Genomic DNA, 144,179 nt, shown 5'->3' with positions numbered 1-144,179 from the left:
ATGAATGAATGACACGCTCGCCTTTCGCTCCTTGGTAACACTGCGCAAGGCAAAAAACAGGGTGACATCGAGTGAAGAAGACTAGTTATTTGATTAACGTTAATCTTACGTTCAATGTTTGCAGAAAAAAATATGGAATAAAAATCGATTCTGCTCTTTGAGAATAAAATATTTCTCTAAAAATCAGGAATCTAAGGGTGCAAAGTATTGAGAAAATTGCCTTTTGTCCAAATTAAGTCCTTAAGAACACATATTACAAATGATAAATACATTTTGGATTACGGCAAGAAATCTATAAAATATATTCTTGGTATATGATCTAATGATTTTTGGCCAATAAATGATCATTTTGACCCAATATATTGTTGGCTATTGCTACAAATATACCCACCTATGACACTCTAAAAAATATTGGGTTGATTTTAACCCAGGGCTGGGTAACTATTGGACAGAACACATTTCTGGGTTAAAATCACCCAAATAATGGGTTGTTTTAACCCAACTGCTCGGTTGTTTCAACATGGTTGATTAACAATAACCGAGCAGTTTACCCATTATTTGGTTCATTTTAGCCCTGGGTTAAAAACAGTATATATTATTTAAAGACGGTGTGCATGATCTCTAAAAGCCAATGTTGAAATCACCTAAACCAACACGCCCCTACCCCTATAGAATCTGGGCCTTCCCAGGCAACGATGTCGGTTAGAAGACACGCCCCTTACTGCTTTTTGCCTAAAAGTGTGTTTTGGTATTCGGCCCAACTCACTTTGCCAAAGTGTTTTTTTTAATCATGCACCCTGCCTTTAATTACATATCTCTTAAGAAAAATGAACCATGTTGTTTGCATTAAAAGTTTTTTTTTTTTTTTGACGTTTTGATTACCATTGGCAAAATTATGTTTTTACTACAGCCACCATGTTTGAAACTTTTTTTTTTTTTTGAAAACAAAACCATGACTATATTTTGTGATAACCATGGTTTTAACTGTAGTAAAACCATGGTTAATTTCTATCGTGCTTTTTCTTTAGCTCACAAATTTGCATTAAACACGTATTAGTAAAGGTTAGTAGGTTTATGAAATATATTAAATACTGCAAAGGGTATTATTGCAAAAAAAATCAACATTATCTTTTCTGGAAATGTGCAATTGGATAAATTTTTTCACAGTACAGTATATTCACGATACTAACCTTTAATTGGTTGTAACTGGTCTATCCCCCCATAAGACTATAGCTGGGTTTCCATTGAGACATGAAGAAAATCTTTTTAAAATTCGCAAAAAAAGAAAAACAAACAAATGTGAATTAAGTGCGTTTCCATTATGTTGATTCGACTGAATGATGGTGGTATTGGTAAACAACAATAAATAAAACAAGGCATGATTAGAAAATGGAGCTAGGACTGCATTGAGCTGCGATTGTGCAAGTTATAAATTTGCAAGGACATTACAAACACCTCAAGCCCCATATATGGTAAAGACAACGTCAGCTTTTTTATTCGCCATATCACAATTTATTCGGCAAATGCATTTTCATCTCCAATTATTTGCATTTACTCTTTTTCGCAAAAATCACCTCAAATCACTATTTTTATGGGAAATTTGGTGTTTACATCACTTGTTTCTTATGCGATACTTCAAAATGGAAACTCAGCTTATGAGACGTTTAGTCAATTAGCATGATAGATGACAGGTATCCTAATAAACCACACTGGTGGATGATTACAGCTGGAAACGTTCCACGGGAATATATGGGAATTAACAGGAATTAATGGGAATTTGGAAAAATTGCAGTTAAAAATGTAAATGAAAAAATTTGCAGCATCATTTTTAAAACAACAAGATTAATGCAATTCCAGTTGAATTTTTTTACACTGCACATTTCTTAGTCACATGCACACTGCTTACTGAAGAGCCATTGAGGCCACGCCCCCTGCATGTACTTGCATAACATGCACAGATCATTTCTTGAATCATGCACACAAAATAATGTCAAAAAGTACATGAAGAATTTGCAAAAATACAGTAAAATGAAATAAAATGTAATTTAGCATTGCTGACAGGTTTTTTTTTTTTTTGCTTAGCATTTCTGTTCTTCTGTGTTACTATTACATTAATTTCAGAGAAATTAATTCAGAGAAGTCTCTCTCTCAATGTAGAGATCTGGCTGCTCGTAACTGTCTGGTAGGGGAGGAGAGTGTGGTGAAGATCAGTGATTTCGGGATGTCCCGTCAGGAGCAGGACGGGGTGTATTCTTCTGCAGGAGGAATGAAGCAGGTCCCAGTCAGATGGACCGCACCAGAAGCTCTTAATTACGGTACGATGCATTTATAAAACAGAAGTCAGCACAGATATGTGTCATACTGTATCAGATTCTCGTTTTTTACATTTTAAATCATATGGATAGACAGACATATTCATCGTTGCATTTCCTGCAGTTGGATAAATCGTCATGCATGTATCTAAGGTTTGGTTTGCATCATGTCATGGTTGTTGGTTTTGTGTCTCAATGCTTCCCTCTGGTGGTTGATCAGGTCGGTACACCACCGAGAGTGACGTGTGGAGTTTCGGAGTGTTGCTATGGGAGACGTTCTCCAGAGGAGTCACTCCTTATACTATACCACACGTCATGACTAACCAACAGACCAGAGAAGAGATTGATAAAGGTGAGACCGCACATGCCACACACGTGCTGTTCATCCTAGGATTATATCATTGTTGTTTAAAAGCATGTTGTGTAATGCCCAACACCTTCATCTTACTTATTCATGTTTGTTTTGGATTGTCAGGATATCGCATGCCACCACCCACTAACTGTCCAGATGAGATCTACGCACTGATGGGTCAGTGTTGGCAATATGACCCAAGAAATCGACCTTCGTTTAAAAAACTAAGGAAAGATTTATACGCTTTATGCCAGTGACACTCATACACGCGACCAAAGCAAAATAATAATAGTAAATTATTTCAAAATGTTAATGGAATATTTGTAGTTTTTATATTAAAGGGGCTTTTTCCATGTTTAAGTGGTATAATCACATAAAAATGAAATGAAAAAGAGCAACCCAATAACTTAGTTTTGGTAAACCATTCTCTGCAACATGTGAAAAATAGCTCATTGAAATTTGGCTCCCCTTGTGATGTCAGAAGGGGATAACACCGCCCCTTACTCTGCATTATCCAACCACCGCATGGCCATTTAGGGCAGAGCTCATTTGCACCTACAAAACGGCAATTTCAACATGTTATAATAAATGATAAAACACCAAAGATTAATTTTACATCTTAAAAACGTCTTGTGAATTGTACCCTTTAAAGCTGCTATCCATAACTTTTGCCTCTCTATCGCCATCTCAGTTTGAAACATAAAATTGCAGGTTAATTCAGATACTTATCTTTAAAGGGACACTTCACTTTTTTAAATAGGCTCATTTTCCAGCTCCCCTAGGGTTAAATATTTGATTCTTACTGTTTTGGAATCCATTCAGCTGATCTTTGGGTCTGGTGCTAGCACTTTTAGCATAGCTTAGCACAATTCATTGAATCTGATTAGACCATTAGCATCGCGCCTAAAAAAAAACTAACCAAATATATTTGATATTTTTTTCTATTTAAAATGTTATTCTTCTGTAGTTACACTGTGTACTAAAACTGAAAATTAAAAGTTGTAATTTTCTAGGCAGATATGGCTAGAAACTATACTCTCATTCTGGCATAATAATGAAGGACTTTGCTGCCGTAACATTGCTATAGGGGACTATAACCTTGCTGCCGTAACCTTGCTATAGGGGACTATTTTCGGCAGCTGCGTAAAATCATTGTGCCTCCTTCAGCCATGTTACGGTGCTAATGGTCTAATCAGATTCAATGGATTGTGCTAAGCTATGCTAAAAGTGCTAGCGCCAGACCTGGAGATCAGCTGAATGGATTCCAAAAAGTTAAGAAACAAATGTTTAACTCTAAAAGTGGAGTGTCCCTTTAACAACTGACATTTACCAAAAAATCATACCCGACAGTTCAACTTATTTCTCCATATAAGATTACAGTTGTGAAAAGTGGTAATGTAAGGAGTCACTTTTGAACACTGATTCATGTTACATTAACTGATGTTTGTTTATTTTTTAAAAAGTTTTTTGGATTACAGCCTTAATTGAAATTTTCTTGTACATATTTGAAGCTGGGTACAGTATTGTCTTCCTCTAAGTGTTTATTTAATTAATGTTTTAATAACGAATACATTCCTTATCTTTACTATATGGAAATATTGTAAATAAAATCTAATTTAAAATAATTTATTTTTCGAGATATTTCATGAATTTCTACAGGAATTCGTCATGTGAACTGACATTCTCGATTTGAGAGAGTTTTATAATTAAAAGAACATTTATATTTAATTTTATATTATTATATTTTACAGTATTTGTACAGTGCAGTGTACTTGCCCCCCCCCCAAATAAATGCTGAATAATATAAAGTAACTACATGTAGTCAGTTAGGGTTAGGTTCAGAACTGGTATAGTAATTACAGTAAGAACAGTACATTCTGTAATATGAAAAAGTGTGGAACAGGCCTGTAAATAAAGTCTTACCAATATAGTTTTAATCCTGGACAGGTGACATATTTTAGAGGATCTTTAAAATTACACATTGTGGTTAATTTTGTCATTTATACATACATTTATTTTATGATTATTATTCAGATGTGTCATTCAGTCAAACTGCCTTGATCCATGAAGTTCATCTGTGCTTTGAAGAAAATTTATTTTTTTACCTTTTACATATTAAATGGCTGTAATTCCTAAATCCTTTTGCCAATTTGGCTGTGAATACCCACTAAATAAAGCTGAGAGTATATAATATTCATTATATAACTGTAACTGGAATCAATGTTGGCAAACAGCTAAAATAACACAAAATGTGCCTCTGTTTAAATATTTATGGACCTAGCTGTATTACAGTTCATGAAGTCCTAGCAGCACATATTACAAATAAAAAAAAGATTTGTTTTTGTAGCCGAGTTTCTGGCATATTTCCACACACAAAATAATATGTTTTTATTATGGAGTTATACTCCACATAACTCAATGTACAACTGCTAAAGGGTTAATAGTGCCACATGGTGATCAACAGTAAAAAATGACAAATTTGACCCCTTAGCAAAAGGAAAAAACACCAACATTAAAAAATGCATGATAAAAGGTGTCATAGCTCTGCGATCAAAAAATGTTGTTATAATGAAAGTCAATGGGGCAAAAACAGCCACTAACAATAAATGAGGGAGAAAAAAATAAAAACTCATGCTACACAAAAACTAAAAATGTTTCAAAGCCAATGTTTTTACCAATCTTTGACAAGACTGTGAAAAAGGTTTAAAAAAATCCAGTTCACAATCACTTTTTATATTGAAAATTGATCATTTTGTGTGTGTGTGTGTGTGTGTGTGTGTGTGTGTGTGTGTGTGTGTGTGTGTGTTTTCCCCAAATCAGTGACACCACTTATAAACTTGGCAATTAAAGAGTTAAAATCATGAAATTTTTGTGAAGATTTGGTAGTTTTGATCAGTACTGAGGTTGATGAAAAGATTTATAAAAAAAATTCATCTGATACATTTTTATAACCATTGAATTAAGTGGATGTTTTCATCCACTAACAACACAAAGGGTAGTAAATTTGAACAATGCAGAAGAGATAAGGACACGCTCCTGTCCTTACATGCAGCACGATCTCCATTAAACAGCGTATACAGCATACATATCTATCGCGGACAATTGCATCTTTATGCTGAAAGTTTGTTTTTCCATGGGTTTTAAAGAGCAAAGATCCCTCTCACGTCTTAAAGCTACAGTAACCCAATTAATTTCTCAACAATATTAAAAAGAAAATCACTCTTTGCTCTTGACTGAAGAACTGTTTTACTTTATAAGGATGTATCTATATTTAATTCACACACTGAAGACATTTATTTTCAGTACTGTTAACAGACATAAGCCTTTTTAAAGAGCAAATTGCTCTTTGTACAATAAATATTTGTTGTTCTTATTTATTTAATTCTCTAATAAAACAATAATATACATGATTAACTCTTTCGCCGCCATAAAACGCTTCCCTTCCAATGACGAGTATTTCCGGCTTTCCGCAATACCGCTATTATCCGCAACTTTTTAAACCCGGAAGTATTGCCCTATGGCAAGCGGCTGCATGTCCGTGTCTGTTTTAAAGATCGCTCTGAATGTGATCTCTATGAAAAGTCCGTCACAAAAATGGAATTATCTCTGCTTGTTGCTCAAAATGTGGTGTTTTTGCAGAAACATACCCATATTCAAAAGCTGATTACAAAAGAACTACTGAAGGTAGGATGAAACGGTTTTTTTTTTTTTTGAAAGGCAGATGATGGTCTGTTCTTTCATTTGGTATATTGTATGTTTATATATTTAAAGAAGAAAATTTTCTGGAAGGCATTAAACTTTTGTGAAAATCATGAAAAACGCTGGCGCTGGCTGGCAACTTTTTTAAAAAATGCTGGCGCCAAAAGAGTTAAATAATATAGATAAGGCAACATCTGTGCTCATTAAAGAGCTTACATATTAACTTGAATAATCAGTATCAGGCATTGGTATCGGCCAATCATGACGACAAGAAACCTGTACTCGGTATCGGCTTCAAAATTCCCTCGTATCATCCCTAGTAGGAAATAATATCTTCATGAAACATGATCGTAACAAAATGTACTAAAGATTTTGGCACAAAAGAAAAATCTATTATTTTAACACATGAAAGACGCTAATATTGATTCTAAAAACAGGTACCTGTGACCTCATCACATTAGTATTATTGCATCACTGCATGTGTTGCTTGGCAACCACTCTGCTTCTATAGAACTTTTTTGTATATGTGCAACTCCATGCAAATTTCAACCTTATCATGAAAAGTAAAGGTTTAAACCTACTGATATCGTGGGTTTAAATACACATGCAAAGTCTGGTTAAAGTGTTTAAACATTTTGACAATTATCTTTCATAGTGCAAATTTCAGAATTGTTTTAAATAAAATAAAATAAATATTAAATGTTCTTTGAAGAGCCGTCCCATCTTCATTTGTTGGGTATTATTGCTTCTGGTTTGTGACTCTTAATTTACAGGATTCCTGCAAAGTATGGCGCAGACGCTTTCGTCGATCCGAGTTCGATTCCCAGCTCAAGGTACTTTGCCGATACCATACCCCTCTTTTCACCTTGTAACTTTCCTGTCCTCTCCTTGCTCACTGTTTGTAAAAAAATAATTTAAAGAACAAAAGGACGAACTTCTGGTGGACTAAAACAAGCTTTGATCATTAAAAGCTTGATTTTTCATTTTGGTTTATTATATATTCATTTGATGCATTAGAACAAATTTTGTCAAAAAACTGGTCTAAAACTATTTTTTTATGTTCACAATATGTTCACAATATGTGATAAATGAAATATATATATTTATAATATATAAAGTTTATTTGTTTTTCTGTTTTGAAGACAAAAACAAAAATGCGAATAATGCCAAGGTACAGTACACAAACCTTGATTAAACTTTAACATTAACAGTGTATTATTTTGTTTGAAAAGCATCTTATCGTTTTTATCAAAGTTACATTCCATTAAATTGTTTATTCATTTTTAAACCATTTAACCTTGATCAGTAATGTTAGATTAGGTGTTGTTGGTATTCGTGTAGAGCTAGTTTGAATCACTGTCACTGGTCCATGTAAAGGGACAGATTCTGTGGTATTAACTGCCGTTTTGTTTCCTAATTCACCACTAGATAACCTTGGGTTGTCACCACATAAACCTGTCACACAATAGACTGAATGACAGTTTAATCTCAAGGATTTTTCATGATATCGCTCAACAGATCTCTAGAACATCAGTCATGCTTAGCCTCCCATGCAATTTAGTTTTATTTATATAGCGCTCTCACAATGGGTTAATTGTTCGAAAGCAGCTTTACATTAAAAAACAAGCACAGAAAGATCAGAGGACAACAAAAGTAGCAAAGTACAGCGGCTGCAGATTAAACCGTACTAGCGAGAGAAGTAATAATGTAACATATAGAAGAGAGTTCTAAGTTAAGCAAATGTCAGCTGATCCCTAGGGATTGAAAAAAATCCTAGGAGAAAAAAACCTATGGGGAAAAAGTCCTAGGGAACAAAAACCCTTGAGAGAGAGCCAGACATAGCTGATTCTAAAGAGGATATACTATGTATATTAAGACCTATACCATAAACATTTAGAAATTATAAGGAAACGGTCGGTGGTCACTGGGCATCAAGATGATGGGACGCCAGGGGATCAGTGGTGTGATAAGCTTAATGGCAGCAGGAACATCCAAAACCGTTCTCTAATCTTTATCTGCGCTGAGTAAAGATGATGTCTCCAAACTTCTCTCAAACAACCCCACTACCTGTCCTCTTGACCCAATCTTCTACAGACCATTTCAAACATACACCTTTACTCACACAAATCATCAGCTTGTCCCTCCCTACTGGTATTTTCCACAGCTTAAAAAAACATACTTGATCCCTCACAATCCACCATTAGGCTTTAAGAGCACCCATTCCACTGAGACAGCACTGCTCTAAGTCACTAAATCCCTTCGGCCAGCAAATGCGGAGTCTAAATCTCCTGTCCTAATTCTGCTATCTGTCCACTGCCTTCTACCTGGTAAATTACCAGACCCTCTTGTCAACCCTCTCATTACTGGGAATCAGCTTTACAATAGTTTCAATCTTATCTCTCGGGTAGATCCTTCAGGCTGTCTTGGAGAGGGAAGCTGTTTAAATCACACAACATGGTCTTTGGAGTCCCTCAAGGGTCAGTGCTGGGACCACTTCTTTTCTCTATTTATACAACACTACTAGGAGCCATTATATAATCAAATGGCTCTTTTTACCACTGCAATAATGATGATACACAGATTTTAACTTCTGTCTAACCAGATGATCCCAAATCGCAGTCTGCTGGCATAAGAGTACACCGTCTCCAATTCAACCTAGCTAAGACTAAAATCGTTGTCTTTATGGCCCATTTACAGTACACAACTTCACCTAGGTACTGCAACCAGTACAGATAGAAAACCTTGGTGTAATCTTTGACTATACAGGTTCTTCTAAAAAAATTAGCATATTGTGATAAAGTTCATTATTTTCCATAATGTAATGATAAGAATTAAACTTTCATATATTTTAGATTCATTGCACACCAACTGAAATATTTCAGGTCTTTTATTGTTTTAATACTGATGATTTTGGCATACAGCTCATGAAAACCCAAAATTCCTGTCTCAAAAAATTAGCATATCATGAAAAGGTTTTCTAAACAAGCTATTAACCTAATCATCTGAATCAACTAATTAACTCTAAACACCTGCAAAAGATTCCTGAGGCTTTTAAAACTTCCCAGCTTGGTTCATTACTCAAAACCAATCATGGGTAAGACTACTGACCTGACTGCTGTCCCGAAGGCCATCATTGGCACCCTCAAGCAAGAGGGTAAGACACAGAAAGAAATTTCTGAACGAATAGGCTGTTCCCAGAGTGCTGTATCAAGGCACCTCAGTGGGAAGTCTGTGGGAAGGAAAAAGTGTGGCAAAAAACGCTGCACAACGAGAAGACGTGACTTCTAGGAGGTGTTCATCTGTAGTTTTTTACAGTTAGGGATTTTGCAATCTAGTGTTCTTTTAATTTTACTCTTTGGAGAAAGCAAAACTTTTATCCTGTGTTATCCCAAAAAGGTGGTGTTTTAAATAAATTAATGCATCTGGTCTGCATTACTGGTTTTGCATAATTTCTAATTAAATTTTAACATTAATCAATTTGTTAACTTGATTAAACAGAAAAGTAATGGGAAAAACAGGTTTAATCACTGAAGTGCTTAAATGATTTCTTACAGGGTAGAAAAAAAACCTTTCTCAGATTATTCTAAAAAAAGAGGGGTGTGAGGGGCCTCCAACTTAAATTTTGCCTAGGGCCTCCAAATACAGTATCTCGAACCGGCCTTGGACATTACAGTTATGTTTTGCAGGTCCATACTGAAAAAAAACACAAACTTACCACTCAGAAATGTCCAATAATAATCTCCAAACAATTAGTTGTATTTTCTGTATTGTTGTCTGAAACAAACCTAAGATCTGTTTACACACAGAGAGAGCTACTGAACTGTTCTGTGAAACAGCCAATCAGAGCAGAGCTCAACATTACTATTCATGACCCTTTCAAATAAGGTAATAATAGACCAATTCATTCTAAGGCCAAGTTCTAGGGTTGTAAATGGACTTGTAAAACGTTTCTGGATAATTTTTGCACTTAATATACATACATTCTATGTAGATACAGTATTAAAGAACAATTTAACAGATTAATTGCTTTCAGTATTTTCCATGACACCTACATTTCTTACAATCTGAACACCACTGCTTTCATGCAAAAACCTCCAAAATAAAAGCCTAAATCTTTCATATCAAATACTATGACATATTTTTATCATATTTACATCTGAAACGGCATGGTTTATTTATTTAAGCTTTAATAAATTACTTTTAATTGTGTCATTAATGCATTTTGCAACTGCATTATCCTATGAAATTAATGTAATTTTAAATCCATTAAGTATGAACAACGAAAATGACATAAGCTACATCCATGTGATTGATTTTAATGTTCAATAATGATTTTAAAAATTTGTAGATAAAATTATATGTAAGCATGTGTGATTCCATGCCCTCCTGAACTTTGGCATTGCACCAAGATGAATCTAGAAATCTACTAATATAACGTTGAGACTGTCACATTTTAAACCATACATTTCTACACAGATGAGGTTAACTGCACATTACCGTACTGGGGTTTGGAAATGTTGTGAGCATTTCTTACACGTTTTAATTCATCAGATAGCAAAATGCATGTCTGCGCTGTCTGCAGCGCCTGCCGCCAGAATACAGTAATGTAACACAAACAAAACATGATCAAAATGATGAAAATCTCTGAAAAGTGACAAGGATGCAGCACAGAATTGATTATATTGTGCATATTAAACAGATTAAAAAATAAATGACAGATTAATGGACGCTTCTTTGAATTTGTGCTTGTATGCACAATCCATTTGGCTCTAAAAAAAAACCAAGGGGGCACGTGCCCCCTCAGTTTGAATAGGCATGGTTTCAATGATTTCTGATTTCAATGCATTCTTTGGCACCTTTAATCTTCTAAATTTCATGTTTACCACTACTGTGCTCCATATCCCTGTAATTTTATGTTTAATAGTATTAAAATAGTGTTGTTTATTGTATCTTTGTCTCTCGTGTGTCGTATAACTGTGCCAATATGCACCAAAAAATATATATAATAAAATTTTTTAACTAAGTGTTGTTACTCTGCTCAAATGCCAAGTTGTATTAAATAAAAAATATCTCAATTGGTAACACTAAAAATAAATTTTTAAACTTACATTTTCTCACTTTACGTTAAAATTTTAAGTTGAAATAACTGGAAAAAGATTACTTAAAATGAGAAAGTTAAAAAGCTTAAAATTTGTATGTGTTACCACACTGTAAAAAGTTGGTTCAATAAAAAAGACTTTTATTGGTAACACCACATTTAGTTTTAAAAACTTTTTTCTTCAAGTGAAAATGTTAAGGTGAAAAACTAATTCTTAAAAATAAGAATATTTAAATAAAATAGTCAAATTTGTACATCACACTGTAAAAAGTGAAAAGTTGAATCAACCTAAAAATGACTTAAAAAAGTTTATATATATATATATATATATATATATATATATATATATATATATATATATATATATATATATATATTTGGGTGTAACTAATTTATTCAATTTATATGTTTAAATGAAAAATACTGTGTGAACAATTTAAGTTGAAACATAGATTTTTCAGGTGTTGCCAGTTGAAGTATTACTTATTATTGTGTATGTGAATTTAAGGGTAGCAAACTTTCACTAAAAATCACATTGATACCTGAAGTTGGTTAAAAATATTTGCAAGATTAGCAACATTAGTTCTGAGAAGAGTTGCATTTATTTCCAATGCCAGTTGGTGTAACGTTTGGTTTTCAGTTGCAGTGCTATTCATATAGAGTATGTCATGTCCAAAAATGTTTTTTTTATTGTCTCTATTATTAACAAACGTATAGAATAATATAGCACATATTAGAAGCACACCATTGTGTCTATGTATTATAAATGTCTGACTATTGTACTGTTACACAATATGCCACATGATACTAGCACATATTTCAACAATAATGTACCTGCATGTCAAATGAAACTATTTTGACGTGAATCAAAATACATTTAGATTGATATCAGTTTTATTTTTAACCCAGACCGATGAAAGCTTGGCTTATATAATTAGAGAATTGAAGATTGTAAGTTGTGATAACAGATGGATTTCTGAAGTCTTTGTAATTTATATGACACAGAAAGCACAGCTTTATAATGTATGAAGCATTAAAGACGTTATGAATTTTCCCAGGGCACGACATTGCAGGTTGTGATGTGTTAAAAAACATGCCATTTTGATGTGCTGTGCATTCATTTACCTGGGTCGCACAAGTTCATGTATTTAACCTCCTCAACTGTCTGTGTGGTGAATACCAATGCTGTCTCACAAGAATTCGTACATATTTTACAAGTTGGCTGATTCTTATTAAGTCATACCTCCACATTCGTAAGCTTTTGTACGATTTGCCATGACCCCTGTTATGTTGGGTTTAGGGGTGGGGTTAGGGTTTCACTGTGGTTTTATTTCATGAGGATATTATGTTTTTGCACGATTAACTTGATATGAATTCATACGAATTAGCCAACTCATAAAATATGTACGAAATCGTGTGAGATCAGGCTGTTCAAAACACAACTGCAAGGACATCCAAGCTGAGTTACGCACATCTTGTACTTCGGCTGATGCAAAGATGGAAGTGTCTGTGGCAAAGTCTCTGACAGTTCAATAGACAGGACAGGACAGGTGTTAACTTCAGGGCCCGTACGTATAAAACTTCCCAGAAATTTCTTAAGCTAGCATAGGATTCCAGGAGTCTTTTAGGATTTCAAATCATGGGTGAAATCTCATAATTTGCACAAGACTTTAAGTTTGTTGTTAGTTGTTAGAATCACTTTCTGACATCCTAACCCAACCCCAACTCTAAACCCAACTCCAGACGAGAATAGTTTTAAAAGCGGAAGAAAAACATGTAGAAACCAATACATAAAAGTACATCCTAACATAATAGTACATCCTAACTCAACCCCAAATCTAACTAGCCTGGCTCCGCCCTCCTACGTGCTTCCGCTTAATTTTCATTTCACTTCAGCAGTACGTCTGGGATTTCTCTATAGAGTTTCGTTTTCTCCTGCAAAAATCTGTAGGACCAATCAGCGAACAGATGGGGGTGGCTAAGAACGATGACGTTGAGGTCGTGCGTCAGTTTGAGTTGTAGTTCAGTAATGGCTGCGGAGAAAGAAGTCAGAAAAGCTATTCGGTCCGTTGTTGCAAAACTGCCGAATATACAGTAGTTGAAGCCGGAGCAAGAACCAGGTTTGCTAAGTTTTGTTTGTCTGATTATTCTGACTTGTTGTTTCCGGACGGTTTCGGCGCATGATATATGTCACGACCACACGTTAGCGATTGGCTTTGGCAGATCCTGAGTGACTCTGGGCAGATCCAATAGTTTTAAACTTCAACAATGGACCCTCCTTAACGGAAGTAACGCTTTGCAATGGAGCGTGGCCAGACTCTCTGTACAAATGAAATGAATGTACGAGAGTCTGGTTGGACCAGGCTAAAATCTAACCCCAAGCGACAATGGGGTTACAGTGAAAATATAAAAAATATCCGTGGGAGTGACACGGAAAAAGACATCCATCTTGGAAGGCTCCCGTCACAGAAAAAAATGAATTCCGTGACATGGACATGGATAAAGTGATAACATTTTCCATAACTATAACACAGATTTATTTTCTTTGTTTCATTTTTTTTATAGATCGAATGGGGGACCTATAGATACCTTCGCCTTGGTCCCCCAATTTGCTAAATTTGCTAAATCCTCAACTGTGGGTAACATACTTATGCCGCAATAGTTAGCCTGTCTGGAACCAAGCTGATTTAAACCATATCTCTGTGTGACACTTGCATTACTTGCAAACTGCCGTTTTTGGGTGTGTCCTTTAACATGCAAATGAGCTGATGTCAGCACTAAATGGCAGTGCCGTGATTGGATAGTGCAGATTAAGGGGTGGTATTATCCCCTTCTGACATCACAAGGGAGCAAAATTAGCTAGGTTGATAGAAGCACTGGGAACCCAATTATAGCACTTAAACATGGAAAACGTCAGATTTTCATGATATGTCCCCTTAAAGAAGCAGTCTTAGACTTTTTTTATAAACGTCTCCTACCCTCAGACTGATCATACTTTTACTAAGAATTTTTTGACACTTAAGTCATAACTTGAAACTATTTTTAAGAGCATTTCTCAGATTTTTTATACATACGGGCCCAGATCTTTATCAAATCACATCTTTAAGGAACTTTTGTTAATGTTCAATTAAAAGTGTTTCAATTCACCTTATCAACCAAATGTTAGTGCTGTGCAGTCCTTAAAATGTTTAGTAAAATGAATCTGTATTTATTATCAGTATAACATGCTTTTTAGTTTTGTAAACGTATTTAATTTCAAAAGTGCTTTTGTAAGGTGATCTAAATGTCACAACTCTGACTCCATGAAATACTATGTTTAAATAATAAATTGCAATGCAATTTGCAAATATACTGTTTGTTGTTCACATGTGCAACACTGTACTACACTACACAAAGTGAAAAGTTGGATCAATTAAAAACATTACGTCAATTGGTCATTTAAGGTGAAAATTTTACCAATTGAAGTAATTTTTAAGTTGAACCAACTTTTCACTTTTTACACTGTAACGTTCCCAGACAGTAGATGACTCTGGATCCGCACCGGATTCACGCTGAAGTCACCAGCTCCAGTGCGAATCCGACCCGGAGTCGTCTGCTGTCTGGGTTTGTAAGTAGACATGAAGTGTGAAGTGTTTTGCTTGAATTGTCACTTAAGCCATTGAGCCTAACAGGAATAAAAACATAATGATCCGATGTTTCTGTAGTGGGCATATGAGTGAAAAACACAAAAACAAATGTGTGGAAGCACGTGTAGCAGGGTTCAAAGAAGGTCACCATTACAGAAGAGTTGCGACAATGGAAATCCATTAACTTGAATTATGCAAAACAAGAAGCCGGAAGTTAAGGATGATTGCAGGCGAGACACAGGTGAGGGAGCGTGAAGGATCACTAGAGTCCAAGAGAGATGACGGGGGAAACAAAGGGAAAACAGGCAGGATAACAGACTGGGATTATGACATAAGCTCAGAGACATAACAAGAGTGTAGGGTACTGCTCAGCATCCCTAATAAAAGGGCAGTTTGGATGCTTAAGGTACCTCACTGAGATGCTGCACTTTCCTGGATGGATTAGGTATCTTCGTGTTTGCATCAAGTTTCATCCGAACATCCGCTTGATGTTTCCACTAATAATTTTTTCTGTGTGCAACATCACATGCTCGAGCACGCGTCTGATGGCACATCATAGAGGCGATATCAGTGTGCGTATCAGCGATGCAGTCCTCTATCAGTTGGTTCGGCGTTCGTTTAGAGTGAGATAGACGACCTCGAATTCCTCTCCATGCACATGCGACAGGTCTCTTTACAAAAAAGCCATTCAGCCACCCGCAGATCTGAGATCTAGATCCTTGAGTTGACTCCAACCGTGTCTGTTTCCTCCATGTGTCGCTTTACAGATTAAAGGCGCGCGCGCGTGTGTGTGTTTTACTTTTTTAAGATTAATAGACCTCACGCCCTTTGTCATGAGATGATTAATTATGGTGAGATAGTTTATAAATTGCTTGTAAGGTGCTTTTACTTTCAAATCTGGGCTGGACGTATTTGCGATATGAACTACCGTAACCTTTATGCTGGGAGAACTTTGCAGAGCAACATTAATGTGCTTTACTGTATGAGCACACTGAGATTTTTTATTTCTACTTTAATGCAATTGACCTCCCAAGCTATAAAAAATAATAGGACCTGATATGAAAAATGTTTTTTACAGCATGACGTACACATAATACACAAAAGATTCTGGACTCGGTCTACCGCAAAATTATTTTTATTAGACACTTAAAAAATTGGACAAATATGTAGTGGCGTGATCCCATTGAACAGAAAATGAGAAAGAAATTAAATGTTATCTCCGGCTGGAATCTGCTGGTGCGTATTGAAGGCTTGTCTCGCAAATCATGTGATATCCTTTTGTTGTCAGTGATGGAATGTACTGGAGTGACTGATTGTGAAGGCCGGGCGATGTCATGTGATTCCTGTCATCCCTGGTATGTCGCCCTGACAAAGATCTAAGGGCCACGCTTTCTGTCACATGTTTTTTTTTGGTGGAACACACCTCCAGAATCACACCTCCAGTCACATGCTCTCGGACCATCTGTAAAAATATGCACTTTTTTTATTGTCTAGACACGAGGTTGAATTTGAACTAGCGTTTGAGAACGAGGACTACGACAAGTGAATACTCTAAAGAAGATAAAAGACTTTTAGCCATTTGTACACTTTTAAAAATGCTGGGTTATTTTAAACCCCCCCCAAAATCATTATATTTGGGTTAAAACAACTCGGCATAGGCAAAACTACAAACCAACTGGTTGGGTTCGTCCCTTTTTGACCCAATGCTGTATATAAAAATTACCCAGTGGAGTGCATCCACATCCATATTCATCTGTTGAACTTTTTTCAGCATTCAATTTTTATTCTTGATGATTTTACTGTTCCTCTAGAAAACAATCAAATTAAAGAATAAGTATTGTAGGTGTGTTGAAGCTATATATGATTAGCAAAGTTATACGGTGTCAGGATCCTGCCAAATCCTTGTTTGTATTCAGATCTAGTCAACATGGCAGGGTTCTGACAGTACAATGTTCTATGTGGGAGATGCGTGGTTTTAGTATTGGTTTATTCTGACCACGCATTTCCCAAGTGCCGTCACTTTTTCTTTTCAGGTGTATGTAATTATTTTGTCCCTATTTAAGTGTCCTTGTGTGTGTTGTTCAGTACGGGTTCGTCTCTATTTCTACGTTGTTCTTGCCAGAACTTTTAGTTCAAGTTTAGTGTTTTATTAATATGTTATGTTTAGTGTAGTTCTGTGTAGATTAGTGTTTGTTCTGTTTGTTTGCCCCCTCGTGGGTTTTGTTTTCTGTTTTTGTATTCAATAAATTATTACAGTTTTTAGTATCCGTGTCTGCATTTGAGTCTCTCTGTGTCCAATTCCTGACAATATGGTATCATTGTGAATAGATTTTGGGGGGTTTTCAAATTAATATGTAAAATGTAAAGCATGTTATTAATGCATGTAAGTAATTTATAAGTTAACAGTTAAATATGATAAATGGGTGCTATACAATGGGTCAAATTAGTATTGAACGTGTCAAAAACATTTTCAGTACATATATTTCCAATGAGGATATTCACATGAAATTTTCACCAGACATCAGTATTACCTCAAGAAATCTACAAATAAAAAGAATTCACAACATTAAAGTCCATGAATAAAGTTATGAGCAATAAAGTTAAATAACACAGGGAAAAAACATTGAACACAGTAAGAAAAAGCTAGTCTCCAAGGCAAGGAATTGGCTGAAATTTAGAAAGTAATTATATTTCATATCCGTGCTAATTATTATCAGCTGGGTTAATAAATTGATGAGCTATACATTTTTTTTACAAAATGTATACAAATGTTCAATTGGATACAGGTCAGGTGATTAAATATCCAGTAAGATTTAAATGTATGATTTTTACTGGCACAGTTTGTTCAAGGTTAAATTCAATTTAAACATTAACAAGTCTTTATCTTTACAGAATAAAATAAAAATAACAGCTTAATTCTGGGAACCAAAATCTGAAGGAAAAAACTGAAAAAGGTTAATGAGGATTTCTGGTTCCCAGAAATTTTTGTTTTATTCTGTAAATATAAAGACTTGTTAATGTTTACTGTTCATTTAACTTTGAACAAACTGTTGCCAGTACATAACACAAATTTAAATCTACAGTAAGTTATTGGCAAACAGCTGCATAACTACAGCAAATTTTTTACTGTGTAGGTAATATACACTGTAACAGTGAGTTTAACAATTTGGTTCTACTAAAAACTTCAGATGATAACACTTAAAAAATATATTTTTGTTTTAACTTTAGGTGAAAAATATAAGGTAAAAATAACTTTTAAAAAATTACTTCAATTGGTAAAACTTAAGAAATTTATTAAACTTAAAATTTTCACTTAATTGTCTTTTCAACAATTTTTTATGTGTTACCAATTAAAGTTAATCCAAGTTTCACTTTACTTCAATTACTTCAATTGGTAAAACTTAAGAAATTTCAACTTATTAAACTTAAAATTTTCACTTAATTGTCTTTCAACAATTTTTTATGTGTTTTTGAGGGGATCATCGCAATCAAGTGTTAGTAGATATACAGCAGTTAGTAATGACAGAAGTTGCAAAGTTGCTTAGTTAGTAAACTATTTAAAGTGAACTATCAAAGTGAAGTGTTTTTTCTATCAAAAGGACAGAAAAATACCTTTTATGTCAAAACTGCACAATGTTAAAAACGTTTTGATTATTTTAAAACTTTACTATACTTACTGTACGTCCAGTAATCCACTGTTCAAGAACAAGGCATTATAATTACCTCAATATATTTATATAATATATTAAATATACCTTGGAAAATACAAAAAGAAAGAAGTCAGCCTTGATTTGACAATTAAAGTTATTGCAGACATTCCAGCCAACATTTCACTGTGTAGGTTAACTGTAGACTCGATATAGTCCAGTTTTGAGTAGCCCGTTTTGTGGCCACGGCTTTTTTAAAGTGTAAAACTGCTTGCTTAGAGCTTTGATTAAATATAGAAACAGGTTAATCTCCTTTGCAACAACATACAGTATGTGTCACCTTAAATCTTTTATTTCATTTGAATTAAATGAAAAGGCTTAGCGTCACGTTTACAGCAGAGTTATGTCAGGTTATGTAATACAGCTACTGCAGAAAATACTGATAAGTCTGGTATGTACCGTATGTAGAACAATGTCAATCATTGAGATACTGCCCGTTTACATAAGCCACATGACTCGATCAAGCTTGATATTAACATTAACATGCACGCTCGCTTTGTATCGCTTTGATATGCAAACGCTGTTTCAAGAATGTATACATCTGGTAGATGCTTTTATCCAAAATTACTTACAGTGCATTTAAACTAGATATTTGATCAGAATGTGTGTTCACCCGGTATCAAACCGTTGAGTTACAGGAACACTACATTTTACTACAAATGCAAAGCTTAGCAAAACATGCAATGTTACTTACAGTCAGAAGATCAGGATTGTGCACATGAGCTGTATACTGGTTTAATCAGATATTGAAATAAAGGTGAAGCTTTCTGCCCAGTTAAAAGAAATTAGTCATTAAACAACCTGCAATTCCCAATTTTAACAGAACATGTTTGCCCTGATTTTCTTGATTTTAAGAGTTTGGATTTGCACAAAAGTTTATTTTCATTCGGTTATCAAAAACCCGCCCTTGTAATCCAGCACCTCTGTGACACATGTTGTAAAACTTCAGTATAATGCTCACAGCAGAGTGGAGGACATCAAACAAATGTGTCGGTGCACTCTTTAGTCCAAATGGGATTCTACTGTAATGATGGAAAAAAACAAAATGTATTATTTAAATGTTAGACATCATGCAGGGGCAGATATGAATCAATCTTCTTGTCAGGTGAGTGTCACGACCTTCATGTGCAGGAAATACACCTGCAGCAGGGGACACACCTCCAGATTACTGTCCATAAATACAGCTGCACTCATCTGTGTTCATTACTCCAGAGAGATTCTCCACCTTGACATCTTCTATCAACATCTCAACATGGGCAACTTCGCTGAGTGCTGCCGAGGCTTCTGGTGTGGGATGAAAAACCCTAACATACGGGTCAGCCTGCCTGCGGTCTGTTTCATCTGGCAGATTGCTATGATCATCTTGTTTGGACTCTTTGTGCGTTACAATGAGGAATCGGATGCACACTGGTCTAAGTACAAGAAGGAGCATAACATAACAAGTGACATTGAGAATGACTTCTACTACAGATACCCTAGTGAGTACCTAAGTTAGACATTTTATAGCCGCTGAGATTGTTATTGTTTAATTAAGTAATCCCTGATGTGAGTGTGAACAATGAATTATAGCTGTTTGTCATACCTTCTTTAAATCTTCTAAACTTTTTATTTGTCCTTTTTTGTAAGGTTTTCAGGACGTGCATGTGATGATCTTCGTGGGTTTTGGTTTTCTCATGACCTTCCTGAAGCGCTACAGCTTCGGCGGGGTCGGGTTCAACTTTCTCATTGCGGCGTTTGGCATCCAGTGGGCACTGCTGATGCAGGGCTGGTTTCACTCGCTGGACCCTGTCGACGGAATGATCAAGATTGGAGTCGAAAAGTAAGTCGTTCAAGTTCATGGCCAACTCTGCAGAAGATAAGGCTGGTGTATTTTGTGCATTCCATCCTGATCTTAATACGTCAATCTGTTTTTCTTTATCAGTATCATCAATGCCGACTTTTGTGTCGCCGGATGTCTCATTGCATATGGAGCTTTGCTGGGAAAAGTCAGTCCGGTCCAGCTGATGATCTTGACGCTATTTGGCGTCACACTGTTTGCTGTGGAGGAGTTTATTATTCTTGAAGTTCTCCATGTAAGTTGCCTCCACCTCATGTTCTTCTTTTACATCATCAGTAAGGAAAGATTCTTGATGTTCAGTCTGCGTTTTTGTACCGTTCACAGGTTAGAGATGCAGGCGGTTCGATGGTCATCCACACATTCGGGGGATATTTCGGTTTAACGGTATCATGGATTCTGTATCGACCCAAACTAGAGTGCAGCAAGAATCTCAGTGGCTCCGCTTACCACTCTGATGTCTTTGCTATGATCGGTATGTTAGAAGTTCATTCGATGTTTTAGGGTGGGGACACACCAAACGACGGCGGCCAAGTACCACGTCATTTCTGTGCCTGCGTCGGATGACATAACTCTCCGTACCAGCAGGTGGCAGACGTCGTTGTTCAGCTGGTGACTGCAATGAAACAAAACATAAACAAAGAAGCGCTTGGTTACGCGTTTCCCACATATCTCGCTCACCACAGGCAGATTTGTGTTATATCTATAATGTCTTACGTGACAAACCTTTTAAAAATTAGCTACTTGTTGTTTAATTGCTTCATCACTTCCGTTTTTTTTTTTTGTGCACTTGGTTGGCTATGCCGAACAGCCAGTCAGTGTAATCAAACTCCCGTACAAGCACCAGTGCTGATTCAACATGCTAAATGGGCCAAAAAACAAAACAAAAAAGACGATGACAGATTACTTTAAACCTGCCTGGTGTTGAAAAACTGCCTGACCGTTGGCTTGGTGTGTTGCTAGCTTTAGAGGCAAAACTTACATAAGGAGATTTGACTTTAGCTGCCCTCCGCAAGTCTACTCTGTAATCTAAAGATGTCTCTTCTTACAGGAACCCTCTTCCTCTGGATGTACTGGCCAAGCTTCAACTCTGCCATCGCAGACCATGGAGACGGTCAGCATAGGGCAGCCATTAACACGTATCTGTGCCTGGCTTCTTGTGTGCTCACCACGTTTGCCATCTCTAGCCTTTCAGCCAAGAAAGGAAAGCTTGACATGGTAAGTTGCCGTATTTACTGTTTTCATCCACAATTGCACATACAACACTGTGTTCTGACGTAATCGCATGTGTGATGTAGGTCCACATCCAGAATGCCACTCTGGCTGGAGGGGTCGCAATGGGAACAGCGGCTGAGTTTATGGTCACAACTTACGGGTCGCTGATAGTCGGATTTTGTTGCGGGATACTGTCAACCTTTGGCTACTTGGTGCTCTCTGTAAGTATCAAAGCCAGTGCGTTTACCCAATAAAGAATAAAAGGCTTAATTCACAATGCAAATAATTTGTTTTCTTGCCACTGTAGCCATTTATGGAAAAGTATCTGAAGATTCAAGACACCTGTGGCATCCACAACCTACATGCCATGCCTGGCCTCCTTGGAGGAGTTGTAGGGGCCATCACAGCTGCATTAGCCAGCGAGGACGTATATGGACATGAGGGGTGAGTAAATGAAGTCATGTAGGCTTGCATGAGAAAGTTCTGCATTTACAAATATAAAATATGTTCTTGTCTTTTTTTTAACAGGTTGGTAAACACGTTTGATTTTAAAGGGGAGTATGCGACAAGGACACCTGGCACGCAGGGAGGTTACCAGGCTGCTGGTATTTGTGTAGCCCTCGTTTTTGGCATCGTAGGTGGCGCTATAGTGGGTGAGCATATGAAGGCAATACTGCTTGTCCAATGTATTGTATTAGAAAAGTTGAGATTGTATTAACGACATTTATTTTTTTGCAGGCCTTATCTTGAGATTGCCATTTTGGGGAGACCCTTCAGACGAGAACTGCTTTGATGATGAAGTGTATTGGGAGGTGAGTTTAATTGTTACATCGCTAGGTGGCGCCTTAGAGCACAAAATAAAGAGAAACCATAATTGCCCTGTCCCAAATGGCACACTCCGGACTTCCTCAGAGTCCTTACTTTGATGACATCATGTAGTGCAGACTTAGGAACCCTTGACGCGAGTCCACAAGGGTGCACCGCAGTCCTATTTTGGGATAGACTTGAGCGTAATGCCGGAAATAGGAAGAGAAGTTGCTAATCAGTGTGATCTCCTCCCATCCATCGTCTTTTGCTCTTTCGCAGAAACTTCTGGGTTGTTAAAGTGCATGAAGCCTGCAGCAGTGCGGGCTTCACCGAAGACCGCATCAAGGGTGCAAAGGGGGCACTGATGAGCACAATTCAGAGCATAAAAATGACATATGGGACACCCTACGGACTCGTAGACTAAGCGAGCACCCCCAATTTAAGGCCACGAGAACGAAAGTCCACATGAAGTGCGCCATTTGGGACACGGCCAACCTTCGAAAAGCTTAGGGTCATGTGACGTAACTTAAATGCTTTCTTCTGATCAATTTTTTATCTGGAGGTGTATGCTTAAAGTTTTGTAATTATTTGAGTAGACAAAAATATATTTGCGCCTAATTTCTTTCTTTAGTCATTTTTATAAAAAAAAAAAAAATCGTCAATGACTGAATATTGAAGAAAGAAGCTAGTAAGAAGCTCAGAATAGATAGGAACTTTACCATTGTTTAGATGTAATGGTGAGACCTTAGAGACTGCTTAATAGAAGTACATTTTTACCAAGAGTACATTTTTACATATTCTAGACAAAACTGAAGATATAATGAAACTAAAAATAGTTTTAGTCAATTTTTGTCACAACATAATTAACATTTACATCTGTGGTATTCAAAGTCATACACAGTTAAAAAATCTTTGTTCCACTTACATTTTTTTAGTTTAAACAACTTTACTTAAACAAGTCATTGCAACTTTCTTGACTAGGCAGGCGTTGGTATAAAAAATTAAAATGTTGAATAGGCTTAACTTTATTTTTATAATTTAAAGCAACTTCTATCTAGTCAATGACTTATTAATTCAAGTTGTTTAAACTTAAAAATGTAAGTTTTAATTTGTAAATTGAATTATTAAAATTATTAATTAATTAATTCATTCATTCATTCATTCAGGTACCTGAGGATGAGGAGAGTCTTCCTCCCATTCTAGAGTACAATAATCACATGATCAGCAAAATGCCAGACATGTAAGTATTTTTTAATTTTATTTAGACAATAAATAACACATTTAATATTTATTTAAAGTTCGTTATTTGATTAACAATCATAGATATCGACATAAAGTGAAAATTAGAATGATTACACATCACCAGCAGGTGGCGCAAGAGCTGCACATTTTCAATGTAAACCAGCACTTTTACAGGGCCTTGAGTAAAGAAATTAACAGCATTGACAAAAGAAATACTTAATATATTTAATACTATATTTATGTTAATAACTTTAACTTTATGATACAGTGATTACACTATTTCTATTTGTTAATATTTTGTATGTATTTTATATTTATCCTTCAGGTCGGAGTCTAACTTCACTGTGGAGCAAAGTTAATAAGAATGAGGGACCACATGATGACCAGAAGCACTGTTATGACCTTAAAGGATGAATTTGTTCAGTTTGTCCTCAGAATTACATTGAGTTTAATGTATAGAAAAGATTGAAATATTAATTTATTGTGCTGTGTTGTCTTTGCTGCTCTAACGATGAATTCACTTAAATTTTGATAAAAGTGTAAATAGTTAGGCCTATTTATCTACAGTATGGTTATTAAATGTATGTACTACATTATTATATAAATATACTACCTTTGAAAGGGTCAATCACTGTATATTGAGAATATTTTTTATTTTTAAACTCTTTATTTTTAAGATTTATCTTTGTAGAAGTTTGACAACCTTACAGTTTTATCCGCTTGATATGGCTTGTAATATTGCTTAGTTTTAAAAAAAAAATGCAAATATGTTTATACTACATTGTACATACTATGCATTGTTGTTCATTAAAGTTGTATTAACTTAAAACGAATTGTTGCTTGTATCATGTAATTGTGTTCAGCATATCATAAACATATTGACATGCATGATGTAGGAAATGTAAACACATAAAACATCCTAATTTTAGATCTTGATAGTAAAATATATTACTAAAAAGTATAATTTATTTGACTAATTAATATTTATTAAAATTATACTTAAATTTGAAAGATCATGATTTGCAAAGCATTGTGTGCTAATGGTGTATGACTACAAGTGTTACCACATTTGTTGCTTTTATAATAGATCTATTTGTTAAACATTAAACTATTCATCACATGGCATCCCTTATGGAGATAGAGAGGAACTGCAAAGCAACATGTCCTCAGATTAATATTGTGATTCATAGCATTGATGGATCACAAACTTTACAAATGTGAAATGCCAATAAACATGCTGTGTTCCAGTGAAGCAAAATAACTGTTTAATACTTTTTGCTTGTACTAAATGCAATATTGATGAGTGTATTTTATTATTTATCAGACATTTTATTTTATTCCTTTAGTTTAATGGGGTCTCTCCCCCTGAAAAACCAGGGGTCTCATTTATAAAACTGTCCGTAGGATCCTCACTAAAAGTCTACGTATGCACACAAGCTAAAAATGGCATATGCCAAAAAATATTAAGACTTATAAAACAGAGCAATGTACCTGCAAGTGTGCGTACATGAATTATCCTCAGATCCCACCTTGCAAGCCCATTTTCTCGTCAAGTTTGTTTTTATAGATCACAACCTTTGCGTGGAAACTGGCGTATGTACAAAACGGGGCTGGAAACGTGCGTACGTAAATAAGACCCCATGTTCTTACATGGACTGTACTTTAACTGTTAAGTTTACTTTAATGTTCACTTGAGTTTACTTTAGTTTAATTCCTCATAGAAATTTGCACCAAACTGCGATTTTGACATGCATTTTCATTATTGTGGAGAGAAATGAGATGTGTTGAACGGTGTCCATGTATAAGCAAAGCAAATGCGAATGACCTGAACAGTGGCTATTGATAACATAATAACATAATATTTACACTGTAAAATTATATCATACAAACATATTTTAATGTTACTTTAAATTAACAAATTATGTTATTATATAAGTTAACAAATTAACAGCTCCATTTTATGAGTTTTTATTTTTTTAACCATGCAAAAATAATAAAAATATTTTTATGGATTTTGTAAGTTAAACAATTAATTGAAGATTTTTGAAAACTACATTTTAAATTTTTTTCACTGTAAAAAATTCAGCATTTTGCAAAATCAAGTTGTTTTAACATTACAATTTTTTTTTACAGTGTGTAGGTCCATAAATCAAAATTTTAAGTATTGTTTCTTGATTTTTTAAGACAACATTTTGGGATAGTAGTATAAATTTTGATATTTCAGTGGTATGTTCAAATCCTAGCCTGGTTATATAGCATGTTAAGCGGTCTATAATTGACCTGCTGGTCATCTGTTAGCATGAGGTTTGGTCACCCTGAGGCCAGACTCCTTCATTCTCATGCTAATAGACTCTTTGTAAAAGGGTCACGCGGGTCAATTGGGTCATTTCCTGATCAATCACCGTGACATTTAATGAACTTCAAATACACACTGCTTGTGTGAATGACGGTGAATTGAAAGGACGTCATGTCTTCATGAATGACACTTGGTTTAATGTTAATGGGCTTTATAGGCATGTGATTATTAGTTATATATTCGACATCTGGTATTGACAATTGGGAAATGCTCAGCATTAACATAGCAGAAACAATTAAAAAGAAATAACAGATCCAAAATGTTGATATCCAGTTTTTCATGCATGTAATGGCAAAACTCTCACACTTTTGGATTCGATTTCTATTTTCCAATGGATGAGCAAAACAAATGAAAATCACAGAATGTTGAAAGACAAACATCAATGCACTTTATAGTCACGGCATCATAAAATCTCAGGTGCACACTTAAGAATAACGCAAAGAAGGCATTGTGTGCTTTACTGGACCTGAAACACATACAGAAAAAAAAGGTCCTTAAATGTACCATTTGGTACCCATTATGTAACCATAATGTGCACATCATTATCCAGTTGGCACTGTGTTTCTCAAACAGAATGTATATACTGTGTATATATGTAAAACCCGGTCAGAAAAAAATTGTCCCTAACCCAACCCTAACCCTAACCTAACCCTAACCCTAAATAATCAGTTAATATATGTTATATTCCAAAACTTTTGCTCCCAAGTGTTGTAAAAAATGTACTTAAAATAAAAGAAGTGCAGATTATGTTTCTTTTGCTTGAAACAAAAATCTCAAGTTTGTTTTTTAACATATAATAGATTTACTTTTCTTCTGTGTTCAGCTCCCGTGAGAAATGTCGAGCAAGAATAAACGACATCATGGGAGACGCTTTACTTTGAGGGATTACAAGCTATAAGACAGCAGCGTGGCACGTCCGTCGATTCCAGGCTCTTTTCCCATGAGGATGATGGGACGGGCGGGGCCTACAGCAACATCAGGCTGAAGAGCTGCGGTCAAATCTCTTCTTCTGCTTAATCAAACAAGTCTGCAGGGGACGGGCGGGGTGGGGGTTTGACTGTCGCTCCTGTAACAGAGATGTTCTGGTTAATCCCCCGTGTGAAGGGGACGGGCAGGTGGGCCGACCCGAGCGTAGTTTACATAGAAAAGAGCTGCCAGCACCCAGAGATCCACGCTTGGATCACATAGCTCAGAGGCTGTGTGTGGAAGCACTTGGCCCGCTATTGTCCTCCACGGCTGGTCTTGTCTGAAAGCCTGTAATCAGATTAAAGATTGCCAGGATGAAGGGGGCTAGTTTTTCTTCGCTTTCTCAAAAAAAAAGAGAGAACAAGGAGGGAGATTGCAGCCCCTCTAATCAGTACCTGCCATTGAAGCACAGGAGAGGAGCTAAATAACTCGGCGGGGAGTGTGAGTACAAGGGCCTCATGGACAAATTGGCCTGTTGTTGGTTGGGTATAATGGTGGGCAGTGAGCGGTGGGGGTGGAGGAAAGGTGGTGCGTTTTATTCAACAGCCGTTCACCTCCTGACCTGATGATTATATCACTCTTAAGAGCTGATGGACACCGGGCGATTGGTACATCTGTGCCCATCGACGCAGTCACTCTTTCATTGCTTATAGGGTTGGGGAAAAACACTTCATCTGGTCTGTGATCTTGTTAAGAGGTTAGGAAAAGAGTTATACTGTAAAATGAACAGGTCTGACAGCTGGAGATCCTCAAAAGCCGACTGAACTAGAAAGCAGGCACAAACAGTTTACTGTACACGTTGAGTCACAAATCAAGAATAGAAAATGAGTTCTAATAATATAAATCCAGTTAGTGTCAAGGACAAAGCTTTATAAGCGTGAAGATAACAAAAATAAACTCAAAACTCCATGCCATGTTTGGATGTTTGGATTTTCCTCTTGTCTTGGATCAAGACTTAACAAACACTATGAAAATCTATTAGTTACATGAACACAAAGACATTAACATATGGAGTTTTAATATTAAGTGTGTGGAAATTAATTGTATTAATTTTATAATTAAAGGTTATAAATTACATTGCATCATTTCCCCAAAATGAACATCTTTTCCTTTTGAAAAGTTTACCAATGATGAAATGAATGGGATTAAATGCGATATAGAGATTGAATGAGTCAGATGTAGTATCACTAAAATCTTTCAAATGTCCATTTTATTCATGCATAGTGTCCAATAGTGAACATATGTGTACAAATTTAGTTTTTAATGCCCCCAAGATTAAATTAAACCATCTAGAAAATATCAATCAATCAATCTTTCTTTCTTTCCTACTTTCCTTCTTTCTTGGTTTGTTTGTTTGTTTCATTCTTTATATCTATCTTTCTTTTATATCTTTCCTACTTTGCTTCTTCCCTTCTCTCTTTCTTTTTTTTCTTTCCAACTTTCCTTTTTTCTTTCTTTCTTTCTTTCTTTCTTTCTTTCTTTCCTACTTTCCTACTTTCTCTCTTTGTTTTTTCTTTCCTTTTTTCTCTTTCTTTCTTTCTTTCTTTCTTTCTATTCGTCTTTCCTTCTTTCTTTCGTTTCTTTCTTTCCATCTTTCTTTCTATCTTTCCTATTTTCCTTCTTTCTTCCTTTGTTTTTTCTTTCCGTCTATTCTTTTTTTATTTCTTCATTTCTTTCCGCCTTTTTAATCATCTTTATTTCCTTCTTTCATTCTTTCTTTCTGTCTTTCTATTCGTCTTTCTTTCCATCTATCTATCTTTCTTTATATTTTCCTACTTTCCTTCTTTCTTTCTTCATTTTTTCTTTCCGTCTTTTTTTTCCTTCTTTCGTTCTTTCTTTCCGTCTTTCTATTTGTCTTTCTTTCCTTTTTTCTTTCCTTCTTTCTATCTTTCCTTCTTTCTTTCTTTGTTTTTTCTTTCTATCTTTCTTTCTTTTTTATTTATTCCTTTCTTTCTGCCTTTCTACACATCTTTCTTTCTTTCATTCATTCTCTCTTTCCTTCTTTTCCTCTTCTCTTTTTTTCTGTCTTTCTTTCTTTCCATCTTTCTTTCTTAGTTTTTTCTTTCCGTCTTTCTTTCTTTCTTTCTTTCTTTCTTTCTTTCTTTCTTTCTTCTTTTCCATCTTTCTATTTGTCTTTCTGGCCTTTTTCCTTTCTTCTTTATATCTTTTGTTCTTTCTTTCTTTCTTTCTTTTTTCTTTCCTCTTTCTTTTTTCCTTCCTTTTTTCTTTCTATCAGCCTTTCTTTCTTTCCTTGTTTCTTGAGTTGGTTGTTTGTTTATTTCTTTCCTTCCTTCTTTCGGTCTCTACTTCCTTTAGCCTTTCTTTCTTTATTTCCTTCTTTCTTACTGTCTTTCCTTTCTTTTCCTTCTTTCTTTCCTTCTTTATTCTTTATTTCCTTTTTTCTTTCTTTCAGCCTTTCTTTCCTTCTTTTTTCTTTATTTCCTTCTTTCTTTCTTTCAGCCTTTCTTTCCTTCCTTTTTTCTTTATTTCCTTCTTTCTTTCTGTCTTTCCTTCTTTCTTTTCGGCTTTCTTTCACCTTCCTATTTGTCTTTCTATTCTTCTTTCTTTCTTTCAGACTTTCTTTTTTTCCTTCTTTCTTTCTTTCCTTTTTTCTTTTTGTCTTTCTGTCTTACTTTTTTCTTTCCGTCTTTCTTTTTTCTTTCTTTCAGCCTTTCTTTTTTCCTTCTTTCTTTCTTTCTTTCTTTCTTTCAATTTTTCTTTTTTCTTTCTGTCTTTCTTTTTTCTTTCCGTCTTTCTTTTTCCTTCTTTCACGACCAATTGTTTATTTTGTTTATTAAGAGTTTACCTCTGTACTTCAGTTATCTGTGATCTGAATGTAAAGCACAGTTCTACATTCAAAGCAAAAACATCTGTGTCATCTGTGAGACATTTTATTTGTAATGGAAAATTTAGATTTTTTCTTGTAGTTACAATAAACCATGTGACAGTGAATCAGTCCATTGAGTCTTCTCAACCCCGGCCCTGCTTGTCATGCTAATCCTCATTATCAGTCCCCTTGTTAAGGAACCTTCCTTCTCTCGTTTGCTGGTTTTTCCAAACCGGTTCTCATGCAGGCCGTTCCTTTATTCGTATTCAACGGCAGGAGCATTACGCCTCGTTAAAACATAATCAGGCTTGTTCAGTGCGACATGAATCCATTTAGATGGGTCAAAGGGCCAGGTCGGAGAGAACATGACCCCATGGACAATAAATATAGCGGCCCATTTACGGAAGACTTTGAGGGGCGATCCGTGCCTGCCCGGCTCTTTGATTTGGACCCATAGAGACAGGATATGAACTGGATGGTGGTGGAACAATAAACATGGTGCACTTAAAACCTTTCTAAACAAGTCTAAACAAGATTTCCTATAAAAGCAACCTTTGGACACACGATCTGCCATTTTACTTGACCTCAGATTGGTGGGTTGGTAGAGGGGGAAAATAATCTTCGGTATATATGTTGCAAAAAGGGGTTTAGAATTAAGCAGCCGAACAATGAACCGTGACCAACTAGCAAATGATAATGTAGCAGCAGCTATTGCTTCGGATCCTTTTGCATCATGAGAGATCCTCATTATCACATTCATTGGCTTATTTCTCACCTTTGGATCAACCCTTCTTTTCCCAGCCCTCCAATCAGCTGTTCAATGCTCAATATGTTTGAGGGATGGAATCAATAGATGAACACATCTGCCTTTTCCATTCTCTTCCTTACATTCCCACCCTTAGAGCGGCAGGTCCTGTAAATGAGGATCTTAAGCCACGTCAACCCTAGAATCACAACTAATTATGAGGTGGAACCGATTATTACCGCCGGCTCCCCCCAAGCCACTGCTTGGGGGAAAGAGGACTAATTGGTCAGAATAAACTGATTGGCTCCTTTGATCGATCCTCTGTTGAGTGACACAAACAGGGAGACATTATTTCCCCTCAGTGGGCATGAAAAAAGGATTGCTACCTGATCAAGACGAAGAAAAGCAGTAAGGATGGACTTGCAGGGCAAGCTGTCAAACACAAAAAACTTTAGACTGAAGGCAACACCTCCCTTCCTCTGTTTTACCATCTGCCGGAGCTTAACATGTGTTTAAGGTGATGTGCCAATGAGACACAGAGTCATAGCTGTTTCTAATGTAAAGTTTCTTGTTGCCTCAAGTGTTGGAGAACGTAATATGTTCCTGTTTAATTTGAAAGTACATTTTAATCTTCAATCAGCAGGACCTGCTCAATATGGGTTTCGTTTTATAGTATGTCATTTGGTTAGTCTCCTCTTCCTGTGGCTTAATGGGAAGAGCATTGCACTAGCAATCCAAAGGTCATTGGTTTAATCCCAGGTAACGCAGACACATATCAAATAAACGTAGATTAAGTGATATTTTATTTTAGTTTTAGATCTTGTGATATTAACATTTGGATTTCACTCAGACTAAATGATTTCGCCTTTCAAAATGTTATTGTTGTGGCAAACAAGCAATTAAAACGTACAAAATGCAGTGATTAAAAATACACTCAACTTAATGTGTGATGCCAAACAGGCATTTACAAAAAATGTGTCTTACTCTATCTGTGTCAAATTTATGACATTTCAAAAATTTGTAGCATGGGTCTGGGACCCCTTGGGGGTCCGTGGTGGTATTGCTGGGAGTCCAAAAATAGTTTGAATTCAAAATAATACAAATTTTTTTTTTGGAATATTAAATGGGCATTAAACAAAAATGCAATAATAGGCTAATAATAAACATTAAAACATCAAATCTATTCATTAAAATTGAAATGTTAATTGATTATTTTAAAATCTTTGTAATGTAATCTTAACCAGTTATGTAAATCCAGTTATGAGGTACTATATATGTCTTTATAGGCCTTGCTCAAAATGCTTAATTTATTACAACATGTAGTGGGGGTCCCTGCTCCTCCTCTTAGGGGTCCTTGGCCTGAAAATGGTTGAAGACCTCTGGTGTATAGGATTTAATTACAGATTTCATTTCATTAAAAAGCAAGCAAACCTAAAAGGTTGTACTTTTTTGTACTTTTTTTTTTAACAAAAGCCTGATAGATGCCCCCAAATTCTTAGACTTTTGTTTACATTTTAAAAAGTAAAAGTTTTTTTTAACATTTTCTGAAAAATGTAAGTTAATAATGTTACCAATTAAAGTAATAAAAAATATTCACCTTAAATTGTTCACCTTTCAATTTTTTTTACATTTTCTTAATTTTAGGTGTTACCAATGAATGGAGCAGTTTTTGTTTTACTTTAACCTAACAAATTTAATTCAGCTTGTTTATAAGTTATGTCATCTACATTTTAGTCAAAACTTAAAATAGTAGGTTCAGTTGACTTGCATAACCAATTCGATTAAACTTGCACGCAGCACTTCAGTATTTTTTCAGTGTAATTAAAAAGAGTTTATTTATTTAAATTAGAAATTTTAATTTAAAGACAAAATAAGATTTTTCTTCGAAATAATCCTTAAACTCTTTTTACGTTATTTAACGGGAAAGTTAACCTAAAAATGAAAATTCTGTCACAATTTCTTTATCCTTAAACCTGCATACATTTCTTTGTTTTTCTTAACACAAATGAAGCTATTTTGAAGAATATTTTTAATAATGCAGTTTTGCAGCACCATTGACTTCCGTATTAGGGAAAATATTTTGGTTACAAACAATGCTAAAAATACCTCAACTGTAGGTTGCGTAAATGATGACAGAATTTTCTTTTTGGATGAGTCATCACTTCAATGTGTCTACTAACAGAAAACACAACATGAATATTTTTATGTGTATTACCTGTATGTATACTAAATGTTTATTACAGACTAATCCATGTGCGGGTTGGTGATTGTGGCTGCAACAAATAATCGAATAAAAAAGTGAAATAAAAAATACACCAAGAGATGTTCACTAACACAAGATTCCAACATTGCTTGATAAAAATATTAAATATTACACATAAATATTGCTCAAAACATAAGTATTTAAAACAGACATTTTTTCAAGTGGACACATCTTTCGAGACATTTTAAACAAAGCATTTTTATAGTGTCATATGTTTCAACTGTCAGTTTAACAAAGAAGGAATCGAAACGTGAAAAAAAAACAGGGTGGAAAAATTTGTATCCCACCAGAAAGTTGTTTCCCGCCCAAATAAGGGCTCAGTAACCGTTTGTATCCTGATTCCCACCCCACGGTCCAGAGAACAGACCCAGCAGCATCTGTATGCGGTGCTGCCGGCAGCCTCGTGAGCTTTTTCAGAGGCCCCGTCGGATCTTGGAAGCAAAAACAACAGATTAGTCATGATCTTATCCACCAAGTATCTGCCTCTTTCTTTTCTCATGCTGACAAGGGTTGAGAGGGGGAGGGAGCCACTTTTCAGAGCCATCAGATGAACTTCACACCAGTGAAAAGACGCGGAGGAAGGCGGGGAGAGGGCCGTCTTTTCAGGCCTTGTTGCTAAGGTGTAAGGCCTCTCCATCTCATTGCTCTTGTTGCTAAGCCTTTTAATCACCGGACAGCGGTTGCTAGGCAGGGCTAAAAGTGGAGGAGTGCACGCTATGCCGTCTGGCAGCATTGTCGTCTTCCTCGAAACATCTTTTTCTTCCGAGGGATGCTGAATGACAGTTCTGTTGCGTACCTCGCGTGGGACCCCAGACCTACTGGGTGGTATGGCAAAAAAGGTTGCTTTGAATGCAATGTACTGAAAATGGGCGGGGCTGATTTTACGGATTGCTCTGAAAGACATGCTATTTTTTCACTACATCTGCACTGGCCTTTATAGTCGCATGCTTGCTAAATGTACTGTATAGTGATTAGTGACCGTATGTGATTTACTCGTAGTCTCTTTTTTGCATGCAGTATTAAAAAAATAAATAAAACTATAAGCGAAAGTATTTAGTGTGAGCCAGGGCCGGCCCTGGCCAATTTGCTGCCCTAGGCAAGATTTCACCTGGTGCCCTTTAGAATCACAATTGTGTTCCAATCATTTTGTTCATAACTTACACAGAAACAAACTGCACAGCTTTGTCTTGTTTTTCTTTATTTTGAAAATATTTTGGAAACACACACAAACACACAAACACATACACACAATACCCTGTTACTCAGGCATTTGATCTTGACATTGTTAAAATCTTGTCTTTTTTACATGTTTTAACACTGTACATTTAACTTAAAATATTTAATTGTGTACAAGAAAACAGCTCTTATTAATGAATTATTAGTAGCATGTTGTAGTGTCTCGGGAGATTGTGCTCATTGTTAAATAGCTTTGTGGCTATTGCACTGGAGCGGCAGTTTAAAATATAAACCCAGAATTCAGCGAACGTCAAGAACAAGAAAAAAACAATAAGGCCAAGACGCGGGATTTATACGTTACACGGACTATGTATAAATTTCAATGTTTCTGGACAGAAATACCAACTTTGTCTGGTATTAATAAGCTGCACATTGGAGTGCTGGCTGCTCCCCGCGGTGCTGAAGACGCGTGATGGCACATATACACAGATATCTACGTGCAATCTATTGGAAAGTGGAGGAGTCATTAGTTGGGTTAGTAAAATAACGAAATTACAGCTTTTAAATAGAAGAAAAAAAGTTTTTTTGTAAAGAGATATATTTTTTTTCAGATGAGTTAGTTGGGTTAGAAAAATAATGAAATTATAGATTTAAGTACAAAATAGTATTTATATAAAGAGAAATATTGAAATAAAATTGCAGAACTCTTCTTAAGAGGAAGTAATAAATTAAATAACGAATATTAATTATATAATAACGAATAATAGTTTCCAATAGGTTGCACGTAAATATCTGTGCTGCCACCAGTACTCCGTCCGAGCGCGTCTTCAGCACCGCGGCCAGCACTCCAATGCGCAGCTTATTAATACCAAACAAAGTGAACAAGTTGGTATTTCTGTGCAGAAACATTGAAATTTAAACATGGTCTGTGTAACATTATGTAAATTCCGCGTCTCTGTCTGATTGTTGTTTCCGTTTTCTTGTTCTTGACGTTCGCTGAATTCTGGGTTTATATTTTAAACTGCCGCTTCAGTGCAGTAGCCACAGAGCTATTTAACAAGCACGATCTTCCGAGATACTATGCTACTAATAATTCATTATTAACTGCTGTTTTCTTGTGCAAAATATTTATATAATAAAATATATAAATATTTATAGTTAAATGTTTATATACATATATTAAAAAAAAAAATAATTTGGGCGCACGGACGCCCCAAAGGGTCGGCGGCGCCCTTAGCATTTGCCTATTCCGCCTATGCCCAGGGCCGGCCCTGGTGTGAGCTCTTCTTACACACCTAGAAATTCAATTTCTAAATCTAATCTAACGATATATTTTATGTTACTTTAACTTAAAGCTGCAATGTATACATTTTAGAAATACAGTATAATATCTATAACAACAATATTATCCGTGGTGTATAAAAGACCTTACACAATGAACTGTATTGTTTTTATTACTTTAAAATGAGATGTTTTTATCTTCATACACGTGGGTCCACTTACATGGAAGTTGCCATTTTGAACAGCCCTGTTTCTACAGTATCCCTAAACGGACCAACTGCAGAGAGCGTATCATCACAATGTTATTTCAATGATGAAATGATTGTCCTGTGACGGCTACCGTGGCTTCTCTACCCCACGGTTTGGTTTGGGTCAGCTTACTTTTAGGGGCTTTGCATAGTACCTGATACATTTCTAAGTACCACCTCAGTTGGGGTTTCATGCGCCCCGAGCTGATACCAAAACTTGACACGAAAACACTGTAACGTTAGATCACTGTGAGAGAATCGTCACTACCAGCGTCATCGCTATAATGTAAAAGATTAGCTTTACCGTCATGCTAGCTTGCGCTGTCTCGAGCAAACATGTTGTCATCTGTGCTTTGCTATAAGTTTCCAAACTCCCTTTTAGCGATGAAAAACATCCACAGGTTGAGAATCTGGAAGACCACACCAGTTTTTTTCCAGACTTGCAGTTTGTGGTGGCACATTCACGATGTGCATGTGCGCATATATGCTTAAATGCAACTTAAATGAGGCTCAGCCGTGCATGTCGACTGACGCCACGGGTGTTTGTACAGAAACTGTCATGTGAGACATAAACGCGATGTGCAAACATCTATTTATGGTGGTCAATTTTAATTTTGTGGTGCACTGAGAAATAAATAAATGTATGGGAATGTACAATGACACTCTCACTTGTATGATGTCACAGCAGTAGGCAGCGCAAATATAACAACACGCTTATAATCCCTCCCGTTTCAAAGTGTTACTAAACGCAATGGAAAAGCTAACCAAGCCAAAGTGAGGTGACCCAACCTGACCCAAACCAAACCGCAGGGTACTATGCAATGAAAAAGCACCATATGTGTTTTTGAAAGGGAGGGGGTGGACTGAGCCGTTGGTTGCAATTTGCGATCTCGCCACTAGATGCCACTGAAATTTACACACTGAACCTTTAAAAAATTTAAAGAGCACCTATTGTCCGATTCACATTTTTACATTTCCTTTGGTGTGTAAAGGGCGATTTATAGTTGTGCGTAGGTCCTACGGCATAGCCGCGACGGCGTAGGTTCCGCGTCGATTTTCATTTATACTTTTGCATCGTCCTCCGCGTCGACGTGCAAACACACGCGAAACCACTGGTTGGCAGTATCCACGCGTGTAACCACAGTAGCAGCACGACCGTCAGAGAAGAAGAAGCTTGGGAAGTTAACCCACAAACGAAGAAGAAATAGCAACTTGTTGTGTATAATTTGAGAAGACCAGCAATGATGGAAGTAAATAAACAGCGAGTTATGTTCCAGTTTCAGATAAATCACTCCTCAACTTGGCTCATCTTTGTTTTCACTGTCTCAAACGGAAATACCTATGACGCAGTTTTTTTTACCTGACGGGAGGGGTTCTGGTGGACCAATCACAGCGCTTGAGGTCCGCGTAGAGCCGACGCGCTGTTAGAAATTTTGTGAGGTGCGCGTCAGGCTACGCACAGGCTACGGATAGCCTACGCCGTAGCTACGGCGTAGGATCTACGCACGACTATAAATCGCCCTTAAGTGTGTGTTAGTACATGTCAACAATATGCAAAAAGTACATATCCCAAAGAAAACGATGATGTGAGTTATCATCTCCAGCGTAAATCTCTTTTCTTGGACTATAAGAAACACACGGATTGTAGGCAACAGTTTACTTCCTCGGATTGGTAATGAAGACCGACATTAACATAATTCCTCCCGCTATGGACTCACAGCCTGTAAGTTAACTCCTGTTAGCATTGCATTGTGAGCGAATCTTTCAAACATGGTAAGAAGCATCACATTTCAGAGGTATTCAGACAAATCACAACGTACAGACTAGTGCTTTTCAAATTCGTGTGTTTCGGGAAGAGAGTGAGATCTACAAAAATGTATGGTATGTGGAAATTAATCTGTTTTTAAGCCAACGCGAACACATTGTATTATACCAAATACACAAAATAATCGTGAACAATTTATGTCAACTTTTCACAAGGCAAAACTTAAAATAGTAGGTTAAATTGACTTGCAAAACCAAGTTGTTTTAACTTCATGCTGCATTTTTTACAGTGTAGGGTTCAAACCCATGACTTTTGTTTTATAAATTCTCTACTAGCTGACCTATACAGGACTAGGTCTAGAAACCACTTTAAGTCCCTTTGGATAAACGTGTCCATCAAATGTAAAATATAAGCAAGATAAACCTTCCAGGAAACGCTTAGATGTTTCTCACAGGCAGTCACCTGCGTCTTGATTAGAGCACTGAGACTGTTAAATAGGGCCTTTACAAACTGACTTCCCCGGGCACAAAGCAGAACAACTCCAACACAATCGCAACCCAGTCTGCCTCTATTTATCAATACATGAATATTCATATCTCCCCATGTAGCTCTGAGAACCGAAGAACATGTGCGGCCCATGGGAAACGTCCCGGGATTCCCAGAGTCTTGCTACAGCACCATATAGGAAGCGTGAGGTGAGATCCGCCTTCGAGAGCCTCTTTATATACATCATTTCAGACGAACCCTTGTCTGGAATCAGACTGCGCCATGTTCAAGTCCAAGAGAATGTCAGACGAATGTGGGCGGGGCTTGAGGGGTGGAGTCACATTACACACCATTCGTTCACAGATGGTGTCTGATCAGTCTGTGAAGATTGCAGTTTTTCATGCTTATGCATTTGCCTCCCACGACCATCAGAGGACGCAATTCCAGACACAAAGGTCAAAAAGTCAGTCTGAGGCAACTAATCTGCCACTTTGTAGACTAGACTGCATCTCCATTGTGTCAATCCATGGGATTTCTCACGAGGCGGCAAAATTAAACCATTAAAATGAAGCTCTTCTTTCGTTCTAATCCCTAAAGCATTATGCGATATGTGTGTATATTATGATTCTTGACAGTCCTGAAATTGCAATAATTTGTACGCACGATTATATTTGAAACGCATTTTTCACGACAGAACATTTAATCTCCCCTCCAGACATTATACATCATAAAGCCACTGACAGAAATACAAAGACAGGCCTGGGAGTGCTTTAATTTACTACTGAACAGTCTCAAGAGTTTTGGGAAACACTAGCATTCAGAAACAATGACAGTTTGCAACCATTTGGATTTGGAGACCCAATTGATTGCTATTTCCAACTGTTCATGGGTACAAATGTTCATTTTTGGGTGAACAATTTTCTTCAAAATTGGATAAAAAAGGCAAACAGTGACTATGAACGTGTGTTGAAACATCATGCCTTTGCTACACCACAAATGTCACAGTATCTGCGTCATCATACCCAGTCATATACTGTTAGAAAAGTCGAATGTCCATTGAATCTATTCAAATATCTTTTTAAAACCCCTGTCAAAAATGGTTCGGTTCCAGTACGGCACAATTCTTCTCCGCTCAGTGGCAAAGCATTTGAAAGGCTGTAATTATAGTTATAGATGTAACGCTAGGATGTCCCATTAGGGTGTAGTGGTTGGTGATTACATGGCTGCCGTGTTGCAGAGCCGAGACTCTACTATTAAAGAACATGACCTGTGGTGACTGTCCACTCATCTCTGAAAACCTTATGGTGATGTGAGGTCTGATTACTAACCTCTAGACCCAGGCCGGCTGTTGATTGACAGCCAGCTCAGGCCCACCTACTGCTGCCCACAAAATGGGAACATGGTTTGCCTTGACAGCTGTACCAGGCTAGCAGAGGTGGGTAAGAGAGGAACTCTGTGAATTCTGTGATGTTGTTAACATGTCTCGGGGTAGTTGCATGTTGTAAGTAGTTAGCGTCTCGGATGAAAAATTTTGTGAGGTTGTTAGCATGTTTTGAGGTAGTTGTTATGGTGTTATGAGTAGCTATAGCTTCTTGATATGCAGATAAAGAATTTTGTGAGACTGTTAGCATGTCTCGGGGTAGTTGCGTGTTGTGAGTAGCTAGCGTCTCGGATAAAAACTCTTTGAGGTTGTTACCATGTTTTGAGGTAGTTGTTAGGGTGTTATGAATAGCTAGTTTATTTGATGTGCAGATAAATAATTCTTTGAGGTAATTAGCATGTCTTGAGGTAGTTGAGGGTGTTATGAGTAGCCAGCTTTTTTGATGTGCAGATGAAGAATTCTGTGCGGCTGTTAGCATGTTTTGAGGTAGTTGTTAGGGTTATAAGAGTAGCTAACTGTTTAAGATGGAGAATTCTGTGAGGCTGTTAGCATGTCTCAAGGAAGTTGCATGTTGTGAGTAGCTAGCGTCTCTGATAACATTTCTTTGAGGTTGTTAGCATGTTTTGAGGTAGTTGTAAGGGTGTTATGAGTAGCTAGCTTTTTTGATATGCAGATGGATAATACTGGGAGGTTGTTAGCAGGTTTTGAGGTAGTTGCGTGTTTTGAGTAGCTAGATTTTTGATACGCACTTAAAGAATTCTATGAGGTTGTTAGCATGTCTCGAGGAAGTTGTAAGGGACCTGTGAGGAGTTTGCATCTTTATGTGCAGATGAAAATTTCTTTAAGGTTATTAACATGTCTCGACGTAGTTGCTAGAGTGTTATGAGTCGCTAGCTTCTTGATATGCAGATAAATAATTATGTGAGGCTATTACCATGTTTTGAGGTAGTTGTTAGGGTCTTATGAGTAGCTATAGCTTCTTGATATGCAGATGGAGAATTCTGTGAGGTTGTTAGCATGTTTTGAGGTAGTTGTTAGGGTGTTATGAGTAGCTATAGCTTCTTGATATGCGGATGGAGAATTCTGTGAGGTTGTTAGCATGTTTTGAGGTAGTTGTTAGGGTGTTATGAGTAACACCCTAACCCTAACTGATTTTGCTGAGTAGCTATAGTTTCCTGATATGCAGATAAAAAAATTATTTTGAGGCTGTTAGCAGGTTGTGAGGTAGTTGCATGTTTAAAGTTGCTAGATTCTTGACACGCAGTTGAAGAATTTTCTAAGGTTGTTTGCATGTTTTGAGTAGCTAGAGTTTTAATACGCACTTAAAGAATTCTATGAGGTTGTTAGCATGTCTCGAGGAAGTTGTAAGGGACCTGTGAGGAGTTTGCATCTTTATGTGCAGATGAAAATTTATTTAAGGTTACTAACATGTCTCGAAGTAGTTGCTAGAGTGTTACGCTTCTTGATATGCAAATGAATAATTCTGTGAGGCTATTAACATGTTTTGAGGTAGTTGTTAGGGTGTTATGAGTAGCTATAGCTTCTTGATATGCAGATAAAGAATTCTGTGAGGTTGTTAGTATGTCTTGAGGTAGAAGTTAAGGTGTTATGAGTAGCTATGGCTTTAGCTATATAGCTATATTTCATAGTTGTCCTTGAAGCTTTGAGAAGAATTTAGGGATTTATCACTTTTGGTTACTTCTGTACTAAACATTTATCAAACTGATTTTGCTGAACTACTTTATATAGTATTGAAGTAAGCATGTTTGCAGGCGTCTGTTTGTGCATCACCGGGCAGAAAGAGGGCAGCCGACTCCCGGTGCAGCGCTGCAGGAGAGTGGAGTAGATCATTGAGCGTGAGGGGTGCGGGAGGTGTTTGGGTGTGAGTATTGTACCAGCTCCCGACTCGCCACTTTCAAGAGGTTGAGGGTTCCCACGGTCCGCGAGGCCTACAAGCGCGCCTCAGCCTTTCTTCCACTCGACTCGCGGTGATGTCATGCATTACCATCAAAATGCGCGCGACAGCGAGTGAGAGCGTGCGCGTCTGCTCGCGACTGTGAGAGAGCCTGTAAGCGAGGCGGCCGTAAAGAAAGGCACCATTGTGTGTGTTGAAATAAAGAAATCTCCACTGAAGCATTGTAAATGGGTAAGGCTGGAAAATGAAGGCTTCGCTGAGTTATAGCTGGCTTGTCACATCTTGTCAAGAGGCCACAAATAGTGATGTCCAAATGCAAACAGCTCTGGCCTCTGTGAGACAGTGTCACCATGTGATTTACTATATTCTCACTTCTGTAAATCTGCCTTGTGTTTTAGGATTAGAAAGAGGGAGGGAAGGATCCTTCCCAACACTGCCTGATACTGTATATGTGTGTGTGTGTGTGTACCTGGTAATTATCACGTTGTGGGGACCAATTGTCCCCACAAAGATAGGCATACCAGTGTTTTTGTGACCTTGTGGGGACATTTTGATGTCCCCATGAGGAAACAAGCTTATAAATCAAACAAGATGATGTTTATTGAAAATCTAAGGTACAAGAAAGGTTTTTGTGATGGTTGGGGTTAGGGAATGGGGCAGGTAAGGGGAATAGAATATACAGTTTGTATGGTATAAAATGCATTACGTCTATGGAATGTCCCCACAAACATGGAAACCAGAATGTGTGTGTGTGTGTGTGTGTGTGTGTGTGTGTGTGTGTGTGTGTGTGTGTGTGTGTGTGTGTGTGTGTGTGTGGCTATACAGTCTTAAAATTGCTGGGTTATTTTAACCCATGGTTGAGTAAAAATTTACAAAACTAGCTGTTGGGTTTAAATGAACTTATGCTGCTTCAACCCATGGTTATAGGCCAAATTTGGACATTTTCTATGTTCATTTAAACCAGTGATTGGATTTGTCCATATTTTACCCAACCATGAGTTGAAACAACCAAACATTTGTTTGATAATCACAGATAGTCTTAACTACAACATAGTGGTTTAAAAAAAAACCTTCATTTATTGAATACACCTTGTGGCAACATGTTTAAGTCACTGAAAATGGGGTAAGTTGTCACAATGTAATTATTGTTAGTTGTCAACCAATATGGGTGTTTTTAATGGCCAATGTCGATAATGAGGAGCAAGGTGGTCAATTACCTACAATTACAAAAACCTAATTACTGTAAATAAGAAACATACCGGAAATTTGAGCATTTATTGAGGAGTATGTGCTTAGTTAGCATAATTTTTTCGATAAACACGCACCTGTCAAATGTCTTAAAAATAACCACCAGAGCAACGTTTGTGGTAACTGTGATATAAGCGGAATAATCGACTCCGCGTCATGCAGCTTCACCGCTTTGGGTGGGCATTATTTTTGAATAATTCCTTACAAAATATAAAGAAAATCAATTATTCCTTACCATGTTATGCTTGAATCTCATCCACCGTACACAACCCAACATTCATTTTTGGGGACACAGGTATTTCAGTCCAGAGGGAACCATTGTGTTGTTTAAAGGTTACTGTTACTGTAATATCTGAGGAAGAGCCAGTTGTGGGATTTCTTCAATTATTTCAGTTTGGTTTTAATTGGTTTATATCACTCATGTCTCCCCCGCTGGAGTTACCGCTGAGCTGCAGATCCGACACCTCACAGTAATGTTTGAGTCTTGTTTTGTACATAACACAATGTAATGCACATATAAAATGATTCATAATTGGACATTTTGCTGTCTGTCAGATGCTGACTTTTCATATAAGTGGCTTTTCTTAAGGAACAAAGTGCTAATGCATTATATGGCAGCCGTACTGAAAGATTTATCGGCCAGTGCATGAAAAACAATCCGATTATCTGCCGATTTCTCAGCTATGGTGATATATTGCGTTATCACGTATTACATGCTTTTTATAAAAAAATTCAAGTAATAAAAATATTACTGAAGGCATACAACAGTAGGAAATATTGGGTTTGAACCTGATACTGATAAAATGCAGCATGAAGTTTAAACAACTTAATTGTTTTATATTATATTTTTTGGCCATTTTGCCTTTATTTTAAAGTGAGTGAGGACGTGAAAGTACAGGACAGAGAGACGTATGGGATTGGCAAATAAGCATTGGCTGGGAATCGAACTCGGCAAAAGCACCACATGCCCGCTACACCACCATTATAGCTTGATATGATAATTTGACACAACTTAGAAAAACAAGTTAAAATTGTTTAACTTTATTTGTTAAGTTAAAGTAACATCTAAAAAATATATTTTGATATGATGTCATTACAATGTAGAAATTAACTGTACATTGTTCTACCCTTAAATTTTTAAGCATAATCAAGGATTTTTTTATCTTGACTTGAAGGTATCTTATAAAATAAAGTTGACTTAGCTTAAGTTATTTTGACTTTACAGGAACTCATCACTAATCAAGATAAAAAATCAAAGTTGAAAAGACTTGTAAATTCAAAATGATTATACTTCATTTAAAAAATGTAAATGCAAATTTTTTTTACAATGTAAGTCGCGTTGAATTCAACATCTCCCAAATGCATAAATGTAAATTTCAACACCAAAGTCCAAATTTTAGAGGATTTAAAACTATACCCTAAAATCATCATACAAAACCACCGCTATAGACATATTTGTGTAGATGGACCTTACGGTTACAGAGATATAACCCTTTAATATGGCAACACTGTGTTTAAACTAGACAGTTTTCAGCTTTGTGTGCTGCTTATTGTAAAATTGTCTCCAGAAGTAAATTTGACAAAATGACCAACGTGTGCAATACTTTAGGGACAAATGTGTTTCATTACACTATAAATTATATATAAATTCATTACATTATAAATATAAAAAAAACTCGCTTTAGGGATATTTGATCAAATATGTGTCTATAGTGATTATATTATAAAAAACAGAGGTCCTTATTTAGCTAACTAAACGTTTGTGTTTTTGTGTGAGTATTTGCCAGTTTGCTTGTATGTGTGTTTTGTATTTTCATTCTTTCAAGTGCCTGACAGCTCTCTAATGAAGTGATTTATGCATTGATAAAAGCATACGTTTGATATCCCCAGCACTGTTTTTCTGAATGCAGCAATTCCCTGATTGCCATTAGCAGCGGTGCCTGGTAGCATTGTGCACTGGAATGTGAGTGAAGTGACCCAAACCTTCAATGTGGCACTCATTACTTCTGGGCCGCCCGGCGGAAGAATCCACGCGAAACACTGTCTTACCTCATTGTGCTGTGTGTGGGCCCACAGCGATGGTTTTTAATGTGCACCCACTGGAAGTGATGGCGAGCCTGCACCATCAAAGCCCGAGTAGATAATTGTGGGCATCTGAACTCTCCAAGGACATTCAGTGTTAATTGGGAGCTTCGAATGGGCAAAGCGGGCACAGCGAGGAGAATGTGTGCGCTTTGTTTGTGGCGTACAAAGCGAGGAGTAAATTTTGCTCAGGTCGTGAGGTGCGTCTCAGTCCCTGACTGGCTGCCTTGTTCTCTTCTGCGGGGCAGGCCTTGTGAAAACGCTCATCTACCTTGTTTGTTCAAAGCCTCTCACAAAGGACATCTCGATGATTTAAAACAATGACGTCCAAAGAATGAATTGTGGGACAGGAGGAAATTATCTTTCCTGTCTGGATGCCCAGAGTCTGCACAGGCTGTGTATTCTTTGCATTGTTGCAATCCGACCGTGCAAATCTTGTTTTATATTGAAGAAAGTACAAGTATTTTTGTGGCTATCAGAACAGTGCATACAGGGATTATTGTTTATATGGTTTGCAATGCTGTGAGAAAATCAAAAGAAGCAGCCATTAGGGTTTTGGTTTTACAAGCATTACTGCACAGGTTGCCACAAGATGGTGCCACAGTGGCATGATGATGGTATGAAGCGGGCACTGTTGCTATATTTTTACATGGATCTTGTTCTAATTTCTGTGTGACATTTTATGCAGCAGCCTAATATATGAATAAAATGTGCCAATTTTTTTTTAAAGCTTACTAACATTTGAATAAAAATCTGGATATACAGAGCAGGGGCTTTAAACACAAACATTACTTCAAATGTTTGTCCTCTCGTTTATTTGCCTAAAATTTCTGCTTTTACATTTGCACCGTGCCCATACTGTCTCCAAAACATGTTTAGTTTTTATTCAAAACTCAGTTATAAAAGAAAAATAATCATACATACACTGCAAAAAGTGAAACGTTGAATCAACTTTAAAGGGGACATATCATGAAAATCTGACTTTATCCATGTTTAAGTGCTATAACTGGGTCCCCAGTGCTCATAACAACCTAAAAAAAACATGAAAAAAAACAGTAACTTAGTTTTGGTAAACCATTTTAGGCAAACATGTAAAAAAGAGATAATTGAATTTTGGCTCCCCTTGTGATGTCAGAAGGGGATCTTATTATAATAATACCGCCCCTTAATCTGCACTATCCAACCACTGCACTGCCACTGCATTTTAAAGGACACACCCAAAAATCAAATTTTTGCTCACGCACATTTTTTGAGCAAAAATTTGATTTTTGGGTGTGTCCTTTAAAATGCAAATGAGCTGATCTCTGCACTAAGTGGCAGTGCAGTGGTTGGATAGTGCAGATTAAGGGGCGGTATAATTATAATAAGATCCCCTTCTGACATCACAAGGGGAGCCAAAATTCAATTATCTCTTTTTTACATGTTTTGCCTAAACTGCACTAAATTGGCAATTTTATCATGTTATAATAAATTATCTATGTGGTATTTTGAGCTAAAACTTCACATATGTATTCTTGGGACAACAAAGATTTATTTGGCATCTTAAAAAAGTATTTTGAAAATGTCCCCTTTAAAAATTACTTCAATTGGTAACACCCAAAAAATGTAAGTTGTTTAAACATAAAATAAAGTATTTTTTTTTACAAAAACATATGTTAAAACTTATTTTTTTTAGGTGTTGCCAATTAAAGAATTTTAAGTTGATCTAACTTTGTACTTTTTTGCAGTGTATGATATGTTTATGACGAATGCTTTTCGGGGGGAAAGCAAAAAAAAGAATAAAAGTATTTTAAAGAGTCCAAGTATTAAAAAGTTTCAGTCTTTAAATGGTTACAATGAATAAACAATGAATGTAAAGACTCATCTACATGAAGCAACATTTGTTTCTAATAAACTTTTGCCAGAAGGTAAAATTAAAATGTGTTTGTTTTTCTTAATAATTTATTCATTTTAAAGTATCGGTCAACAAATTTGATACTGAGCTTTTTTGCTTTCCAAACACAGACTTTATGGAAAATGTATTTAATAGCATCATCTGGGGGGTTTCCTTTGCATACGTTTTCACTTAACAATGTCAACAATCAAGAATTTATATTTATTTAAGATGCAAAGTTTGAAAAGTCACGATAGAATATTTAGACAATTTTTAACATTTTTATAAAGTTTTAACACAAAAGCGCAAACATTGTTATACCGGCCTGGTGATTACTCTGGGACTTTGCAATTTGCCATATTCTTTACACACACACACACACACACACACACACACACACACACACACACACACACACACACACACACACACACACACACACAGCAGTATATAAAGTCTATAGAAAGAGCAAATTAGCTCTTGTATAGTCAACTTGGATTTACAAGTCAATTCAACTTTCTTAGTGATGAGTTGCTGTAACTTCTAAAATAAAGTTGACATAACTAAAGCAAATTCAACTTTATTTAATAAGTTACAGCAACTCATTACTTGTCAAGCTAGCAGAAATTACTAGTTGATTAAATATAAAATGTAATTGCAACAAGAATTTTGGGATAGCCGCCAGAGTCTCGAATCCGCCAGTTCTTTCATTACTTTTCCTCTTTCAATGGGTTACACTTTACTCAATGCAACACAGGAAGAAGAGGATGAAAAACAGTCAACAAATCACAACGTCGCCTTGCATGTGAACAGGCCCTCAGCAGTGTGCGCTTGCTCTCACAACGGGCAGAGAGCATTAACATTCAGTGTCAGTCCTGTGCAGGCTTCTGGGCCCTGAAAAGCGCCGCTGAATCGCTCTGTGACTGTGGTAAACTGATGGACAATGACTCCACTGTGTGACTTCCTCTTTTGAACTTCCCTTATTTGACAAGTAAAAACTTCCAAAGATTAATTCAAGCTAAATGGCTCAACTTTCAGGTTTTTCTTTGTTATCACAATCTGTGATATGTAAATGTGGAACAAAAGCTTTTCTCACCTCTTAGACACAGGGCTTGATCATTTAGTTTATTTACAAATAAATACTAAATTAAATATGAAGCGTGTGTAAGATTTTGCAAAACAAGCTGCTTTTTGGTTCTTTGTGAAAGTTTTTGCAAACTTTTGCAAACATTTATTTACAGGGTAATTTGGCTACCATGTGTTATTTGTGCACTTTTTCTGGGTCCATGATGCAGTTTTGGCATTCTGGACATCCTTATGCTGGTTCTAGATGCACAGTTTTCAGCATAATCTGCTGCACAAGCAAGAATTTCCAGAAATAAATATGCTTAAATACCAGCTTCGTAATACATTGTTGTTTTTGTGCTAAATAATAGTGTAAAAGTTATACACTGCACATAAACAAATTAAAACTAGTTCTGCTTTAGCACCTTATAGTGCACTTGAAAAAGTATACTAAATACCATTACATTTTAATAGATTTTTAGTCTATTGAAATAATAGCACAGTTGAGTATACTTAAGTACTAAATACATTTTGGGGGGATATTAAGTACAAGTGCACTTGTTTCATCTGGATACACTTAAAGATTAAACATTAAAGATGTTCAAAAAAAATCAATTAAATTCACATTTATTTGTATTATAGCCCTTTTTATAGTTTACACTGTTGAAAAGCAGCTTTACAAAAGGACATTTGAAAGAACATGTTCATAGTCTAGGACAATTATTAATAAGTTATTTATAAACTTAATGCAAATTACAAATTGCAAGTTACAGAATCTAAACTAATTGTTAAGAAATTTGAATGCAGTGTATTACTATTATTTTTAACATATTATTATTATTAAACATGTAATTAATTAAAATGAAAACACTTTATAGACTATTAAATGCATTTAATATATATATAATATCAGACGAAGTCTAGCTACTTGCTGTTTAGAAATGCTTGAGTTTCTTTGTCTCTATAGTAACGATTAAGTCTCATGTGATTACATATGAATTTGCTCAGGCGATAATGAGTAGATGAAAGACCTGATGACAACAAGCAATGCTTCTTGTGTTGATATTTTAGCAGTATTATGTGGAAAAAGAAAAGGACGTTGATACAGTTTAGACAATATTTAAAAAAATTAAAAGATTGTTTTATGCCTTAAAGTAATACTATTGAATAATTGCTGCTAATGAAGAGACCCTGCCAGGACTGACTGAGTCTTATGCAAACAAAATAATTAAATTTACGCATTTGGTAGACGCTTTAAACAACTTTTCATCAGTTTGTGTGTTTTATGTGATCAAATCCACTACCTTTTGTGCAGTTTAAGACAATGCACAAGGAACTGTTTAATACCTTTAAGATTAAAATAATTACGTAGCTATCAAATTAAATACAATCACCCTTATCCTGATGTAAAGTTATGAACTTCAGCTTAAATTGCCATTATTTCGTTAATTTATAATAGTGTTAAATGTAAACGATATAACACAGATAAAAATATAAACATAGATTTTTCATTAAGTGAGTTTACTTAGTTTAGTTTTTAAGTTAAAATGAAATGTGTTTAAACGAAATACATTTATGGTTAAGGTCTCCAATGTGAAACAAAGGCACACATACTAATGCACGCGTGCAATTAACCGCAGGCCCACGTGGCACTGTGCCAAATTAGGGGAATATTTCCCTCAACAACTGTAGACATTTTCTCTTTCGTTTATATAGAAGGGGGTTTATTCCGAACATAAAACCCTTTACAGATAAAATGTACTGTGAAGTCTGCCAGCTTTAAATATCAGTATTTAAAAATAAATATGTGCATTTTTTTAAACAAAGGTGTTAAAAATTAGCAATAACTGAATACTTCTTAATGATCTATTCTTTAAATGTTTATACATAATCGAATTGAAATAATTCACTTTTAGAAATCGTATGAGTGGTGCCAGTCACGTGCATGATTGTGTGCCCAAGCAGAATGCCCATTATTGTCTATTTCTTATGTGTGTTGATTCACCTCTTTAAATTATCATTGCAGGCATCACCAAACAATACCTTTGAACGTAAAAGGTGATATAAAAATAATTAGCTTTCAAAATCGTAATAAGCAAAAATATTAAGAGCGCTTCGTGTTTGTTAATGGGCATGCATTCAGAAGCCTTAAGTCTTACAAAAAAAAGACTGTTTCTTTAAAATAAAATGGAGTTGTGTAAAGCTCAAGGGGTAACGCATATTCAAGTAGTTAGAAATGTCATTCACATTTGTAAATGTCACATATATGCATGTTTTATTTTAAAGATATTCTAAATTGTTACCAAAAAAACGTTTGAATCTTAGTTAACTGAATGCATCCATAAGGACAGGCTACTGCACTGGATCACTTCAGTCTTGGATGTTCGCCAAATATGCCACCTTCCCCTTGCCAAGTGTTACATTAGCTGTAATTATGTTTAAATGGTCTGTTCTGTGCGGCAACATGAGCACTAAAAGCCACGTCAAACTGGTATTACAACAGCCGAGGTTATGAACCAAAAATGAACATATATATATATGAATTAAAAGTATGAATGCAATCTATCTATCTATCTATCTATCTATCTATCTATCTATCTATCTATCTATCTATCTATCTATCTATCTATCTATCTGTCTATAGATGATTAACAAAACATTTACACCTTCACTATTAAAAATAAAGATGCTTCACGATGCCATAGAAGAACCTTTTCTGTCTAAATGGTTCTTCAAAGCACCTTTAACATTTAAAGAACCTTTCTGTTTCACAAAAGGTTATCTATTATGTATTTTTTTATAAATGTATAGAATGTATAAAAGAATAACATTTGACTAAATACATTTGACTAACCAAAAGGGTTGTTCTATGGCATCGCTGTCAAGAATCATTCAAAAACCTTTATTTTTAAGAGTGTTGCTTTACCAATGAACCTTCGGTTTTACTGTTGCCCTGAGCTGTAGTAGATTGAGGTTCGTATGATATAATTTGTTATCTTCGAGATATCGAGAAACAAATATCGAGAATTGCTTTGTTTAAAAAAAAAATTAAACGTTTACCATTTTATTAATAGGCTGTCCTTTCTTTTATTTCTCCATGCATTTTGTAGTTGATTGAAGATTCTTTCAGCACCCATCACTCCAAAACTTGTCTCTTACCTATTTTGCTAAATAAATTAATGTACATTTTTTTGTGTAGATAAAGTATAAAATGAAAGAGGATATTTGGCACATAAAAACAGTACTCTAAGGCATTAAAGAGTCTGTTTATTCTCGCGATACAACGTGGCGCAATGTGACATCACGCACAATTAGCCCATGCATAAATTAACTCTCCATAATTAATGTTGTTGATGCCTTGATGTTCACACACTTTAATATCCTCTCTGCAGAAAACACCGCTCATCTCCTTCGAGGAGGCGTAGATCATAACAGGGTAGGCTTTGGATACTTTTAGTATTGAGTTATTTATTGCGAACATTTATTTTAACACGTGCAATGCATGTTAGTCGCGTGTACAGTCGTGCATGATTTTTGCATACGTTTGAGCGGTTCAATGTCTTTTGTCTAAAAATCAGAGGACTCGGTGAGTTTGTCGGGTTTCCGACCAAAAGATGTCGCCTTTGCTCCCTCTTATTATAGAGAAGCATGAATAGGCGGCTCTCAGGGCGCGCTTGACGCACAAACATGGTCTTGTATCATCTATGTCTCATTATTTTGGAAAGCTATTAATAAACATTTATGTAACATTTAAATCAGATGTGCCCGGGCTCTTTCCTCGACGCTTTATCAGGAAACAATGAAAAGTACAGTAGGTTGCCCATCTGTCTCATTAGATATTCGCCATTTATCACAGAGGCAGGGGCGATTTGTTAGACTGTGGCGCACGCGCCCGGAGCCTCAGGCCCGCCTGTTACACAGTCAAGTGTGAGGACTGTTTAGTTATTTCAAGAAATTACAATCCTTAGTGATCCATTAAACGATTTTAAAGAGTATTTCCTTTAAAGAGGATGTGTGGGTATTGATGTTTTTTATTTGAGCCTGTGGTATGTACAGTTTTGGATGCTCAATTGTCTGTTGAACGTCTTATAACACTGCACAGTTATTGCTGGCCATTGTAGCCTAATCGTAAAGTCATTTGAATCTTTTTTTTTTATAAGATTTTGTTCGGCTATAAAAACTTTAATGTCCTTGAAGCTGATTTTTATTAGTAAGAGATTTTTTCTTTTATTGGAGGCAGCGTACCAAACTTACATAGTAAGTTATATAATTATAATGCATGTATAATATCAGACACACTGTCATCATTTTTACCACAGCTATTGTTAACATTTATTAAACTTTTGTACCTGGTTAGAATTGATGCAAAAGTGTGAGTAAGGAACATCTGAGAATAAATATAACACATCATTCGTGAAGAATAAATCTTATTATTATGCTTTATTTCTAATCAATCTTTATTTCTGTTTTTTAAAAACATTATAAAATATTATATAATATTAAAATATAAAATATAAGGCAAATATAATGTAATTCTAAATGCCTAAATACATGCAATTAAAATTAATAAAATAACAAATGATTTTAATGTCATTTCCACCACCGTAATTTCCCTTACAAAGTATTAAACAAACAAATTGAGATGTGGTGCTGGTTCACAAACGAAATTTTTCTCTTGTACATTTTTTTAGTGTTTAAAGAGTTTATTTAAAGACGTCCACAAGGTCAAACTGCCCCTTGTTGAAGAATCCCTGTAAAATAATATTCAAAACGCAAGAGAATAACGCATAGACTCCTATAATGACAGCGCGAGGCGACATAGATGCCGAAATCAAACTATATGGGACTCAAGCACCCGGGGGGCTTAAGATATATTAAATTACCATGATTGGGAATTTAGGCATGGTTCAAGCCTGTTGAAGAGGCTGGGGTGTCTGAAAGTGGTGCTATTCATCTTGGGAAAAGAGGGTCAGAAGGTCGGGGAAGTTCACAGGACCTGTTCCCATTCTTATGCTAACGTACAATACAGACTCTAATGCTTACTGGTTTGGAAGATATAAATGATTGGACAATAATCCGGGCGCTTTTGCCTTTGCTGATCTGCTCTGTCGCTAATTGCTGGTCGTCTGGATTTTAATGAAAGACTTAAGGTGCAGAGCTTTTTCTTCACCCTGAATCATTCAGTGGCCTAGGCTGCATGTTTTGAGGACGTAGGAATTGCTATGATGCATCTTGTAGTTGTGATATTACAAAGAATGTCCAAAAAAATCAACGTAAAACGGCACACATGTAGATTAACTTGAGCAATGCAAAGCTCATAGGTTCGAACACGCAGGCTATTGAAAGGCGTCTACAAAATGCATTGCATGTAAATACTTTTAAGTTATGCCAGTTCGTTCACTTTTCTTCCATTTATCACTTATTTTATATTTTATCAATCATTACGCAAAGTGCGTAGGTTTTTGGTAGGTCCGCCTACATCAGATCTGAAGATGAATTTCTTCGCGTTTATTTAATAGATGGGCCCTCTGTGCTGCTTTTGTACAATGCTCGCTATTTATCTCCTCATGACAAGCAGAAAATCCGAGCAGCTAAATGAATGAATACAAATGATCATTCATCGCCACGTGACGGAACACCTGCAGTCAGCGCTAGCACCAGCTTTTGGCGGGTAAATGTTTTGCGCCCTATCATAGCTATTTTCCTTTGCGCGTAATATGTGATGTAGGCTACATCAAAATATGACGTAAGGACGTACACCATAAGTGTAAATCATAATTATGGAACAGGTATGACGTAATACAGAATATGGCCTAGGATGCTCATTAAAATAGGCCTACGAAATATACAACGATGTTGCCTTTTAATGTAAAGATTTGTTTGTAAAAGCTTACATCTAAATTGTGTTTTCGAAACCTAAAAGCTGCCATGACAGAAAAAAAAAATATTTACTTCTAAATATCTGAAATTACTATGTTTTTTTTTTGTGTGTGGTAAAAGTAGCCTATAGTAACCATAATCATGGTTTTACTGCAGTAATCATGGTTTTTGGTTTCAAAACCATGGTTAATTTTGGAAAAGGGGAAGTAATATAGTTTAAGTGTAAATGCTCTTAAATAAAAACCAAGCGTTTTGAAAATAAACAAATAATGCGACACTTAGAGCCAAATGTCTGCGTTTCCTCTATAGATCATTCGATTGGCCCTCTGGGAATAACTGGACAAACCACTTGAACCCAGAACATCACCTTTGACCCTCGTGTCATCTGTGGCTGGCCCTCAAGAGACTTGAAACTGACAGTCATGAGCACCAAAACGGAATGCTGTTGCGCGTGTTGGATTGCAGAGGGGTAGCCTATTATGTCAACAAATAAACACCCACACGTTAAGAGTGAAAAATATCAACAGGACCCCTTTGATGAGGACTTACTGCAAAACATTAACAAATTAATTAATTAAATAATAAAACAAGTTTGCTTTAGCGTAATATTTTTTTTTTACATTAAATAAACAAAAAATAAAAAATAAAAAAATCCTCCCCATCCTCATGCAGTCGCCATGGTAGGTATTGATGTAGCCTAACAGCATTCCAAAAGTAAAGGGCACGTGTCTGGTCAGTTCTGAGTCACTTTGACCCCCTGGCCCACCATAAACAGGCCATAAACCCTTTTTGTTGTGTAAACCGCAGAGGTCAGCAAGGCAAGCTGTGGCAAAGATTAGCACAATATTGCATGCGTTTCACTAAATAGATATCCGACTAATAAGTCTCTTCTATCACCACAGGCCACTTAAACGCGGCGTGCTGGTTAGATTTAGATTGCATAGATTTTTTGTAAATCTAATATTGAGCTAGAGTTTGTTTAAATGTTTATTGAAAAGCCTACATGTTTGAAGATACTATATGGTGGTTTATCAATGGCTTAATGCGTTATATTTTTACACAGGACATTTATTTTCGGAAAATTATGACTGACTTGTTTATTTAATTGGTATGTTACGTCAGTATTAGAAAGCGTGGTACATAAGCAAACAAAAGATTAAAATCCCACATTCCTGTTAGAATTGAAGTTTTCTTAGTCTCAAAAATGATATGTAGCTACCATCAAAACGCGATGTTGCTATTTATAGTTTGCCCATTATTATTATTATTATTATTCTTTTAATATAACTAATGTTAATTTAATGACTGTCTATTATTAAAATAATATAATAATTACTTTACTATCTAAATACTCATTTGCTCATGTGCACCGGATGGGTTTACACACGTGAAATATTTGGATTTATAAGCTACAAATAAAACGTTAATATATAAAAACACGCTTAACATAATACCTTAACTGATATACTTGGAATTTAAATGTATTAAATATCGCATAATGTGCATAATGTGAAATAAAGGTGCTCATTGTAATCTTTATAATCATATAACTTATTACCCACGTTATCTTATAAACACTTCACAAATGTGAAATGCTTTATGCATTGTGAAAAGGTGTTATACAAGCCATTTCCCGAAACCCACTCAATAAAAAAATAAACCATTAAAAGTGCCTGACAAGCAAGCAAATCTCAGTGAGATGAGCACATATTTATTTAAAAAAGCTCCTTACACATCATAAGTTTGTTCAAGTCAGAGTAAAAGATGATGAAAGCAACAGAAATGACTCATTCTGGGGTGACTTGCACATATTACTTTATTTCTGTTTTGTCCACATGAATAAGAATAGTGATTCATCGGTTATTTCCCGCGTCATATGGTTATGTGCTGTCCAAGGTGCTGATGGGAGTGCCAGGTCTATAAGCTTCAAAACAGCTTGTGGCCACCATGTGAAGATGTGGTTGACGTCTACCTCATTAAAAATGTCTATAGTGAAGACATCAGTATTTTATCAGTAACTTAATTATGTTTGATTTTGTAGTTAAAGGATTTATTTCCTGAGTAACAGTAAATGCAGAAACATCATTCAAGTATTCGACATAACCAGATCAAGTTTTTTTTTCTTATACATCCATCAAAACATCACATTTTAATAGATCCCAACAATTCATATACAGACAGTGGCATTTAATGTATACATTCAAAATAGGAAATGCAAATGAGTATATCTTTGACATTGTGTATTAATTCAGAGAAACCATTTTTGTAAACATTTCACACATTAGTGCACATTATTCTTCACTTTACATAGCACTCGTAACACATTGTTTTAACAGCCTACCTGAAATTTAACTAGCTAACCATCATGTCTTTCACACGTATTGTACAAAATCAGTCACAAGCATCAGAAATTTGTGATTACTTGAAGGATGAAAGGTTTCAGACACCCAGTTAAATCAATTAGTGCAAGTTTTCAATCCATCTCACATCTGCTTGTTTCACAGTGAGCCATCTGGAGTAAATGCTGGATTCCTGAAGTGCTGTGATTGACCACCTCAGTTATAAATAGCTGCATGGCCTCAGTTTTTGCAGCAGATGTTGACAGTGATTTTCTTCCACACTTTTGATCATTGCTAGAAACCTGGTTACAGAGAAATGAAAAAAAAAGTCAGTTAAATAACAATACCACATGAGTTGTCCAACATATTAACGTTAGTTGCAATGGGGAACAACAACGATAATTTGGTTTTTAATGCTACACTGTAAAAAAGTAAAGTTGATTTAACCATTTTATCTAATACATTTTATACTAATATTTTTAGGTTGAATGAACTCAAAATTCCAAGGCAACCAGGTAACTTACTTTTTTATGTTAAACCAACAAATAATTTTTACAGTGTATAATAGTCAGTTTATTACTATTGAAGTTAAAAACATTATTTACATTAGTAGCAGATTTAAAGAATGACAAGCAATGTCTGTGTTTTATTAAAGCATCTAAATGCTTTCAAAAGATGTTAAGGAAAACAAATATAAAAAAAGAGTTTGTGCAATCCAGTATTACAAAATTACGTACCTATATGAACGTCTTTTCCGTTCTTTTTCCGCCTTTTGCGTGAACATGTCACGCATTTCTGTTTACGTGTCATTGTCACGTTTTTTGTTACTCAACTGTTTTGTCCTATTTTCTTACCATTGTCGCTTCGGTTTAGAGTAATATTTACAAAAAATGACATCATTACCCAAACCAAACTCTAACCCTAATGCCAGGCGACAATGGTTTAAAAATCATAAAATATAAAAGATAAATAATGAAAAAATTTATAAACCAATACTTAAAGTGACATCCTAATGCAAACACCAAATCTAACCCTAAACCGAAGCGTCAATGGTAAGAAAACAGTTGAAAAACAAATACGTGACAGTGACACATAAACAGAAATACCTGACATGTTCACGCAAAAATGGCGGAAAAATGTGTCAGTGTCACGGAAAAGACTCACAAATTTACATGACTATAGTTACATAATTTCGTTGGTTTGTGTTGTTTTAATGAACATTACTGCTCCAATCTAACCACCTCATGATTGTTTGGTGACTGCCAATACCAACTTAACTATCAATATGTAACTATCAATCCTTTTTTAGATTAACATGTCTTATAATCTTGTGAACGAATGGTCCTCTTGGAAACAGCAGACTGAAACGGCAATGCAAAACACACGTCTAAGTCACACTTTTAATAGTTATTGTATTTTTTCTGCAAATAGATGAAAGTGGTTTATGGTTTTTCATTGCTGTTAAAATTCCAAAGGTTGAAGATTTCAGAGAGGTTGTTGGAGTTTATTCTGGTCGAGTTGCTCATTTTAATGAGAACAATCAGGCATCTAAATCGCAGTGTGGGATAATAACGGTCAGCTTTTTGTGTCTGTTATTTCACACTTTTACCACACCGCCACGTTCATTCAGTTTAGTGGTCATTATAGTCTTAAAGAGGATGGCATTTTGAGTATGACTTCATATATTGGTCCAATTAATGCAGTCAGTGAAACAAATTTGTCTAGTGCATGGTAGTGTATACAGCTATTACAATATTTGTAATTTCATTTGGTTTTAAAAGTTGTACAAAAAAAACAGAATCTACATACAATGTGTTCCAACACCATTACCAGTTTTCCCAAATTATATGTAGAGAGGTTTCTGGACAATTTAATCCCTGCAGGAGACTTGGCAAAACCCTTTCTCTGTCAATTTTCACCCTCTGCCTCATTCAAACCCTTCTCTTTCTGCGCCTCCACAATGTGGGGTTTCTTTCTCTTTTTTATATTCCCTCATATCTTTTTTCCTCGAACCCCCCTCCCCAAACTCCTCAGACAGCATGCAGCTTATGCAAATCACTGGCCTTTTATTCCCATTTCTCGTCCTTAGCCTTGAATGAGACTTCAAGAAAACACACACAGACACACTCGCATTCATTCTCACGGCTTTATACTGTAATAGGGAGAAAGTCATCCGTGACAATCTATGTACATACAAAATGACCACATGACTCTGGTAATTATATGCTATAGGAAACAATCGTGTATAGGAAAGTTTGTATCATGGTTCATCTAACAAATGCTTGGCTAATATTAGTTATACAGAAGTTATTTTTTTACCAAAAACCAAAGTCGGTGAACTTGCAATCACTGGCATTTTATTCCCATTTCTCGTCCTTAGCCTTGAATGAGACTTGAAGGAGCGGATTATGGCATGGAAGTGGACTAGACATTTAAGAATGGGGGGGGGGCTGTTTACCAAAGTCACTCAGACATGGGGAGGGGGGACTGATGAATATAAAGTGCTTGCCACCATTCCCAGGGTCTGGAACACACACACACATTCACGCTGTATATATAAGTGTGTGTGTATAGAGGGGGAGCCAACCAGCCTGACTTCCCTCAGACACTTTGACAGGCGGGCCTTTTCACCAGCGCATTGCTGGGCCGGTCAGCCCTCGCTCCCTTAGCAACGGCACAGAGCGCAGAACCCCCTCCAGCCGGCCACCAAAACGACAGGGGTGCGGGTAGGGTGTGGGTTACAGGGGGTGAGCTGGTTCACAGGGGTGGATGAAGAAGTTCCCAGCCTGGCGGGACTCCCACAGGCAATGAACTTGAACTTGATTCTGATACCAGTAATGAGGATCGCACGTCCTTATGCCCTATTTGCATATGTTTGGCGAGAAGCATCAGGCCTCATTTGGGAATTCCCACATGTAAAGTAACAGCGATGATCACGAACTAACTAACCACAATATCCTCGATATGTTGACACATAGGTCTTAAATTATAAAAACTGATGATTTTTCTAATATTTCTGATGGTAATTATCTGATTACAGATATAAAATCGAAAACTAAAACATAGCCAACAGCCTTTTATAATGGTGAGGTCATGATAAAGGTTTAAATGACCCTTCATGGTCTCTTTACTTTTATACAGGACACAGTTAAAGATAGATGCAGTTAGGATCCAAAAAAACGCCTTAGGAGTCCTCTGTAATATATTTTTTTGGCTTTATTTACATTTATGCATAAGGCAGATGCTTTGAAAAGGTTTATACACTTATTTTTGTTTAAAGTATGTGCATTCCCTGGGATCGAATCCATGACCTTTGCGTTGCAAACTCAATGCTTTACCAAATAAGCTACACGTGGGACACATTTCAAAATTCATTGTGACTGTATACAGTCATTCAAACCACTTCTTCATTATCCAGACATTTTCATTGTCACTCTGTACTGCTGACTTTGTTTTTTATTTTTAGGCTATGCCTTTATTCCAATACTTATAGCAGGACTTGAAAATCAAGAGCAAATCATAGGAAAAAAATATGCATTTGTAAACTAAACCAGCCTGATCTCATGATAATTCGTACGCAGTTTACAAGATGGATAATTCATATTGAGACATCCGATTATCAGAAAAAACGAAGAAATCCCCTCAACGTCACTTGGGCAAAATTGGTTGTACGTAGTAATACGAATTAGCCACCTCATAAAATACGTATGAACTGCCATGAGATAACGTTGTCTAAACTGATTTAAAGCAACCCTGTTTCACGAAATTATGTACCTATAGTCACGTAAATTTGTGAGTCTTTTTTGTGTGAACATGTCACGTATTTCTGTTTATGTGTCACTGTCACGTATTTTGTTACTCAACTGTTTTGTCCTACTTTCAAACCATTTTCACTTTAGTTTAGAGTTGGTGTTTGCGTTAGGATGTCACTTTAAGTATTGGTTTCAACCTTTTTTATATTTTATGATTTTTAAACAATTGTCGCCTGGCATTAGGGTTAGAGTTGGGTTTGTGTAAGGATGTCATTTTATGTAAATCTAACCCTAAACCGAAGTGATAATGGTAAGAAAATAGGACAAAACAGTTGAGAAACAAATACGCGACAGTGACGCGTAAACAGAAATATGTGACATGTTCACGCAAAAAGACTCACAAATTTACGTGACTATAGGTACGTAATTTCGTGATACTGGGTTGTTTAAGGACAGTTGCGTCTACCCAACTACATCTCCTCATCAGTGTATTAAATATAATAACTCTAGTAAAAAGTAAAAAGATGAAACAACTTAAAGCCGCTATGAAACGGAAGTAGCGATTGTCTTAATTTCCACGTGGTGACGTATATTCGAGTGAAGGTAGGGCTGGACTTGAATTCGTCCATTGATTGGATCATTTGAAGTTGGATCTTGTTGCTATTTGCTAATCGCTGGGATCTTTTTCCAGACACCGCCCACCTGCCATAACATATGACCAGAAGGAAAGAGACATCGTTCCGAGGAGGGGAGGAGATTTGTGTTTTTGATCCAAGATGATCACACATTAATTTAAAAACAAATAAGAACACTCATACGTAAGTCAGTTGTAAAAATACAACAAAATTTACTTTAATTGGTAACCCCTAAAATTTAAGTTTATTCAACTTAAAATTTCACCAATTGAAGTAACTTTTAATGTTTAACCAACTTTTCACTTTTTACAGTGTAGGAGATGTGTTTCTTGTAGCTTCATGCTATTCCGACTACAGTCCTGCTCGGGAATCCCAATCCAGGTCTTTTTGCGAGCACTCATACAAGCAGGGGGAAAAAAGGTGGGGGAACTATTTTAAAGCTCTCCCGTAGGTGATACAAAGCTAAGAACGACCCTTTCCGGGATAATCATGTTTATCCCGAGATTAAGACGGGATCGACAGCTGAGGTATCCATGAGAGGGAAAAAAGGGAATTTTTCCGTAAAACACACAATCGCCTTAAACGCGAACCCAAGAGATGCTTCTGTGATAGGCTGGGTGAGCTTTCTCACCCCACAGGGATTAGTAATTATCTCCCACCCTCATTCAATGTCTTTGTTAACACTATATCATCAACTGTGGGTGAAAAACAATCAATAACTTCTGTATAAGATATAAATACATGAAATGGCCCAGTTAGTATGCTCACTTATCTAACCTGTCACAAAGATTTAAAATCGCATAACGCCAGACATAAAGATGACGGAGAAAACTGTTAGTATGCTAGACAAATTCCCAGCTAGCCACCTCCCATAGGCCTTTGATATTAACATGCCAGCTGCAGTAAGAGCCTCATGGGGCCACAGATTGAGGCGGACAGTAAAGGCCCTCCCCCCATTACACACCACATCTATTCCCTCCAAACACTTATTCTCATCTGTGATTTTATTAATGTCATTTGTTTACCGCACACTAACTTTCATGCATTTTCAATGCATCTGTATCGGATTTGAAAAAAGCTCATTGGTTCTGACGGTGGCTCATGCTTCTGTATATTTCCGTCAAGACTCGCAACTGCAAGATTTTAATTTTATTTATCACGGGTATTCATCCCATTCTCTTTTGTTTTTGTCTCAGTATAAACTTTCTTTCTGGTTTTCAGGCCCAATAGAGCTTTAATTAATAGCTGCCCAACTGTTGTGCTTCAGCATCAAAGCGTGGAAAGGAACAAACTATCCTTTGAAATTCGACTTGAATTGGGATTTTGCATAATAATACATTCAGTTCTAGCATATGAAAACATTAATACATAAAAAATGTTGATGCATATATTTTCTGCACCACTTGAAAGGTGAAGCATAGCATAGGACATTGAAATCTTCGTTTAACTTATACTAGTGCGCCAACATGTGTAGTCTGCAAGCACACTCAATTCCTGATTAGTCTGCACAAACACATACTCACGATCCAGTCGCATGCACGCAGAGAAAACTAAAGCCATGTCGTCATTCGTTCCCCGAGGATCGTCTCTTATAGGGTTTTGGTGGTAATTTAGGCATCTGGCTCTGTCTGAGCATCTTTCTCAGCTTATTACCCTCCACTGTCTCTGCACTCCATCCATACAGACAATGGTGAGAAACAGGGGGGACCGTGGAACCACGTCAAGTGCTTCACATACAATGCTGCCATTGTAGGAGAGGAGAGGGGTCTGGAATAATAATGTGGGCACTATCAAACTGTTTACCAACATGGAGCATGCAAATGGTGCAAATGTACCTGTTATTCTAACAGATTAAAAGCATTGCTCATTTTGTTTGAGTTTAAAGAAGTTGGCCTAATCTCTGTGTGTGTGCAATCTGCATTGTCTTAAAATAAAGGCATATATATATCCAGACTTGACGAATGGACCTTTTCAGGCTTAAAAAAATGTAATTACAGTCGGATATACAAACATATGCCATATAAAGCACATTTAGATCAGCTGCTACTAAAAAAAGCTACAGAGTGTAATTCAATAATATAAGGAATAGGATTCATGGTCATCTGAATCACTAGAATTCCTTTAATCCGTATGCAAAGTCATTCAATAATTGCAAATAGGGAAATAAAATTTGTCTTTAAAGTTTTTTTATCCGGTTAATGTTCGATTCAACAAAAACAACATTTGCACATATCCATACACACAGAGGTGTGCTACACAGAAAGGTGTATTGGTAAACCCCAAAAACAATACACAGTTCAGCGCACGATTTGCATATTGAAAACTGGAAAAATCTGGTATGGGTTTGGCACCGTGCCAAGCGGCATAATTAACACTTTCAGCCACTGCGCCGCAGCAGTCATATTATGCATTGACAAGCATCCACTCCCCCTGCCCGACTGCTTACGTTCACACACACACACGACACATAAACATTTATTCTTGAATCTGTGCATTCCTATATTTTTGCAAACCACAAATTGGTTGTTAAATCATCTACAGCTATGATGATTTGTTACCATTTCAGCAAATGTGGTTTTGCTGTATAACAATGCTGCATTAGGCTCTCGCTTCCAGTGTATAAAATGTGTTTTGTGGCCATGCCTGAGATATTTAAGCAGTGAAGGTCTTTTACATAAACCCTGAGAGATGCATGGAGGAACTCCTCCCCCTCGCTGCAAGATACACTGCCTAATTAGAAATTCCCTATTAAAGGCACAGCCTCACATTTACAGGATATGGGTCGAGTTTTTGGTCATAAATTTGAACGATCAATGTGTGCATGCATATTATGTTATTAAATATTGTCACTGATTCAGATGCCAGATTTCATTTTAATTTCCATGCCCACATAAACTCCAGGTATTTATTTAAAATATGAGGATGATATATCTATTTTGTGTGTGTCACATGTAAACCAGAGAAAGAAACTGCCTTGCGTAAACATTGTATTTTTAACGTGTTTGCAATACATCCAGTGTTTCTTACAAAAATAAACATGGTTTCACTACAGATTCCTTATAACCAAAAAACATGGTTACTGTAGTAAAACCTTTTGTGGTTACCACAAAATAACTATGGTTTTGACAACCATGGTTTTCAAAAGCCATTGTTAAAGCAAGATTATTACACTTTTACCACAAAAAAACATGGGGTTTAGCATCTCATGTAGCAAATATATCGAGTGGAAATTTTTAGCATTTAAGCTTAAACCGAATACGCATCTCAAAACTAAACAAACAAGGTTTGAAATTCGTAACATAATTCGTTTGTACTCTCTTAAAAATCGAATCAAAAACCGTTTCCTCGCGCAGCTGCTTAAATGTTACTGCGCCTTTAATTGGAGGGCTCAGTCCTCGCGGCTTGTTCCTATGCAATTATGTTAATATGCGGTGCTCGTCTGCTTCTTTCATTAACACACGCGCGTGCATCATTGTTTCCTTTATTTGTGAGCTCTGCAGGCGCCATCCGTACATTACTGATCTTTAAACACGTCTATTTCGACGGAAACCTCATCTTTTAGGATAAAATATATATATTTAAAACAAAACAGTTTTATCTGAAATCCTTTTCGTGATTGCGATGAATTTAAGGACATCGAGGTGGGGTTTTTTTTAGGCAGACATGGTTTCCGCTCTCAGTAAGTATGCAAAACCGCTTTTCTGCTCTTATATGAGGAGCCTCGTGGCTTTACATATTCAATAGATGACGGCATGACGTTTTTATTTGTCTCATCCTTGCATTTTAATGCATGTAGTCAAAATATTTGAATCGTCGAATCGTCATATATTGTGTATAAAACCGGAAACAGGAGATTGTTTTAATAAACGTGCTTTTAGCACCACGTTTATTTGCATATCATCATCATCATTATGACGCAACCAGTCACCTATCTGCACATTTCAGTCTTTCATCCATTTTCCTAAGGGTGTGACTAAGTTTTGTGTAATGGAGAGAATACTAGTGATGTTTTTTTGCCTCTTGACTAATTGACACATACTGTGTATATTTTGAGAGGCTTCATACATTATTAAACACATGGTACAGTTGCAATGCCACAGTAAGACATTAAAGTTGGGCGAGACAGGGTGCATGCTAACACTGTAAAAAAATGCTGTAGTTATGCAGTAACTTACTGTAGATTTAAATGTATGTTATTTACTGCCAACACAGTTTGTTCAGTTAAACGAACATTAAACATTAACAAGTCTTTATCTTTACAGAATAAAACAGAGAACTGAGAACCAGAAATCCTCATCAACCTTTTTCAGTTTTTCCTTCAGATTTTGGTTCCCAGAATGCTTTGCATTTATTTAAAGACAAAGACTTGTTAATGTTAAATGTTAAGTTATCTTTGAACAAACTGTTCCCAGTAAATAACATACATTTAAATCTACAGTAAGTTACTGGCAAACAGCCTCCAGTAATACTGTCATTTCTACAGACACTGTCACAGTGTTTTGTAAGTTGGTGAGGGTACATGGGACCTTCGTGTCAGTAATTTAGTGTAGCCTACCCATAAACAGCAGAACGAGTCCTTTTCAATAATAATAGCAGAGTGCTCTTCAGTCTATGTCGAGCTGTACATCAATTAACTTCTGTAATTAGTTGAATAGTGTTCAAGCAGCTCTAAAAATCTGATATTGAACACCTTGATGTAAGAGGATCAGCTAAATTGTATTGGCACGGCTTATGATTTAGTTCATATAGTTCATATTTATAAACGGAGCATTACTGTGGGTGATAAACTCTCATCTCAAAGGTTTTTGTGTATATCAGAGTTTGGGTATATATGCAATGGTGCTACTTACTGTGTTTAATATTTTTTTGAAAGATTTTTAAGATATTTCTAAAAATTATTTTGACAGCCCCAACTACAAGGCCTAACCGTGCGTTGCCAGCTGCCAAGTCATCAACGCTCGAGAGTAAGATTTTGCTTGGTGATTGGCCTATTTTTTTAGACGTTGTGGTCTAAAAATCAGTGCCGCAAAGTCAGAATACGGCGGTGACTAGGTCTGATATAGGCAACGATGCAGCTTACCTCATGCCAACACAGCCATTTTAGGGAGCAGCAGGCAGTTTCTCCATCAAGATGGCTTCCTGTAAGCACACCCCTCATTCAGTGTTGCAGTCTCCCAGCATCTGGTGGTCCATGGCAACTGGCAGCCTCTTTGTCCCCATTGGCACTTGGGATGTAGAGTCTCGCTCCTTTCTTTTTGCTTTTCTCCGGGGGCACAGATGGCACTAAATGCTTCCGTTGACGAAGGGAAGGGAGGGGAGCTGGTAGGAGAAGGATGAGGGCTGACTATTATTTTTCTTTCCCTTTTCTTTCATTCGGACAATTGCGCCATTTTTTCCTTACTCCAAAAAGGCAGCGTGTAAATGGCTGGCAGTTGCTAAGGGGAAACAAGAAAATAAAGCACAAAAAAGCCCATTTTATCACTGCCAAAGCAGATGTCATGGCAACATTTCTTTAGATATAATATAAACTGTAAATTACAATTCCCTCCATTAGTAACGTAAATATGTGCATTAATAACGTGATAGTGCAAAGGTATTCACCCCTGACTTTAGTTTTATAGTAGCCGGCTATGCAATTGCCAATGGTGGTCATTGTGAATCAGCAACATCCATTGCTGTCCACCCATAATTTCATTGCATAACCTTTATTCAATTTTATTGGCTAACCAGTTTAGTTGGAAAAGATCATTGTTAATGAATGATGACAGAATTTCTTTGCTCGCATTAATTTTACATAACGTAATATGCAATGTGATAGTGGCCCATACATTCTTATCATTATTAAGATGGAGACGGACGTATAATTTCCTCTTTCTGATCATTTATCGCATTGAACCCCTGGCTTAATGTCTTGCAGTCACACTACGTATCCCAACCATGTTACAAATATGTAACTGATGTGGATTATTTTGGGTTAATGGTTTAAGGGGATTTTTTCAAAGATAACGAATAACATACAGTATACAGCATTATACAATATTAATAGGATGTATGTTTACAAAATAATAATAAGGGTCTTTTTGTGACATGCACACATTTTAAATAAACCTATTCACTGGTGGGCAGCACTGATATTAGAGGAGTGCCTATGCTGTATGGTCAATATTTTGTCAAAGAATCCATAAGATTTGATATTTTCTATATAGTTATTCTGATGAAAGATGGGCTAATTTTAATGCACATACTGAAAACTTGATTGGGGATTAACATTTGCATTTGGCTCCTTTCAAATGAATGCATTCATTAGCACTTTATGAATACTTTATGATTTACTGAGTGTATGTGTATCAGATTAACTCTACAACTAATTGTTCTCATTAATTTGTTGCAATGCAATAAGCTTTGATTGCACTTACCAGATGATGTTTTTTAGGTTTAGTCCTCCGGTCTCTCACAAACCCACTTCACATTAAGAGGCCGGAGTGAGTTGAATAAAGTAGAAATATAAAGACACCAGCATTAGAAAATATTCAGATCTTTTTCTGTTAGCTGTATTATGGATGTAAATATTTCACATAATTTGCAAATGAATGCAGATAGATACATAGTTACATTTGAAGGTATTACCAAGGTTTATATTAATAATAGCACTTGACGAATGAAATGCATTCCTTTTAAAAATCTGTTTTTTTTTTCTTTTAAAAAATTCCATTATTTAATTATTTCTGTTCAAGATGCATATATCCAGATATTAATTTGCTCTCAGGATGTTTACTCTTGCCTTGTCTTTTATTTAAAAGTTTTATTTTTTACCACAGTAGATTAGATTACTTTTATCTCATAAAAAACACGATATGTATTTTGTTTAATTTACTAATGGATTATTAAGTGAATCGTATTAAATTATTTTCAGCTATGCATTACTAAAATAGCGTAACGGATGCTAGGCCTATTGTGTGTTATGTTTTGCGATGCGTAATTGATTTTTGGACTAAAAATTTTAAGATAATATTTACAAAGTTTATTTTTAACGATTTAATAAAGAGCGTATTGCCTAATAATACTGCGTTATGTCACACGAACAAACACGGGAACAAAATCTAGTACACTGGTTTTAAATGCGCTTTCATTTTGAATTAGTTCCAGCTTCTGTCATTACCTTTGATGTGTACAGCCAGATTAATATGGCCATGCATAATGAAGCTGCTTCAGTATGATGTAACTTGTGTGTTTGCGTGTGTGTGTGTGTGTGTGTGTGTGTGTGTGTGTGTGTGTGTGTGTGTGTGTGTGTGTGTGTGTGTGTGTGTGTGTGTGTGTGTGTTGTGAAGATAGATTTTGGGTGAGTATTTGGGTGCTCATTTATAGTCAAGTTCAATTGGAAAAATGAAAGTGACCCTGGCCTGCTCCAGGACGACGCAACCAGTTAAGCGTCAGTGTAGGCCTCATTTTTAGGAGTGTTCCTCAGTCAGGTAGCTAAACTAAAGGAGACAGATGTCTTAAGGCATTTGAGTTATCGGATTCGTTAAAACTTCGTGGAAAGGTAATTAAACTCTCATTCTGTGTAAAGTTAACAGCGCATAACACACTTGGAAAAGGTTTCGTTAGCCTCCAAAGAATTTTTCGTAAAATCCAATTCACCAAATGCCCAATTCTGATGTTGTCAAATAAAGGTTGAAAATAAATTTTACTGCGCATTTTTTCATTGGAAACAATACATATTTCTCCTTAAAATATTTATTTCTAAAATGATCTCTTTCCATAATTTCCTTTTTTTATTTTTCTCTTTTTAAGGGTTTATTTGAGAAAATTACACACACTACGGAAAATACAAAACTGAACGTAAATTAAATATAAAAAAATATAACTTTAACAACGTCTACACAACTGGTTTAGCGTAAAGCAAGTTATCAATCCACGAAATATTTAGATATAAACGCCCCTGCGGAAAAATCACACCTTTTTGACCACGTTTAAAAATGTGTAAACTTTTCAGTTCTGTTTTTCTACTACTAAATAGCCCTGATCAATATGAAATCTACTGTGACGTAAGCCCAAACATATTATCTTGCAAAGATTTAATTGGCTAGTATTACTCGCTTCATGTGACGTTTCATACAGTTTCCACTCACCGCGTTCTCGTAACTCCCACAGTTTTTCCCGCGTGATCACTGTTTCCCGGTTAACATGTCTAGTGTGCCGTTAAGGAGGACGTTTCTACTTTCGGTTATCTAGCTTTATGAAGGAAGATAAACACTCATACAGCTAGATAACCAAAGATAGCAACCACCTCCCGTCAAACCTTTGTAATGCGGAACATCTCGTAAAGTTGACCTGATAAATGAAAACAGTGTTAATGCGCAATGAACCAGACAAATACATGAAAATCCCATTTAATAGACACAAAGCCCTTTTTCATTGACCTGTAAATACTGTTAACAGGTCAGTTGTTGAATAGGCTTATGAGATTCGCCAGACCATCACCACGTGGTAAAAATGCTGCGTTACCTTCATTTATTATTCATAATTTTGTAGGCCTGAAGCTGCAGTTTCTTCCTGGATGTGTTATATATTTAGCATTGTGTAAAAATTGTGGGGTTTTCAGCTAAATTTTGTTCATTTTTGGTTTCTTATGGTCTTTAAAAATCACGATGAGGTTTTATTTTGCTCTTAAGGCCCCAGTCATCACAAGCCTATTAACGTACTTTTGTTTTATTTCACCTTATTCGCACATAGTTCCTCAGTTTACACAAAGCAGGACATTTTATTAATTTTAATCTTGATAAATCGGTTCAATCTGTTAAATGTTTGCTTTAAGACATGGAAATAAATAGTAGAAAATGTTCAGGTCGTCTGGTAATATTTATTAACATTGTAAAACATATAAACAGTTCTGTTTTTGATTATAAAACGATATGAAAACCTGGATGACGTCATGAAGCGTATTATACATGTTTATAGTTAATAAATAATCCTATTGTTGTTTCTAAATGCAGCAAGCCTTGGTGCGTTCACTTTTTCAACATTTTATATTAACACACAATACACAGGACTACAAACACCACTTCGTTGTTTTAAAATAAGCATGCATTACAAGAAAATATTTTCGTATTATTCGTTATCAAAACTAACCTAAATTTACACGAAAGCTGTGTAAAAAACATATGCCAATATTTCAGAAATAAATCTGTGTTTTGCATATAGGACGTGTGTAATTCAAAGCTTATGTGAAATGCCTTCAAGGTTACGTAGGTAAACGACATATAGCCTATTAATGGAGTGCACACTTAATATTTTATTAAATCGTGGTACCAAAAAGTTTCATCACGTTCAGGTCTGGTTCATCTGCACATAGGAGTGATCGAAAACGAAGGGCCACAGTTGCCATTGAACGTGGCCTTGTCTGTCACATGGGGTCAGTTATACAGGCACTTGTTAGAACTTAACATCTGCATGCAGTTTGCTTATTGTGCATTAGGCATTACATTAATATTTACAATTAATCCCAATTAATTAACTTGAATATAGTCTACTGAACTTAAATCACAACACATGTACAATGAAAAAGTACAAAGAGAAATCATTTCACTAAACTGTAAAAGGCTTACTTTTTTAAACGACGTGGATATTCCTCTGTGTTAGAAAGTGAGCTGCGAGTGTCAGTGTGTTGGAGACAAATAAAGGATCCCGTGCGTCTTGCGTTAAGGAGTACGACGCGAAATCTCTGCACAGCACCGGAGCATCTTTTGTTAAAAGCACACTCGCCTGTCCTGTCTCTCCGGTGATGCATTTCCCTTATAAATAGTCGCAGTCCTTAAGTATTCAACCCTCGAACGTTGATCCACAGAACGGAAAAGGCACTTTTATTTCCAAGATGGGGAATTTCTCCCATGAGAAATGCATGGATGCAAGAGCTCGGAGACGCAGGCTCTTACTTTATTAAATCACGAATGCACGTAACCTGCGGGCGATGTTCTCGTTCCGCCGCAAGCCTCTGCGCTGCCTCTGAGCTCCGCGGATACGATGATCTCTCTCTCCAGCCTGGATGTGTCTAGTTTCTCACTAAATGCATCCTCCGCTGTCAGTCCTCTCCTGCAGTGACGTCACTCTGGCAGCAGGCAGCCAAGCGACCAATCACATTTACGCGCGCAGAACGCACGCACCTCGCGCTCGCTTGCGCACTCTCTGTCTCTCCATCGGCCGCACGCTTTTCACAGTGACACAGAGCGATGCTATGTCGCCTATAGGTTGCACAGTTCCTATAGTAACCTATATGAATTAAGCCCACTAGTTTTCAGCATTCTCAATCGACGTCTATATAAATGTATTTAATATTTAAAGGTTTATTAAAATATACAAGTAATTTACAGTGGTGATATAAACAGGTCTGATGACATATGGTTAATATTTCTGAAAGTCAATACTTTTTTAAATAGGAAGCCTGTTACGGGTTTTTAATAAAATTTAAACGGAAAAAATATGTGAAGCAGCCAAATTGCACAAGATACCGTATGCAAAGGTTTTATCCCAACAGAAAATGTCATTAATAAATTATGTAACATTACAACGAAAAATGTGACAACTCGTCCTGGCCTGACATTTATTTAAACTATATTTATGCTTTGAACAGAGACTGCTCTTAAGTCGTCCTTATATAGGCAACCGACGTTTATAGACTGCTTTTATATATAAATATGCTGTTATTGAATTTCTTGACCACAGTATTGACCAAAATGTCGTATATTATGACTAGATGTTTGAAATAACATGAGACAACTTTTTATTTTAAATTAGTTGCTTCCCAGACAGCACATGCACGTCTGTAAGATGTTTTTTAAAGATCTGGAATGCATCTACTGTGTAAAAACATCTGATTGGTCGTAGAAACGTCATATAAAACGCAGTTTTACATACATTCTAAATCTTAAACATCTTACAGACACGAAACGTATCAGATTTCTTGCAGATGTAAATGCACACATCATATAGACGTCGCCGGGATGTATGTGTGCTGTCTGGGTTAGATATTACTACCAACGAGCCTTGATAAAAGCAAGTAAAAGATGAGTTTTCAACACCTTACCTTTGCAAAGTTGCAGTACGCAGTCATTTAAATGTAAAACAGAACGTCAAATAAATTTAAAACAAACATGTCCTGTTTGTTAAAATACCTTTATCAGATAAATGGTTTATTTTAGCTTGATTCCAAATCAATTCGTTTAAAACTAAACGATTTTTTAAGAGAAAAGCAGAAACGACAGAAAACACAACTGGCGCGTTTGTGCAAACGATTTGGTTAACATTTTTATACTTCACTATATTTCTCTTCAAGCATAAGATATTTATTTACATGTATTTAAACCTAGCTATTACATGTAGTTTAGGCTATTGCTTCTCATCTGATTGTATTTCATTTCATTTCTGAATGCCATTCTGGATAAAGATAAGATGCCTGCTGTATAAAATATTGTCGTTTTAGTTTTAAAAGCTATTAGCAGTAATTTTCTTTTATTATTTTTACAATGCCATTTTGCATTTTTACTAAGAGGTTAAAAAAAATCCAAATGTCAAAATGCATTGCACACATCTAGTGTCAGTTTATACTTGACCAGAGATGGTGATGAAGCTGATGACACTGAAAAAAGGAGAAACAGCCTACCACATGTCCATTCCGATAGTGGATGGAGATCTTTGCTTGACCTCGGTCTTTCACGTTATGAAGTGTATTTAAGAAGTCCACTCAATGTTTCAGATGGGTCACTTGGGTTAAATTAATGATCTCAATGTAACGAGATGTCCTCCAGCACTGTGGTATTTTCATATTGTATGCGTTTAAACAGTAACTTAGAATTAAGTTATATTATTCTTAAAAATCCAGGTGCGATGCCATCATGCCATTTTTTTACTAAAACCGTTCTTCTATGGCATCATTTTTATTCTTTACGTGTTGTCGTTTTTATTTGCATAACTAGTATACTTCATTTGTTTAATTGTTCACTTTTAATAATTGGGGATTGTGGCTTTAGGCACATTTACATTACATTCTTTCTTTAGCATTTTAATTAAGTCAATTAATTTAGCCTACTTCGTTTAGCCTACTTAATAATATGCATTCATTTTTTGGTGCGGCTGGTATTTACGCATTTTTATTCTCAATACTATTGGAGTTAATGTATAGGCTATGTGTGGTGTCGACACTAATGTAAAGTGTTACTGAGGCGTTTTATCGCCAAGGGTGGGATGGTTCGTATGTTTGTCTCTGTATGGTTCCATAAGAGAACCTTTAACATCCTCAGAACCTTTATGTTGCAGAAAAGATTCTTCAGACCAGGGTTAGGGGAAATTATTCTAAAATTATTCCTCATATGGAGCGCTGCAAATAACCCTATATCGCACCTTTATTTTTAAAGTCTTTATAGTAAGTTTTTTGCCAACATTGAGCAATTAGTGGCATGTTACATGGCAAACTGAAATGTTGGTTGGACAACAGCGACTTCTAGCGGTGAGTTTGGTCATAATCGTTTACATTGCGCTAAATGTTGGGTGATAATTGACATGTAATTCACAAATAATACTGCATTAACATATGTAGTCGTCTAGAGGGCTGCGTGAAGCGTCTTATTTTTATTGATTTATATAAATTTACACTTGCACATGATTTAGTGACAGCACAGGTCTGAATGAAAACATGTTCTCGTCAATTATAATTTAATATTGGCGTTACACACATTTGTATTTTTGTCTTATCTTTTAGGAAATAGACATTTTTTTTCATCAAGTAATTTTCCATATGCAAAACAGCCAGTTTTGTTTAATGCGCTATTATTGTTTATAATATTGAATTAAATAACGCGTTATGGCGCGGATTTGGTAGTGTTGTAACAGTGAGTGTGTTGGTAAATAAGCAGTTTAGCCTTACACGAGTAAAACCATCACACATAACCACTAGGACCAAAACAAGTTTGATGTAAGAAGCGTAGCGTATAATTATTTGCGATCATGTTAATGAATGGTTAATAATCAGCAGGTTATCTTTATACATTTTATAACACTTTAACTTTAATTAATGGATAGACTTCTCGTTTTTGATAATTTGCAAATATTCTTCTTAAAAATGAAATAGAGAAAATAAAAAATGTACATTTAATCATCACAATAAACTATATGAACATCATGTAAAATCTATGTTTTCAATCTGTATTAAAGAAAACACACACCTACGTATCAATCCACCTATAATGACTGTGGTTGTGCCTCTTTGTATTTGCCATTATTTACACAAAATTAAAGAATAATTTCATTTGTTGAATTTCTTTTCGAATTTTAGGAGTGACTGCGCAAACGAAAGACATTTGGGTTACAGATGTTGGAAGAAAACAAAGGTGTTAAATTCTATACATGTGTTGCAATGCTTTATTTAATTAGTTTAAACCTGACTTTATTATGGCTGTGATATATATAACATGTGATAAATGTACACTGTAAATTAAAATGCAGCATGAATGTAAAACAGCTTGGTTTTACAAGGCAATTGAACCTACTATTTTAAGTTTTGTCTTAAAAAAGTTGGCATAATTTATAAAATCATTCAATTTAAAATTGTTTAAGTTAAAGTAACATAAAAATAAATGTTGATTTGAGAAAAATGCTGTGTATTTTGTCCTGTGTAATGCTTGAAATGTGGCTTTTAAACAAATGTTTCATTAACGTCTATATATTTGCAATCAAACGTTAATAAAAAACATTTATACATATTTGGGTTTCTCTATGAACTTTTAGTAAAGTATCAAATTACACATTAATGCGCTTGTCGCTACCATTTAGCCTACTATTAAATCGATTTTACACATCTGTGTGTGTGTTTCGGTCTATCCACTCACTTTTTCGATAAATATGGGCATCTTGAACATGTGATGTCCCTCTGTCTGCTTAAATAAATCTACTGAAACCAAGTTAATGCTGATATAATTCATTTTCTCATATCCAATTTCCCCCACTCTTTGATTGTTTAGCCCATATGTCCCCTTTCTCTACACAATCTTTGTTCTTTGAATTAGCCTTTACAAATATGACTATTTTTTATTCTTTATTGTATATATTATCTGCAGACTGTTAAATCGAAATTATGTTCTAATTCCAAACATTGTTCATCAAAGTTTCAGACGGAAAATGAAACGTCATTAAAGTGTTGTTTTTAAATGTGGTGTTATGTCGCCACCTGGTGGTTATTCCTCCGCTGCCATCCACTGGATCTGTGAAATACATGGTTAATAAAATTTTTTTTTTTTTTTTTAATACAAATCAAGTTATCTTTGTTTGTTGTATTTGGCTTTTTGTTTAACACGTTGCATCTAAAGGATACCCACATTTAAAGTAGTCTGATACCTGCATAAACGGCGAGTATGATTTTCAAAGTCTGTGGCAAATGAAACATTTTAATGAAATGAAGAGAATATAACGGAATGAATATTGTCAAGCCATTTACGCACAAACTCTCGTAAATTTTAAAACTACGACCCCGGCAGGACTCGAACCTGCAATCTTCTGATCCGAAGTCAGACGCCTTATCCATTAGGCCACGAGGCCCACAAAAGCCACGCGGGAATATCATGTGTCACTCATCAACAAAGAATATTGAGCAAAAGTATAACAAAGAATATTTTTAACGATATATATATATATATATATATATATATATATATATATATATATATATAGATATATATAGATATATATATATATAGATATATATAGATATATATATATATACAGATATAGATAGATAGATTTATTTTTCATCAACAAGTGTTACTGCCACGCATACACCAGCAGAGGGCGCAAACAGATCAATAAATACGAGTTTAAATCGTTTAAATCAGATTATTTGAGAGTAAGGAGAAAACAAAACTTTAACAAACAAGCTATTTTGTATTGTTATTCAGTTCTGGCCAAACCAAACAAAATGGCGCCAAATGATTAAGATTGCGATAATCATCGAGTTACGTCTCTGCTAACGGTAACAGTTAGCATGTTTAATGCTATTCTAACGGTACGAGTTTGAAATAATATATGTATATAACTATATTCAAGACAATGATCAACTACATAATTATACTTAATATTCCAATTTTTCGATAACCGAAAATACCGTGTCACAAACCCCTTACTTACACGGGCCAGTGGCGCAATGGATAACGCGTCTGACTACGGATCAGAAGATTCTAGGTTCGACTCCTGGCTGGCTCGATCGCTTTTTCCTCTTGTAAGACATTTAAATGTCTTTTAAAATAACAGGGAATCCTTAGTAAATTATAATACAAATATAAGTGATTTTCTTACAACTGTTTTATTCCATCTATTAAAGAACAAGCCTTATACAATTACTAAAATAATATGTTAAAGAGGGTTTGAAACTTGAAACAGCTCCATGAAAAATACTTGAAATCTGCCCAAATGAGATCAAACATACATTTCAAGGATAACCAATAAAAAAACGACTAATATTGATCAAAAACAACATCTTATTGGTCTAATACACAGGTTCTCAACTGTACAAGAGTAATGCAGTCCTACACCGGATTTCTTCGAACGTCAATAATTGCTGAATTGTTATGAAGTGGTCCCGTATTGAGGCTGGATCTCCTAAAATCACGTCTGGGTCTTGTGAGAGGTATAGAGGTTGTCCCATTCCAGTGTCCAGAGTTTACACCGGACTGAATTATTCTGTTATTATCACAGACCGCTCTCTGTCCTAGTTCATCAACATTGTACTGGTCTTCTGAAGGGAGAGAAGAGCGCCTCCATGTGGGGGGTAAAGGGGCGTTCACAAGGTCCCGCATCTCTTCTCTAGACTTATGAAGTCTCTCAGTCTCATGGGAAAACCTGACCGTGTCTTCAGCGACTCTGCCCGGGACCCTTTCCATACAACCTGTGGGCCGACTGTCACAATTTACACCTGAGGAAAAGAAAGTGTCAGACAAGTCAGATATAAAATATAGCTAAAAGGACCAATTGATGTGTACTGAAGGCTATTATAAAGTTTACTCAATTTAAGTATTATATTTAAAAATTTAGGAATGGTAATGCTTAAAGTCTTTTTGATTTTGAGAAATCGCCGACAAATGCCCGAAATTACAGGCCTTTTTAAATGGGGGCATTAGTATGGCTGTATTAAGGCTCAGTTATGGCAAAATATGAAGTCATGAAGTCACGATGTTTGCTTAACCAATCGTGACATGATATTTTTCCCATATTGCCCACCCCTATTTTCAGGCACTGTGTAATATCATTGCGCCTGCTGCACCCATGGTACAGCAGCAAAGTTCTTTGATGACCTTTTTACATGTTTAAGTAATCACCCTTGCAAGTGATTCTCGTGAAATTAGACTTATGAGGTGTCATATAACATAATGATAAAAAAGTAAATGCAAAGTAAGAGTATCAAAATAAGAAGCAAACAATTACAAACATCTCTTGATGTACTATTTTGCACATTATTTCAAATGACATCATACAAACCAATTTTGTTTTTTTCCACATTTAAGGGATAACTTTTCATTACCGCAACGTGTCCATGACTGGATTTGGGTTCTTTGACATGGAAATATTTATAATTAAAAAATCTAAAAACAAAAAGCTTCAGTGCATGTTATACTATAAACATTTACAGTAAAGAAACATGTTGTATTTGGTGATCATTGGTAAATGTAGAGACAATAATAAGGAATATAAATGTGTCCAAGACCAATTTTCTCATCCTCCGCAACAATTTTCAATCATTGTTTAAGCCCTCAAGGAACTAACATTGTTGGAAGGGACATAATTGACTGTGACACTCAAGATGGCTACCAGGTAAGCAGTTCTTATTTTTCTCTCCAGATAAAAATAGAAATTTTGTTTGTCATAGTACTTAGACAACTTTGTAGTTCTCATTACCGAAACATGAGTTTGTAAATGCATATATTTAATGTAATATCATGTTCCGGTAATGATCATTTTTTATAATGATAATCTAAAAAATGTAAATAATTCTATAGGAAATATTTTTTAAATCTTCTAACAATAAAGGTTATAGTACGTTCAGACCTTAAAGGAATATTCCATTTTCTTAAAAGAAAAATCCAGATAATTTACTCACCACCATGTCATCCAAAATGTTGATGTCTTTCTTTGTTCAGTCGAGAAGAAATTATGTTTTTTGAGGAAAACATTGCAGGATTTTTCTCATTTTAATGGACTTTAATAGAGCCCAACATTTAATACTTAACTCAACACTTAACAGTTTTTTTCAACGGAGTTTCAAAGGACTCTAAACGATCCCAAACGAGGCATAAGGGTCTTATCTAGCAAAACGATTGTCATTTTTGACAATAAAAATAACAAATATACACTTTTAAAGCACAACTTCTCGTTTAGATCCGGTCGTGATGCGCCAGCGTGACCCCACGCAATACGTCATGACGTCAAGAGGTCACAGAGGACGAACGCGAAACTCCGCCCCAGTGTTTACAAGTGTGTTGAAAGAGGACCGTTCCTACATTGTTGTATGTGGAATGATACTAATTAATGTCTTTGTGTCAGTTTATTGTTTACAATGGTCCGCAAATGTGCGTTTTATATATGTTACACGTGACCTCCCTACGTCACTACGCATTTACGTTAGGTCGCGCTGGACCGGATCTAGATGAAAAGTTGTGCTTTAAAAGTGTATATTTGTTATTTTTCTTGTCAAAAATGACAATCGTTTTGCTAGATAAGACCCTTATGCCTCGTTTGGGATCATTTATAGTCCTTTGAAACTCTGTTGAAAAAAACTGTTAAGTGTTGAGTTAAGTATTAAATGTTGGGCTCTATTAAAGTCCATTAAAATGAGAAAAATCCTGCAATGTTTTCCTCAAAAAACATAATTTCTTCTCGACTGAACAAAGAAAGACATCAACATTTTGGATGACATTGTGGTGAGTAAATTATCTGGATTTTTCTTTAAAGAAAATGGAATATTCCTTTAAGCTTATACTGTATGTGCAAAAAAATAAAATAATTGGCTTTAAAGGAATAGTCCATTTTCTTAAAAGAAAAATCCAGATAATTTACTCACCACCATGTCATCCAAAATGTTGATGTCTGTCTTTGTTCAGTCGAGAAGAAATTATGTTTTTTGAGGAAAACATTGCAGGATTTTTCTCATTTTATTGGACTTTAATAGAGCCCAACATTTAATAGTTAACTCAACACTAAACAGTTTTTTTCAACGGAGTTTCAAAGGACTCTAAACGATCCCAAACGAGGCATAAGGGTCTTATCTAGCGAAACGATTGTCATTTTAATGAAATTTAATAAAAATAACAAATATACACTTTTAAAGCACAACTTCTCGTTTAGATCCGGTCGTGATGCGCCAGCGTGACCCCACGCAATACGTCATGACGTCAAGAGGTCACAGAGGACGAACGCGAAACTCCGCCACAGTGTTTACAAGTGTGTTGAAAGAGGACCGTTCCTACGTTGTTGTATGTCAACTGATACTAATTAATGTCTTTGTGTCAGTTTATTGTTTACAATGGTCCGCAAATGTGCGTTTTATATATGTAACACGTGACCTCCCTACGTCACTACGCATTTACGTTAGGTCGCGCTGGACCGGACCTAAACGAAAAGTTGTGTATATTTGTTATTTTTCTTGTCAAAAATGACAATCGTTTCGCTAGATAAGACCCTTATGCCTCGTTTGGGATCGTTTATAGTCCTTTGAAACTCCGTTGAAAAAAACTGTTAAGTGTTGAATTAAGTGTTAATAGTTGGTGTCTATTAAAGTCCATTAAAATGAGAAAAATCCTGCAATGTTTTCCTCAAAAAACATAATTTCTTCTCGACTGAACAAAGACAGACATCAACATTTTGGATGACATGGTGGTGAGTAAATTATCTGGATTTTTCTTTAAAGAAAATGGACTAATCCTTTAAGCTTATACTGTATGTGCAAAAAAATAAAATAATTGGCTTTAAAGGAATAGTCCATTTTCTTAAAAGAAAAATCCAGATAATTTACTCACCACCATGTCATCCAAAATGTTGATGTCTGTCTTTGTTCAGTCGAGAAGAAATTATGTTTTTTGAGGAAAACATTGCAGGATTTTTCTCATTTTAATGGACTTTAATAGAGCCCAACATTTAATACTTAACTCAACACTTAACAGTTTTTTTAAACAGAGTTTCAAAGGACTCTAAATGATCCCAAACGAGGCATAAGGGTCTTATCTAGCGAAACGATTGTCATTTTTGACAATAAAAATAACAAATATACACTTTTAAAGCACAACTTCTCGTCTAGATCCGGTCGTGATGCGCCAGCGTGACCCCACGCAATACGTCATGACGTCAAGAGGTCACAGAGGACGAACGCGAAACTCCACCCCAGTGTTTACAAGTGTGTTGAAAGAGGACCGTTCCTACGTTGTTGTATGTCAACTGATACTAATTAATGTCTTTGTGTCAGTTTATTGTTTACAATGGTCCGCAAATGTGCGTTTTATATATGCAACACGTGACCTCCCTACGTCACTACGCATTTACGTTAGGTCGCGCTGGACCGGATCTAGATGAAAAGTTGTGCTTTAAAAGTGCATATTTTTCTTGTCAAAAATGACAATCGTTTTGCTAGATAAGACCCTTATGCCTCGTTTGGGATCGTTTATAGTCCTTTGAAACTCCGTTGAAAAAAACTGTTAAGTGTTGAGTTAAGTATTAAATGTTGGGCTCTATTAAAGTCCATTAAAATGAGAAAAATCCTGCAATGTTTTCCTCAAAAAACATAATTTCTTCTCGACTGAACAAAGAAAGACATCAACATTTTGGATGACATGGTGGTGAGTAAATTATCTGGATTTTTCTTTTAAGAAAATTTAATATTCCTTTAAGGGCTTTAAAAAAAATCTGATGCTGGAAACCTTCTAAATCTGGATTTTTTGAGAATCAACCTAGCGTGAAAAGTTGTGGTTAAAAAGTACTTATTTTTTGAGGAAAATAACAATCGTTTCGCTAGTAGACCCTTGTGCCTCAGTTGGGATCGTTTACAGTCCTTTGAAGCTGCATTGAAACTGTAAACTGTCGAGGTCCACTAAAGTCCACTATGGAGAAAAATCCTGGAATGTTTTTCTTTAAAAACCTAATTCTTCTCGACTGAACAAAGAAAGACATAAACATCTTGGATGACATGGTGGCGAGTAAATTATCAGAATTTTTGATGAAACTTGAGTAATCCTTATATAACATTTGTTAATTTGGGGTGATACTTACCTTTGCTCTGTTCTCCAGCCTGGTTTACGGGGTTGCACATTTCTCTCAGTTTACTGCTCAGCTCCTGATTGGCTGCTCTGCAGAGGTTCAGCTCTTTGCTAAGGTTGTGGATCAGACCTTCATACTGTCTCTGTCTACCAGCAATACCTTCATCCATTTGCTCTGCAGACACAATAAACAATCAGGACTCAAGTGTTTTTGTCTGGCCAGCCATAATGTTTGATTTATTGGCATTATCTGGTTAAGAACTGAGCTTACAACACCAAAGCAGCAGGTTCAATCCTACAAAAGCACAATAATATCTAACCCGAGTAGGGATGGGTATTGTTTGGGTTTTTTCGATACCGGTGCCAAATCGATACTTTTAAAACGGTTCCGGTGCCTAAACGGTGCCTAAAGCGGTACTTTGAAAAAAAGAGTCACAGAAAGATGATAGATGAAAGTACAGCATAAAACACAATGAAAATTCTTCTCTGTTTGTCATTTGTTTATCAATGATTTGCCTAAAGCACCATCATCTTTTAAGACCTGCATTCTTGATTTCTTTTTTATGAAATTTTTGATTTGTGAATGAAATAAATTCTTCTCAACACTCCACTTTGAGCTCAGAAAAATGTTCTATGATTGGTTGTTAATAATCTGTTCAATGATTGGTTAAAGCCTACGCGGCTGCCGCTCACAAAAAGATAAAGGGCGAGTTCTAATCGAAAGTTATCCTCCCTAAGTCCTATTCCCTTCCAAGATCAGATCTCTTGAACTCTAGAGAAAGTTGCGCAATTGTGTCTCATAGTGTGGCTATTTAAACACACTTGGCAAATAGAGCAATAAAATACAGCGTCTTTTTCTCTTCATTTGGATCGACTATTCATGCTACATCCTCTTCGTGAAGTGCCCTTCAATGGCGCAAAACGGCATTTGGAATTCACCCAAAATATTTTCTTATCGGCTTGTAAAACCATTCACGTTTTGACACTTTCTGCTCGTCTCCGATGAACTTGACACTCGTGACTGCCGCGGCCCATCTCAGGCCAATATCAGCCGAAGTACATTAGTGAGGTAATGCATTTTAGCAAATTCTCTGAAGGAATGTTACCATATAAAATATTTAATAGAAGGACAATGTCGCACACCTGTTAGTTCCGGTTAGGTGCGTTGGATGAAGAGACAATGAAGTCCACCAAACATTTATAAAAAAAAGGGAATATCCCGCACACTATTAACTTGCAAAATTATGCTTTTTCCAAGTTAATAGTGTGCGGGTTAATAGTGTGCGGAATATTCCCTTTTTTTATAAACCATATAAAATATATAATAAGCTGCCGTCAGATCAATTGCGGCATTCACGCGCTCCTCTGAGGATCTCATTTTCCAAATTGTTCTTATAAGTCAGAATATAAAAATAACCTGGACATATATTCTTACCAAATTTGTTTGATTTGTATTATTAGGGATATGCAGATGAGGATTTTTTCACATTTTAAACTTATTAAACACAGCGCATATTTTAAATGAAAATATATTTGGCAAAGAAGTTTAAAAGTTGGCTATTTAATCTTTAACATTAGATTATTTAATATTTCCATTTATTACTAAAATTTATTTTTAAAATGTTTGTTCATTATTACTCTTAACGAAAAACTCAACTCCAATAAAATAGTAGCTCCAATCAGGGGCGAAAATCTCATCTAAATGTTGGGGGGGACAATAAACATAAAATTTTTCAAGAACAATTTTTGAAGGGGACACCAATAATACAGGCAAAATTGTACTTGCAAGGAAATGGGTACAGATAGAAAACGTTTCTCTTTCTCTATGAACGGACGCAAATTTAATTTTAATACATATGAATGCAGAGGTGAAAAGAGTAATACAATTTTCTACTTAAGTAATAGTAAAGTTACTTTAATAATATTTTACTTAAGTAAAAGTAAAGTTACTGGTCTAAAAATCTACTCAAGTAAAAAGTCATTTTAATTTTAAGAGTTACTTTTTTACAGCGGGGAGAGGTTTCTAGTATAGTTCACAAAGGAAGGATATATACATCTCAAACTATGTTTTTAATTGTAAACATCTCTACAATTAAAGTGCAATAACAAATGTTAATAAAATAAAAAGCTTTTTATAACTAAGAAACATTTATGGAATTATTTAATGATTTTTACAGGTGAGTTATGCACTTTTGAAGCAAAAATAATATGAGGTCAGCAGCTAGTAAATACAATCATTATATGAAGGTTGTAATTGATGTATTGCTGGTAACATACATTGTTATTAAACTATATACATAAATGAACATATAATGAGATGAGTGCCATGGCTATACACTATACATCCTTTACACGTTTATTAGCTCCCAGACCTGTGTACCTGATGTCTTTCAATCTATCTCTCTCGCGCTCTCTCTCTCTCTGCAATGTCTAATGATCTGCGCATTCTCGAGGACGTTCTCAAGTTGTTTGACTTGACGCGAAGCTGCTAGACCTCGGAAGATAATGCGCATGTATTAAAAATGCATCGTGCAAATTAGCGGTTAAACACGGTCGGCAATTCTCAAACTCCGTACTCAAGAGCATGAACCCTACCTGAATGAAACAATCGCTTTGCGTCAATGGCCAGGGGTTTCTTTCGTAAGAATTGAATTGAGGGTCTGCATTAGCCTGCGCCTGTCTCGTCCCTCTCCATGGTTCTTTTTGCGCGTTCCCCCGCCCATCAATCAATCATCCGACCGTGGCGCGTCTTTATCACCTTACTTTTTTATTTATTTTTACTCAGTAACGGATATGATTTAACATGTAGCGAAGTAACCAACAATACTTTAAACATACTTAAGTAAAAGTAAAGTACAGATTTTAAAAACTACTCAAAGTAAAAGTACACAAAAAACTCAGTTACAGCAAGGTGAGTAAATGTAATTTGTTACTTTCAGCTCTGCCTCACCTCTGCATGAATGCATAAAAATGTTTTCTTGATCGTTTATCTGCTTCTGTTCTCAGAAAACGAAATATGTTCATGTTTATATGTCAAAATAGTCCAGTTTTAAAACATATGAGGATAAACTGATAAGTGATGGGAAACGTTGTATTGTATATAGCTTATTAACGCGTCGGCTCCGTACACTTCTCTACCACCGGAATGTGTGGTGGTGAGGTAAAAGGGGCGTGGGCAGTGGACCAAACCACTGTGAGGCAAGGGAGGGGGAATCCAAATATTTAAAACGTTTTTTTGTTGTTGCTCCGTTTGCATTTGTATTGTTTCACTTCTTACACAACTAGTTTAAGTATTATAAATCATTAAATTATTTTCAATACACATATTCTAATGATAATTTAGGGGGGACAACCCTCAGATAGGGGGGGTCCTGTCCCCCCCGACCCCCCCGGGATTTCCGCCCATGGCTCCAATGACAAACTTGCTTATATTGCTTGTTTATTAATAAAACGAATTCGACGGATGGTATCTGCGTTAAAACACAAACAAATGAAAGATTTAATTGACATAATTTTCATTACTACGAAATGCTTATTTGTTCATTTTTTTTTTATTAAAACAGAACAACAATAAAAATGTAAAATGACTCGCTTATATTAAACAAAACGTTTAACAAAAACGAATAGACGGTAAACATTTTATTCGCCCTATAACATAAATAAATCTAAGATCCTTAGATTTTTCAAAACAAATGATTGGTTTCCGTTTTTTTATCAATATAAAACTACAATAATGTAAAATATGAACAAACTCACCTAAGTTAAGCGAAGAAATTAAACTTGAATCCTCTGTATTATCAAATCTTTCCGACTTTCACATTCACGTGAATTTTGTAAGTGAGGAAATTATTTACACCATATGAGTGCAGAATAATTTAACTAGCGATTGTGCTGTGCTATTGTGATTATGCTTTTTGGGCTACAGAGAGCAAAATACTTCAGTCAACCGTTCATGCATTAAGAGGCACCGAAATGAGGCACCGAAATCTGTGTTCTGATTCGGTCCGGTAGGTACCGCCCATATAGGCTTCGGTGCCATAATGGCACCGCGTTTCGGTACCCAACCCTAAACCAGAGTCACTTTAGATAAGGCATAATTGTTAGCCTATGATCTATAACCACAGCCAATGTCTGATCCACAGATATGCCTTTTAGGTCTGTGTGTGTGCAACATCAATCAATTGCAAAATAACAATTATTGTCATAATCGTATGGTGTGTGAATTATTTTGAGACCTCGACATTGTTGCAGCAGTAGCTGGATGTTTCTCTCGTGTTCCTTCTGCTGTTGAGTGAGTCTGCGATCGGCCTCCAGCTGCTGTCTCTCCAGAGCCGCTTCCAGCCAATCCGCCTGACTCTGCTGCTCCTCGACTTGAAGCTCCAGCTTGGCCAGAGCCAAATGAAGCCTCCGCTCCTCCTCGCGTAGACACACCACCTGCACCAGCGCATACAACATTACAACAGCCTCGATCTGAGCTTTTACACCTTTACATTTAAAGTGACCACCAACCAACAAACCAAATTTAGGCTACAGGGTGAGGACCAAGATTGTTGTCACCAATACTCCCGTCATTTGTTTGAACAACTTGATGGAAACGCACTTAATTCGCATTTGTTTGATTGATACGATACGAATTTTGAAAAGATTCACTTAACGTTTAGATAAAAATGCAGGACTTTTTACCTAACATGTGACGTCCGGAACAAAGGTTCAAAATGCAAAGTGGGACAGGTGGTCACCCTACTTACATTTTTGGCAAGTCTGTTTATAAGTTGCATTGATTTAATTAGTAAATAAAAATATTCTAATCCTTCATTTGCATGATTTCCTGATAATTTAAAGGGACAGTATGTAGGATTTCCCCCATCTAGTGGTGAAATTGTATTTTGCATTCAAACGAACAGTGCTCTCTAGCGCTTTGCTTTTCCAAATGCGTGTTGCAACTACGGTAGCTGTTATGTAATCACTAGTGATGTTAGGTTCTTGAACGAATCGTTCTTTTGAGCCGGTTCTCAGGAAGTAACCGGTCGAGCCGGTTCGCAAATCGAACTGAATCGAACTTTAGTTTTGGGCACAGGTTCCGGGTTGATGACGCAGGACGCACAGCCGAAATAGCACGTCGGACTCTTAGAACCGAACGAAGTTTGTCGATGATTGCCGAGGCGAGGATTGCCGACGATTCTCATGAATGAGTTGCTGACACTGCGTGTGAATCACCAAGGATTTGAACGAGCCTGATTCGCGAAGTTTTTTGTTTTATTAGTTTCTTGATATGCTTGTTTTATTGGTTTTGATACGATTTATTTTGCATGCAAATCATATTGTAGTTGTTTAAGGAAGACCAATGAGTTTAACACACAAGTTTATTTATTATTTATACTTACACACATCCGCAATAGTGTCTTTTAGGAATCTTATTCAAGTTGTAGGCTTGTCAAAACTGGTCAGTTATATCTGGCATTTAATATTTATTTATTATTTATGATCCGCGATTTAAACTGTGACCACAAACATTACTAACTTGTGAATGCAAGGCAATAAATCACCTATGCCTTCACAAAAACAACTGTTTATTTAAATGTTTTAATGTGTTGACACAAACGACTTTATTTGAATGTTTCATTGATACAATAAATGCGTATAGTAATGTCATTTCTTGATGACGTCAGGAACCGGTGAATCGGCTTTTTGAACCGGTTCAATGAGCCGAACTGTCCGAAAAGAGCCGGTTCGCGAAAATGAATCGGACTTTGCATCACTAGTAATCACTGATCTCCTTGTCCGTTTCAGCTGGTTCACGTGTTCTGAACGAAAACGCTTTGTGGAAACGCGTTGGTAGGCTAGTGCTTTTTGTCCCTCTCTGCTATAATAGTTTATCAATACGGTGGAACGACATGGAAGCCTCCTTGGACTTACCCGTTCAATGTAAATAAAGAGAAAAAAAATTCTAAGCTTACAAAGAAAAGTTAGATCACTGGCAGAGGTCATTTGACACCAACGAAAACATATTTATAAATAAAGACATTGATTTTGATTAATAAAACACTTAAAATCCTACTTACAGTCCCTTTAATAATAACGTAAGGTTATTAAAAGCTGTGTCTTCCCTCGCCATAAGGGGATGTGTACACCAAGGTTAAATTTTTTTTTCGCGCCGAGTGCCCAGAGTTGAAAAACGTTCAACTTTAGGTGAAATGCTCAGCTCGTCAATGTCCCTTTTTTACTCGGCCGTCAAATCACATTGGAGGAGGGGCGGCCAAATATCCCATCAACCGGTGCATCGCTCAACGACTGATAAAGCAGAAGTATCATAGCAAGCAAAGCGCTAGCTGAAAAATAGTCAGCACCCGCCAGGCATTTTCAACCGTGTTTAAAGCTACGTTTACATGGAAATTATCTGAAGAGAAAAGTCAAAAGTGGCATTGCGTTATCACTTTTTATTCCACGTTTATACAAGCGTTTTGGGGGGGATCTGCGTGCATATGATGACGCAAAAGTGTGTGATATTCGATGTAGTATGCACTCCAGGCGCTAGGTGGCAATGTGAAGCACTGACACACAACAACATCAAGTACACTAAGGCTATATCCACACGAAGCCGGTGCATTCCCTATCCGATCATTTTTTTTCCTTGCTATAAAAAAATAATCCGTAAACACGAAACCACTGAAACCGACTGAAAGCGGTGTAGTATATATGCCGGACCAGTATGGGGCGCTGTAATTCTGCCACAGATATACACTATACACGGGGAAGAAGACTTTGAGCATGCGCATAGCCAACGTATGGTGTTGTCCATTATCGCTTGTTGGTCACCACAATTGCATCAAAGCAATAGATTTTGCTGTAATAAAGCTAGTAGGCTTTAGTAGCTTCTGTAGCACGAACACAAACACGTAATCCGCCGTTATTGTTGTTGCTGTTACGTGTGACGCTTCCGACACGTGATGTGATGACGTTTTCGCTTCACACAATATACGGATTGGCTGTACAGACGAAACCGCAAGGGTGTCGGTTTCAGATTTATCCACTTTAGGACCCGGTTTCAAAAAATAGCGGATTCAGTCTCCCAAAACGCCTGATCCGTGTGGATGATACGCCAATACGATAACAAATTTATACGTATGCAGTGATACGCGTCTCTGTGTGGACAGCCCCTAAGCTGACCAGATTTTTCAAATAAGTAGGAACATGTCCTAGTTCAATGGTTAAAAATCCTTCAAAACTTATTTGTTATTGTCTATGAATTTACAATGGGAAAAAAACTCTTTTAAATATTTTCATCTTTTTATTGTTGTGGGTTTATGGAGAACCAAACACGAAAAAACAGGAAAACGGGGACATCTGGTCACATGCCCCTGCATACAACCTTCTTCCTTGTTCTCCCAGGTCTCATCCAAAGCCTTTGATTTGCCTCAGATGAATTGGCACATCAACAATTTGATAGAGGTAATTAATGTGTCTTCTCTGATCAGTAATACTAGCTGTGAAGATTTCGGACAACTGCTGGAAAGACTCTTGTACATTTATCAAAGCTGCTATGGCAACTTGAAGGTCCGACGTAAGGAAATAATCCAACATGTTTGTTGTTATTTTCCTGAACTGGCGCATGCCTGTGACATAAACGCGTATGCGGCGAGAGCCACCGTGAGCAGACTTTTGTGTTTTTACCCTTTTGACAGGAATGCGACGGTAGAGCGTTTTTAAGATTCCCACTCTGGAGGTTGGTTTGACTTTTTGCGTTTTTAAGCCCCAAAAACGCTGTTGCCGTGTAAATGAAAGGCACATCCGATAAAATTGTTTTACATTTTCACCCTCAAGCATTGTGTAAACAGGGCATAAAGCTTTGGTGTACACAGCCCCTAACAGACTAAATGTCTGTCAATAACCACCATTGTTAAAAAAGGGAGGTGTTAGGGCTGCAACTAACGATTATTTTAATAATCGATTAATCTGTCTATTATTTTCGATTAATCGATGAATCGGATAAAAACCAAAAAAACAGAAAAGCATTCATTTCCAACCCCTTGTTCAAAACAGAAATAATCTTTAGAAATTACACAAACATGTTGCTCCTTGAACACTGAGCTGTTACAATAATAATAAAAAAAAAAAAAAATGGACTAACACAAAAAAATACACATGTATGCTTTACATCTGCCAAATATATAGACTTTTTTATGATTGATTTCCCATCAAGAGAGGCTTCATCAAAAAAGCCTCTCTTGATGGGATCAAAAAAATAGTATACGAGTATACTCTCAGAAATAAAGGTACAAAAGTTGTCACTGGACAGTACCCTTTCAAAAAGGTACACCTTTGTACCCAAAAACTGCATATTAGTACTTCAAAAGTACATATTGGCAGTTCAAAGATACATATTTGTACCTAAATGGTAAATATTAGGACCTTTTATAAAGGGTACTGCCCCAGTGACAGCTTTGTACCTTATATTTGACTTTATGTGTTTTCTCTGATCGGATCTCTTTGTTAAAACTGTTCCATTTACAAAAAAGGCAGCACTTACTGTATGTTGTACTGTATGTTGGGCCGGGCACGAGAGTGCAGTGCAGAGAAGCAGGAGAGTGACGGTGCGATGATTTAACATACAGGTCCATGACGGGAAAAAGCGTTCAAACAACTCTCTCTCTCAAAGTTTTATTTCTTTGTTTAATATCGTTGGAGTTTGTCATTGGAGTTTTTTATTGGTTCTAGAAACTTTTTTTTACCTGCTGTCGTCGCTCCATAAAGCATAAGCGTGTCATCTTTGTTTGTTTACCTCTTTGCCGGCTAACTTCCAGGTGACGCGCTTATGTTTGGGAGGAGTAAACACTGACATGTGGTTTTCCTCTACCTTCGCAGTTTTTTAATCTCCGCCCTGTCCATGAGGTGGCGAACTCTGCAAGCAACAGTGCACGAGAGGGCCGAGTGTGTGCGCTTAACTGAAGTTTTTCTCTTTTTTTATAATTAAACGTCTCTGCGTCAAGCGACACAACGAATCGATTATGAAATTCGTTGCCAACTCTTTTAGTAATCGATTTTTATCGATTTAATCGATTCGTTGTTGCATCCCTAGCAGGTGTTATTGTTTGTTGGGGATTTGGCAACCACAACAAACACAAACATATTACAAGTTCCTAAATAGCGGGGAAACTCAGATAATGACTGACCTTATCGAAGTATTTACAAAGAAGTGCTCGAGTTTCTGAGCCAGACAGGTAGGTGAGCTTTGCCATCAGGTTCATCTCCCACTGCGTAAGCATACTTCCTGATGCCCGCAGCTGCCTCTGTCTCTGGGTGATCGCTTCGTTTTTGTACTCTATAGCTGCATCCAAAGCCTCGATTGCTTCGTCCAACTGGAAGAGAGTTCGTTCTTCCTGATGATATACAGAAGAAAATACAGATTTAGTAGAGGTAGCCTACTCAACTACTCAACTTAGTCATGAGATCGATTACCACAGAATCGAGATGGTAGTAAAAAAATAAAGCTTTTGAATGCAAAGCAAGTTGCTTGGGGTGAAAGCATCTGGCAAATCGCTAGCAAGTTTATAATAACACCAAAGCTCATGTGTGTCTTTCAATGATTTAATTTTTTATCAATGAACTATAATAAATACTTTTAATCCTAGCTCTTGCTGGAAAAATGTGCAGAAAAAGTCTATAATAAAAAAACATTGCAAAGTTTGTGTCGAAGTGTAACTACATATAGCTGTTGAGGCTGTTGTCACTCTGCTTCTTTTACGTGGCATAACAGCTTCCAACTTGTAATTACGAGTTTGACGAAGATGTGAGTGGTAACAGGTCAGGATGTCGTGTTTATGTTAATAGTGTCACGCTGCAGATGCATCATTACTACAAATGCAAGAATGCCACATTTTACTGCATGTAAACAAAATTTGAATAAAGCGTTCTCGCTCCTGTGTTCACATTGTGTCAGAATTACAGTAATTATGACAACTTGGGAGATTTCATTCTGAGCCACCCCGCTCCTTCGTATATTTAGGGGCTGTTTACACTTGGTATTAAGATGTGTTTTCATCGATCGGATCACAAGTGGATGAGAGAGATACATTACGTTTACACCTGGTATTTAAATCCGTCTCTTTTGTCCACTTTCGACCACTTCTGTCCTGAATACTGTGAGGGGGTGGTCCGTGAGACGGTGGGCGAGTCTCTCTGCTGTCATTCAAACGCGAGCGGGAGTAATTATGAGTTTATATGGACGCAAACTAATATTATGTCGAAGTCCGCTGCTTGTTTAGCAAGTATACATGCTGCACAGAGTTTTGTACGTTTATTTGTTGGAGCTTTCTCTGAATTTTCAGCGCAATTGATGAAATAGGATCGTGCAACTTTCACACGCTTTTAAAACGAAACTACGGAGAACACCCGCAGTAGTTTTATCAATAAAAGGCTAAAAATAGCGCTGTTCACCGTATGTTCACGCCAGAAGTCAAAAAAGACGTAAAACTTGTGTTAAATACCTCAGATTAGATAAATGGGCGGAGAGAAGGCGGTCGCGTGTGGCTGTTCGAACACATTCAACCACATTATGCGTTCCGCAACTCCAAAGCGATCCGATTGAAAGTGGTTTCGACTACCTCTGAATGTGGTTGAAAGTGGTTGAAAGTGTACGAGCTCAAAACGTTTTGAACACCGTTTACACCTGGCATTAACGTCGTCCACTTATGATCCGATCGACGAAAACGCATGTTAATGCCAAGTGTAAACAGCCTCTTAGACAGTGTTTGTTACAACGGCAAAGCTCATAGTTCCAAAATTAATCAATGTGTGGCTTTAGTTATGTCCTTATCACATTTTTTGTGTTACAATCAGTGTCATTACATTCTGAGGATTGGCCAAAATCAATACTTGGATTTTTCTAGTGCTAGATGCACACCTTAACTCTTTCCCCGCCATTGACGAGTTAACTAGTCAATTAAATGATACATTTAATTAAATTAAATTAAATTTTTATTCTGTATATGCGTTTTTATGTTTTTTTGTTCTCTAATTTTGACAACCGAAGGGAACAAGACAGGGCTACATAACAGTACATACAGTCGGCATATGGTTATCTTTTTTTGAACTCTTTCCCCCGCCAAGAAAACGCTTCCCTGCCAATGATGAGTTTTTTTCAGGAATCCATATCTCTGCTATTATCCACTAGGTGGCGCTCTTACCCAACGTATAAAACAGTGAAGCATCCACTGATCCAAAAACAGTCAAAACTCTGTGTATGTTATGATCATTGTTCTGAATCTGACAAAGGTCTTTTACAAAAATGCAATTATTTCAGCTTTTAGCTCAAAATTCTGTATTTTTGAAAAAACCTACCTATATCTGAAAAGTGATAAAAAGAGAATAAATGAAGATACAGATAGGATGAAACGTTTGAAACAGGGCCTGTTCTTTCATTTGATATATTGTATGTTTATATATTTAAAGAAGAACAATTTCTGTAAGGCATTAAACTTTTTTGAAAATCATAAAAAAGCTGCCCCTGGCTAGCAACTTTTTTAAAACAGGCGAGCGGGAAAAGAGTTTAAGTTTGTAAAAGACAAGACAGATGAAAAAGTGAAAAGCATTAAATGAACCTGCCGTTAATGCAATTTTTATTTAAAAACATCTTCGAAAAGCAATATTTATTTTCAAATAATTATTGCAGATTGAATATTCAAATACACGATTAGTTATATCTAATCCTGATCTATTTAAAAATGGCTTGATCGCCCCGATCAATTTATGAGAGAATTTTCATTTTTGGGTGAATTATTGCTTAAAACTCTAAATATTTCAGTAACTGTATATGCAACATTTCAATATTTTGAAGCGCACAAACAAACATTGCCATGTAATCTGCCCTTCTCTAAAATAAGTGCCTAAATGCACCCAATGCTGATCTCTGTAATCCTCTTAACATCAATGTGATTTCTACCTCAGGAGACAGCAGGTTGCCCTGTCTCAGTTTATCGTCCAGCTCCACCTTCTGTTTGAGGAGCAGCTCCTTCTCTTGCCTGAGGTTAGAGATCTCCTGTCTGATCTGCTGGGAGTCTTGAGCGCTGCTGCTCCTCAGGAGACCGTTCCTCTCGATGAGCTCCCGCTCCAAAGATTCGATTCGGTTCGACAGGGTCACCAGATCTTTACTGAGAGCCTGCAGAGCAACAAAATCACAAGGTTATCAAACGAAATGGGTGTAAGTCATGGCAGAACAGCAAAGTGAGAAAGTTAATCCAGACCTGACTCGATCGAAGCTTTTTGGATTCCAGTCCACTGCGTTCCATCAGCAAGGCCTCCTTTTTGGCTAAGATCTCCTCTCGCTTGGTCAGCTCTCCTTCCAAGTCCTCTAGACCTCGCCGTTGATCCAGAACCTTCTCCATTTCTTCATCAAGCCAGCGTTTCTGTTCCTCTATCTTCTGCTCGATGACATATGAATATTTTTACATTTTAACAAAACACACTTTTCAATATCTGAAATGGCCATAAATGGTCATGAAGAAATTATAACAACATTCTTTCATACATCTGTCAGTGTATAAAACACCAATATTATTAAAGTAAACAGAGATCTATAAACAGGCATATCTGCAGGGCAATAGCACTTTTGTCTGAAAACCTACCTGCTGTTCCTCTAATGAAATAACAGAGCCGTTACTTCCGCTCCTCCTCTGCCTCTGGAATGCAGCGATTTCCTCCGTCTTTATCCTCAGGATCTTCTGCTGCTGTTCGTTCTTGATCTCCAGCTCCTGTTGAAAGATAAAGAGATGGGCTGACAAAAATCTACTACTGTAAAACGAAAAATAAATAGGTGTAACTGAGAAACTAAAGTCGCATTATAGGAATACTCCACTTTCAAAAAGAAACATCCAGTTAATTTACTACTATTTAACCCCATGTCAACCAACACGTTTATGTCTTTATTTTCTTAAATAAAATTAAATATTTGTAGGAAAACAATCCAGGATTTTTCTACATATAGTAGACTTTAGTGGACCTCAACAGTTTACGGTTTCAATGCAGCTTCAAAGAGCTTTAGCAGTTAGTGGTGTTGATGTCAGATACAAATGAAAATAAATGTAGCAGTGGGCCAAATTGGTTGCGAGGCAACCGTTTTGGAATCCATTCAGCTGATCTCCAGGTCTGGTGGTACACTTTTAGCATAGCTTAGCATAATCTATTGAATCTGATTAGACCATTAGCATCGCGCTCAAAGATAACCAAAGTGTTTACATTTTTTAAACTTGACTCTTCTGTAGTTACATCGTGTACGAAGATCGATGTAAGAGGGCGCAATGATATTATGTAATGCCCGAAAATAGTCCCCTGGTATTGAAAGTTACCAATGGGACTACTTTTGGGTACTGTTTAATTTCATTGTGCCTCCTGAGGCCATGTTACATCAGCAAAGTCCTTGATTATTGCGCCAGAATGAAAGTATAGTTCCTAGCCATATCTGCCTAAAATTTTTTTTAAAAATGTAAAAAAATATTGAAACTCTTTGGTTATTTTTTAGCACAATGTTAATGGTCTAATCAGATTCAATTGATTATGCGAAGTTATGCTAAAAGTGATCGCGCCAGACCCGGTGATCAGCTGAATGGATTCCAAAATGGTAAAAATCTAATGTTTAACTCTAGAGGAACTGGAAAATGAGCATTTTCAAAAAAAAAAATGGAGTGTTCCTTTAACCCTTTACCTGTCATTGACAAGTTATCTCGTCAATTAAGAAAAAACTGTGTCTCTGAAGAATTTTCATGTTAATCTGCAATAACCACGTTTATCCATTTACCCAATTTATGAAAAAACTGAAGCCAAAACATTATTTACTAATTTTAAACTATGTATGTTTTGATAATCCTTCTGAATCTGATCTCTAACAAAACTCTTTCACAAAAATGCAATTATTTCAGCTTTTTGCTAAAAAATGTGTATTTTTAAAGAAATAACCCATATTTAAGAGTTAAAAGCAGAGAAAAAAAATATAGATAGGTTGAAAGTTTTTTTCCTGTTTTGTTTGTTTGTTTGAAAGCAGAGGGTCTGTTGTTTCATTTGATATATTTGTATGTTTATATATTCTTAAAAGAAAATTTTCCCGGAAGGCATTTTGTGAAACTTTTGTGAAAATCACAAAAAAGCTGGCGGGCAACTTTAAAAAAAATGTCTGCCGGCAGTTTTTATTTATTTAGACTCTTTCTCCATTAATATAAACACAACATTGAGTCGGCTCACCTTGACTCTGTGTTTTCCCTTTTGCATCTCACTTTCCAGTCGTCTCTTTTGCTGGCTCTCCTCTCGCAGACGTCGCTGTAGCAGGTCCTGTTGCTGTCTCATATTCTGCACGTTCCTCTCCAGTTCCTGCACGCGCCTCTCGCTCTGCGCAGACAGACAGGCGAGTTGAGCGGTGTCCCGCTGCTTCTGCTTTAACACCTGAAATAAAACACAAAAACGTTTAGAAAGGAAGAATCATGCATGGTTTCTGTCGAGAGAAGAATTTTAAAGAGATAGTTCACCCAAAAATGAAAATTCTGTCATCATTTTCTCATCCTCATGTTGTTCTGTATGAATTTCCTTTCTTTGACACAAAAGAAGATATTTTGATAAATGATGGTAAGCACACAGCTGATTGTAACCATTGACTTCCATAGTAGGAAAAACAAATATGATGGAATTCAATGGGTACCATCAACTGTGAGCTTACCATCATTTATCAAAATATATATTTTTTGTGTCGAAGAAAGGAAATTGGTGAGCTCACTATGGGGCATATCCCACAACACTAACTTGTACAAAACACCTGTACAGATAAGAATGTGACAACCTTACAGAAATACAGAAATGTTCTACATTTCCATAATGATGCCTCAGAGGAAGCCGAAGCTGTCAGACACAGACCTGAACTTTGCTCTGTGCGGCTGCGATCTTTCTCCTGCACTCCTGGGCTTTGGAGCGGTCAGCGGCGTCACGGCTTCCATGGACCTCCAGGTCTTGCAGCTGCTTCTGGGCCTCGGTGAGCTCGGCACGAGCCTGTTCTGCCTCAGCCTCCAGCTCTGAGATCTTACGACTGTACTGCTTGTTCATAGCCTGAGCATCTTTACCTAAAGAGAGAGAGAGATAGAGAGAGAATAATTAAATACAATAGCAGTGTTTTTAAAGAGCCCCTATTTCATTGCTAAAAACAATGTTATTTTGTGTATTTGGTATCATACAATGGGTTCCTTTTGCATATCGTTAACATGTACTTATACACACTTACGACACCAAAGGAAACGTAAAAATGTGAATCGAACCATGTTACATGTTAAACAGTTGTTTAGTAAATCTAGACCTTACAGGGATCGAATCATGCGGCCTAATTTCTCAATGGTGTGCCTTAAAAAATATTTGGTCGCACTAGTGCTCTACAACTCTGTCTCTGAGTCTGAAAGTCTCCCTTTGGTTCAACAACAAGCATACATTAGGTCCATGCCGTGGTATAACCCAATCAGAAATAGTGAAGGGCGGACCCCTTCCTTTGATTGGCCGTGATCCAGATATTCCTGTACGCGTGTGTGCGTTTAAAAATATGGGTGGCGTGTTGCAGTCAAAAGCGCCAAGAGAGACGAGTGGCCCGTCTGATACACACAGTGGATGTAGCCGCAGATGTCAAGCCCCGGGTCCGGCATTAGGTAATGAACCACATACAATAGAGTCCGAGCATAATTCTTATTAAGAAAAACGTCTTGAACGTAAACCCAAAGTACAGCAATGTTACATTAAATAAAAGTTGATTATTTTATTATTATTACTCACGAATTTCTATTCGGGGTTTTAATCCCACATTTCTTTGTATCAAACGCCTTTCTTTTTAGAAAGAAGCTTAAGGTTACCCATAAAGAAGCTTTACCAGTCGAAATTATTCCTAAAACATCTCTCATATCTCCAGAGCATGTTAACAGCACGTGTAACATTAACGTTATACAGAAGAGCTAGTAACGTGTTAGATCAGCCCACCATTAATATATGACAAATAAAGCGATTTATAATAAAACTTACTTTAACACATCAAAAGTCGAGTACTTTAAACAACCGTGCGTGATCTGGTGTGTCTTCTGATCACAAAATGAGATAGAAAACTATTATACAGAACCATTTAATGCTCGATTAGCATAGCATTATAAATATACAGTATTGTTATAAAATACCCGACATAATGTGAACACAGGTAAACCATATGTCATCTCAATCATGTTTAATGTCTCCATGCTTTAAAACATCACAACATCTTAATTTGCCTGTTATTGAATAAAGTGGCGAACTCCGAGACTGTGTCACGAGCGCCCTCTAGCTTCACGTATGAATAAAACAGACAAACACAGTGTGAATGTCTGTAGCCATTGCAGTGTATGGAATAAATATGGATTAAATATTACTCATCCCTGCAGATATTTTAAGTAAATATTTAAAATGGAATAGATATTTCTTTAAATATGCACACTTTGTATGAAAAAGCCCAAATGAACATTGAGTTGTTGAGTGCTTTCATGACAACCATGCAGGAGGATTTTTCGCAATGACAGCGACTGAGGGTCATACTTAAAAATTAAATACAAATTCATAACTCCTGACAAAAATGAAGACATTACTGTCACTATAGGATTTTCTGAATACTGAATCTTAAGTCTTAACGATTTTTAACGCTGTATAGTTTTTTTAGGTAAGTATATTTAAACTAACAGTAACTTTGAATTCATGTAAATAAAGAACTCTTTAGGATGCCAGTGTCCTCATGCAGGTTAACAGGGTCGGGTGCTTGTAAAACTGCGGGGTTAAATGTGATCCGTTCAAAAATTTAGGTGCACCTAACTTTTGTTCTGGTGCACCTAAGAAAAAAAGTTAGGCACACCAGTGCAACCAGTAAAAAAGTTTAGTCTCGAGTCCTGCCTTAATATCTGACTTAAAGCATATTGGCCTATCGAGCTGTGGTGTTGCAGCATGCAGGATTAATTTAGTTTTTATCAGAATTAAAATTCTGAAATAGGATTTTCCAGATCCTGTTTTACACCTTTTTAACAACAGTTTTTAATAAATCAATAAACGTGATGATGAAAACAAAATACATACCAAAACACCCAATGGACTGACCTGTTTTGACCAGCTCTTTAATAAGCTCCTCTTTCATACGAATAGTTATGGATAGTTCTCTGATCTTCTGCTGGGCTTGAAGAAGCCCTCGCTCTGAGTAAAGATCACCTCCAAAACCTCTCACGCTCTCCAATGTCGAGCTCTCACCAACGCTGCTGTTAGCTGAAACAGAATCAAAGGTAACGTTTACAGCATCCATCACATTCTTCGAAAATAGACAGCAGAGACGCATTACCAGTTATATCTTTGACCACCTGTGATCGGATTTCTAACTTTGCTGCAGGCTAGCCGACTGTGCCACTTATATAATTATTATATTACAGACTGATAAACAGGTGGTCCCTCACAAATATCAAGGACACATCAGGACAAATTTGCGATTTAGATTCCATTCACACCTGTATTTATCTCAGTCGCTTAAGTCTCCAAATGACCGAACAAGACGGGCCTACTTGTGCCCTTACTAAAAGCACAACTACTCCCGACTCCCAAAAGATGTTTAACTCACATGTACGTCTAGTGTACTGCACACCCGGAGGATGACCGAGCCCAAGCATTTGAGACAGTGGTGCCCTGACCCCAGAAGAAGATCCTTGAAGTACTAGAGCATCTTTCTTTGACCAGTTTACATTGTTGGATCTGTCAAGAATCATCACAGTACCAAATATTTTAGACATTTCTTTTCAACAACAATGCTGGATAAATATTTTAATGGTCACCCGTACTTCGGTTTGTCTCTGCTGCCTTTAATGGGACCATCTTCACCGTCTCGACTCACTACTTTCCCGGAGGTGTCAAAGTGATCGTTTTCGAACCCGGTCTGCCACTGGGCGTGGTCTAAAAATGAGTTGTTGTCAATTGACCCACCTATTCCAACCTAAAAGCAATTCACACAATAACAACAAATTCACAAACTGTGATCATATTCTGCTTAAAAATCAAATGTGGAGTCAACACAGAATTACATGATAAGCGTTTTAAAGGGTTTGTTGAATCTTAACAGCTCAGCCCCGGTGGCGGCAGGTGAATTGCACCTTTAATTAAAGCTGACGCCCGTTTGAGGATGCTGTGAGATGAATCAAAACCTATCATTTACCTGTCTGTTGAGGCTTCTGCTTACATCTGAGTCGAAGGGAGGAGTCAGACGATCCGATGTGTCTGATGTTTGCAGGAAAGAGTTGATGGGAGCAGTGTGAGGTCTCTGACTTAAGTTCATCAGTCCTGCTCCACCAGGCTGGGCTAACAGACTGTAAAGTTCGGATATCAGATCCTGCTGCTCCTGTAGCTTATCACTCTAGAAACGAGACAATGATATCCCCTTATAACCTCCTGAATGTACAAAAGATTCCCCTAAATCCTGTTATAACGCTTGTATGCTGACACTTTTGCAACAAGCCACACTGTGTGTTATGTGGAAGTGTAATATTTATTACAAGAGGTTTTGAAGGTTATGCCAAATGGATGCAAATTTCGGTAAAATTAAGCTGCCTCTAAGCAGGCGTCATCTAGTTTGGACCGCATGCTGGTTTGTAGTTACTGTCCAAATTGTTGTAGAAAGACTCCAAACTGGTTTATTATCTTGCAGACTTGTTTTTTGTAGGAATGTGGGAATCGTGAAGTAACAGGGTTGTGTGCAAACGGCTAAATATTGCGGTTTGGAAGCACTTTTTTTACCATGATTAAATATCAATATTTTAGTCAAAATGTGACGCACCTCACAGGGGTCACTGCTAGCCGTTGAACGTACATAGGTTGTACACTCATTATTGCGCAAAATTAGGGGATTGGACAAATGTTGAACTTGAAATTGTCCCCTATAAATTCGGACACCACTACAAATGGCTACCCCCTCAAATTGTGCACTATTTAAGGCAGCAGTTCCCTAACTAGGGGGGACGAGATGGTGCCGGGGGGATAGTTTTATGGTATTCTATAAAATGGGGGGCACGAAGAGATGCACCATACACAAGGGGGGTGCACACCGAAAGTTTGAGAACCACTGATTTAAAGGGCCGGTGAATTTGTCGATTTTATTGTTTTATACTGTTGTCTGAGGTCTAATTATGATGTTCACGTGGTTTTTACATTCAAAAACATCAAAAACAATAAGTAATAGGATTTTTTGTGTCACATGGATTAGTGGCTCTCTGGAGAAAAGCTTCGTTTGAAGGGGCGGGCCGCATTGAAGATCTGGACGTAAACACCCACTGCTATGATTGGACCGCTTCATTCCTCGTCATTACATGAGGGGAAATGTTATAAAAACATTAATGTGTGAAAATAGCAGCCAAACACATATATGTTTGAGCCACAAAAGATTCTGGGTGCTAAAGATGATACACATAAATGACAATACGTATAGTAAAGTAGAAACAAAACTTTAAACTCGACGTGACTAAAGTACCGTATACAACACAGTCAGCGCGCATCAGATTATAAACTGCGGCTGATAAGCTCTTATCAATAACTTTGCATATTTCTATTGTGCTTGTGAGGTTGCTCTTAGATACACGTAACGTTACATACCACAGTTATATGATAAAAAAGCTTTGTTGAGTGTTTGACCGTTCAAACGCAACTTGCCTAAATTACCGTATACAACACAGTAAGCGGGCATCAGAATCTAAATTGCAGCTGATAAGTCCTTCCTTATCACTACCTTTGCATATTTCTACCGTTAAATTACAATCGTATTGTTAAAAGTGTTGCACCTTTATTAATCGTTTAATGTTTTTAGTAAATTATGTTACAACAGGACATATCAAGCGATCTCTTCTAACAAAGCAATAGTGAAACGCAGTAACTTCAATAAAGTAAAATGTCTTACTTGCTGTGTCATTTTCGTCAGATCCAATATAAGTGGTGCTTTTAATCACAGTCTCTCTGCAAATCCAGCATCGACTTGCTTCTTTACAAGTGAATCCGCACAGTACACAAGGTAATCAAACACTCCCCACGCGAAATGGAACTCTTCAAAAACAACCTTTATCCACGCATTCCTAATGTTATTTTCCGAGCCTCCGAATTAAAGTATTCAGCTTCTGTGTTGTTCCCACGCGGTTCTTCCACAACCCAAGACTTCGTAACCATGGTTACTCTATCATAATAGATCACCGCGTCAAAATAAAAGTCTATCAGAAAAAATTTATTTAAAAGTCATTTTGGTTACATTTGGCAATCTTTAAAGACATGTTAAATGATTGTTGAGACACATGTGTGTCACGCGAAGCTGTGGGCAGGGCTACAAAAGTGGTCATTGTATTTGGCTATGGGGAGGTGCTTCAATTCTACTTTGACGTCATATTTCTCCGAATTCCACACTTGGTTGTAAAACTGCCTTGGTGCCAAAAACTGTTATATTTCAGTAGCACGGACGTTTTCAGTTCTGAAACTTACAGGATGTTCATTTAACTATGATGACCTCTTATATATCAAAGTATCAAGTTAAAATTCACCGCTCCTTTAAGGGTATAGGGAGCTATTTCGGACACAACCAAAAACTGTTATGTGAGACACTTTTGTGAAATGTATTCATATATTTACTCTAGGGATGCAGCGATTAACCCATTTTACTATTAACCAAGCTTTAAAATGTCATGGTTAACTAATTGTAAAGGCTCCATTACACCACGTGTTTCTGTTTTACCCACACACACACAAACCAGATCCACAAACCACCGAGAGGCACTTGAATCATGATGCACACTGGTTGGCACACTGTATGACAAAGCTCTGCGAGAACGTTTCACACGAATGTGCTCATGACGCGTCTCTTGGTTGTTTGTGAATCTGGTTTGTGTCTGTGTGAAACAGAGGCCCAGCTTGTCAGTGAACTACGGCTTTGTGTAGTAAATGCTGTAGAGATGTGCATGATATTGCATGCAAATTATCGCACATCCCTACCCGGGCATGGTCTGGTGGTCTGACTCACTGCAGTTAATTGTGATTAATTATTATTTTTATAACGCGTTATTGATTCATGAATAAATGGCATGAGTTTACACATTAACACTGCCAACCCTAATATTTATATTAGATTTTTGTGTAATATTAAGAAACACCTGTTAATATGACGCTATTATCCGTTTTGAGATGTTCTTATTTTTACAAAAACTTCAAACAGACCAAAATAAAATACATATTTTCTCAGTCCAAATGTAAAATTACATTTTTTCCCTTATTTAAAAACAAGAATTGTAGAAAAAAAACCACACAAACAAATACAAAATAATTTAACAATTTTTAAATTTTTTACATAAAAGTAAAATTAATGAATCCATAATAATCGTAATTATCGTACAATCGTGCTAATTCACCAGGCTATAATTGTACCAAAATCTATAATCGTTTTGCGTGTTGCAACGTTCGTCTGTTATACAACTTACTTTGCATAAATGAGCAGACACCGATTAGCTTCTTGCTCTACGTTTATTTAAAATTAACAGCAAAGACAACTAGCAGTGAATGCACTTTCACCGCTATCCCCGAACAACCCCCACCCACCCTTCTTTAGACGAATCTACCTATACCCCTTCGTTTAAAACAAATTACCAGGGGTGCGACGAGATCTCACAAGATTAAATGTGTTTCGCGAGATTACATGTGTCTCGCGAGATTTCTTGTGGAGGTGAAATGCTGTCCGTTTCTCAAATAAAAGACTGCATCCTTTGGAGGTCGCATACAGCATTTACTTCATCACTGTATTATTAAAAACTTTTAACAATTATAAAGTTTACTAATTATTTAGTTAATCGCAAATTGTTGTAATATGCTCACGACTTGCAAATGTAATGCTCAGTTAATGATCTGAAATAAACCTTGATGACGTATGCAACCTGCATATGCGACCTCCGGAGGATGCAGCTTTCTGTCTGACCCTTTTACGATGCATGCATTATATTCTGAAACTTAGGTTTCCAATAATGTTCGTTTGGGAGCTCGTGTGAAGTCTGAGACGCGTTGTGTGTTTGTCTGTTAATCAGTGTCAGATGTGAAGTCTCAGCAGATTAAACCCTCACACATAGTTTACATGATTTAATGTCTGCATGTTCTTGCTCAAAATATGACAGTGGCTGTATCATTTCTATTGTAAAGAAATGGACATATATTAAATATTAATATGGATTTAAACACTGTTTGGCTAAAAATAAGCGTTTCTCTCCGTCTAAAGTGAAAGTGAAGACAGCGTCTGCGAGACGAGTCCTCTATCGGCCCCCGCGGGCATTTGTTATAATACATACATAAAGCTTTTTATTTATAGGCCACAAATGTAATGTGTTTGTTATTGTTGTTTAATGTAACTTGGTTTTAATACTTTATTTGAACCAATTATTATTGCATCTTCGTTATTATGTAATTTTAAATGCTACTGCTTACTTGGGTCTATTTTTATTACCCTAAAATAACAAATTACTTCATTATCAGTTAGCAAAATAATTGTTAAGGCCAGTCCTTGATTAGTTAAAACATTTAAAAATAATGTGATTTCAGTTTCTTATTCATTTCTTTTATCATTGAGGGTTTCTTAAAAAGTGTAAAAAATATTGTCTCGTCTCGTTCTCGTGAACCCAATCTCGTGTTTCGTCTCGTCTCGTGGATTAAGTGTCTCGTCACACCCCTACAAATGACCCTTCGCAGGGAGCTTGATTGACAGGTGATCTGAGCAATCATACTTTTTCGCCATCAAAAGCAGTCAGGAGAGTTGGTAGAATAACATGGGGTATTTGAACTTGAAAAGCGGAGTGTACTGACGCCTTTTTTGCAGTTAAAACAACATTCCTTCTTATGGTCATTCATGTTTATTTGATACTAAAAATTTACTAGAAGGAAGGGATTGTTTGAAAGGTGAGACTTTGTTTAATATGATTAACATTAAAAGTAACCTGGTGTGCCCTGTCTGTCTGTGCGTTGTCAGAGTCCTCTCTGCTCCGCGATGAACATGTGGGGTGTGAGAGCGGCGTACCTTTTTGCCGTAACTAAGGGGGTCGGATCTTTGCGAACGGTCAACTGACCTATTATATATTCTCCATGTTCATGAGTCATCAGCACATCTCACTTATGCTGTTTTCCAAATAATCAAGTACAGTTGGAAATGACGTAGACCATTAATAACACAGACTGTTAACAATTTTTTAAATCAGTATTTTAAAAAAAAATTTATAACACGGTTTTAGCGGTTATAGAGTTCTAATGACGGTGTTCAACTATAACCGTCGGTCTCACGGTTATATAATCACAGTCACACCATTACAACCACCCACTTTGCAATAGCATTAATTTTGCCAACGCTCTTATGCGAACGCATCAAGTATAAATCAGGCTTATCTAGACTCTGTTACCTTACCTTGTTTTATCTTAGGAGTACAGTTTTACAGCACGTATTTGATCAATACAACATAAACCAGTTCCTGTAGCTCAGTGTTTCTCAATTATAGTCCTTATGCCCCCAGAAAGATCTAGATGATGTCTCACAGTACAAAAAACACCTATTTTAACTAATCATCTCTTTCCAATAAAAGATTTGCTCGACTTCACGTGGCGTAATGGAGAACGATCAAGCATGTGACATCACAGTACCTGAAGCGCAATATGAAAGCATACAAAATCATACAATTCCCAGGGAAAACTGATAAAAATATATATCTTGTTTGTAATGTAAAATCACACCATACAGCTTGCTTTTGATCGAGCCCTCACTAACCTGCTGTTTGTACTGCTCCATGGCATCTTCCAATGCAGCTAAGAAGTCTGTGTTTTCTGGTTCTAGTTGTTGAATCCGGGCCAGTAATTGGGAAATGCCGTTTTCTTCGTCTCCGCTCCAGTCTTCTTTCACATGCTCCTTTAGTATGCATAAATCCCACTGCCATGATAATTATGAAGAGAATCAGACATGCCAAAATTCGCACTTAAGAAATTATGATTAGAGAAGAAGAACTTTCTTTTTAGCTTAAAACACTATCTCTTATCCAAGCTTAATAAAAAACATCTTTTGTAAGCTTATACCCCTTAATGAAAATCACGGACGGCAACATTAGTTCAACCTATGATGGGAGTTTAGGGTGTGACTTCCCATTTGTCCATCCAATGGCAGACACGTGGAGCGTTTTGAAAACAGGCATATTTGTGATTCAAACGTTGCATGCTTTAATATTTAAAAATGAACTTCCCGCAACATACCTGGTTATTCAACTCAGCCCGTCCCTTTTTCAGCGCTGTACTGTCCTCAGTAGAGCTGCTCTCAATGCCACTGTCCAGACCCGATGCCGATGTCAGTCCGCTCCGTTCCTCCTCCACGGCACAAAGCCACTCCTTCACCCGCAACAGCTGACCTGCGTTCAGTGTTCCCTCCCCCTGCAGCTCTGTCAAAAGCCTGTAGGCCGAATCCGTGCATGTCCTATAGTGGGCGCTCTCAGCCTGCAACTTCCTTGCATCCATTTCAAAGTGCCGATGTCTTTTTTCGGGGTCGGAACGAGCAATAATGCGGGTTTCGGAGCGCTGGCGGTTTTCGAGGGCACGTCTTAAAGCTTTAATTTGGAGTTCGAGGCCCTCGACGCGGTCCGGCTCACCCCGGCAGTTGACGGTCGCCCGGTTTTGGATGTTGCGGGCCCGCTTGGCGTAGTTGAGTGTGTTCAGGCTCTCATCGAAGTCTGAGGAGGAGGGGCTTATGCATGCAATCATGAGTGTCTTGGCATTGCCTCCGAGTGAGTCCTTTAAGATCCTAACAACAACAACAACAACATGAGACTCAAGACGTAGCGAAAGACTGACACACTTTGGGCTTAGATATAAGCAACAATAATAGCCTTAACAACCACCTCTAAAGCTGGGCGTACACGGTGCGAATTCTGACGGTCGGAACGTCGTGAGCTCTCGCACACGACACGAGTGAGTTTATACGAAAATAATTCGGACGCAGTCACACACGACAAGATTTTACTGTACGACTTGACGAGTTCTGACGTAGACATTTTCACACCTGTGAGGATGAAGTAGGCTACCTTTCGTTGTGGCAGAATGTACAAAAAATAAAACAAAAAGAATAGGGTAAAGATATTGGCTTAGTATATAAAACAGCCTGGAATTTCTGTTCTTTAGAATTTCTATTCATGCATTCCGAAATTGCAATATAGGTCTGCTGTGGCGGTGAAGGAATTTCTCTGGCAGTGATTGTTCGTGCTAGCGCATATGCGGTTTTACCGTCTTAATATATCATGTTTTAGTGCCAAGTAAATATCTATATTGCTATTATTAATGTTACATATATTGTTGCTTTTTTATAAATATGACCGTTCAAAAAACACATTCAGTGGGCCTATTTATTTATTTGTAAATGCAGAATGAGGAGCAATGAGGTAAAACGCAAGCTAACGTTACACGTCTTTCCCTTTATAATTAAATTATTAAGACAACACATCTATAGCCAAATATTAATTTGTAAAACGAAAATAATTTAATTTAATATAAGCACACTGTCTAGGCTTGTTATGTGCAAATGTTCGGTCAATGCTGTGTCTTGAAGTAAAAGTGAGACCGCAGCATTTATGCTCCTGTAACTGCACAAAATAAATGCCATACAGAAGGCATTGCATATTAATATAGGGCATTTTCACAGTAGGCCTATGTAAATTAATACATAGCAATACAAATATAGTATGAAAACAAATTAATCATTATTTAAATAAAGTTTCAGAGATAGCCTACATTTTTAGTCATTTAAATGTTCTCATCATTTCAAAACAAGCTAAGGCTATATAACTTACACTGGGCTATATGTTTCTTTGGTCGAAAATATGTAAAAAAAAAAAAATATATGTGTGTAAAAATACCGAACAAGCTCACTTGTTAAAGCAGAAGCTCCATAATAAGATGGGAAACATCGTCTCCGCATATATGATCATCATGTTTATGTACTCTCTCAATAAATGCATATCATAGCCTATTAAACATGGACATTCCGTTGCTTTTTTCTGTCGCGACAGCCCTTTTAATATCCAATCATTTATAAAACTACAGCAACTTTGGCACAGCTTGGATTACACAAAAATTGCGACATTCTTTGTACATCCTGTACTGTTTAAACCAGTGGTCTCTGCACGGAGTCTAATAATTTTTATATTTATGTATTACATAATTTAGTTGGCTTATTTTATGTTTACATTGTAAATAATGATAAAACATATTAACAAGTAAAGAAAAATCAACAAGTAAAACAAAAAAGTTTTAATATCAAAAAGCCTCGTTTAATGCATTGTGGTAGCACTTATCAGAACAGCGGTATAGCCTAAAACAACTACACTCTCTCCTGTTTCCACACACATCCAAAGCTGTGACCCGACATCACAAAAACACGTATGACAAGTTTTTTCAGGCAAATAAGCTGATCAAGAGGTCGTCACTGAAAGGACCTGTCATATTTGTCATGATGTCCGGTAACCGGAGTGTGTGTGTGCGCGAAACATAGCCAGCTATAGAGTATCAATATTTGAGGTAGCAGTGCTACATTTGTCTTTCTTCTTCTGCTTTTTGTACATTCTGATTGGTCAAATTCAAGTGCTTTGCCAGATCGTCTCGTACACCCGCACCAACACTACGAATTTATACCGACAGCTCCCGAACTTTTTTGACATGTTTAAAAATTATCGGGAGGTCGTAAGGTGCTCGTAACCTGCTCGGCTCGGCTCGTAATTCCTCTCACACGGTGCGAGCCGCGACCATACGCGCATTAACGATTTGCTCCCGAGGAAAAAAATCGCATGCGAGCCCCTACGACAGCAAAAATCGCACCGTGTACGCCCGCCTTAAATTGCATTAGTACTAAGACTTGTTATAAACCTTAATAAAAAAATGTAGTAGTATTATCCGTACCTGGTGATTTTGGAATCTCTGTATGGGATATGGGTGCCTTTTCTTTTGGGGTCTCCGAGAGCCCCAATTACATTTCCGAGAGCGAGCAGCCCGCTGTTGATCTGAATGCTCTCCTTTAGCCGCTCACCGGTGTTGCCGGTTTTGAGGATGCGCTCTGATCCAGCCAAGTCCACAAAATGAAACTTGGAAGAGAGGATCTGAACGTTTCCCCCTGCCCCCCGAGAGGATCCACGCCTCTGGTCCATCAACACTGTGAAAATGGTGTGGGATCGACTGGAATGGGGGTTCATCTGAGTGGCCCCTGTGTGGCGGGCCGTCATTCCGGACTCTAAGAGACTCAGAACCTCATCGAGCCCCTCCACTTCACATTCCTTCACACCGCACAGCACTGTGGGAAAACACAAAAGACTTCGTGAACAAGCTCTTATTAGTGAATAACTCTCTTTCTTTCGGAAATGTGCTTGTTGCATACTGGAACAGGGATGCTTTATATATTTTTGTTATGTTAATCAATACTCTTTTGTGAATGTTTATCCAGACATTCTCAAATAAACACCAGTCAGTAATGATGTTGTTTAAAGTCTCATTAACCTTAAGTCCATGTAACGTATTAACAGTTCTTGGCTTTAGTCACGACTTGCGGATCAGGGAACGAATCAAATGTTATTTCAGATGCAAATGAGTTCAAATGAAAAACCCTTTAAGTGCATCTGACATGTTTCCTTGTAAATTAACTTTTTTTATTCAGTCTCTTATGTTTAGGTTCAGTTATTTCACTTAAATAGCAATGAAAAGGTTATTTGTCAGTAATTGAAATTGCCTTATTTTTCACAAACGTCATTTTTGTCTTTTGATGCAAAACCCTCTAAGTGCTTAGAAGCTTTTCCAATCCCACCCTCTCTCTTTCAGCCACTTATCACTGTACTTTCTGAATAAAGGTAAAAGGCTTAAAAAAAATTGGTCAATATCATAATATATTCAGTAAACTGGGTAAAAAACTTGCAGCTCATGCCATTGTTGTGAAAAAGGGACATGACGTTTAACAGATTTTGCCAACAAACAGGTATTTTTAAATGGCCTGTGGCTGGGATTAAGCAGATTTGAGAAACTATTTGATGAATGTATAATACATGCCAAAGGCATTCAGTCAATAGTATCATCTAATTTTTGACAATAGTGGTATTTAGTAGGGCTGCTTGATTATGAGAAAATTGTAATCCTGACTAATTTGGGAACAACCGTAATCCCAACTATTTTAGGAACAACCGTAATCCCGATTATTTTTCAGACATCCGTAATCCAGATAATTTTTTGGGAGAATAACTGTAATCCCGGTCATTTTTTTTACAATCGTAATCCCGATTATTTTTGGAACAATAGTAAGCCAGTTTATTTTGAAAAAACATAATCATGATTATTTGGGGGGGACGTAATCCCATTTACTTTTGGGAACAACTGTAATCCAGATTTTTTTGGGGGGAACAACCGTAATCCCAATCATTACAATCATAATCCTGATATTTTTTTTTTACAATCGTAATCCCGATTTTTTTTTTACAATCGTAATCCGATTTTTTTTTAAACAATGGTAATCCCGATTATTTAAAAAACCCGCAATCCTGATCATTTTGTGAAAAAAGTAATCACCGTTATTTTGGGAAACAATCGTAATCCCAATTATTTTTGGAACAATCGAAATCCCAATTATAAAAAATGCAATCCCGATATTTTTTGTAACAATCGTAATCCCCATTATTTGTTTGGTAGCAATCGTAATCCAAATAAAAATTTTTGGGAGGGAACAATCATAATCCCGATTACTTTTGGGAACAACTGTAATGCAGATTTTTTGGGGGGGAACAACCGTAATCCCAATCATTACAATCATAATCCTGATATTCTTTTTACAATCGTAATCCCGATTTTTTTTTTTAAACAATGGTAATCCCGATTATTAAAAAAACCCGCAATCCTGATCATTTTGTGAAAAAAGTAATACCAATTATTTTGGGAACAATCGTAATCCCAATTATTTTTGGAACAATCGTAATCCCAATTATAAAATATAGCTGCAAGCAGCAATGGCGGGCCCTCGCACGTTTTTTTACCGCTACACGGTGCGTCCGAGAAAACAATGCACGGTGGGCAAGGGCATCAAGTGGGTAAATATCAGTGTGCTATTTAATGTTGTTACTGACCCATTTGGGGACTGTAGGTAAAAGAAACCCCACATTTTAGACAAACGGGGGCACTAGTGAGCCACTTAAGAGACACGCCTATGTCTGACCTTTTTGTGCACACTTAACAGCCGACAACTCTGATGTGTGTGCCAACTTTAAGGTTAATCTAAGCACGTCAAGAGCCTTAAATATGCCTGAAATAAAAGTAAAGTTTGCGGCGTTGCCATGGGAACAGCGTTCGAGATATCAAAAATCCCTTTGCAATTTATCATCTACTATGCCTCAGCATCATGGTGACCACTTTTGGTGTCAATTGCATGAATATTCTAGAAGGAGTATTTAAAAGAACATCGGCGTCAACTTAAAGGCTTAAATAAGCCTTTAAAATGAAAGTAAAATCTGACGCGTTGCCATGGGAACAGCGTTTGAGATATCAAAAATCCCTTCGCAATTTATCATCTACAATGTCTCAGCATTATGTTGACCACTTCTGGAGTCAATCACATTATTTCCCCAGGAGGAGTATTTAAAAGTTTACCGCATGCAGCTGTAAGGTTTAAATATGCCTTAAAAATTGAAGTAAAGTTTGACAGGTTGCCATGGGAACAGCGTTCGAGATATCAAAAATCCCTTTGCAATTTATCATCTACAATGTCTCGGCATCATATTGACCGCTTTTGGTGTCAATCGCATGAATATTCTAGAAGGAGTATTTAAAAGAACATCGGATGGAACTGTCAAAAAAATCCACCTTTGTGACTGACACACTTCCTGGCGCCTGGTGGTGGCGCTATACCCGGGAGTCACAATAGGCACATCGATGCGATCGGAATCTTCAGACGAACAAACACCCCGCGTGTCATCACAATAAGACATTTTTTGCCTTAGATATTAGACACTTCCTGTTTCTCTGATTTCGCCATAAATTTGTCGGCTCGTCATGGCAGAACCGTTCGAGATATCAAAAATCCCTTCGCAATTTAGCAAGTCCAATGTCTCGACATCATGTTCACCACGTTTGGTGTCAATCGCATGCATCCTCTAGGAGGAGTATTTAAAAGTTCAACGCATGCATTTTTTAAACAATCCAAAATAGCCGACTTCCTGTTGGGCGGAGCTTAAATGTTAGAGGGCGAAAGTTGTTTGGGTCGATGAGATCTATATGCGTACCAACTCCCGTATATGTGCGTAAATTTTTGTCGAATCTGTGCCCCAATGTTTGTTTTTGCATTACAGGGGGCGCTACAGAGCCCCCGTGCCACGCCCGTGTTCCAGCCTTTGGATTTCTGCGATGACGGACGACTCTGACGTCTGTGCCAATTTTCAAGAGTTTTCGAGTATGTTAAGGCACCCAAAAAGTCCAAAAGTGTTAAAAAAAAAAAAAAAAATAATAATAAAAATAAATATAGCTGCAAGCAGCAATGGCGGGCCCTCGCACGTTTTTTTACCGCTACACGATGCGTCCGAGAAAACGATGCACGGCGGGCAAGGGCATCAAGTGGGTAAACATCAGTGGGCTATTTAATGTTGTTACTGAGCCATTTGGGGACTGTAGGTAAAAGAAAAACCCCACATTTTAGACAAACGGGGGCGCTAGTGAGCCACTAAAGAGACACGCCTTTGTCTGACCTATTTGTCCACTCTGAACAGCCGACAACTCTGATGTTTGTGCCGACTTTTAGGTAATCTAAGCACGCCAAGAGTCCTAAATATGCCTGAAATAAATGTAAAGTTTGGGGGGTTGCCATGGGAACAGCGTTCGAGATATCAAAAATCCCTTCGCAATTTATCATCTACTATGTCTCGGCATCATGTTGACCGCTTTTGGTGTCATTCTCATTAATATTCTAGAAGGAGTATTTAAAAGAATATCGGCGTCAACTGAAAGGCTTAAATAAGCCTTTAAAATGAAAGTAAAGTTTGGCGCGTTGCCATGGGAACAGCGTTCGAGATATCAAAAATCCCTTCGCAATTTATCATCTACAATGTCTCGACATCATGTTGACCACTTCTGGTGTCAATCTCATGAATATTCTAGAAGGAGTATTTAAAAGAACATCGGCGTCAACTGAAAGGCTTAAATAAGCCTTTAAAATGAAAGTAAAGTTTGGCGCGTTGCCATGGGAACAGCGTTCGAGATATCAAAAATCCCTTCGCAATTTATCATCTACAATGTCTCGACATCATGTTGACCACTTCTGGTGTCAATCTCATGAATATTCTAGAAGGAGTATTTAAAAGAACATCGGCGTCAACTTAAAGGCTTAAATAAGCCTTTAAAATGAAAGTAAAGTTTGACGCGTTGCCATGGGAACAGCGTTTGAGATATCAAAAATCCCTTCGCAATTTATCATCTACAATGTCTCGGCATCATGTTGACCACTTCTGGTGTCAATCTCATGAATATTCTAGAATGAGTATTTAAAAGAACATTGGCGTCAACTGAAAGGCTTAAATATGCCTTTAAAATGAAAGTAAAGTTTGACGTGTTGCCATGGGAACAGCGTTCGAGATATCAAAAATCCCTTCGCAATTTATCATCTACAATGTCTTGGCATCATGTTGACCACTTCTGGTGTCAATCTCATGAAAATCCTAGAAGGAGTATTTAAAAGTTTCCTGCATGCAACAGAAAGGCTTATATGCCTTTAAAATGAAAGTAAAGTTTGACGCATTTGACGCTCCGTTGAGCTTATCAGCTAAATCCTATTTTTTCACTATCTTATTCCTATCTATATAATATAACTTATTAGTTTATCTTAGGAATACTTTACCTTGACGATTACTGAATTGTATTACTAAGCGAAACGATTTTATCACTTGTAACACCCAGTTTTAGCATATAGCCCTCTAGCATTTCTTACCGTCTGTTTACTTAAACCTGCCTTCTTTGGCGATCTAATGGCGGATTCATCCGAGGTATGCTTTTCTGATCTCTCCACACCAGATCGGGAAGCTGTGAAGGAGGTGCTGCCCGGCCTTCGCAGAGTCAGCGTGCCTCACATCACCCTGACCACAGACACTCGTAGGCGGCCGAGGCGTACTGCGAGCCAGCACCCGTCTCGATGCAGCTTCACGGACCGCGTTCAGGCGAACGGAGACGCCATCGCCCAGCATGAACACGGTAAGACTCCGCTTGTCATTGTAACCTGCACTACTTGCCACATGTACAGTTTAGCTTCTTCCGTCAGCATAGAGGGGTTTACATGTGCTAAGTGTATTGAAGTAGTAAGGCTGACGGAGAAGGTTGCTGAACTAGAAGCGCGCATCCGAACGCTAGTTGAGGACAGTAAGACCGCTAATGTTATTGTTACAAACACTGTTTCGGGTGCGCCTAGTGTTAAGCGTAATACACATGGCTCGGTTCCGACTTCAGAGTCAAGGCGGCTGACTAACTGGGTGACTGTCAGGCGGCATAGTCACATTCGGCACCCAAATCACGCTCCTGTTTTAATATCAAACAGATTTTCTCCACTCAGCAATACACCGGCTGAGACGTCTGTTAAAAGTGCCCTGGTTATTGGAGATTCTATACTCAGGAACGTTGACATTGAGGCACCAGCCACCATAGTCGATTGTATACCGGGAGCCAGAGCGTCTGACATTAGATCCAAATTAAAAGTGCTGGCTAATGCTAAACGTAAGTTTTCTAAGATTGTTATTCACGCCGGCACGAATGACACCAGACTCCGCCAGTCGGAGATCACCAAAGATACTATTAAAGAGGTGTGTGAAATTGCAAAAACAATGTCAGACAATGTAATTTGCTCTGGTCCCCTCCCCGCCTACCGGGGAGATGAAACTTACAGTAGATTAGTGTCTCTTCATGGCTGGATGTCAAAGTGGTGCCCTCAGCATAACGTAGGGTTTATAGACAATTGGAAGCATTTCCGGGGAAGACCTGACCTGCTAAAGAGAGATGGCCTCCATCCGTCTCCGGAAGGTAGTGCTATACTCTCTAGAAATCTGACCAATAGTCTTACTTTTGATATAGTCTGACTATCCAGGGCCCAGGTCAGGAAACAGACAGATCGGCTTACCCATCAGTCTGTTAGCTGCCTTGACATGTCAAGATCACATATATCCCAGCACATAGAGCCTTTTTTACCAGAGTACCAACACATCTCGACTGTGTCTGTTCCTCGAACAAATAAATACAGAGCACCGTCTACCTCGTCTCGTACAAATCTTATTAACATAAAATTAGAACACAATACACTAAAAGATGAAACTCAAATGTTAAAATTCGGCCTTCTTAACATTAGATCGCTTACCAATAAAGAACCTATTATCAATGAAATAATTACTGACCAAAACTTAGATGCAGTTTAAACGAATCCACCCCACAAGACTATTATTATAAACACGTTCCTCGCCTAAAAGGGAGAGGGGGTGGTGTAGCTACAATATACAACAAAATGTTCAAAGTAAACCATAAATCAGAACTAAAATTTAATTCGTTTGAAATAATACTGTTAAACATGGAAATAACTGATCGTAACAACAAACAGCTTTCGTTCATTTTAGCTACCATATATAGGCCTCCGGGCCACCACACAGATTTTCTTAAAGAAATAGCAGACTTCCTATCTGAGCTTACAGTCACTGTAGACAAAGCTCTTATCGTTGGTGATTTTAACATCCATGTGGATAACTCAACAGATGCATTAGGACGTGCGTTTATGGATGTTCTAAATTCTCTCGGTATTAAACAAAACGTGTCTGGACCCACGCATACTCGTAAGCACACATTAGACTTAATTCTGTCACTCGGACTCAATATTAATGACATCGAAATATCACCCCAGAGCGATGCCGTTTCAGACCATTGCCTTGTGTCATACACAATACTTCTAGATAGGACCGCTCAGTCTACAACATGCTACAGATTAGCCAGAACAATAATTTCCACCACTAAAGATAGCTTTATTAGCACTCTTCCAGACCTGTCTCAAATGAAACATGTAGCAGATAACCGTGAAGATCTGGATATTATAATAGAAAACCTGAACAACGTTTGCTCTAGCACGATGGATGCCGTTGCTCCCATACGAAAAAAGAGAATCAAAGGAAAAACGCCAGCTCCATGGTATGACCATCATACTGCAGCCCTTAAAAAAGTAGCTAGAAAAATGGAAAGAAACTACCGAAACACAAAGTTAGAAGTATGGCGTTCAGCATGGAAAGAGAGTGTTCAACACTACAGACAGGCTATTAAAACCGCCAGATCTACCTATCTCAGTACGCTTATTAAAGAAAATCATAACAACCCTCGTTTCCTCTTTAGCACAGTTGCGAAACTGACTAGAAACAAAGAACAAACAGAAACCAATAGTAAATTCCAACACAATAGTAACGACTTCATGAACTTCTTTACTAACAAAATTATTTCTATTAGGGAAAACATAGAAACTACGCAAGCAGCCACCACTCAACCCAATAGTACATTTACCACTAGATTATCATACGAACATCTTGAGTCATTTAAACCTACTACAATAGAAGAGCTCTCTAAATTAGTAACGTCATCTAAATCATCGTCCTGTATATTAGACCCCATTCCCACAAAATTACTAAAAGAGGTATTTCATGTAGTGTCCGACTCGGTACTAAATATCTTTAACTCATCGCTAGAATTAGGATACGTTCCAACAGCTTTCAAACTAGCAGTTATTAGACCGCTCATTAAAAAACCAAACCTTGACCAGGGAGATCTTAATAACTTTAGACCAATCTCAAATCTACCTTTTCTTTCTAAAATATTAGAAAAAATAGTGGCAAGCCAGCTACGCACATTCATAGCGAATAATAATACATATGAAAAGTTCCAATCAGGATTCAGGCCCCACCATAGCACAGAGACAGCGCTGCTTAGAGTTACAAATGACCTCCTATTAACATCCGATCGTGGTGAAATCTCAATCCTTATATTACTAGACCTTAGTGCAGCCTTTGACACAATAGATCACAGAATCCTACTCAATAGACTAGAAAACTATGTTGGCATCAGTGGTCAGGCGTTAGCCTGGTTTAGATCGTATCTAACCAATCGATATCACTTTGTTTATGTAAATGAGGAAGAGTCACATCACTCCCCCGTTAAATACGGCGTACCTCAGGGATCAGTAGGCCCTATCCTATTCTCGTTATATATGTTACCTCTAGGAGACATTATCAGGAAACATAACATAAGTTTTCACTGCTATGCGGATGATACCCAGCTTTACATCTCGTCACATCCTAGCGAAACCCACCAGTTTGCTAAGCTAACAGACTGCATTAGTGATATTAGGGACTGGATGGCACATAACTTTCTTATGCTAAACTCCAATAAGACAGAGATACTTATTATTGAACCAAATCGCTCCAAACATAATATGTCAGATTACAAGTTGCCCATAGATGGCTGCACGGTGGTGCCATCTTCCACGGTTAAGAATTTAGGCGTAATGTTTGACAGCAATCTATCTTTCGATAGTCATATCTCCAACGTCTGCCGCACAGCATTTTTCCATCTTAGAAATATCTCAAAAATACGCCATATGCTGTCTGCATCAGATGCAGAAAAGCTTATCCATGCTTTTATGACCTCTAGATTAGACTATTGTAACTCGTTACTCGGGGGATGCCATGCAAATCAGGTAAACAAGCTACAGCTGGTTCAAAACGCCGCCGCAAGAGTGCTTACTCGATCTAAAAAGTATGACCACATTAGTCCAATTCTGGCATCTTTACACTGGCTACCAGTTAAATATCGCATACAATTTAAAATATTACTAATCACCTACAAAGCCTTAAATGGCCTAGCGCCCTCGTATATAAAAGAACTACTATCAGAATACAATCCACCACGTAAACTGCGATCACAAAATTCGGGTTACTTAATTATCCCTAGAATATCAAAAGTGTCTAAAGGTGGTAGATCCTTTTCCTACTTAGCCCCTAAGCTCTGGAATGATTTACCAAATAATGTTCGAGTATCAGACACAGTCGATCAATTTAAATCTAAACTTAAGACATTCTTCTTTAACAAAGCATTCACATAGAATGTCCAGTAAATGTACTTTTCCCGCAGTAGTTATTTTGTCTAGAACAAAGCACTCACATACCTCATACGGGTAATTTACTCTTGCCGCAATAGTTAGCCTGTCTGGAACCGAGCTGAATTAAACCACTATAATGTATGACACTTGCATTACATGCGAACGGCCCCTACGCTAATAGAATTCTGTTTTTGTCTCCCTGTCTCGTCCTCGACTCTGAGGACAATGAGACAAACAGACCCAGTTCCTGTTGCTGTGAAGGTCATCGCACCACTGATCAACTGGCTGTCCTTCAACGTGACGCCCAACCGATGCGCGACCAACGGCCACCGGCTGAACCAGTTTAATCCGCTTACACGCTTCCTATCCCTACCGTGTCTATATATTATAAATATAAATATTAATCTCTCCCTAGGGTTTTTTGTCCTTTTAGGATTTTTTCCCATTGGGTTTTCTCCTAGGGGGTTTTTTAGTCCCAGGGAGAGTCAGCCAACTTTGGCTTAACTTAGCACTTTACTGTATACGTTACATTATTAATATGCTCGCTTACACGGTTTTTTATCCTTAGCCGCTATATTCTACTTCTTATACTATGTATTGATTTTCAATGTTCTCCTCTACATCTACTCATGTAAAGCTGCTTTGCAACAATTAACAATTGTGAAAAGCGCTATATAAATAAAATTGAATTGAATTGAATGGGAACAGCGTTTGAGATATCAAAAATCCCTTCGCAATTTATCATCTACAATGTCTCGGCATCATGTTGACCACTTCTGGTGTCAATCTCATGAAAATCCTAGAAGGAGTATTTAAAAGAACATTGCATGGAACTGTCAAAAAAATCCAGCTTTGTGACTGACACACTTCCTGGCGCCTGGTGGTGGCGCTATACCCGAGAGTCACAATAGGCACATCGATGCGATCAGAATCTTCAGACGAACAAACACCCCGCGTGTCATCACAATAAGACATTTTTTGCCCTAGATATTAGACACTTCCTGTTTCTCTGATTTCGTCACAACTTTGTCGCCTCGCCATGGCAGAACCGTTCGAGATATCAAAAATCCCTTCGCAATTTAGCAAGTCCAATGTCTCGACATCATGTTCACCACGTTTGGTGTCAATCGCATGAATCCCCTGGGAGGAGTATATAAAAGTTCAACACATGCATTTTTTAAACAATCCAAAATAGCCGACTTCCTGTTGGGCGGAGCTTAAATGTTAGAGGGCGAAAGTTGTTCGGGTCGATGAGATCTATAAGCGTACCAAGTCTCGTACATGTGCGTACATTTTTGCCCGATCTGTGCATCAATGTTTTTTTTTGCATTACAGGGGGCGCTACAGAGCCCCTGTGCCACGCCCGTGTTCCAGCCTTTGGATTTCTGCGATGACGGACGACTCTGACGTCTGTGCCAATTTTCAAGAGTTTTCGAGTATGTTAAGGCCCCCAAAAAGTCCAAAAGTGTTAAAAAAAAAATAAAAAATAAAAATAAAAATAATAAATATAGCTGCAAGCAGCAATGGCGGGCCCTCGCACGTTTTTTTACCGCTACACGATGCGTCCGAGAAAACGATGCACGGCGGGCAAGGGCATCAAGTGGGTAAACATCAGTGGGCTATTTAATGTTGTTACTGAGCCATTTGGGGACTGTAGGTAAAAGAAAAACCCCACATTTTAGACAAACGGGGGCGCTAGTGAGCCACTAAAGAGACACGCCTTTGTCTGACCTATTTGTCCACTCTGAACAGCCGACAACTCTGATGTTTGTGCCGACTTTTAGGTTAATCTAAGCACGCCAAGAGTCCTAAATATGCCTGAAATAAATGTAAAGTTTGGGGGGTTGCCATGGGAACAGCGTTCGAGATATCAAAAATCCCTTCGCAATTTATCATCTACAATGTCTCAGCATTATGTTGACCACTTCTGGAGTCAATCACATTATTTCTCTAGAAGGAGTATTTAAAAGAACATCGCATGCAACTGTCAGGCTTAATTAAACCTTTAAAATGAAAGTAAAATTTGACGCGTTGTCATGGGAACAGCGTTCGAGATATCAAAAATCCCTTCGCAATTTATCATCTACAATGTCTCGACATCATGTTGAACACTTCTGGTGTCAATCTCATGAATATTCTAGAAGGAGTATTTAAAAGAACATCGGCGTCAACTTAAAGGCTTAAATAAGCCTTTAAAATGAAAGTAAAGTTTGACGCGTTGCCATGGGAACAGCGTTTGAGATATCAAAAATCCCTTCGCCATTTATCATCTACAATGTCTCGGCATCATGTTGACCACTTCTGGTGTCAATCTCATGAATATTCTAGAAGGAGTATTTAAAAGAACATTGGCGTCAACTGAAAGGCTTAAATATGCCTTTAAAATGAAAGTAAAGTTTGACGCGTTGCCATGGGAACAGCGTTCGAGATATCAAAAATCCCTTCGCAATTTATCATCTACAATGTCTTGGCATCATGTTGACCACTTCTGGTGTCAATCTCATGAAAATCCTAGGAGGAGTATTTAAAAGTTTCCTGCATGCAACAGAAAGGCTTAAATATGCCTTTAAAATGAAAGTAAAGTTTGACGCGTTGCCATGGGAACAGCGTTTGAGATATCAAAAATCCCTTCGCAATTTATCATCTACAATGTCTCGGCATCATGTTGACCACTTCTGGTGTCAATCTCATGAAAATCCTAGAAGGAGTATTTAAAAGAACATTGCATGGAACTGTCAAAAAAATCCAGCTTTGTGACTGACACACTTCCTGGCGCCTGGTGGTGGCGCTATACCCGGGAGTCACAATAGGCACATTGATGCGATCGGAATCTTCAGACGAACAAACACCCCGCGTGTCATCACAATAAGACATTTTTTGCCCTAGATATTAGACACTTCCTGTTTCTCTGATTTCGCCACAACTTTGTCGCCTCGCCATGGCAGAACCGTTCGAGATATCAAAAATCCCTTCGCAATTTAGCAAGTCCAATGTCTCGACATCATGTTCACCACGTTTGGTGTCAATCGCATGAATCCCCTGGGAGGAGTATATAAAAGTTCAACGCATGCATTTTTTAAACAATCCAAAATAGCCGACTTCCTGTTGGGCGGAGCTTAAATGTTAGAGGGGGAAAGTTGTTCGGGTCGATGAGATCTATAAGCGTACCAACTCCCTTACATGTGTGTACATTTTTGCCCGATCTGTGCATCAATGTTTTTTTTGCATTACAGGGGGCGCTACAGAGCCCCTGTGCCACGCCCGTGTTCCAGCCTTTGGATTTCTGCGATGACGGACGACTCTGACGTCTGTGCCAATTTTCAAGAGTTTTCGAGTATGTTAAGGCCCCCAAAAAGTCCAAAAGTGTTAAAAAAAAAAAAATAATAAATATAGCTGCAAGCAGCGATGGCGGGCCCTCGCACGTTTTTTTACCGCTACACGGTGCCTCCGAGAAAACGATGCACGGTGGGCATGTGCATCTAGTGGGTAAATATCAGTCGACTATTTCATGTTGCTACTGACCCATTTAGGTACAGTAGGTAAAAGAAACCCCATATTTTAGACAAACGGGGGCGCTAGTCACTGACTAAATAGACACGCCTTTATCTGACCTTTTTGTGCACACTTAACAGCCGAAAACTCTGATGTGTGTGCCAACTTTAAAGTTCAACTAAGCACGCCAAGAGCCTTAAACATGCCTGAAATTAAAGTAAAGTTTGACGCGTTGCCATGGGAACAGCGTTCGATGTGTCAAAAATTCCTTTGCAATTTAACATCTACAATGTCTCAGCATCATGTTGACAACTTCTGGAGTCAATTGCATGAAAATCCTAGAAGGAGTATTTAAATAAACATCGCATGGAACTGTAAGGCTTAAATATGCCTTTAAAATGAAAGTAAAGTTTGACAGGTTGCCATGGGAACAGCGTTCGAGATATCAAAAATCCCTTCGCAATTTATCATCTACAATGTCTCTGCATCATGGTGACCACTTTTGGTGTCAATTGCATGATTATTCTAGAAGGAGTATTTAAAGGAACATTGGCGTCAACTGAAAGGCTTAAAAATGCCTTTAAAATGAAAGTAAAGTTTGACGCGTTGCCATGGGAACAGCGTTTGAGATATCAAAAATCCCTTCACAATTTATCATCTACAATGTCTCGGCATCATGTTGACCACTTTTGGTGTCAATCGCATGAATATCCTAGAAGGAGTATTTAAAGGAACATCGGCGTCAACTGAAAGGCTTAAAAATGCCTTTAAAATGAAAGTAAAGTTTTACGCTTTGCCATGGGAACAGCGTTTGAGATATCAAAAATCCCTTCGCAATTTATCATCTACAATCTCTCGGCATCATGTTGACCACTTTTGGTGTCAATCGCATGAATATCCTAGAAGGAGTATTTAAAGGAACATTGGCGTCAACTGAAAGGCTTAAAAATGCCTTTAAAATGAAAGTAAACTTTGACGCGTTGCCATGAAAACAGCGTTTGAGATATCAAAAATCCCTTCGCAATTTATCATCTACAATGTCTCTGCATCATGGTGACCACTTTTGGTGTCAATTGCATGATTATTCTAGAAGGAGTATTTAAAGGAACATTGGCGTCAACTGAAAGGCTTAAAAATGCCTTTAAAATGAAAGTAAAGTTTGACGCGTTGCCATGGGAACAGCGTTCGAGATATCAAAAATCCCTTCGCAATTTATCATCTACAATGTCTCTGCATCATGTTGACCACTTTTGGTGTCAATCGCATGAATATCCTAGAAGGAGTATTTAAAGGAACATCGGCGTCAACTGAAAGGCTTAAAAATGCCTTTAAAATGAAAGTAAAGTTTGACGCGTTGCCATGGGAACAGCGTTTGAGATATCAAAAATCCCTTCGCAATTTATCATCTACAATCTCTCGGCTTCATGTTCACCACTTTTGGTGTCAATTGCATGATTTTTCTAGAAGGAGTATTTAAAAGAACATAACATGGAACTGTCAAAAAAAATCCAGCTTTGTGACTGACACACTTCCTGGCGCCTGGTGGTGGCGCTATACCCGGGAGTCACAATAGGCACATCGATGCGATCGGAATCTTCAGACGAACAAACACCCCGCATGGCATCACAATAAGATATTTTTTGCCTTAGAAATTAGACACTTCCTGTTTCTCTAAATTCGCCATAAATTCGTCGCCTCGCCATGGCAAAACCGTTCTAGATATCAAAAATCCCTTCGCAATTTAGCAAGTACGATGTCTCGACATCATGATCACCACGTTTGGTGTCAATCCCATGAATCCACTAGGAGGAGTATTTAAAAGTTCAACGAATGCATTTTTTAAACAATCCAAAATAGCCGACTTCCTGTTGGGCGGAGCTTAAATGTTAGAGGGCGAAAGTTGTTCGGGTCGATGAGATCTATAAGCGTACCAACTCTCGTACATGTGCGTACATTTTTGCCCGATCTGGGCATCAATGTTTTTTTTTGCATTACAGGGGGCGCTATAGAGCCCCCGTGCCACGCCCGTGTTCCAGCCTTTGGATTTCTGCGATGACGGACGACTCTGACGTCTGTGCCAATTTTCAAGAGTTTTCGAGTATGTTAAGGCACCCAAAAAGTCCAAAAGTGTTAAAAAAAAAAAAAAAAAAAAAAAAAAAAAAAATAATAAAAATAATAATCCGAGCAAAAACAATAGGGCTTCGCACCTACGGTGCAGGCCATTCTGGCCTGCTCCTCGGTGCTCGGGCCCTAAATATAGCTGCAAGCAGCGATGGCGGGCCCTCGCACGTTTTTTTACCGCTACACGGTGCGTTCGAGAAAACGATGCACGGTGGGCAAGGGCATCAAGTGGGTAAATATTACTGGGCTATTTAATGTTGTTACTGAGACATTTGGGGACTGTAGGTAAAAGAAACCCCATATTTTAGACAAACGGGGGGGCTAGTGAGCCACTTAAGAAACACGCCTATTTCTGACCTGTTTGTGCACACTAAACAGCCTACAACTTTGATGTGTGTGCCGACTTTTAGGTTAATCTAAGCACGCCAAGAGCCCTAAATATGCCTGAAATAAAAGTAAAGTTTGGGGCGTTGCCATGGGAACAGCGTTCGAGAAATCAAAAATCCCTTCGCAATTTATCATCTACAATGTCTCGGCATCATGTACACCACTTCTGGAGTCAATCGCATGAATATTCTAGAAGGAGTATTTAAAAGAACATCGGCGTCAACTGAAAGGCTTAAATATGCCTTTAAAATGAAAGTAAAGTTTGACGCGTTGCCATGGGAACAGCGTTCGAGATATCAAAAATCCCTTCGCAATTTAACATCTACAATGTCTCGGCATCATGTACACCACTTCTGGAGTCAATCGCATGAATATTCTAGAAGGAGTATTTAAAAGAACATCGGTGTCAACTGAAAGGCTTAAATATGCCTTTAAAATGAAAGTAAAGTTTGACGCGTTGCCATGGGAACAGCGTCTGAGATATCAAAAATCCCTTCGCAATTTATCATCTACAATATCTCGGCATCATGTTGACCACTTCTGGGTTGAATCACATTATTTCCCTAGAAGGAGTATATAAAAGAACATCGCATGCAACTGTCAGGTTTAAATAAGCCTTTAAAATGAAAGTAAAATTTGACGCGTTGCCATAGAAACAACGTTCGAGATATCAAAAATCCCTTCGCAATTTATCATCTACAATGTCTCGGCATCATGTTGACCACTTCTGGTGTCAATCTCATGAATATTCTAGAAGGAGTATTTAAAAGAACATTGGCGTCAACTGAAAGGCTTAAAAATGCCTTTAAAATGAAAGTAAAGTTTGACGCGTTGCCATGGGAACAGCGTTCGAGATATCAAAAATCCCTTCGCAATTTATCATCTACAATGTCTTGGCATCATGTTGACCACTTCTGGTGTCAATCTCATGAAAATCCTAGAAGGAGTATTTAAAAGTTTCCTGCATGCAACAGAAAGGCTTAAATATGCCTTTTAAATGAAAGTAAAGTTTGACGCGTTGCCATGGAAACAGCGTTTGAGATATCAAAAATCCCTTCGCAATTTATCATCTACAATGTCTCTGCATCATGTTGACCACTTCTGGTGTCAATCTCATGAATATTCTAGAAGGAGTATTTAAAAGAACATTGGCGTCAACTGAAAGGCTTAAATATGCCTTTAAAATGAAAGTAAAGTTTGACGCGTTGCCATGGGAACAGCGTTCAAGATATCAAAAATCCCTTCGCAATTTATCATCTACAATCTCTTGGCATCATGTTGACCACTTCTGGTGTCAATCTCATGAAAATCCTAGAAGGAGTATTTAAAAGTTTCCTGCATGCAACAGAAAGGCTTAAATATGCCTTTAAAATGAAAGTAAAGTTTGACGTGTTGCCATGGGAACAGCGTTTGAGATATCAAAAATCCCTTCGCAATTTATCATCTACAATGTCTCGGCATCATGTTGACCGCTTCTGGTGTCAATCTCATGAAAATCCTAGAAGGAGTATTTAAAAGAACATTGCATGGAACTGTCAAAAAAATCCAGCTTTGTGACTGACACACTTCCTGGCGCCTGGTGGTGGCGCTATACCCGGGAGTCACAATAGGCACATCGATGCGATCGGAATCTTCAGACGAACAAACACCCCGCGTGTCATCACAATAAGACATTTTTTGCCCTAGATATTAGACACTTCCTGTTTCTCTGATTTCGCCACAACTTTGTCGCCTCGCCATGGCAGAACCGTTCGAGATATCAAAAATCCCTTCGCAATTTAGCAAGTCCAATGTCTCGACATCATGTTCACCACGTTTGGTGTCAATCGCATGAATCCCCTGGGAGGAGTATATAAAAGTTCAACGCATGCATTTTTTAAACAATCCAAAATAGCCGACTTCCTGTTGGGCGGAGCTTAAATGTTAGAGGGCGAAAGTTGTTTGGGTCGATGAGATCTATAAGCGTACCAAGTCTCGTACATGTGCGTACATTTTTGCCCGATCTGTGCATCAATGTTTTTTTTTGCATTACAGGGGGCGCTACAGAGCCCCTGTGCCACGCCCGTGTTCCAGCCTTTGGATTTCTGCGATGACGGACGACTCTGACGTCTGTGCCAATTTTCAAGAGTTTTCGAGTATGTTAAGGCCCCCAAAAAGTCCAAAAGTTTTAAAAAAAATAAAAATAAAAAATAAAAAAAAAAATAATAAAAATAATAAATCCGAGCAAAAACAATAGGGCTTCGCACCTACGGTGCAGGCCATTCTGGCCTGCTCCTCGGTGCTCGAGCCCTAATAAAAAATATAGCTGCAAGCAGCAATGGCGGGCCCTCGCACGTTTTTTTACCGCTACACGGTGCGTCCGAGAAAACGATGCACGGTGGGCAAGGGCATCAAGTGGGTAAATATCAGTGGGCTATTTAATGTTGTTACTGAGCCATTTGGGGACTGTAGGTAAAAGAAACCCCACATTTTAGACAAATGGGGGCGCTAGTGAGCCACTTAAGAGACACGCCTATGTCTGACCTGTTTGTGCACACTTAACAGCTGACAACTCTGATGTGTGTGCTGACTTTTAGGTTAATATAAGCACGCCAAGAGCCCTAAATATGCCTGAAATAAAAGTAAAGTTTGGGGCGTTGCCATGGGAACAGCTTTTGAGATATCAAAAATCCCTTCGCAATTTATCATCTACAATATCTCGGCATCAGGTAGACCACTTCTGGAGTCAATCGCATGAATATTCTAGAAGGAGTATTTAAAAGAACATCGACGTCAACTGAAAAGCTTAAATATGCCTTTAAAATGAAAGTAAACTCTGAAGCGTTGCCATGGGAACAGCGTTTGAGATATCAAAAATCCCTTCGCAATTTATCATCTACAATGTTTCGGCATCATGTTGACCACTTTTGGTGTCAATTGCATGATTATTCTAGAAGGAGTATATAAAAGTTCACTGCATGCAACTGTAAGGCTTAAATATGCGTTAAAAATGAAAGTAAAGTTTGACACGTTGCCATGGGAACAGCGTTCGAGATATCAAAAATCCCTTCGCAATTTATCATCTACTATGCCTCAGCATCATGTTGACCACTTTTGGTGTCAATCGCATGAATATCCTAGAAGGAGTATTTAAAAGAACATTGGCGTCAACTGAAAGGCTTAAATATGCCTTTAAAATGAAAGTAAAGTTTGACGCGTTGCCATGGGAACAGCGTTCGAGATATCAAAAATCCCTTCGCAATTTATCATCTACAATGTCTTGGCATCATGTTGACCACTTCTGGTGTCAATCTCATGAAAATCCTAGAAGGAGTATTTAAAAGTTTCCTGCATGCAACAGAAAGGCTTAAATATGCCTTTAAAATGAAAGTAAAGTTTGACGCGTTGCCATGGGAACAGCGTTTGATATATCAAAAATCCCTTCGCAATTTATCATCTACAATGTGTCGGCATCATGTTGACCACTTCTGGTGTCAATCTCATGAAAATCCTAGAAGGAGTATTTAAAAGAACATTGCATGGAACTGTCAAAAAAATCCAGCTTTGTGACTGACACACTTCCTGGCGCCTGGTGGTGGCGCTATACCCGGGAGTCACAATAGGCACATCGATGCGATCGGAATCTTCAGACGAACAAACACCCCGCGTGTCATCACAATAAGACATTTTTTGCCCTAGATATTAGACACTTCCTGTTTCTCTGATTTCGCCACAACTTTGTCGCCTCGCCATGGCAGAACCGTTCGAGATATCAAAAATCCCTTCGCAATTTAGCAAGTCCAATGTCTCGACATCATGTTCACCACGTTTGGTGTCAATCGCATGAATCCCCTGGGAGGAGTATATAAAAGTTCAACGCATGCATTTTTTAAACAATCCAAAATAGCCGACTTCCTGTTGGGCGGAGCTTAAATGTTAGAGGGCGAAAGTTGTTCGGGTCGATGAGATCTATAAGCGTACCAAGTCTCGTACATGTGCGTACATTTTTGCCCGATCTGTGCATCAATGTTTTTTTTTGCATTACAGGGGGCGCTACAGAGCCCCTGTGCCACGCCCGTGTTCCAGCCTTTGGATTTCTGCGATGACGGACGACTCTGACGTCTGTGCCAATTTTCAAGAGTTTTCGAGTATGTTAAGGCCCCCAAAAAGTCCAAAAGTGTTAAAAAAAAAAAAAAAAAAAAAAATAATAACAAGCAGCAATGGCGGGCCCTCGCACGTTTTTTTACCGCTACACGGTGCGTCCGAGAAAACGATGCACGGTGGGCAAGGGCATCAAGTGGGTAAATATCAGTGGGCTATTTAATGTTGTTACTGAGCCATTTGGGGACTGTAGGTAAAAGAAACCCCACATTTTAGACAAATGGGGGCACTAGTGAGCCACTTAAGAGACACGCCTATGTCTGACCTGTTTGTGCACACTTAACAGCCGACAACTCTGATGTGTGTGCCGACTTTTAGGTTAAAATTAGCACGCCAAGAGCCCTAAATATGCCTGAAATAAATGTAAAGTTTGGGGCGTTGCCATGGGAACAGCATTTGAGATATCAAAAATCCCTTCGCAATTTATCATCTACTATGTCTCGGCATCATGTTGACCACTTCTGGTGTCAATCTCATGAATATTCTAGAAGGAGTATTTAAAAGAACATCGGCGTCAACTTAAAGGCTTAAATAAGCCTTTAAAATGAAAGTAAAGTTTGACGCGTTGCCATGGGAACAGCGTTTGAGATATCAAAAATCCCTTCGCAATTTATCATCTACAATGTCTCGGCATCATGTTGACCACTTCTGGTGTCAATCTCATGAATATTCTAGAAGGAGTATTTAAAAGAACATCGGCGTCAACTTAAAGGCTTAAATAAGCCTTTAAAATGAAAGTAAAGTTTGACACGTTGCCATGGGAACAGCGTTCGAGATATCAAAAATCCCTTCGCAATTTATCATCTACAATGTCTCGACATTATGTTGACCACTTCTGGTGTCAATTGCATGATTATTCTAGAAGGAGTATTTAAAGGAACATCGGCGTCAACTGAGAGGCTTAAATATGCCTTTAAAATGAAAATAAACTTTGACGCATTGCCATGGGAACAGCGTTTGAGATATCAAAAATCCCTTTGCAATTTATCATCTACAATGTCTCAGCATCATGTTGACCACTTTTGGTGTCAATTGCATGATTATTCTAGAAGGAGTATTTAAAAGTTAACTGCATACAACTGTAAGGCTTAAATATGCCTTCAAAATGAAAGTAAAGTTTGACGCGTTGCCATGGGAACAGCGTTTAAGATATCAAAAATCCCTTCACAATTTATCATCTACAATGTCTCGGCATCATGTTGACCACTTCTGGAGTCAATCACATTATTTCCTCAGGAGGAGTATTTAAAAGTTTTCCGCATGCAGCTGTAAGGTGTAAATATGCCTTAAAAATGAAAGTAAAGTTTGACACGTTGCCATGGGAACAGTGTTTGAGATATCAAAAATCCCTTCGCAATTTATCATCTACAATGTCTCGGCATCATGTTGACCACTTCTCGTGTCAATCGCATGAAAATCCTAGGAAGAGTATTTAAAAGAACATCGCATGGAACTGTCAAAAAAATTCACCTTTGTGACTGACACACTTCCTGGCGCCTGGTGGTGGCGCTATACCCGGGAGTCACAATAGGTACATCGATGCGATCGGAATCTTCAGACGAACAAACACCCTGCATGGCATCACAATAAGATATTTTTTGCCTTAGATATTAGACACTTCCTGTTTCTCTGAATTCGCCATAAATTCGTTGCCTCGCCATGGCAGAACCGTTCGAGATATCAAAAATCCCTTCGCAATTTAGCAAGTACAATGTCTCAGCATCATGTTTACCACGTTTGGTGTCAATGGCATGCATCCTCTAGGAGGAGTATTTAAAAGTTCAATGCATGCATTTTTTAAACAATCCAAAATAGCCGACTTCCTGTTGGGCGGAGCTTAAATGTTAGAGGGTGAAAGTTGTTCGGGTCGATGAGATCTATATGCGTACCAACTCTCGTACATGTGCGTAAATTTTTGCCCGATCTGTGCCCCAATGTTTGTTTTTGCATTACAGGGGGCGCTACAGAGCTCCCTTACCACGCCCGAATTCCAGCCTTTGCCGGGTCCTAATGGCCGACGACTCTGACATCTCTGCCAATTTGCAAGAGTTTTTGAGTATGTTAAGGCCCCCAAATTGCCCTGAAACGTAAAAAAAAAATAAAAAAAAAAAATAAAAAAATAATAAATCCGAGCAAAAACAATAGGGCTTCGCACCATTCGGTGCAGGCCATTCTGGCCTGCTCCTCGGTGCTCGGGCCCTAATAATAAAAATAATAATCCGAGCAAAAACAATAGGGCTTCGCACCTTTCGGTGCAGGCCATTCTGGCCTGCTCCTCGGTGCTCGAGCCCTAATAATCCGAGCAAAAACAATAGGGCTTCGCACCTACGGTGCAGGCCATTCTGGCCTGCTCCTCGGTGCTCGAGCCCTAAAAAATGCAATCCCAATATTATTTTTGGAACAATCGTAATCCCAATTATAAAAATGCAATCACGATCTTTTTTGTAACAATTGTAATTCCGATTGTTTTTTGTAACAATCGTAATTCCGATTGTTTTTTGTAACAATCGCAATCCCGATTTTTTTTTTTTGTAACAATCGTAATCCCGATTTTTTGTTTGGTAGCAATCGTAATCCCAAAATTTTTTTTTAGGAGGGGACAATCGTAATCCCGATTATTTTGGGAACAATCGTAATCCCGATTATTTTGGTGTTGTTGCAGAAGGCTACACGTGTCAAAGCAGTCGTGCGCCTTCAGAAGTGTCTTTTAAACAAATCGGTTAAGCAAAACATGATTCATAATTTGAAAGAGAGAGAGAGAGAGAGAGAGAGAGAGAGAGAGAGAGAGAGAGAGAAAAAGAGAGAGAGAGAGAGAGAGAGAGAGAGAGAGAGAGAGAGAAAAAGAGAGAGAGAGAGAGAGAGAGAGAGAGAGAGAGAGAGAGACCACGCAGCTGATTATAGTTTAAACAAGAGGTATAGTTTGCCTCAGCTCGCTTGAAACGCATAAAACTTAACAAATACATAAAGGACTACAACTTTGTGTTGGGACTTCGGCCGATGCGAGAGCGCGTACACATGCCAGAGAGGGTGCAAAAGTGAAGTTGCTTATGACACACTGGATTTATAACACAAAACAAAATGTGACTCACTGATAGAATTACCTAGATTATGTTGTTTTTGCAGTCGAATTGTGCAAAAATCGAAATTGAAAAACGATTAATTGCATTGTTTTTTTTAACTCTTCATATAGACCTTTTGCGAGTCGACGTCACAGTTACGTCACGCGCGCATGTGGTGGCAGAAAAACAGTGGAAATGAATGAGACACGAGTGAAACGAACAATATAACTCACTAGAAAATGTTTTGTTGTGCTGTTGAGTGTCAGAATAGGAATGCCAAAATCGATGACCTTCATTTTTATAGTATAACGTCCTCGAAGACACCATTTGAAGATAAACGTAGGTGTTTATGGTTGCAATAAAAGCCCTCAACCGGACAGACTGGAGTGATGAAATCATCTGAAAATCTTTTAATAATTTGAATAGAAAATAATTAGAGAAGATATCCGGTGTTCTGTTGAAGTCTGATCCCTCTATGTGTTTCTTATAGCGTTTTCATCACGTTACGTTTATAATTTATTTAGAAAGATTAAAGATTTGAATTAGTTCATCATATCAATAATATTACCATTTATTAAAGTTTTCGTATTTTTTTTAGTTTTCTATTACTTCTTTTTACCATATATCTTAGCCTATGTCTTCTTCCTGTTTGTTCTAAATTATGATGTTTACTAAACATAGCACACACACACGATGTAAAGTGTTAATAATATATAAACAGGCCTATACAAATTAATTTGTATGTAAACATAATAGTTTTAGATCAAACACGTAGGCTAAAATATAAGGAAGAAATTGAAAACAGGAAATGATGAAATATTTAATAAATGATATTATACAGAATACATAATTGTATTGCTCTTATAAGTACTTCAGCGATTCATACTGTAAAAATAATTGATTTACCAATAAAGAACAATACATATACGTTACATGCACACAATAAGTAGCCAAGCCATTTAAACTTTTAATTTATTTAAAAAATAAACGTAACTTGGTGAAAACGTTATAAGAAACATTACACTTAAGAGAAATATAGGGGAAACAGACTTCTACAGAACACCGGATCCTTAAAAATCACAGTTTAATGCTAAAACACTTCACACAGCTATTGAGAAGCATTCACTTTCTGCCACCAGTTGGGCTCCGCCCACAAAAACGTCATCTCTGTTTGCAAACACGCAAAAGGTCTATACACAAAGACAGTAACTTTGGTTTCATCACCCAACTTACCTACATTACCCTTTTCATCCTCTCGAATATTTATGTCTTTACTAGCCGTCTCGACTTCCAGAAGGTCCCTGAAGACCTCTTTGTAAACCTCTATGTAGGAAACACGGACAGAAAAGTCAACGAGGTCGTTCTCGTCCAGCAGTTTGAAGATCTCGGCCACAGACCTGGGAATGATGCCTTGTTCATCATCTCTCAAAGCAGCTGCAGCCAAAAAACCAACAGGAAGTTAACTCTATACAGCAGAATGCTCAAAATCAAGATCTCAGATGGCAAGGGGAAGCATGGCAACTGTGGCGGAGGAGGTGTTGCTGGCAGCAAAAGTGTGCAAACTCATGAAAGCGTTTTGAACTAGACACAGACAAGCTTTTCCTAGTCTTATGAAACACGTCTGGTCTAGATGAAGCACAATAAATAATATGCTATCAGGAACTGAAGAAAGGCACAGTTTTGATCTGTTTACTAAACACGTCAGCTGTCACGATACTCGATATACCTCAAATGAAAACATTGCAATACAGTATAGGACCTTTAAAACAGACTTACAAATATCGGCTTCTCCAATGGTGTATGTTTTGCCCGAGCCAGTCTGCCCATAGGCGAAAACAGTGGCATTGAAACCATGAAAGAAGGATTCGATAAGTGGCTGAACGCAGTCTGTGTACACCTCTTCCTGGGTAGAGCTCTCCTCAAAGACAAAGTCACTGTGAAAGTGCCGGCCATTGCCCAGGGTGACCCTCCTCTCCTCAGGGTCAGCAGTGATGCAACTCTCATGGTTGTGCAGAATCTCTTTGGGCAGCAGCGGTCGAACCCGGACCGCCACCTGCACGGCGGTTTCCTCCACCTTGCTCTGGCCGACTCCTTTTGGAGACATGGCTCATCCGATTAGCAGTCCCTCATCCTTTCAGAGGTCTGAGACAACTTTGGTCATCCGACGGCCACTGAATTTAATAGAAGACATTTAAAGATTAAATGGAGTTCGATGATTAAATTACAATTCTTTGTGATTTTATCCTCTGAACTAAAATCTTTGCTGGCATTTACATGTGAACTGTTACATATTAAAGAGCGCCTATTTTCCTATTCACAATTTTACCTTTCCTTTGGTGTGTAAGTATGTATTAGAACATGTTTACGATACACAGAAGGTACAAATCCCAAAGTAAATGATGGCGCGAGTTATCGTCTCCAACGTAAATCTCTTTTCTTGGATTACAACAAACACACGGATTGTAGGCATGTTTACTTCCTCTGCCTGTTAACATGAACACAACACTCATTATCATAATTCACCCGCTTCGGACTCACAGTCTTTAAGTCATCTATGTTTTCATATTTAAAGAATTTACAACTGACTAAACCATGATTCAAACAAGTTTTGGGCAAAGTAGCACTGGTTGATTGTCGTTTCTACGATCACAAATGCAGACATGGTTTTATGCTTTAGTATCCTTACCTTACCAATCTGTTGCGTCAACGCTGGCAAAGTGGATGGATCAGCTTGGTCATATAAATTTTCTGGATCAGATTCGGCTTGTATTAATAAGGTAGTAAAGAGCGCAGCGCGTCATGACCTGAAAACCACGCCCACCGGGGGGGGGACAATCCAACCGTCTCCATTGACTTTGTATTGCGGGAGGCTGCCTCCTTGTCATTTCTGGCTTATAACAAAAACAGAATAATGCCTAAAAGCTGTTGTGTGACAGGATGTACAGCTAACAAGCCAAAGAACACAGAAATAAGTTTTTATAAGCTGTCGAGCCATAAAACTCAGCCTTTAAGGAGAAAAAAGTGGATCGCCGACTACGCTTCACCCTAGTGGGTGCAGTTCTACTAATAGGAGTACTATGAAAAGTTGCCTGTTTCCACTTTTGTGTCTTTAAACGCTCGTTTTTTGAGGTCGACAGCTTATAAAAACTTATTTCTGGTTTTTTTGGCTTGTTAGCTGTACACCTTGTCACACAGCAGCTTTTAGGTATTATTCTGTTTTTAAGTTTAATCTGTAAATACGTTTTTATAAGCTGTCGACCCCAAAAAACGAGCGTTTAAAGACACAAAACTGGAAATAGGCAACTTTTCAGTTCTCCTATTAGTAGAACTGCGTCCACTAGGGGGAAATGTAGTCGGTGATCCACTTTTTTCTCCTTAAAGACTGGGTTTTACGGCTCGACGGCTTATAAAAACTTATTTCTGGGTTCTTTGGCTTGTTATCTGTACATATTGTCACACAGCAGCTTTTAGGCATTATTCTGTTTTTTGTTATAAGCCAGAAATTACAAAGAGGCGGCCTCTCGCAATACAAAGGCAATGGAGACGGTTGGATTGTTTTCCATAACTGCGCTCTGTCTCGATTGCACTGTGAGCTAATCTTCCAAACATGGTAAGGGGCATCACATTTCCATCTGACGTCAGAGGCCATTCACAACTTTCTGGTTAGCTGGCCAATCAGAGGACACTGCGCTATCAGATCGATGAGCTTTATACGAAATTAATGCGTTTCAGGGAGGCAGGGCATTGAGGAGCAACAATAATGTACGGTATGTGGAAAATATTTTTTTTTTATATAAACCAGGCAAACACATTGTATTACAACAAATACACAAATTAAAGTTGTTGTTAGCAATTTAATAGGTGCTCTTTAATCGTTTCATAAAATGCATTATTTACTTCTTTAAAAGTCTGTACATGTATTATGGTTCTGTTTTGACAACTTACCCCATATAGTATTAGGGTGTTCAATGAGCTGTATCATTTTTGAGCAACAATGCCAAAAACATATCTAAGATTTTCTTTTCTAGTCAAAAATGCATATGCCTTATACACAGGTTTACTCAAAAACAAACTTTTCTGACAAATGCATTGATTTTAAAGGAGCGTGGGCATGTTTCGCAAGACTTAATAACATCCAGATGCTGAGTAGTTACTACAGAAGTAACTTATCTATTAATATACGAATAACATTCGCATGTTTGTTTATTGTTGTGTTTATTGTGTTATAACAGTGTGTCGTTAGTAGTAACTGATGCTGCAATAGATTCAGATCCTCGCGCTCTCACAATAATTATTGTTTTTGTGCGATGCGTTACGTTTTCTACACTATTATTAAACTACGAGACAGCAATCACAAAATATGGGGAAAACAACCACAAACTGGAAAAACAAAACTTTTAGATACAATAATCACAACCCGCAAAAAGTATTTTGGTGGTGGTCACAGACCCAACTAGTTTAGTAAAATAAATTAACGTATAACGTAAAACTTTACATTTTATTTTCGCTTATAAACAAAAACAAGAATCCACACAAATTAAGAAAAACGTGAGGCAGAAACGTTTAGTTTTGCGGTTTAGTTTCATGTGTTCAGATTAGCTGAACTGCTACAAAATTAGCCCGCTAGCAAACTCTTCAAAAGTTCGCATGTGTTTATCTTTAAAAAACCTTGCACACGAAGCCCGACAAAAAATTCAAACAAAATAAAACTATGAAACACTATTATTGTTTTGTGTTTTATGAGGTGATGTGTGTGTTTTTTATAACTTACTTTTTTCTCAGAGTGTCTGTCCATCCAATCCTATTCCCATTCCTTGAGCCCGTTCCCTGGATTCAGAGCAACTCACGAGCTCGAGGATGCGCTGATGTCATTCAGTCGCCTTACAGATGCCTGAATAAAATCACCTCCGCTACATCTCATGAATGCAAACACGGTAACGTTAAAGCTAAACCTGTGTTTTTGGCTCGTTCTTGATAAAAGATTTAAACAAATATAAAGATTATTCGTCATTTACATAATATAAAAACAGACTCTATCGTTAACACAGTAATTAGCCTAAACTCTAGCGAAAGGCTATGTTTTATGGCTATATACTTTCAGGCTATGGAACGTGCTGTGTCTTTTACAAAAGAAGTAGCCTATGACATATGTGCAATTTTAATATATGTATGTTTAAAAGCATAAATTCCTTACGAAAATTAACCACGGTTTTACTACATTTAAGTACATCAATATAGTTAAACTGTTTTTAACAAAATAACCATGACGTTGCTACAACCATGATTAAAGCATGGTTAGTTACGTTAATCGTTTGGGTTTTGACAATGTTTACCAATACGCCCAAAAACCATGCTTACCACAAATTAACCATGTTTTGCTCCAGTAACCATAGTTGAACCATTGTGTTATAGTAAACACATTAGGGTGTTAATAAATAATTACTAAAATAATTTGAAGATTTTAGGTTTAATCTTATCTACTAAAATCTAAGAATGTGTTTCCACAGAATTTCATTTCTCAATTAAAACTGCATGCCCAAACAATTTGCAATGGTTCAAAAATGAGAAAATCACAGTTTTAGAGAATTAAATTTGTATAATATATAAGATAATCGGACTTCCTCCTCCTGTTTTCTTAGCTTGCAGCTCCCTACCGTATACATGTGATTTATATTCCCAGTCATTTCTGTCACAACGTAAAATAAATTCTCCATATTTCTCAGTTAACATATTTCTAAAGGTGCTACTGATGTGAAATTTTCACCAGATGTTGGTAATAACCCTTACTGAAATGTATTTAATACGTCGTACAAAAGCTTTTGTTGGTAATGAAAGCTGTAAAAGATGCCTCCTGTATGGAGAAACGAGTTGCATGCATTGCTCAGGTGTGATTTGGCACTTTTATTCATCCACACAAACAATCTTCAAATCTTGAAGGTCCCTGGGCCTTTTCTATGAACTTTGACCTTTATAGATTTTTAATTGGATTCAAGTCAGGTGATTGGCTGGGTCATTCTAACAGCTTTATTTTCTTTCTCTGAAACCAATAGAGAGTTTCCCGGCAGTGTGTTTGGGTTAAGGTTTACCCATCATGAGATGTTTCTTGTGTGACACCTTGGTAATGAGACACTATTTTTTAGGCCATCAGTTGGGACTGAACCAGCTGTTATTATTTGCACTGACAAGGGGCAGGATTGCTTTTTATTACTGACTGTCTTGTCTTCTATGCTACTTTTGTCTGTGTCATTTTACATGATTACACACAACACTTTTCTGGTTTGATTTTTGTGCATGTGTGGATTGCATGGGTTGTTGTTACCAACATCTAGTGAAAATTCGATAGCGTCTTTAGAAAAATATGTACTAAAAATGGTGATGTGTTCAATTATTATTTTACCCACTGTATATGGGTCTATGACAAAACAAGCTCCCCAAAAAATATCATTTTAAAAAATCATAATAAAATTTCTGTCATGCAGGGACAAAAACATTTCAGTACATTTTAATGATTTTTTTTTTAATTTAGATTCAGCTTGGATGCTGGTATAAGCTTTTCCCTGTGATATTAAATTCATAAATATACATTTGAAAGACAATAAAAATGAGTTTGATAAAAAAACATTTTTCTTGTACCACTTGACAGAAAGCGTACCAGCCCATTACATTAAAGTGGCTATTTTTTAGTATTTCAGAGAAATCCACAAACTTTTCATTCAGCCATGAAGACTACCTGGGGTTCACTGGATAATGTAATATCATGTTTACTGTTTATCCTTTTTAACTTAATGTAAAAGGCCCATGATTGCTGTTGTACTACCTTGAACATCCAAATTGTTATTCATAAAATTAGTTTATACAAAAGGTTAAAATAAAGCCAAAGTATCTTATTTTGAATTCTTAATAATTAAAAATGTTTAACAGTCTCATTGCTAATTTGTACAGACAGTTGACCTGCATTCGTCGCGACTAATCAATTGCATAATAAAAGTTTTTGTTTACATATTAAACGTGTGTGTAATGTGTATAATAATTATGTATATATAAATGCACACACATGCATGTATATATTTAAGAAATATTTGCATGTGTATAAACATTTGTATATTAACATATGATTTATATCTAAATATGTATTATATCAATATATTTTCCTCATTTTCCTGTTGATGTACTGTGTATAATAATTATGCAAACAAAAACTTTTATTCTGCAAACAAATAGTTGTGACTTATCATCAGGCAGCCCTATATTTTACAAGTTTGGTGTTTATTTTTAAAATACACTGAAAAGATATTAAACTAAATAGGTTTTATAGAATAAAGTGACACATGTCGTAATTTATTAAGTTATTTGTATAGTAAAAATGCACAAAAATATGCATGTCATATGTCATTGATACATGTCAAATAGACAGCTTGGTTTTCATAACTACAAAATCAATTCATTCCCTTGCCTTTTCTTCAGTACTAGTTAAATATGCCCATACTGGAATTCATCTTCTAAGCATTTCCATTTTTTTAATTAAGTATCGTCATCATTTTTTAAGTGGTAAAAATAAAGGCGTATCTTTTAAATGAATGATTTATTAGAAGAGGAAAGCAGCACATAATACACATAATAACAGTGAGTGAACCAATATTGTTAATGTCACATTACATCAAATATCTTCAGGAAAACAATGCACATTGGGAAAAGCACTAGAGAAACTAACTGGATTTGAATAAACAATAGCCACTTCATTTGTATTTTTCAGTGACTGATAGGATGATCCATCACGGTGAGAGGATTCTGGTCACTGAGGATGACTGTGATTTGTTGTCAGTACTGGTGACTTCACAACAACAAAATCACTAGTCTTCCACGGTGCCCAAAAAACAGAATCTTCGATCACATATATCTGAAACCTTTCAGATCTGAAGAAAAAATATTAGGGAGCCAATAAAAGACTCATTATTTGAAGACAGGGTCAGGAGAAAATTGTCTCGAGTTAATAATGTCAAGCTATTAAATCTCCATGCCTCCATCTCCATTTCAAAAGCAGCTTGTACTGTTTATATCCATTTTTATCATTGCATTTCAGTTCAATTTACCAGTTTGGTAAAAATGGATGCAAAGAGGATGCTTTCATAAAATATTTATTTGCTTTCTCTTCACAATAACGTTGCAACTTTGGTGTGAGGGTAAAATATTTTATGCTGACTTTGTTTCGTGTTTCCATCCATCTGCACAAGCAAACATACTACTACTGTAACAAATCTCAGTGGGTCTATAGGGTTAGTAAGTATACCTCATTTCATGAAAAAGGTTCCTTTTACTCTCCAATCAACCTCTTGGCAGATGATGATAATAGTTGCATTATTAAAACCTTAAGAAATCATGTCCTCCAGTTGCCAAGAACTACATTCTGTGCAAATTTCACTAAGGCATTGTGGATAAAAGTAGATGTGGTGGTTAGTTTCGTCCTTGTGCGGTTTGAATAGACACTAATGGTCATAATAAGCACTTGTGCAAGTTGGTTGACTTGCCACTCACGGACCATTTTCACAAACACTCTTAAATGAGACGGCAAACAATACGAACCGCAGAAATATTGTTCTGAAAATTGTATCCGCTGTTAAAATAAACAACGGGCCTACCTATTTCAAAAGAATAACTTAATTAGTCCGTTTTGTGGGGAGAATAGAATAGAAACTCTCTATAGACACTCATGTTGGACTGAATGATTGAATGAGAGGGAAAATGTAAGAACAGGGGAACACAATGATGCGCCACAAACCATCAACCAATTACTTATTTTACAGTCACCATTTCATTTTTAGATCATTAAAAGATTTCAGGTTTAGCATTAGAGAATAAGGAACCAACAGATGTTATTATGTTAAATATTCCTGTTTTTTTTTTCATTTTCATTTTGTTAAATTATTAAAAATATATGTTGTTTTCCTGTCGTCCGTAGAGGTTGACTTAATTATTTTCCTCCTCAAAACAGTGTATATCCAGATTAAATAAGCTTAACCATAACGACTTGGATAAATAGCAATAACAATTCTGTGAAAATAACGGTAAACTACTGTAACAGTCACGCAGTATTCTTTGCGTCTACTGTAATTTAATTACAACACCTCATCAAACAAGCTTATTACTCACAGAGACGTGAGAACAGCAAGGTTTTTTATTATATTCATTTTATTAATTTCTTTCTCCCGAGTGCCTGGTGACAATAAAACATAAAAAATGTACCATTGAACTGATTCTTTTACTCTAAACACAGAGACGCAATCACATATAGGCTTCACAAATAACAGTGATGTACTGATTGCACACTGTCTTGTGTGGATGTTTGTTTAATAGAAGGCTGTCAGAACCCAAGGAGAAACTAATCTGGGGTTGATCGGGTAATAAAAACATCTTATCGTCAATTACTGGATGCATAATAGGAACAATGAAGATACACTTCTAGGCAAAAATGTCCATTGTGTACGGTGATTCCCATCCTTAAAACGTTTACTCGTACACTTTGTTTGTATGTTATTTATGCAATATAACAATGATTATGCATATGTAGTATAACATAATAATACATGCATTTGCTAATCAAACAATGTAATATATTTTGCAAAAACCCCTAAAAAATTATTTAATAAAATCAGAATTATTCAAATGAATATATATATATATATATATATATATATATATATATATATATATATATTCACGGTTAGGCACAAGCAGATTTAATGTACTAGTACTAATTCTCTAGTAAATTAGATGTCAGCTGTGTTCTTAAAAGCTTCGAGTCAGTGATTCGGTTGAATCACAGATGGTCGTTTTCTTAAAAAATGCAGTTGCTCATTACCACAACCTGAACAACTCCAGTGTTCATATGGGAAATAATAGCATAATGCTAGGAAACGATGCTTAACATTGTCATCTAATACCACTAAATTACAGTAATAATATAAAAAACCAGATATATAGTCTGGCTCTTAGCAAATACAAGAATAGAAAATGCTTGGTTCATTTCATAAAACCTGACTTTTTTCAATATATGAAAAGCAGAGGAGGATTTTTCCAAAGCTAGCAGCCTTTTTTAATGATATACAGCAACAAATAAAGTCATTACTTCATAACAGCAGTTTCCAACATCAGACGGCCTTAACAACTTCTGACCGATGTGCATGAAGGGAAAACGGTAATGATGTGTTACATGATCAACATTGCAATCTTATATCTTTTCTACAATCCTATCACATTAATATTTTATTCTGACATCATACAAAATGTAAGTTAAAATTTAAAAGATTTTTTATTTAGTGATCCAGTTAAAATAAATTGACTGCAAAACAACATTTTCTGTTTTAAGCTTTTGATTTTTTCTTTTCAAACTAATGCAGAACAATGCAAGTCTGGTTATATTACATTAGTAGTAGTGCGTACCTTCATCTGACTGAGGACAGGTGAGATTGGTTCTCCTCATCTGGGTGTCATCGCCGATGTGAGGCTCGAAGCGTCAGGGACTTCTTCTGTGACACATCTCCTCATTAAGACCTCCTTCCGTGTAGCACACCAGATCTGACCCTGAAATAAACCCTGTGACACCGGCTTGATCACATTATATGACAATTTTCTGAGTTAAAGTTGTTAAGCGTTTCAGTATCAATTGCTTCATTTTTCATTTGTCTCCAACACAGAAATGAATCCTAGAAACGGGCGAATCATACATGGCAGTAAATTGATTGTCCCATTATTGCCTTTGAATTATAACCATTGCTGAAATGCTATGATGATGATTTATCTGAACTGGTTACAATCACATCTAAAGAAAATATTATCCTCCCCTGGCATTCAATTTTCCCAGGCATCTAGCTGCAAAAATGTTTTAATTCAAATCCAATAACAGATTGTGGCACAAAGCAACCAAGGACTTGGCGTTCATTACATCTCCTTTTAAACGTGTCCTTCCTTACGAGATGTTGCTTTTGCATTCTTTCAGAAGAACGTGGGTTTATGAAAAGCCAGATCAGGTCCTGCCCTTGCAAGCTTGGGTTCTCCTTCAAACATGACTGTAATGTGTCCCTGAGCGAGTCCTCTTTGTGTACGTTCTAGCAGGTTTTGATCTTTTTATTTTTTTAAGCCATGTGGGTTTCAAAAGGCCTGCTCCTTCAAAAGCAGGTCCCTTCAAAGTTGTGTGCACTTTCAGGGCAATGCCATATGCGAACCCACCTATTTTCTAATCACTTATCTGTCTGCTGGTCTCCTGCTGAGTAACGGTAAGAAAAAACATACAGCACTGGACTTTGGGTGACAAGCAGAAATGCAAGATTGTAAAGGTTTCAATGCGATCTTGGCAATAGATAGATGCATTTCTAGAAATATTTAGAAATTAAAATAAATAATGACTAACATGCATATTATGTCAAATTATATCCATAATTTACAAGCTATTTAATTCAATGTAGACGTCTACTAGACTAAAATTGCATACTTGCAATTTGCATATAGACATTGGTGTTCAAAATCACAATATTACACACTTGTTAACTTGATCTTTTTGTTTTCTTTAACAGATCGTGAACAGACAGAGGTTAAAATAACCTAGAAATGAAAAGCCACTGTGGGGCCTGTAACTGTGTGCTGTCATTAGAGATAAGCAAAAAAGCAAATATAATATGATGACCCCATATAGAAAACAGAAAGAAATATCACAAAAAATAACCAGAAAGAAAAAATGCAAATGCAAAAACACTCCCACGAGATCGTCATCCTGAAAGAGGTTAACGAACAGCCAAAATGTAAATTCACCAAATGGACATAATCACTCAATCTGTGCAATGACAGACGTTGAATCAAAGAGGACGACAAATATGAAAATCCTACATGATCCGAAACACTTGTTTGCATTTTTACACGCTCGTTATGTGCGCAATGAAAACAAAAACTACATATAAAGTAGGCTACTAAAATGAAGATAAAATTGCAGCTCCCATTCAATTTATAATAGCATACAGCACGCGATATTTCTCCGAGAGCACGAAAAAGAAATCAATACTGCAATAAAAGCCGAATAAATGCTATTAATGCTAAAAACTACCTGTTGCTTGGTCCGGTGATGTCTGTGGCACTCACTCCCACGCCAAACAGACAGATGACATTTCATCAACACGGTTATTACAGTGAGAAAATGGGAAAGCTGCACGCTGTGAAAGCGACGTTTCCCCTCCCAGCAGAGCCCCGTTTCGATGATGTCCATCATAAGCAGCGCTTCTCTGAACGTCTCAGCGTGTTTCAGCACCATGTGCCGCGGACAGCTCCACTTCTCATCCTGCGCCGCGAGCTTCTTAAAGGCGACGTTCACTCTCCACCGACAGGTGGCCCGCGAGTTTCATGGGCGCCGGTGACGTCAACACGACGAATGGATGAGGGGGAGGGACGACGGTGACGTCACCGCAATTGGGACGATGAAAGGTAATAAATATTAATGTGTAAATGTTTTAACAATATTATGTATGCAGTAATATATAAGTCTTATCTGACTATATATTTTGTTTGCGTTTGGCACATTTTTTTCAGTGGATTTTTTGTAGTAACCAGTGCGTTGATTACCATTTTTACTACAGTCAAAGCCGATCCTGGCCTTCTGGGGGCCCTAAGCAACTTTGTGAGGGGGCCCTGTCATCACGTTAATAAAAAAAATTCACTGTCACTGCTTAAAGGAATAGTCCAATTTCTTAAAAGAAAAATCCAGATAATTTACTCACCACCATGTCATCCAAAATGTTGATGTCTTTCTTTGTTCAGTCAAGAAGAAATTATTGCAGGATTTTTCTCATTTTAATGGACTTTAATAGAGCCCAACATTTAATACTTAACTCAACACTTAACAGTTACTATAACAGACTATAAACGATCCCAAACGAGGCATAAGGGTCTTATCTAGCGAAACGATTGTCATTTTTGACAAGAAAAATAAAAAATATGCTCTTTTAAACCACAACTTTTCGTCTAGATCCGGTCGTGATGCGCCAGCGTGACCCCACGCAATACGTCATGACGTCAAGAGGTCACAGAGGACGAATGCGAAACTCCGCCCCAGTGTTTGCAAGTGTAGAGAAAGAGGACCGCTCTGATGTTGTTGTATGTCAACTGATACTAATTAATGTATTTGTGTCAGTTTATTGTTTAAAATGGTCCGCAAATGTGCGTTTTATATATGTAACATGTGACCTCCCTACGTCACTATGCATTTACGTTAGGTCACACTGGACCAGACCTAGATGAAAAGTTGTGCTTTAAAAGTGTATATTTTTTATTTTTCTTGTCAAAAATGACAATCATTTCGCTAGATAAGACCCTTATGCCTCATTTGGGATCGTTTATAGTCTGTTGAAACTCAGTTGAAAAAAACTGTTAAGTGTTGAGTTAAGTATTAAATGTTGGGCTCTATTAAAGTCCATTAAAATGAGAAAAATCCTGCAATGTTTTCCTCAAAAAACATAATTTCTTCTCGACTGAACAAAAAAAGACATCAACATTTTGGATGACATGGTGGTGAGTAAATTATCTGGATTTTTCTTTTAAGAAAATGGACTATTCCTTTAAGCAGTGATAGTGAATTTTTTTTGTGAATCTCGCGGAACAATGATGTCACTCACCAGTTGGTCTGTGCAGCATTGCATGTAGTTAAGAACAAGGGGGCCCCCTAGTGGTGCGGGGCCCTATGCAGCTTGCATAGCCTGCGTATAGGGATGATCGGCTCTGACTACAGTAACCACGGTTATTTGTGGTAACCATTGTTTTTTTTAAATATAATAAAAATGTTTAATTTTCATAAGGCTAAAATTTTTTATCAGTATGTCCATTCCCTGGGAATCAAACTTTAAAGGATTACTCCACTTTCATGAAAAAAAATTATAATTTACTTACCCCCATGTCATCCAAGATGTTGATGTCCTAAATACTTTTTGACTGAACAAAGAAAGTTTTTTGAGGAAAACATTCCCAGATTTTTCTTCATATAGTGGACTTTAGTGGATCTCAACAGTTTACAGTTTCAATGCAGCTTCAAGGGGCTCTAAACGATCCCAATCGAGACATAAGGGTCTTATCTAGCGAAACCATCATAATGTTCGGTAAAAAAAAATACTTTTAAACCACAACTTCTTGTCTTGCACTAGCCCTGTGATGTAGCAGCGTGACCTTACGTATTAAGGGCTCGTTGTAGTTGTGTGAAGGTCCTACGGCGTAGCCGCGACGGCGTAGGTTCCGCGTCGGTTTTCATTTATACGTTTGCGTCGTCGTCCGCGTTGATGTGCAAACAC

General features: G+C 37.1%; 3 protein-coding genes, 1 long non-coding RNA gene and 2 other non-coding genes across 7 annotated transcripts in view; 3 read left to right on the top strand and 3 right to left on the bottom strand.

Annotated features, from left to right (window-relative positions):
- fes (FES proto-oncogene, tyrosine kinase) overlaps window positions 1-3,870 on the top strand; it is a 23,828-nt gene extending 19,958 nt beyond the window's left edge. For both annotated transcript variants that reach the window (XM_065294222.2, XM_065294221.2), the window contains exons 18-20: window positions 2,158-2,315; window positions 2,533-2,664; window positions 2,788-3,870. In XM_065294222.2, the coding sequence (XP_065150294.1) occupies window positions 2,158-2,315; window positions 2,533-2,664; window positions 2,788-2,921 (424 nt within the window). In that variant the 3' untranslated portion in view covers window positions 2,922-3,870. The remainder of the gene's footprint in view (window positions 1-2,157; window positions 2,316-2,532; window positions 2,665-2,787) is intronic.
- Window positions 3,871-19,905: 16,035 nt separating this feature from the next.
- rhcga (Rh family, C glycoprotein a) lies at window positions 19,906-24,512 on the top strand. Its single transcript, XM_065249354.2, has 11 exons — window positions 19,906-20,272; window positions 20,421-20,613; window positions 20,716-20,866; window positions 20,956-21,103; window positions 21,680-21,846; window positions 21,927-22,064; window positions 22,151-22,287; window positions 22,372-22,496; window positions 22,582-22,655; window positions 23,817-23,890; window positions 24,218-24,512. Exons 1-11 carry the CDS (start codon window positions 19,918-19,920, stop codon window positions 24,249-24,251), a joined length of 1,596 nt encoding a protein of 531 aa, XP_065105426.2. The 5' UTR covers window positions 19,906-19,917; the 3' UTR covers window positions 24,252-24,512.
- Window positions 24,513-55,247: 30,735 nt separating this feature from the next.
- On the bottom strand, window positions 55,248-66,653 carry LOC135783485 (uncharacterized). Its single transcript, XR_010545653.1, has 3 exons — window positions 66,592-66,653; window positions 65,256-65,610; window positions 55,248-56,090 (listed from the first exon to the last, which is right to left on the bottom strand). It is a non-coding gene; the product is annotated as an uncharacterized lncRNA (long non-coding RNA).
- An 8,032-nt stretch (window positions 66,654-74,685) lies between these two features.
- Window positions 74,686-74,758, bottom strand: trnar-ucg (transfer RNA arginine (anticodon UCG)). The gene has a single exon. It is a non-coding gene; the product is annotated as a tRNA-Arg (tRNA).
- Window positions 74,759-75,345: 587 nt separating this feature from the next.
- trnar-acg (transfer RNA arginine (anticodon ACG)) lies at window positions 75,346-75,418 on the top strand. Its single transcript has one exon. It is a non-coding gene; the product is annotated as a tRNA-Arg (tRNA).
- Window positions 75,419-75,499: 81 nt separating this feature from the next.
- Window positions 75,500-134,731, bottom strand: kif7 (kinesin family member 7). Its single transcript, XM_065294220.2, has 19 exons — window positions 134,633-134,731; window positions 131,638-132,032; window positions 131,095-131,295; window positions 107,440-107,827; window positions 104,752-105,292; window positions 104,276-104,434; window positions 98,672-98,869; window positions 98,301-98,452; window positions 98,084-98,214; window positions 97,576-97,737; window positions 95,347-95,549; window positions 94,684-94,881; window positions 93,075-93,200; window positions 92,694-92,870; window positions 92,393-92,608; window positions 89,625-89,831; window positions 84,690-84,888; window positions 80,468-80,629; window positions 75,500-76,127 (listed from the first exon to the last, which is right to left on the bottom strand). Exons 2-19 carry the CDS (start codon window positions 131,963-131,965, stop codon window positions 75,742-75,744), a joined length of 4,134 nt encoding a protein of 1,377 aa, XP_065150292.1. The 5' UTR covers window positions 131,966-132,032; window positions 134,633-134,731; the 3' UTR covers window positions 75,500-75,741.
- Window positions 134,732-144,179: the final 9,448 nt, after the last annotated feature.

The sequence above is a fragment of the Paramisgurnus dabryanus genome, chromosome 2, assembly GCF_030506205.2.
Source record: "Paramisgurnus dabryanus chromosome 2, PD_genome_1.1, whole genome shotgun sequence".
NCBI lineage: Eukaryota > Metazoa > Chordata > Actinopteri > Cypriniformes > Cobitidae > Paramisgurnus > Paramisgurnus dabryanus.
Note: the sequence above shows the minus strand (reverse complement) of the source record. Positions and strands in the feature narration are given on the sequence as shown.

Excerpts from the sequence above, each read along its gene's own strand:
- rhcga (XM_065249354.2), top strand. The coding sequence starts at position 19,918 with ATGTGCAGGAAATACACCTGCAGCAGGGGACACACCTCCAGATTACTG. Across the intron at positions 20,867-20,955 it reads TTATTCTTGAAGTTCTCCAT|GTTAGAGATGCAGGCGGTTC; the intron begins GTAAGTTGCCTC and ends TACCGTTCACAG. Across the intron at positions 22,656-23,816 it reads ATGATGAAGTGTATTGGGAG|GTACCTGAGGATGAGGAGAG; the intron begins GTGAGTTTAATT and ends TCATTCATTCAG.
- kif7 (XM_065294220.2), bottom strand. The coding sequence starts at position 131,965 with ATGTCTCCAAAAGGAGTCGGCCAGAGCAAGGTGGAGGAAACCGCCGTG. Across the intron at positions 98,453-98,671 it reads GCAGAAGCCTCAACAGACAG|GTTGGAATAGGTGGGTCAAT; the intron begins GTAAATGATAGG and ends AATTGCTTTTAG. Across the intron at positions 95,550-97,575 it reads TAAAGAGCTGGTCAAAACAG|GTAAAGATGCTCAGGCTATG; the intron begins GTCAGTCCATTG and ends CTCTCTCTTTAG.